Source organism: Thalassophryne amazonica, chromosome 9 (genome assembly GCF_902500255.1).
Source record: "Thalassophryne amazonica chromosome 9, fThaAma1.1, whole genome shotgun sequence".
NCBI classification, from domain to species: domain Eukaryota; kingdom Metazoa; phylum Chordata; class Actinopteri; order Batrachoidiformes; family Batrachoididae; genus Thalassophryne; species Thalassophryne amazonica.
The window spans coordinates 82508816-82652994 of NC_047111.1; the positions used below are offsets into that span (position 1 = coordinate 82508816).

Genomic DNA, 144179 nt, shown 5'->3' on the forward strand with positions numbered 1-144179 from the left:
ATTTTCGTTTCCTGGCCGCAACAAGACAAGAGTCCCAGTTAATGACTTTAATCCGCACAAAAGTGACTCACGATTGACATTTTTAAATGGCTTTGAGAGGGGGTTAAGAAGTGGACTTGCCGCTTCTGAAAAGCAGCGAAGCAGTGAACCAATGAAGCAGCGAACCAACGAAGCAGCGGGTCGGAGCACTGCTTTGTTGCTTCAAGAACAGCCGCTGCAGAAGCAGTTGAGATAAAGAAATTATCATTTTCCTGATAAAACACCCTCAAAAACAACGGCCGCTCTGAAGCACCAATAAGGAAATCATCATTTCTTAACGACTCTCGAAAAGAAATGGTTCTCAATACCCAACCCTTGTACCCTCCGGAAGAACTCTGGTGCCCTCCGCAGTTTGAAAACCAATGTTCTAAAAAGGTCAAAATTCAGAGTTTGCTTATTGTTGAATAACATTCTAATTAAAACCAGGACTACATATATATATATATATATATATATATATTTTATTTCAACCTGCCATGTCATTACATTTCTGGCTGCAGTCACAGGAGTGACGCTCTCGCAGTGTGAAGAGAAAAACGGTGTGGTGTGTGTTTGTGTAGCTCAGGGGTGGCCAAGTTCGGTCCTCGAGAGCCACCTTCCTGACACTCTTAGTTGTCTCCCTGCTCCAACACACCTGAATCCAATGAAAGGCTCATTAAAAGTCTGCTAACGAGTCTTTCATTGGATTCAGGTGTGTTGGAGCAGGGAGACAACTAAGAGTGTCAGGAAGGTGGCTCTCGAGGACCAAACTTGGCCACCCCTGGTGTAGCTGCATGTGTACAGTGTGACCTCAGTCAGTCCATCAGACGCGTACACAAACTCTGACAAGGAAAACCACAATGGAGGTGCCTGTTTTTGGCTGCAGGAGTGTTTGCTACACAGGGTGATGTCTCATGGGCTCGACATATAACCTCAAGGCCTCACATGTGCCCGAAGAGGATGGAGCAGAGCAGGAAGATGGCGTAGAGAAACAGCAAACCAAGACCTAGACGGCGATCCAGCTTCCAGTGGTTCAGATGAACACTCATCACCTGCGGGAGGAGAGTCAAGAGTAAAAAAAAACACTGTATGAAACATTGAATTCTGCAACAAAGCTGTGTGTGTGTGTTCTCAATTCAATTTATTTATACAGTGAGGCAAATAAGTATTTGATCTACTCTCAATTTTGCAAGTTTTCTCACCAACAAAGATTGGAGAGGTCTGTATTTTTTATCGTAGGTACAATGAAACTGTGAGAGACAGAATCTTAAAAAAAGAAAAGAAAAAAAAATCCAGAAAATCACATTGTATGATTTTTAAATAATTAATTTCCATTTTATTGCATTAAATAATTATTTGATCATCTACTAATCAGCAAGAATTCTGGCTCTCACAGACCTGTTAGTTTTTCTTTAAGAAGCCATCTTATTCTGCACTCTTTACCTGTATTAACTGCACCTGTTTATACTTGTTACCTGTATAAAAGACACCTGTTCACACACTCAATCAATCACACACCAACCTATCCACCATGGCCAAGACCACAGAGCTGTCTAAGGACACCAGGAACAAAACTGTAGACCTGCATAAGGCTGGGATGAGCTACAGGACAACAGGCAAGCAGCTTGGTGAGAAGACAACAACTGTTGATGTAATTATTAGAAAGTGGAAGAAACTGTTATGTGGGCCGCTGAAGAGGAGGTACTGCTGGCCCACCACCACCAGATGGCGCCCTGCTTGAAGTGCGGGCTTCAAGCACGAGAGGGCGTCGAAGCCACTGGGAGTGACAGCTGTCACACATCATCAGCACCAGCTGTCACTCATCCACCTTATCACCATCACCATAAAGGCCGGACTGCAACTCCACCTCCTCGCCGAGAAATCAGCCACCAGAAGAGGTAATTCTCTGTTGTACTGAAAACTGAATAATAGTCTGAACTCTTTTGCAGCCGTTTTCCTGTGGTGTTGCCTTGTCTGTGGGATTGGCGTTTGGTGTTGAAGGAAATTTGAAATTGCTGGCTAAGGCTAAGCGTAAATTTGGTAAGATTGTAATTCACGTCGGCAGTAATGACACTCGGTTACGCCAATCGGAGGTCACTAAAATTAACATTAAATCGGTGTGTAACTTTGCAAAAACAATGTCGGACTCTGTTGTTTTCTCTGGGCCCCTCCCCAATCAGACCGGGAGTGACATGTTTAGCCGCATGTTCTCCTTGAATTGCTGGCTGTCTGAGTGGTGTCCAAAAAATGAGGTGGGCTTCATTGATAATTGGCAAAGCTTCTGGGGAAAACCTGGTCTTGTTAGGAGAGACGGCATCCATCCCACTTTAGATGGAGCAGCTCTCATTTCTAGAAATCTGGCCAATTTTCTTGGATCCTCCAAACTGTGACTGTCTAGCGTTGGGACCAGGAGGCAGAGCTGTGGTCTTATACACCTCTCTGCAGCTTCTCTCCCCCTGCCATCCCCTCATTACCCCATCCCCGTAGAGACGGTGCCTGCTTCCAGACCACCAATAACCAGCAAAAATCTATTTAAGCAAAAAAATTCAAAAAGAAAAAATAATATAGCACCTTCAACTGCACCACAGACTAAAACAGTTAAATGTGGTCTATTAAACATTAGGTCTCTCTCTTCTAAGTCCCTGTTGGTAAATGATATAATAATTGATCAACGTATTGATTTATTCTGCCTAACAGAAACCTGGTTACAGCAGGATGAATATGTTAGTTTAAATGAGTCAACACCCCCGAGTCACACTAACTGTCAGAATGCTCGTAGCACGGGCCGGGGCGGAGGATTAGCAGCAATCTTCCATTCCAGCTTATTAATTAATCAAAAACCTAGACAGAGCTTTAATTCATTTGAAAGCTTGTCTCTTAGTCTTTTCCATCCAAATTGGAAGGCCCAAAAACCAATTTTATTTGTTATTATCTATCGTCCACCTGGTCGTTACTGTGAGTTTCTCTGTGAATTTTCAGACCTTCTGTCTGACTTAGTGCTTAGCTCAGATAAGATACTTATAGTGGGCGATTTTAACATCCACACAGATGCTGAGAATGACAGCCTCAACACTGCATTTAATCTATTATTAGACTCTATTGGCTTTGCTCAAAAAGTAAATGAGTCCACCCACCACTTTAATCATATCTTAGATCTTGTTTTGACTTATGGTATGGAAATAGAAGACTTAACAGTATTCCCTGAAAACTCCCTTCTGTCTGATCATTTTTTAATAACATTTACATTTACCCTGATGGACTACCCTGCAGTGGGGAATAAGTTTCATTACACTAGAAGTCTTTCAGAAAGCGCTGTAACTAGGTTTAAGGATATGATTCCTTCTTTATGTTCTCTATTGTCATATACCAACACAGAGCAGAGTAGCTACCTAAACTCTGTAAGGGAGTTAGAGTATCTCGTCAATAGTTTTACATCCTCATTGAAGACAACTTTGGATGCTGTAGCTCCTCTGAAAAAGAGAGCTTTAAATCAGAAGTGTCTGACTCCGTGGTATAACTCACAACTCGTAGCTTAAAGCAGATAACCCGTAAGTTGGAGAGGAAATGGCGTCTCACTAATTTAGAAGATCTTCACTTAGCCTGGAAAAAGAGTTTGTTGCTCTATAAAAAAGCCCTCCGTAAAGCTAGGACATCTTTCTACTCATCACTAATTGAAGAAAATAAGAACAACCCCAGGTTTCTTTTCAGCACTGTAGCCAGGCTGACAAAGAGTCAGAGCTCTATTGAGCTGAGTATTCCATTAACTTTAACTAGTAATGACTTCATGACTTTCTTTGCTAACAAAATTTTGACTATTAGAGAAAAAATTACTCATAACCATCCCAAAGATGTATCGTTATCTTTGGCTGCTTTCAGTGATGCCGGTATTTGGTTAGACTGTTTCTCTCCGATTGTTCTGTCTGAGTTATTTTCATTAGTTACTTCATCCAAACCATCAACATGTTTATTAGACCCCATTCCTGCCAGGCTGCTCAAGGAAGTCCTACCATTATTTAATGCTTCAATCTTAAATATGATCAACTTATCTTTGTTAGTTGGCTATGTACCACAGGCTTTTAAGGTGGCAGTAATTAAACCATTACTTAAAAAGCCATCACTTGACCCAGCTATTTTAGCTAATTATAGGCCAATCTCCAACCTTCCTTTTCTCTCAAAGATTCTTGAGAGGGTAGTTGTAAAACAGCTAACTGATCACCTGCAGAGGAATGGTCTATTTGAAGAGGTTCAGTCAGGTTTTAGAATTCATCATAGTACAGAAACAGCATTAGTGAAGGTTACAAATGATCTTCTTATGGCTTCGGACAGTGGACTTATCTCTGTGCTTGTTCTGTTGGACCTCAGTGCTGCTTTTGATACTGTTGACCATAAAATTTTATTACAGAGATTAGAGCATGTCATAGGTATTAAAGGCACTGCGCTGCGGTGGTTTGAATCATATTTGTCTAATAGATTACAGTTTGTTCATGTAAATGGGGAATCTTCTTCACAGACTAAAGTTAATTATGGAGTTCCACAAGGTTCTGTGCTAGGACCAATTTTATTCACTTTATACATGCTTCCCTTAGGCAGTATTATTAGACGGTATTGCTTGAATTTTCATTGTTACGCAGATGATACCCAGCTTTATCTATCCATGAAGCCAGAGGACACACACCAATTAGCTAAACTGCAGGATTGTCTTACAGACATAAAGACATGGATGACCTCTAATTTCCTGCTTTTAAACTCGGATAAAACTGAAGTTATTGTACTTGGCCCCACAAATCTTAGAAGCATGGTGTCTAACCAGATCTTTACTCTGGATGGCATTTCCCTGACCTCTAGTAATACTGTGAGAAATCTTGGAGTCATTTTTGATCAGGATATGTCATTCAAAGCGCATATTAAACAAATATGTAGGACTGCCTTTTTGCATTTACGCAATATCTCTAAAATCAGAAAGGTCTTGTCTCAGAGTGATGCTGAAAAACTAATTCATGCATTTATTTCCTCTAGGCTGGACTATTGTAATTCTTTATTATCAGGTTGTCCTAAAAGTTCCCTAAAAAGCCTTCAGCTAATTCAAAATGCTGCAGCTAGAGTACTGACGGGGACTAGCAGGAGAGAGCATATCTCACCCATGTTGGCCTCTCTTCATTGGCTTCCTGTTAATTCTAGAATAGAATTTAAAATTCTTCTTCTTACTTATAAGGTTTTGAATAATCAGGTCCCATCTTATCTCAGGGACCTCGTAGTACCATATCACCCTAATAGAGCGCTTCGCTCTCAGACTGCAGGCTTACTTGTAGTTCCTAGGGTTTGTAAGAGTAGAATGGGAGGCAGAGCCTTCAGCTTTCAGGCTCCTCTCCTGTGGAACCAGCTCCCAATTCAGATCAGGGAGACAGATACCCTCTCTACTTTTAAGATTAGGCTTAAAACTTTCCTTTTCGCTAAGGCTTATAGTTAGGGCTGGATCGGGTGACCCTGGACTATCCCTTGGTTATGCTGCTTTAGACGTAGACTGTGGGGGGTTCCCATGATGCACTGTTTCTTTCTCTTTTTGCTCTGTATGCATCACTCCGCATTTAATCATTAGTGATCGATCTCTGCCCCCCTCCACAGCATGTCTTTTTCCTGGTTCTTTCCCTCAGCCCCAACCAGTCTCAGCAGAAGACTGCCCCTCCCTGAGCCTGGTTCTGCTGGAGGTTTCTTCCTGTTAAGAGGGAGTTTTTCCTTCCCACTGTTGCCAAGTGCTTGCTCACAGGGGGTCGTTTTGACCGTTGGGGTTTTTCATGATTGTTGTATGGCCTTGCCTTACAATATAAAGCGCCTTGGGGCAACTGTTTGTTGTGATTTGGCGCTATATAAAAAAAAAGTTGATTGAGTTGATTGATTGATGGTGTGATCAGCGACAGCTTCGCTTCACACCCCAACCAGATAAGTGGTTAGACAGGAGCTGCACGAGTGTGTGATTGGAGGTGGAGGTGCACCCTCCCTAACGAACACAGTCTGTGGGATTACTGAGTGTGCGAACTCACACTCATCAATACTGTTTCTGTTCTCTGCCAGCAGTACCAGGTCTGACAGCTGGAGACGGTGGCCACCTGGGGATCCAGGACTTGGCGGCTCCGGTGTTCTTCAGATCCGTTGGCGGTGAAGTCCGTGTGGGATCCGGCTCGGTTCTGGACGGACGTCTCCTATCCTCAAGCCTGCCCACACGTCACTCTACATATAATTATCTGTGGTACCAAAAAATCTGTGGTATTCCGTTGTGCACTTCACAACATTAAATTGTTACTGTTTGGCTTATCCATTGCCCGTTCATTTAACGCCCCCTGTTGTGGGTCCGTGTTCCTACACCTTCACAACAGGATTTCTCGGCCAGCGTCATGGATCCCGAGGGGCGTCTACCATCGCTTGAACAGCCAATGGAAGAGCATGGTGCACAGGCGTCAGCAGGAGGCATGTTAGGTGAGCTTCAGCAAATCTTAACCGCTTTCACTGCTCGGTTGGACTTAGTCACCGAGCAGAATGTGATTCTCAATGGGAGGATGGAGGCTCTCACCGCCCAGGTGGAAGCGCAGGCTCAGGGCACTGCTGCAGCACCTCCTCCTGCTGACCGGGGGCCTGAGACAGACATTCCGCTGGTCATTCAACGAACCCCCCCACCATCCGCTGAAGCATACATAAGCCCTCCGGAGCCGTACGGAGGCCGTGTCGAGACGTGCGCGGACTTCTTAATGCAGTGCTCGCTCGTCTTTTCACAGCGTCCCGTCATGTACGCGTCAGACGCCAGCCGGGTGGCTTACATTATAAATTTGCTTCAAGGAGAGGCACGCGCCTGGGCTACGGCGCTCTGGGAGCAGAATTCACGGCTCCTAACAACGTATACTGGGTTTGTGAGGGAGTTCAAGCAGGTTTTTGATCACCCCCATAGAGGCAAATCTGCATCAAACTTGCTGCTGTCAATCAGACAGGGGCATCGGAGTGCAGCGGAGTACGCAGTCGACTTCCGCATCGCGGTAGCGAGGTCCGGCTGGAACAACGTTGCACTCCACGCCGCCTTCGTAAACGGACTGTCTCCGGTCCTGAAGGAGCATCTACTGGCTAAGGACGAACTGCGGGATTTCGATGGGCTTGTTGATCTGGTTATACGATTAGATAACCGATTAGAGGAACACCGTCGGGAGCAGGGCGGGGGGCGTGGCCGGGCACGAGCCGTCCCTCTTCCTTCCGGGTCCGAAAGGGTGCCGTCTTCCCCACGCTCCACAGCCCGTGACTCTTGTGTGGCTACAGCTCCCCCTGCTGACGAAGCTATGGACACGAGCAGGGCTAAAGTCAATACGAAGCTCAGACAACGGAGGCTGGTCTGCGGGGAGTGTTTTTTCTGTGGCTTGAGTGAGCATTTACAGAGGGACTGCCCCAAGCGGTTAAACGACAACACCCACCCTTAGAAGCTGGGTTAAGGGTGGGCCATAACACGCACGCGTGGAAACCCCGCAAATCCGCACGCATCCCAGTTACGATCCTGAGTGGGGATCTGACCCTTCACGCCCCAGCACTGGTAGATACGGGGTCGGAAGGGAATCTGCTGGACAGCAGATGGGCAGGGGAAGTCGGGCTCCCTCTAGTGGCTCTACCTTCACCTTTGAAGGTACGGGCACTAGATGGCACCCTTCTTCCATTAATCACACACCAGACACAACCAGTGACATTAGTGGTGTCTGGTAATCACAGGGAGGAGATTGTATTTTATGTAACACCTTCTACCTCCCGTGTGATTTTGGGTTATCCTTGGATGATTAAGCACAATCCCCGGATTGATTGGCCGTCTGGGGTTGTGGCTCAGTGGAGCGAAACCTGCCACCGGGAATGTCTCAGATCCTCGGTTCTGCGAGGTGTGACAGCTAGTGAGGAGGTTAAAGTCCCCCCCCCAATCTGACGGTGGTGCCACGTGAGTACCACGATCTTGCTGACATTTTCAGCAAAGATCTGGCGCTCACCCTTCCCCTGCACCGTCCGTACGATTGTGCCATTGATTTGATCCCGGGCGTTGAGTACCCGTCCAGTAGGCTGTACAACCTCTCACGTCCTGAGCGCGAATCAATGGAGACCTACATCTGGGACTCGTTAGCTGCCGGGCTGATCCGGAACTTCACCTCCCCGATGGGTGCTGGTTTCTTTTTTGTGGGCAAGAAAGACGGCGGACCCGTCCATGCATTGATTACAGGGGGCTGAACGAGATCACGGTTCGCAACCGATACCTTCTGCCCCGGTTAGATTCAGTGTTCACACCCCTGCATGGAGCCCAAATTTTCACAAAACTGGATCTTAGGAATGCGTACCACCTGGTTCGGATCCGGAAAGGAGACGAATGGAAGATGGCATTTAACACCCCGTTAGGTCACTTTGAGTACCTGGTCATGCCGTTCGGCCTCACTAACGCCCCCGCAACGTTCCAAGCTTTGGTAAATGATGTCTCGCGGGACTTCCTGCGTCGGTTTGTCTTCGTATATCTAGACGATATACTCATCTTTTCCCCGGATCCTGAGACTGTTACGCATGTACGTCAGGTCCTGCAGCGGTTGTTGGAGAACCGGCTGTTTGTGAAGGGCGAGAAGTGCGAGTTCCACCGTACTTCTTTGTCCTTCCTGGGGTTCATCATCTCCTCGAACGCCGTCGCACCCGATCCGGCCAAGGTAGTGGCAGTGAGAGATTGGCCCCAACCAACAAACCGTAGGAAACTACAACAGTTCCTCGGTTTTGCTAATTTTTACCGGAGGTTCATCAAGGGTTATACTCAGGTGGTTAGCCCCCTGACAGCCCTGACCTCCACTAAAGTCCCCTTCATCTGGTCGGATCGGTGCGAAGCCGCGTTTAGGGAGTTGAAACGCCGGTTCTCGACTGCACCAGTTCTGGTGCAGCCCGATCCAAATCGCCAGTTTATAGTGGAAGTGGACGCCTCTGACTCAGGGATAGGAGCCGTGCTATCCCAGAGCGGGGAGTCCGACAAGGTTCTCCACCCATGTGCCTATTTTTCCCGCAGGTTGACCCCCCGGCTGAAAGGAATTATGATGTCGGCAATCGGGAACTTCTTACGGTGAAGGAGGCTCTGGAGGAGTGGAGACACCTGTTGGAGGGAGCGTCGGTACCATTCACGGTTTTCACAGACCATCGGAACCTGGAGTACATCCGGACCGCCAAGCGTCTGAACCCCAGGCAAGCCCGCTGGTCACTGTTCTTCGGGCGTTTTGACTTTCGGATCACATACCGCCCCGGGACGAAGAACCAACGGTCTGACGCCCTCTCCCGGGTGCACGAGGAGGAAGTCAGGACCGAGCTGTCAGACCCCACTGAAACCATCATCCCCGAGTCCACTGTCATGGCCACCCTCACCTGGGACGTGGAGAAGACCATCCGGGAGGCCCTGACACGGAACCCGGACCCGGGGACTGGACCGAAGAGCAAAATGTACGTCCCACCAGAGGCCAGGGCTGCAGTCCTGGACTTCTGTCATGGTTCCAAGCTCTCCTGCCACCCAGGGGTGCGAAGAACCGTGGCAGTTGTCCGGCAGCGCTTCTGGTGGGCGTCACTGGAAGCCGACGTCCGGGAGTACGTCCAGGCCTGCACCACCTGCACCAGGGGCAAAGCGGACCACCAAAAGACCCAAGGCCTCCTCCAGCCTCTGCCTCATCGCCCCTGGTCTCACATCGGCCTGGACTTCGTCATGGGCCTCCCGCCGTCCCAGGGCAAGACTACCATCTTCACGATAGTGGACCGGTTCTCCAAGGCGGCCCACTTCATGGCCCTCCCGAAGCTCCCGACGGCCCAGGAGACTGCAGACCTCCTGGTCCACCATGTCGTGCGTCTGCATGGGATTCCATCAGACACTGTCTCAGATCGTGGTCCTCAGTTCTCCCCCCAGGTCTGGAGGAGTTTCTGCAGGGAACTGGGGGCCACCGTAAGTCTCTCGTCCGGGTACCACCCCCAGACAAACGGGCAGGCAGAGCGGACGAATCAGGAATTAGAGCAGGCCCTCCGCTGCGTGACCTCTGCGCACCCGACGGCCTGGAGTGACCATCTGGCCTGGACCGAGTATGCTCATAATAGCCAAGTGTCATCTGCCACCGGCCTCTCCCCATTCGAGGTATGTTTGGGGTACCAGCCCCCATTATTTCCGCTAGTGGAGGGAGAGGTTGGGGTGCCCTCAGTCCAGGCCCATCTGAGGAGGTGCCGTCAGGTGTGGCGTACTGCCGGCTCTGCCCTGCTCATAGCCCGGACGAGGGCTAAGGCCCATGCAGACCGCTGGCATGCCCCGGCCCCTACGTATCAGCCCGGACAGGCGGTCTGGCCATCTACAAAGGACATCCCCCTGCAGGTGGAATCCCAAAAACTTAAGGACAGATTCATAGGACCCTTAACCATCCTAAAAGTCCTCAGTCACTGCGGATACATCTGGTCTTTCATGTGTCACGACTCAAACCCTGCCACACCTCTCCCCTCTGTGCCCCTGGACCGGTGCCGCCGCCTGCCCGGATCATTGACGGGGAGCCGCCTTGGACTGTGCGCCGGCTCCTGGACATCCGTCGTAAGGGCCGGGGGTTCCAGTATTTGGTGGACTGGGAGGGATACGGACTCGAAGAACGCTCCTGGGTGAAGAGGAGCTTCATCCAGGACCCGGCCCTCCTGGCCGACTTCTACGCCCGGCACCCGGACAAGCCTGGTCGGGCGCCTCCTGGCACCCATTGAGGGGGGGTCCTGTTATGTGGGCCACTGAAGAGGAGGTACTGCTGGCCCACCACCACCAGATGGCGCCCTGCTTGAAGTGCGGGCTTCAAGCACGAGACGGCGTCGGAGCCACTGGGAGTGACAGCTGTCACACATCATCAGCACCAGCTGTCACTCATCCACCTTATCACCATCACCATAAAGGCCGGACTGCAACTCCACCTCCTCGCCGAGAAATCAGCGACCAGAAGAGGTAATTCTCTGCTGTACTGAAAACTGAATAACAGTCTGAACTCTTTTGCAGCCGTTTTCCTGTGGTGTTGCCTTGTCTGTGGGATTGGTGTTTGGTGTGATCAGCGACGGCTTTGCTTCACACCCCAACCAGATAAGTGGTTAGACAGGAGCTGCACGAGTGTGTGATTGGAGGTGGAGGTGCTCCCTCCCTAACGAACACAGTCTGTGGGATTACTGAGTGTGCGAACTCACACTCATCAATACTGTTTCTGTTCTCTGCCAGCAGTACCAGGTCTGACAGCTGGAGACGGTGGCCACCTGGGGATCCAGGACTTGGCGGCTCCGGTGTTCTTCAGATCCGTTGGCGGTGAAGGCCGTGTGGGATCCGGCTCGGTTCTGGACGGACGTCTCCTATCCTCAAGCCTGCCCACACGTCACTCTACATATAATTATCTGTGGTACCAAAAAATCTGTGGTATTCCGTTGTGCACTTCACAACATTAAATTGTTACTGTTTGGCTTATCCATTGCCCGTTCATTTAATGCCCCCTGTTGTGGGTCCGTGTTCCTACACCTTCACAACAGAAACAAGATGACTATCAATCTTCCTTGGTCTGGGGCTCCATGCCAGATTTCACCTCGTGGGGTAAGGATGATTCTGAGAAAGCCCAGAACTACACGGGAGGACCTGGTCAATGACCTGAAGAGAGCTGGGACCACAGTCACAAAGATTACGTTAGTAACACACGGCGCTGTGATGGTTTAAAATTCTGCAGGGTAGCAAGGTCCCCCTGCTCAAGCCAGCACATGTCCAGGCCCATTTGAAGTCCATCAATTACCATCTGGATGATCCAGAGGAGGCATGGGAGAAGGTCATGTGGTCAGATGAGACCAAACTAGAGCTTTTTGGTATCAACTCCACTTGCGGTGTTTGGAGGATGAGAACAACCCCAAGAACAGCGTCCCAACTGTGAAACATGGAGGTGAAAACATCATTTTTGGTGGTGCTTTTCTGCAAAGGGGACAGGATGACTGCACCGTATTGAAGGGAGGATGGATGAGGTCATCTATCACGAGATTTTGGCAAACAACCTCCTTCCCTCAGTAAGAGCATTGAAGATGGATCGTGGCTGGGTCTTCCAGCATGACAATGACCCCAAACACACAGCCAGGGCAACTAAGGAGTGGCTCCATAAGAAGCATTTTAAAGTTCCTGGAGTGGCCGAGCCAGTCTCCAGACCTGAACTCAATAGAAAATCTTTGGAGGGAGCTGAAACTGGAAACCTGAAAGATCTGGAGAAGATCTGTATGGAGGATTGGACCAAAATCCCTGCTCCAGTGTGCAAACTTGGTCAAGAACTACTGGAAACATCTGACCTCTGGAATTGCAAACAAGGTTTCTGTATCAAATATTAAGGTCTGTTTTTCTATTGTGTCAAATACTTAGTTCATGCAATGAAATGCAAATTAATTATTTAAAAAAACACAATGTGATTTTTTTTTTTAAGATTCTGTCTCACAGTTGAAGTGTATCTACGATAAAAATCATAAACCTCTCCATTCTTTGTAGGTGGGAAAACTTGCCAAATCGACAGTGGAAAATACTTATTTGCCAAACCACAACATCCAAAGGGAAAGGGAAGTGTGGGGTCCCCTGCTGGAGCGGTTTCCCCTGCAACCCAATCCCAGATAAGCGGTTGAAGATTAGTGAGGGATGAGTGAAACCACAACATAAGGAGCTCCAAGGTGCTTCACAAGGGTAAGGTAGAATCTTACCAACCCAATTTTACCAAGTTAAGTTAAAATAAATTAAGCATGTAACTTTGGGATGGATGTTGGTCTAAATGCACCATTGCTTGAATACACCACATGTAGAAAAAAATGTGTTTGATTATTTTTATTTAACCTCTTTGGACCAACTGGACACTAATAACCAAAAACTTGTATCTTGTTTCAAAAGATTTCATTATCAACTCAACAGATTATATTACAATCATCTGATGGTGTATCAGTTTACAAGTTGAATTCAGAGTTATTCCAAGGCAAACCCATCTTAATCTTCTCCATAGTCAGCAAGGGTACTGCACTCCTTCAGATAGTCTGATGTGGTCATGTCATAATTTTCATATTGGTGTCTTTTTATAGCAACTGTCAAAAGTACATTTGAGACAATCTTCCCTGAAGATGTCATTCCTAGCTGCTGTTTTGACCTGCTTGATGGCTTTCTCCCGAAGTTGTGCACTAAGGTTTCCATGCAGGAACATTCCATGAAATTCTGCTGCATGGCTTCTTCTCCACTGTGTGAGCAACTGTGACAAAACTACTGTTGGCAGCACCTCTCCCTTGTTCATTTTCCTGTAGAAGTCTCTGGTGATTCCTGAAACAGTTTAAATTGTAAATAATTGATTAATTAACAATAATAATAATCCTCACCAGGTAGGGCTGGTAAGCAATTTTGTTGATTCTGTAGAACTCTGAATTTTTTAAAATCAGTTAAGAATCGTTTATTACAGACCAAAATGTAAACCAACTTCAAATTAAGCTGAAAATTTGTTGTAAATATTGTAAAAAAGCAAGAACATTGATTACATGAATAATAATACTACTAATAAAGTTCACATAATTATTTGTGCTTACCGGAGTTTCATGTCCTGGGCAGCCAGACAGAACTACTATCACAATGCAGGGCTTCCTGTTGTGGTCTTACTGCTCCCTTGTATACTACACAAAGGTAGGGAGTGTTGTTTTGAGGTCTTGCAGTAGTCATGATGTGGTTGCTAGTGAGTTTAATCCTGAGGATTTCAGGGCAAGCTTGTATTTCACTGTAAAGGAGTCCAACACATCTACACCTCCCATGTATTTGTTGTAGGTACCCACAATGTAAAGCCTTTCAATGTCAATGTAGGTTTTATTCACACAATACTGTATGGCCGATTAATTATAAACTCTGATTATCATGCTAATAGGAATGCATGTAGCTTCCAACTTACAACCACACCCTATATCCATAAACACTGACACCTGTTCCAGAACAATGCAACAAATGCCCCTCCAAGCAACAGCCTAAACAAAGAGCAGACATGCACACACAGATTTCTTTGTTAGAAAGTCCTGCTTTCTGTAATAAGGGGAAAATACTGAGTGCTGAAAGTGGTTAGAAATCATTATAAATAAATGAAAATGATTAGATGTGGCAATATATCTTTGCACATTACTTTCTAATACAATAATATATGTAATCCAATATAAGGCTAAGGGCTAGAATGTGTAAATCACATGTAGTTTAAAGTTATATTGGAAAAATTTTAATTGAAGTTCCTCTCAAGATGTTCCTCTCAAATAAAAACAAAAATAGTTTTGACTACCACATTCACTCAACGCTGTAATATTGGAACAATAGCAAAACAAGCTGTAGTTAAAATGGAGGGCACATTTTCCACAATAACTACATATGTACATGTTCTAGACACTGTAATAAACAAAAAATATTTAAAGCATTTTACTTACTTCAATCAGACAAATCCAATCCAGTAAATCAAAGGGATGATTGTCAATCAAAAATCTGGATGTTGTCTTCAAGTAGGATGTGTGAATGACAAGTAATCACATCTCAAAGAACTTGTGAATTGTTTGTACCAGGTGTGTCAGCTGCTTCAAAGAGATTAAGAATTACTCTTGTCTTCAAGCATTAATTGGAGGAAAAAACTAAATTATTATACCAAGTTCATTAAAAATAACATATAACATGTGGTGCATTCAGGCCACAAGAGGTGGTGCATTTGGACTAGGACCTGGTGTCTTCAGACCAGGGGATGGTGCTTTCAGGTCATGATGCTTTCAGGCCATTATTCTTAAGGATTTATTACAACCAGGACTTTGAAACAGTATTTTAGCATTTCCAGTTTTGGGTTTCACCCAAAAATTCATGCTCCCAAACCAGTTAGAACAAAAAATACTGTTCCAGAACCGGTCAATAACGTTCCATGTCAGCTGTGGGACACTGAGAGCACTGTATATGCCAGACCTGTATGTGGCGCTGTGTCAAGAAAGATGACTTTAAGCTTGCTTTCAGCTTGTTTTCATCTTGGAATATAGTACGTGCCATGGGATTAATATACATGCTGTTGAATTAAACTGGACAGTGTTTGGTACTTTCCCGGAGTAAGTGAGGTCATACCGGACTTTTCCATTACAAATGGGGAGGCCCATGGAATGAACTCAGTGGTGAAGACGATGGAATATGTCTAAAGATGATTCTAAAATGACAAGTATGATTAAATGAAGTATTAATGTGTTAAAAATTAAGAGTTGATTAGAAAAAGTATGTTACAAATAAGTGAAATGAATGATTATATGAGTTGTTTTTCATAAAGAGTGCAGAGTCAGAAGAAAGAGGAAGTGAAGAAGTTGTTTTTCATAAAGAGTGCAGAGTCAGAAGAAAGAGGAAGTGAAGAAGTTGTTTTTCATAGAGTGCAGTTAGAGAGAAAGAGGAAGTGAAGTGATGTTGCAACAAGGCCAGAAGAGCTGATGATAAACAACTGATCAAATGATTAAGATGTGGTGGAATATGAAATGAATAATAAGGAATGAAAATGTTTGTATATGATCATATGAATTGTTTTTATGTGAAAAAGAGTTGTAATGAAATGATTAAATATGATTGATGTGATTCTAAAGAAATGATTTAAAAAGAATGAATTCTCAGAAAAGCTGAAGTGTTAACAGAAAAGAGGAACTTGAGAAATAAGTTACTGGCAAGGGGCCGCAGATGGCTTCCAGTAAGGGAAGGAGAAGGGAGGAGGTTTTGAGTCACCAGCGTCCCCATGGTAACCAAGATGATCTGAAGACAAGAATCCAGCTCATATATAAACTGTGAAACACCAGGAAACGGGGTTATTCTTCCAGGGAGAGGTGCTGTTGTCACTTCTCCCCTGCTACGAGGAGATCACAAGACTTGACCATCTTGTGAGCAGCAATTGGAATCGTGGAGTGAGAGGATTGGAGCCATAAGAGATCATTTGAGAGAGTTTTCAACTCCCACTCAGGCCGTCCAGTCACGGAGTAGCAGAGCATTGGAGAATAATCACTGGCCTTAAGTCTGAGTGGGGAAGTTTCAACGTTTTCTCTCTCAAGGAACATCACATCATACCAGAATGGATTAGATCAACTTTTGGTTGATTGAAGAAGGAATAAACTCTTATGTGGATTAATTTCCTGAAGGATTACAATATCACACAAGGATCGTGGTCAGCTAACAACTAATAGCTGATGAAGAGGAAATCAAGTTCATCGAGCTGGGGATTTTAACATCAAAAACCTCCTTCCCTCACTCCTAGAAAAATTGTTAAGAAGTCAATCCAGTCCAGTCAAAGTAAGATCAGACAGCATTATTGAATTAAAAACAAAAATCTCTGCCAATTATTATTCTAATTATACTTGAATTACTGTTGTGAAATTATCATCATATAACCTATTTTGATTATGTTGTCGGCACTTGCAAAACCTGCAATAAATTTCCAAGCATGCAGTTAAAGTGTTAAGGCTCGGACATTGGATTTATTGATGCTTCTTAAGGTGTAAAAGTTAAAGGTTATTGGGTGTACAACATCAAAAAGTGCTCTAAAAGGTTAGTCTGGTTTTTAATGAAAATAATGCATCATGGGGACTCGCTGTACGAGTCACTAAATTCAAAATCTAGCAACATTCCAAGAGCCCTGATCCATAAGAGGAGAGCTGCGGTTAACGGGCGTGGCCGGTTCGTATCCTGGTTCCAGAGAAGGCTATTCGACCGGGGTGCGAGATCAGCGTCAGCGGGGTGGACGTCCGGATGGAGGCAGTGAGCGGCTAGACGAATCTCCTCGCCACCAGCTTGAACAGCCTTTGTGCAGCCCTGCCGGGTAATACCCGTGGAGACACGAAGGTCGGACCCCAGAGACGGAGAGCTGGTTTTAGTACACAAACGCACTCATCGGAGGGTGAGCGCGTGCCGTGTATCTAAGAAATAACGGGATCCGACAGCTGTAACGCTCCCACAAAAAATGGAGAAGCCAATACAGTGTTCTGTAACAGGCAGCAGAAACAGAACACTGAGTAAAATAAAGCCTTTTAAGCGAAAGAGGGTCTGCGCTGATCACCTGAAATAGACTTACTGCATATTTAAAGTGGATATGACACCTAAAAAATGAGGTAAAACTGATAGAAATATCAAAAATATACATACAGTATAGTAAGTTGAAAGTGGTTTTAATCATTATCACTGAGAAATAAAGTTTGTACAGCTTCTCAAAAGTGTGTTTCTTGGAAAGCACGCTGGCAGCATTCCATCAGCGGTCACTTGGTGCCGTGACGTCACAGCCTGTAGAGTCCCATCTTTGTCTGTTCGATTGACAACAAGAACAGATAGGCCTCAGCGTGGACAGTGACGAGATTGAGAACTTTTCTCACTCCTCTTCAAGTGGGGATTGTTTCTGTGAGGAAATCGAGACTGACTCAGATCCTGAGGATGTTGCAGCAGTGATTAGACCCTACAGATTCGAGCCGTATCTTTTGGACGAACATTCAAACCAAGAGCATTCTGACAGCGATAATAATGCAGACGGTGCTTATGGTGGAGCCGAAGTAGAGGCAAGAGACGTGCCAATTCCGATGGATTTTGAAAGGCTGCAGAATACTGAATAGTAAGGGAGGCTTTGATTTTTGTTGCTGCTGTTTATAACACTATAATTATAGCATTTTCAATTCTAGCGTCTGTTTACCGCCTTTGTTATTTTTCCCGTACCCGCGATAGTGTAGCTACTACTTGCAGACCACCATCATTACCTTCGGGTTTTTGCCGTTTTCGAGTGCCTGGCACCATACACTGTGAAAGAACGCATTCGAATTCTAGTGCTCGAGACATACAAAATTCTACAAACCCACCTACAATCTCTGCCATTTCTCTAATGTAGCAGATTTTCTAAGCTTCATAGGCTTTGCCGTGGACGTCGATGTGCCGCGGGGAAAAACGCTTGGAACAGCCAGCGGCAACAAAGCCTTCTTGTGACGTACATTTATCCCAAACTGCTCCTTCAAAGCTGGGATGGCATCAAAACACCCATCTTCAAAATGTGCACAGCACAACAAAGAATACGCAGTTGGCCTCCATAGCGTTCCCTTCGTCAGACCTCATCTTGTACGACGAACTTGCTGAACCCACTGTTCGTGGAGATTTTTGTCCTGTGGAAAATTGAAAAGGCTAAAACCTTTCGCCCTTGTGTTTGTGCAATATGCTGCGACACACTGGTCAGGCATATCGACAAACAAGTCCCTGAGAGCTGTGTTTAATCAAAGCTTCTGCCGCTAAAAAAAGTGTAAACAATGGGCGCCAAGTGTGCAAGCCGATATGGTCTACAGGCAGTGAAGTATTTCCGGTTTCGTGCTTAGCGGGAAGCTGTTCACGGGGCGTGCAGATTTTTCAGTGGCGGGACGTTCAAATGAGAACCGCATCCATTTTCCCAAAACGCTTAGGTTGACCTAATTATATAACCTTTGTTACATGTAATAAGACTATGTTGTCTTTAAGTGTCATATCCACTTTAAAGTGAAGCAGTGTGTTCATGTATTGTTAGAAAACACGGCGCTGTGTTGCTCTCAGCCTCACAGACCAAAATAATGGACAGAGCGCAAACCCACTGCTGTCCATTGATTGGCTCAGCAGCTAAAGCTTCAGTCCTCACATGATCATTCATACAGTCCAACTGTTTAAAACATTATAACTCTTCACACACTAAGTAAATAAAAAGTCTTAATCTGACCTGTTACATCATTTCAACTGGATTCATCATCATAGCCCGACAAGAAGACGTTCTTATTGTGGAAGAGAACGTCTGGGAAATAGCATTTTTAAAAGAAGTCCCTCTCTGTTTGTCTGCTTCGGGTGTGTTTCTCAGCCTGAACCAGAGAACTGTATCTTCAACATTCTGTTTGCAACGAAAATAAAATCTCATTTGATCCATCAAGACAAAAAAACAAAAACAAAACATAATAATGACCCAAATAAATTCATTGTTTTTAAAGAACTCCTTCAATGTTTGTCTGCTCTGGGTGCATTTCACAGTGTGAAGCATGGGACGGTGATGGTTTACCTGCCAACAACAACCAAAATAAACGACAGGCAGAAATGAACGTCACCAGATCTTCTTCTTCTGTCGAGTTTCTTGGTGGTTTGCAAACTGACACGGTGCATTACTGCCACCAACTGTTTGGGTGAGGAGCATTAATGGAGTCTGACGTCCTCACCGGGTCTTTGTAAACAGAATCTTTTCAAGAATTAAATAAATAACGGTATTAACGGTTATCATTATTCTAAATACATGGTTCTGTTCTGGATCATAAAAAATATAAAAATAAAAGTTTCTGGTTTTCGTTCCATGAATGAGTTCAAAGCCTTGATTAAAACTGGTCCATCTGAAGTCCAGTAAAGTCTTTTCTGCTCAAAACGGAACTATTTAAGGTTATATGTATCAAATACATCTGTAGTTCTGAAACAGTTATCACATTAATCATAATCAACAACAAAATACAAACCTAAATGTTTTTTTCTGGGGGGGGGGGGGGGGGGGGGGGCGTGCTGTGTCTGTTTAAACTTTAGAGCACAGTGAGTATTTTCACAGTTTTACCATACCTTAAGAAATTCCCCTTTCATGGTACTTTCTTTTAGTATATAATACCCATTTGTTGCATATGAAAAATGTTCAGTCTCAGCTTCCCAAATGTCAGACATGTAGTTGTCTATAACACTGTGTAAAGATATGATCTATTAATAGAAATTTAAGCTGGCCAGCATACAGGAGAACATCATTAGGGCTCTAAGGGTTAATTTTAATTTAACCTTTATACGAGGTCTGTTAGAAAAGTATCAGACCTTTTTATTTTTGCAAAAACCTGATGGATTTGAATCACGTGTGCTTGCATGAGCCAACCTTGAACCTTCGTGCGCATGCGTGTAATTTTTCATGCCTGTCGATTGCATCATTTGCTGGTAAGCAGCCTTTGTGTGAGGTCGTGCAGTGCTCTCGGCGGATTTTCACTGCAAGGAAAATGGCGGAATGACTGGAGCAGCACTGCATCAAATTTTGCCAGAAACTGAGCGACAGCCAGGTGGAAACCATTCGGAAGATTCAGGTGGCTTTCGGTGATGATGCTATGGGCATCACACAGATTAAGGAGCGGTACAACCGGTTTAAAGACGTCCGCACAGCGGTGGAGAGCGAGCCACGCTCCAGGCGGCCATCAACATGCCGAAATGACCAGATCATTTCCAAAGTGAACGCTGTGGTGATGCGGGACCGTCATGTGACTATCCAAGAAATTGCGGAACAGGTGGACATCAGCACTTTTTCGGCACATTCCACTGTGACAGAAGATTTGGCCATGAAAAGAGTGGCGGTGAAATTCATGCCGAAGCTGACGGCGGAGCAAAAGCACCTTCGTGTTGAAGTCTCACAGGACATGCTGGACTCCAAAAAATGATGCCCACCTCTTCCACAATTTCTCGGATAGTCACAAGACTGAAAAGCCGTCTGAATCTTCTGAATGGCTTCCACCTGGCTGTCACCCAGTTTCTGGCAAAATTTGATTCAGTAGCGCTGCTCCAGTCATTCCGTCTTTTTTCTTGCAATGAAAATCCGCCGAGAGCACTGCACACGTCCTCACACAAAGGCTGCTTAACAGCAAATAACGCAATCGACAGACGTGAAAAAGTTCACACATGCGCACGAAGGTTCAAGGTTGGCTCATGCAAGCACACGTGATTCAAATCCATCAGCTTTTTGCAAAAAATAAAAAGGTTGGATACTTTTCTAACAGACCTCGTATAACCAGGTTAGTCCCATTGAGATTGAGATCTCTTTTGCAAGGGAGACCTGGGCAATTATAAAGTTTCCAATTCATCTAACCTGCATGTCTTTTAAATGTGGGAGGAAACCAAAGCACCCAGAGGAAACCCACACAAACATGGGGAGAACAGAGGAATGGTCTATTTGAAGAGTTTCAGTCAGGTTTTAGAATTCACAGGGGGTCGTTTTGACCTTTGGGGTTTTTACGTAATTATTGTATGGCCTTGCCTTACAATATAAAGCGCCTTGGGGCAACTGTTTGTTGTGATTTGGCGCTATATAAATAAAACTGAATTGAATTGAATTGAACATGCAAACTCCACACAGAAAGGCCAAAGGTGGGAATCAATACCATGAGCTTCTTCTTGTGAGGCAACAGGGCTAACCACTAAGCCACTGTGCTGCTTAATACTTTAAATTAGGGATAGACTGATAATTGGATGGGATGATAATCAGCATTGGCCAATAATCCCTCTGGGCGCTCTGTAGGGACAGACTGATAATTGGCTGGACTGATAATCAGCCTATTCCGATAATTGGCAAAGCCGATACTCGGCCAATATTGGCCGAGCCAATTATCGGTCTATACCTATTTTAACTTCAATGTATCTGAGGTTTTGCGTGTGGGCTTGACAAAAAGTACAACTAAAGTAACTTGTTGGTTGGTCACCAGATGATTGTTTGATTATTCATTTGTCGTTTCTATTGGAAACCTTTCAAGCATTATGTATGACATTGTGCTGTTCTATATCACATCTGGTAGAGTTAGGGTTCAAACAGGGGTCTTTTTTGGTGGGGGGGGGGGGTGAACACATTGGCTTGAAATTGTAACACATAGTTTTCTTAGATCAAGTATATTTGATTTTACATTTTATGAACAACTGACTGATTACTTGCAAAGTTAAAATGCAATCACTAATGATAACAGTTAACCGTAGCTGCAATTTTGTATAGAAAGATTGGCAGGTAAAATATACTGAAAATACTTACATGTACTGAATTAAACATTTTGAAAATCTTTGCCTTTTTTTCCTTTTAACACTGAAATAATGACCTAGTAATATGTAAATGTTACTAAAACATTTTAACTACAACTGCAATTCCAATGATGTTGGGATGTTGTGTAAAATGCAAATAAAAACAGAATGCAATGATGGCATACAGCTGACATAACTAGGTCATGTGATCAGTTAGCTTAGTTGCCAAGAAAGGCTTTCTCGGATTGGTCCATTTCACAAATTAATTCTGTTCTTCAACACTCCCTCATTTTAACTTATTTGTCTCAAATCTGAGCAGAATCCACTGTGTTTATCTGTGTGTTTTTCTGTGGATTATGAAGAGAGACAGAAAAAAAAATGTGTGTAATTTTGGACAAGTTATTTAAAATTACTGTCATGTCTGAAATTTTATAAAGTGAAAATATCAGATATATGTTTTAGTTTTAAAGTAATGTGCTAATTGTTAAGGGTTTAGTGAGCACATGCTGTACCCAGTAGTGCATTATCAAATCAAATCAATTTTATTTATATAGCGCCAAATCACAACAAACAGTTGCCCCAAGGCGCTTTATACTGCAAGGCAAAAGCCATACAATAATTACAGAAAAACCCCAACGGTAAAAATGACCCCCAATGAGCAAGCACTTGGCGACAGTGGGAAGGAAAAACTCCCTTTTAACAGGAAGAAACCTCCAGCAGAACCAGGCTCAGGGAGGGGCAGTCTTCTGTTGGGGCTGAGGGGAGAGAATCAGGAAAAAGACATGCTGTGGAGGGGAGCAGAGATCAATCACGATTAAATGCAGAGTGGTGCATACAGAGCAAAAAGAGAAAGAAACACTCAGTGCATCATGGGAACCCCCCAGCAGTCTAAGTCTATAGCAGCATAACTAAGGGATGGTTCAGGGTCACCTGATCCAGCCCTAACTATAAGCTTTAGGAAAAAGGAAAGTTTTAAGCCTAATCTTAAAAGTAGAGAGGGTGTCTGTCTCCCTGATCCGAATTGGGAGCTGGTTCCACAGGAGAGGAGCCTGAAAGCTGAAGGCTCTGCCTCCCATTCTACTCTTAAAAACCCTAGGAACTACAAGTAAGCCTGTAGTCTGAGAGTGAAGCGCTCTATTGGGGTGATATGGTACTATGAGGTCCCTAAGATAAGATGGGATCTGATTATTCAAAACCTTATAAGTAAGAAGAAGAATTTTAAATTCTATTCTAGAATTAACAGGAAGCCAATGAAGAGAGGCCAATATGGGTGAAATATGCTCTCTCCTTCTAGTCCCCGTCAGTACTCTAGCTGCAGCATTTTGAATTAACTGAAGGCTTTTCAGGGAACTTTTAGCACAACCTGATAATAATGAATTACAATAGTCCAGCCTAGAGGAAATAAATGCCTGAATTAGTTTTTCAGCATCACTCTGAGACAAGACCTTTCTAATTTTAGAGATATTGCGCAAATGCAAAAAAGCAGTCCTACATATTTGCTTAATATGCGCACTGAAGGGCATATCCTGATCAAAAATGACTCCAAGATTTCTCACAGTATTACTAGAGGTCAGGGTAATGCCATCCACAGTAAGGATCTGGTCAGACACAATGTTTCTAAGATTTGTGGGGCCAAGTACAATAACTTCAGTTTTATCTGAATTTAAAAGCAGGAAATTAGAGGTCATCCATGTCTTTATGTCTGTAAGACATTCCTGCAGTTTAACTAATTGGTGTGTGTCCTCTGGCTTCATGGATAGATAAAGCTGGGTATCATCTGCGTAACAATGAAAATTTAAGCAATGCTTTCTAATAATACTGCCTAAGGGAAGCATGTATAAAGTGAATAAAATTGGTCCTAGCACAGAACCTTGTGGAACTCCATAATTAACCTTAGTCTGTGAAGAGGACTCCCCATTTACATGAACAAATTGTAATCTATTAGATAAATATGATTCAAACCACCGCAGCGCAGTGCCTTTAATACCTATGGCATGCTCTAATCTCTGTAATAAAATTTTATGGTCAACAGTATCAAAAGCAGCACTGAGGTCTAACAGGACAAGCACAGAGATGAGTCCACTGTCTGAGGCCATAAGAAGATAATTTGTAACCTTCACTAATGCTGTTTCTGTACTATGATGAATTCTAAAACCTGACTGAAACTCTTCAAATAGACCATTCCTCTGCAGATGATCAGTTAGCTGTTTTACAACTACCCTTTCAAGAATTTTTGAGAGAAAAGGAAGGCTGGACATTGGCCTATAATTAGCTAAGATAGCTGGGTCAAGTGATGGCTTTTTAAGTAATGGTTTAATTACTGCCACCTTAAAAGCCTGTGGTACATAGCCAACTAATAAAGATAGATTGATCATATTTAAGATCGAAGCATTAATTAATGGTAGGGCTTCCTTGAGCAGCCTGGTAGGAATGGGGTCTAATAGACATGTTGATGGTTTGGAGGAAGTAACTAATGAAAATAACTCAGACAGAACAATTGGAGAGAAAGAGTCTAACCAAATACCAGCATTACTGAAAGCAGCCAAAGATAACGATATGTCTTTGGGATGGTTATGAGTAATTTTTTCTCTAACAGTTAAAATTTTATTAGCAAAGAAAGTCATGAAGTCATTACTAGTTAAAGTTAAAGGAATACTCGGCTCAATAGAGCTCTGACTCTTTGTCAGCCTGGCTACAGTGCTGAAACGAAACCTGGGCTTGTTCTTATTTTCTTCAATTAGTGATGAATAGTAAGATGTCCTAGCTTTACGGAGGGCTTTTTTATAGAGCAACAGACTCTTTTTTCAGGCTAAGTGAAGATCTTCTAAATTAGTGAGACACCATTTCCTCTCCAACTTACGGGTTATCTGCTTTAAGCTGCGAGTTTGTGAGTTATACCACGGAGTCAGGCACTTCTGATTTAAGGCTCTCTTTTTCAGAGGAGCTACAGCATCCAAAATTGTGCTCAATGAAGATGTAAAACTATTGACGAGATAATCTATCTCACTCACAGAGTTTAGGTAGCTACTCTGCACTGTGTTGGTATATGGCATTGGAGAACATAAAGAAGGAATCATATCCTTAAACCTAGTTACAGCGCTTTCCGAAAGACTTCTACTGTAATGAAACTTATTCCCCACTGCTGGGTAGTCCATTAAAGTAAATGTAAATGTTATTAAGAAATGATCAGACAGAAGGGGGTTTTCAGGGAATACTGTTAAGTCTTCAATTTCCATACCATAAGTCAGAACAAGATCTAAAGTATGGTTAAAGGGGTGGGTGGACTCATTTACATTTTGAGCGAAGCCATTTGAGTCTAATAATAGATTAAATGCAGTGTTGAGGCTGTCATTCTCAGCATCTATGTGGATGTTAAAATCGCCCACTATAATTATCTTATCTGAGCTAAGCAGTAAGTCAGACAAAAGGTCTGAAAATTCACAGAGAAACTCACAGTAACGACCAGGTGGACGATAGATAACAAATTTTTGGGACTTCCAATTTGGATGGACAAGACTAAGAGTCAAGCTTTCAAATGAATTAAAGCTGTGTCTGGGTTTTTGATTAATTAATAAGCTGGAGTGGAAGATTGCTGCTAATCCTCCGCCTCGGCCCGTGCTACGAGCATTCTGGCAGTTAGTGTGACTCTGGGGTGTTGACTCATTTAAACTAACATATTCATCCTGCTGTAACCAGGTTTCTGTAAGGCAGAATAAATCAATATGTTGATCAATTATTATATCATTTACTAACAGGGACTTAGAAGAGAGAGACCTAATGTTTAATAAACCACATTTAACTGTTTTAGTCTGTGGTGCAATTGAAGGTGCTATATTATTTTTTCTTTTTGAATTTTTATGCTTAAATAGATTTTTACTGGTTGTTGGTGGTCTGGGAGCAGGCACCGTCTCTACGGGGATGGGGTATTGGGGGGATGGCAGGGGGAGAGAAGCTGCAGAGAGGTGTGTAAGACTACAACTCTGCTCGGGATCTGCTGGGGGACAGCTAACGGCGGCTAAGCTACCTTGGTCCGCACCAACTACAGGGGCCTGGCTAGCTGTAGGATTTTCCAAGGTGCGGAGCCGAATCTCCAATTCACCCAGCCTGGCCTCCAAAGCTACGAATAAGCTACACTTATTACAAGTACCATTACTGCTAAAGGAGGCCGAGGAATAACTAAACATTTCACACCCAGAGCAGAAAAGAGCGGGAGAGACAGGAGAAGCCGCCATGCTAAACCGGCTAAGAGCTAGTAGCTGTGCTAAGCTAGCGGATTCCTAAAAACACACAAAGTGAATAATGTGTAAATAATTTAGAGGTGATTCAGCACAGGGAGTGCTTTAGTTAAGGCACGTGAAACAAATCGTTATCTAGATAAATCTAACTACGCAGATTAAACAGCTAACAGATACAGCAAAGCACCGCTGTGCTCCGGAAGAGGAAGTGATACAATACCGCAGTGAGAGCCAACCACCAGTAGAGGCAAGCAAGCATCACATCACAGATAGTAAGTAAGACCCTTTGGCTGCTCCCTTGTTTTCACTCAGGGTGTCCACAGTAGATCCAAGGTGGGTCTGCATGATGATTTGGCACAAGTTTTACAATGGATGTCCTTCTTGACACAACTCCACTTTACAAGGAGAAATGTGGCAGGGGTGGGGTTTGAACCAGGACCCTTCCACACTGAAACCAAGCACACTAACCACTTGGCCACTACCCCTGCTGCTTCACGTCACAGGTCCTAAGATTAATAATGTTTTCTTTATATGTGATAATTTGTTCTTTTTCTACAACCCCAATTCCAATGAAGTTGGGACATTGTGTAAAATGTAAAAACAGAATACAATGATTTTCAAATCCTCTTCAACCTATATTCAATTGAATACGCCACAAAGACAAGATATTTAATGTTCGACTGATAAACGTTATTGTTGTTGTGCAAATATTTGCTCATTCTGAAATGGATGCCTGCAACACGATTCAAAAAAGCTGGGAAAGTGGTATGTTTACCATTGTGTCACCTTTCCTTCTTACAACACTCAATAAGTGTTTTGGAACTGAGGACACTAATTGTTGAAGCTTTGTAGGTGGAATTCTTTCCCATTCTTGCTTGACGTATAACTTCAGTTGTTCAACAGTCCAGGTTCTTCGTTGTCGTATTCTGCGCTTCATAATGCACCACACATTTTCAAAGGGCAACAGGTCTGGACTGCAGGCAGGCCAGTCTAGCACCGGCACTCTTTTACTACAAAGCCACGCTGTTGAAACACGTGCAGAATGTGGCTTGGCATTGTCTTGCTGAAATAAGCAGGGACATCCCTGAAAAAGACATTGCTTGGATGGCAGCATGTGTTGCTCCAAAACTTGGATGTACCTTTCAGCATTGACGGTGCCATCACCGATGTGTAAGTTGCCCATTCCGTGGGCACTAACACACCCCATACCATCACAGATGCTGGCCTTTGAACTTTGTGCTGGTAACAACCTGGATGGTCTTTTTCCTCTTTTATCTGGAGGACACGACGTTCATGATTTCCAAAAACAATTTGAAATGTGGACTCAACAGACCACAGCACACTTTTCCACTTTGCGTCTGTCCATTTCAAATGAGCTCGGGCCCAGAGAAGGCGGCAGTGTTTCTGGATGTTGTTGATGTATGGCTTTCGCTTTGCATGGTAGAGTTTTAACTTGCACTTGTAGATGTAGGGACGAACTGTGTTAACTGACAATGGTTTTCTGAAGTGTTCCTGAGCTCATGCGGTAAGATTCTTTACACAATGATGTCAGTTTTTAATGCAGTGCTGCTTGAGGAATCGAACGTCACGGGCATTCAATGTTGGTTTTCGGCCTTGCAGCCTACGTGTAGAAAGTTCTCCAGATTCTCTGAATCTTCTGATTATATTATGGACTGTAGATGATGGAATCCCTAAATTCCTTGCAATTGACCATTGAAAAACATTGTTCTTAAACTGTTGGACAATTTTTTCACGCAGTGGTGATCCTCGCCCCATCTTTGTTTGTGAATGGCTGAGCCTTTTGGGGATGCTCCTTTTATAATCATCATGACACTCACCTGTTTCCAATTAGCCTGTTCACCTGTGAAATGTTCCAAACAAGTGTTCTTTGAGCATTCATCAACTTTCCCAGTCTTTTGTTGCCCCTGTCCCAGTTTTTTTAAAATGTGTTGCAGGCAAATATTTGCACTAAAACAAAAACGTCTATCAGTTTGAACATATCTTGTCTTTGTGGTGTATTCAATTGAATATGGGTTGAAAAGGATTTGCAAATCATTGTATTCTGTTTTATTTACATTTCACACATTTCAATGTCCCAACTTCATTGGAATTGGAGTTGTAAAGCGAATATTCCTTTAGTAACGTCAGCAGAGATGTACAATACTGTGCAATAGTCTTCGTAATGACTAAAAATACTATCAACTATATATATACTCAACAAAAATATAAACGCAACACTTTTGGTTTTGCTCCCATTTTGTATAAGATGAACTCAAAGATCTGAAACTTTTTCCACATACACAATATCACCATTTCCCTCAAATATTGTTCACAAACCAGTCTAAATCTGTGATAGTGAGCACTTCTCCTTTGCTGAGATAATCCATCCCACCTCACAGGTGTGCCATATCAAGATGCTGATTAGACACCATGATTAGTGCACAGGTGTGCCTTAGACTGTCCACAATAAAAGGCCAGTCTGAAAGGTGCAGTTTTGTTTTATTGGGGGGGATACCAGTCAGTATCTGGTGTGACCACCATTTGCCTCATGCAGTGCAACACATCTCCTTCGCATAGAGTTGATCAGGTTGTCAATTGTGGCCTGTGGAATGTTAGTCCACTCCTCTTCAATGGCTGTGCGAAGATGCGACGACGAACTGGAGTCAGGTCGAGACCCCGATGAGGACGACGAGCATGCAGATGAGCTTCCCTGAGACGGTTTCTGACAGTTTGTGCAGATATTCTTTGGTTATGCAAACCGATTGTTTCAGCAGCTGTCCGAGTGGCTGTTCTCAGACGATCTTGGAGGTGAACATGCTGGATGTGGAGGTCCTGGGCTGGTGTGGTTACACGTGGTCTGCGGTTGTGAGGCTGGTTGGATGTACTGCCAAATTCTCTGAAACGACTTTGGAGACGGCTTATGGTAGAGACATGAACATTCAATACACGAGCAACAGCTCTGGTTGACATTCCTGCTGTCAGCATGCCAATTGCACGCTCCCTCAAATCTTGCGACATCTGTGGCATTGTGCTGTGTGATAAAACTGCACCTTTCAGAGCGGCCTTTTATTGTGGGCAGTCTAAGGCACACCTGTGCACTAATCATGGTGTCTAATCAGCATCTTGATATGGCACACCTGTGAGGTGGGCTGGATTATCTCAGCAAAGGAGAAGTGCTCACTATCACAGATTTAGACTGGTTTGTGAACAATATTTGAGGGAAATGGTGATATTGTGTATGTGGAAAAAGTTTTAGATCTTTGAGTTCATCTCATACAAAATTGGAGCAAAACCAAAAGTGTTGCGTTTATATTTTTGTTGAGTGTATATATATATATATATATATATATATATATATATATATATATATACACACACACACAAGAGCAACAACCAGTATATATCTTGTGTGGCTTTTAAAGTTTCCTTTAAAACAAAGTTGTTTGAGATGAACTATCCCATGATTTTAGAAAACAGTTGTGTTAATTGGTTCATGTCTGGGCTGTAAACCTACAAGGTAAACAGATTTTTGTTCCTCTATAAAGGTTTGTTTACTTTAGTACACTACATTTTTGAATAATTCTTGAAAGTTTAAATATTTAAATCATATTCTTTGACATACTGATCGAGAAACATGGCACAGTTCAGTGTGCATGTCAGGCTGGTGTTTGGTTTTGTTGTCTCACCGTCAGGAACACAGACGCCAGCAGCAGGATGACAGAATACACCAGTCCTTTATTATTGATAAAAACCTGTGGAGACAAAAGTGAAACTATCACTGACTACCAGGAGTGAGAACTGTGTAGTCCTCGCGCAGAGAAAAGGCGTAAGAAGAGACAACGGTTGTTCATACCAATGAGCCGTGATCCACCACCAGCGTGCGCAGAGCCCAGGGGAAACCCAAACCCAGAAGGATGTCAAAGATGTTGCTGCCTATGGAGTTAGACACCGCCATGTCCCCCATCCCTGAAGACAAACACAAACTGAAGCACTCGCATCAACATGACAACAGAAAGTTCAGCTTTTAGACTTGTTACCTTGTCGAGCTACGATCAGACTCGCCATGCAGTCTGGCACACTGGTCCCTGCTGCCAGGAACGTGATGCCCATGATGTAATCTGGGATGTTGAGTGTGAAGCTGATGATGGTGACCTGACAGAAACACCAGGACACCTCAGAGCTCTTTCTTCTGGACATGTTTTGCATTAAAAACAAAATGGCTGAAGGTCATGCCTGAGCTTTAAAAGCAGCAACTGCAGATATACAGTGTGTAACTTAAGTCACAATGTGTAGAATTTATGCATTAAGGCATTTTAAGTATTTGGACAGTGACAATTTGTGTAATTTGTCTCTGAACAATGGAGATAACAATGGAGACTACAATGGAGATAAAACTAATCAACGCGCTAATAAAATTTAGCTTAGGAGGAGTTAAACAAGAAAATACAGTTTTAACTGTTCAGGAATTACAGCCATTTGTGTATACGAGGTCTGTTAGAAAAGTATCCGACCTTATTATTTTTTTAAAAACCATATGGATTTGAAATACGTGTGATTGCGTCAGACAAGCTTGAACCCTCGTGCGCATGCATGAGTCTTTTCATGCCTGTCAGTTGCGTCATTCGCCTGTGAGCAGGCTTTGTGTGAGGTGTGGTCCACCCCTCTCTTCTATTTTTTATTGCGAATACGATTTGGAGCTTTGCTGCACCAATTTTTTTCCAGAAACTGTGAGAGACCTCCAGGTGGACACCGTTCGAAAAATTAATATGGCTTTCAGGGACGATTTTATGGGGATTAAACAGATTACGGGGTGTTACTGCCGCTTTAAGCACTGCCCACAACTCCTGAGAGTGTGGCGCGCTCCCAGCCCCCATCGACAGGCTGACACCCCGCTGGAACAACCAGATCATTTCCAACGTGAAGGCTTTGTTGATCCGGGACCTCGTCTGTCTTAATGTGCCGGAAAAAGTGCTGATGTCCACGTTTTATCACAATTCCTGTGCTAGTCAGATGACATACCGGATCAAGACAGCGTCCAGTTTAAAAATGAACGGCACATTTCACTGTTACAGGAGTTTTTGTCATGGAAAGAGAAGCTGCTCCACCGCGCGTCGCGGTGCAGCCGCTCGGCGCAAAGCAACGCCGTGATGAAGCCTCACGGGACATGTTCTGGCATGTCCAGCTCATGGACAATCACATTCGGATATTCACACAACTGGAAAGCAACGGGAATCCGTCTGAAATCCACCTGAAAGCTGTCCTGAGAGACCAACACCGAGGTGGTTTTGTCCCGCGTAATGAACGGAGCCATGGCGTGTCCCTCCGCTTTTCTTTCCATGAAAAAAACTCCTGTAACGGTGGAATGTGCCGGAAAAAGTGCTAATGTCCACATCTTCTGCCTTTATGTGAAAGTCAGACGAGGTCCCAGATCAACAAAGCTTTCACGTTGGAAATGATCTGGTTGTTCCAGCGGGGTGTCAGCCTGTCGATGGGGGCTGGGAGCACGCCGCGCTCTCAGCAGTTGTGGGCCGTCCTTAAAGTGGCAGTAACACCCCGTAATCTGTTTAATCCCCATAAAATCGTCCCTGAAAGCCATATTAATTTTTCGAACGGTGTCCACCTGGAGGTCTCTCACAGTTTCTGAAAAAAAATTGATGCAGCAAAGCTCCAAATCATTCAGACATTTATTCGCAATAAAAAACAGACGAGAGGGGTGGACCACACCTCACTCAAAGCCTGCTCACAGGCGAATGACGCAACCGACAGGCATGAAAAAACTCACGCATGCGCACAAGGGTTCAAGCTTGTCTGATGCAATCACACGTGATTCAAATCCATATGGTTTTTTTAAAAAAATAATAAGGTCGGATACTTTTCTAACAGACCTCGTATAGTCACTTTCAGAAGCCAAAAGCAAATATTAGGATTATTGTTCATACAAATCATCACTTTCACACCCAGTTTTCTTTAGACAAGTGATGGGATGGGCACATGAACATTTCCAAATCACTGAATACATATTACACTTAATTTACATCAGTCATTAAGAAATACAAATACTATGGTAAATCTAGTTGGAGTAAGCATTTCTCAAAAAACAAAACCTTGAGAGACTGTGCGAGAAGCCACCAAAACATGCATGATAACTCTGAAGCACCTTCTGTGCATGTGATTGGATAAACTCTGCATGGGGCAACTTTTGTCTGTTGCATCACCAGTAACACAGCTTCATGGTGGAGTAACACCAAGAAGGATTTTCTTAAAAAACAACAAAAAATGAAATCTCCACTGCAGTTTGCTGGAAGGCACATGGGAGACTCAAGCCTACATCTGATGTTTTCTTGTATGAAATTTTGGAGTGAAACAGAGAAGGATTTTGATATAAGAAAACAGAACAATCAGAATTTTTGATGCAGATTTACAAAATTGGCTGTTTGTGAGTGTAAAAAAAAAAGGACAGCTGGCGTTTCTTTCACACACCGTGATGAACGTGTGTGCATGGTGCTGAGGTCCCATCTCCTTACCATCCACACCATGAGGTAGGAGAAGACCGCGATCCATAGTGTGGACGCCAAAAAGGTCCACATGAACCAGCGATGCCAGCGCGGCAGGACACAGTTAGGCACAGTGCAGTAGAGCAGGACACCCAGAGGCCATGTGATCACCCACTTCACCCGTGCACTGCAGCCACCTGAGGCAGGGCGGAGCAACAACATGTCAGACCCACCCACAGTGAGGCCCAACACGATGCAGGTTTTCATTCCACCCACCTTGACAACTATATGAATAAGTACTAGTCAGTGAAATCAGGTGGACTGTTTGGATGGAGTGAAAACCTGCAGAATGATGGTGTTCTATTCCAAACAAATGCTCCTCTTTACTTAAAGACATTTAGTGGCAACAAACATGGCTGAGCCCATTCAAGAAATTTTCAAGCCATAAGTTCTGTTTTTTTGTTGTTTTTCCCCCACGGAGAAGTGGTGCTTGTGATTTCTCATAATGATACTGACGGTCATTTCTAACCATAATAATGATAAATACAATCACACACATTGTTGTACGTAAAGCTACAAAACCAACAAGTTTATAAGTTTAATTTACAACTACTTGTTTTAATATGTCTTCAAAGTCCCACAATTATAAACTGTGGAAAGAAAAATGGCCATCATACAAGCAGAATTTAGAATTTATCTCACATAACTGTTCTGTTTGGTGATGTTTCTGGTCCCTCTTTGTTTGAAGCGACAGGCACATAAACCTGAGCAGTTTTTAAAGAGGTATCACCTCAGTGTCTGAGGTGTTTTGGCTAAAAACTTTAAAAATGTGTGAAGCAGGTGCGTAATATGACCCCTTTAATTAACCTCACCTGGGAAGCGCACAGGACTGAACACCCCGTCCTCCCCCTCCTCCCCCTCTGGCTGACCAGCCTCGACACCTGGCCTATCATTCGACTCTACGTCTCCTTTCCCAGGTCTCCTGCCTCCATTCTCCAGACTGCAGGAGCCATCCCTCTTTAGGCTGTTGCTGGTTGATCCGGGGCTGTCCTCACAGTCCCGCTGGTTCTTTGAAGTCTGGATCAGCCTCTGTCTCTGTGGACACAAAGCAGAGACTTTTTTTTTTAATAAATTGAAAGCCTCCAAACTGATTATCATGTCTGGTATGTGAGGCACATACCTCGCTGATGACCATACGTCCCGCCATGGAGAGCCGGGTTCTGGGTGAGAAGTTGGGAGTGATCATAATGCGCAGACCTACTTCAGAAAAGGACAGTTTGTGAGGATGGAGGACGAGAAGCTCATCTACCATGAGGACCGGAGGACCGTCCTGATCACGGGCTTGTCCTATTCCAAAACAGAGAAGATGAAAAAAAACAAAAAAAACAAAAACAAAAAGAGAAATACGCACCAGGTTTTCCATATACACTGAACAGAACAAAGAACATGTGTTTATTCTGTTACATTAAAAATAAATAAATAAATAAATAAAAATTCTCCTGACTGAAGACACCTTTGCTCAAAAGCACCATGGAGGTGTTGCACACGGAGGCCTCCTCTGTCGTCTTGTCTTCTCTACGCTCCTCTGATGTCACACAGTACGGCCTGCTGTTTTGGAGCCTCTCTGTCACAAATGCCAGAATCTGGGAGTTGAACCTGCAACCAGACACCAGAACCAGACGGCAGCTGTTTGCACCTGTTTGTCAAACAGGCATGGTGGCGTGCTGACTGCTGAGGACAGCTGGTCATTTCTCAAACTCACTTCATGATTATGATGTAAATTCCGTACATGGTCATAAGGAGCAGCGACTCCCACCTGCGGAGCAAACCGTGAATCTGGATCAGTTACATCATCGCACCATGTTTCAGAAAACAGTTTAGAAAATTGATCATTTACAAACTAAAGAAGAGAATAAATGTAGTTTTGACTGATAGCATGAATTGGAATATCAATCTGAAGATAATTATAGTCATGGTGGTGAACTTCAGCATGTTTCTTTGCTTCTGTCTGTCAGCAGATCTAAAAAATATAACGAACAGATTATGATGAGGTGTTGCATCAGTAGGCACTGAGTCGAGGAAAACTTACTCGTGGCAGCACGGTACTGCTGCCTCACAGCAAGAAGGTTGTGGAATTGCTTCTTCCCGCCCTTTCTATGTGCCGTTTGCATGTACTCCCCGTGCCTGTGTAGGTTTCCTCCGAGCACTCCGGTCTCCTCCCACAATCAAAAACATGCTTATTTAGGCTCTGATCCTTTTTGTCCCCCTGACCAAGGCAGCGTCTCTATATCTGGAGTTGGTCCCTGGGTGCCCAAATGTGGCTGCCCACTGCTCCTAGTTGTTGGATTGTGTCTATCTGTAATTAGGATGGGTTAAATGCAGAGGACAAGGTATGCACTGTCTTAAGTAAAGAGGCGGAGCCTCGGGTGCTATGAAACCTTCTGAGTGGGAGATGATGGGCTGGAGACTGAAGAGGTGGGCTCCGGACCAGAGGATCCTTGGGTTTGATCCCCTGTCACACAGGAAAAATCAGTAAGATCTGTTGGGCAAGTCCTTAATCACCAAATTGCATCCGGTGTGCAAGGTGAGCACTTTGCCTAGCAGCATGCTGACACTGGTGTGTGTGTGAGAATGCGAGGCATCATTGTAAAGCATTGGATGGAAAAACATGATAGAAATGCAGTCCAGATTAAAATCTGATTGGCCCCCAGCATGGCCTTTGTAACAAACTAAAAGTCCTGTACAGGCCACATCAGGCTTGTGTTCATCCACAGATACCAAAGTGTGAAACAAATGAGACTCCAACAGGACAGGATGCCAGTACATTGCAGGCTACTTTCCCAACCAACGCCAGTACCGTTCACACCTGGGTGGACTGGTACAATGCTCAAAAACCAAACAATTAATCTGAAACACAGACCTGGAAATGAACTCTGGTCTATATACTGGCTCACACCTGATCTAAAATAAACTCTCTTTAATTATAGCCAGTTAATTAATGTCCTGGTCTCATTGATTATGTCAGCAAAAGTACTCACAGTATTGATTTTTTAAAAATAAATATAAAGAAAATAAATCCGGTTTTAACCCTCTGGGGTCTGAATGCATTTCAATCAATCAATTTCAATCAATCAATTTTTTTATATAGCGCCAAATCACAACAAACAGTTGCCCCAAGGCGCTTTATATTGTAAGGCAAGGCCATACAATAATTATGTAAAACCCCAACGGTCAAAACGACCCCCTGTGAGCAAGCACTTGGCTACAGTGGGAAGGAAAAACTCCCTTTTAACAGGAAGAAACCTCCAGCAGAACCAGGCTCAGGGAGGGGCAGTCTTCTGCTGGGACTGGTTGGGGCTGAGGGAGAGAACCAGGAAAAAGACATGCTGTGGAGGGGAGCAGAGATCGATCACTAATGATTAAATGCAGAGTGGTGCATACAGAGCAAAAAGAGAAAGAAACAGTGCATCATGGGAACCCCCCAGCAGTCTACGTCTATAGCAGCATAACTAAGGGATGGTTCAGGGTCACCTGATCCAGCCCTAACTATAAGCTTTAGCAAAAAGGAAAGTTTTAAGCCTAATCTTAAAAGTAGAGAGGGTGTCTGTCTCCCTGATCTGAATTGGGAGCTGGTTCCACAGGAGAGGAGCCTGAAAGCTGAAGGCTCTGCCTCCCATTCTACTCTTACAAACCCTAGGAACTACAAGTAAGCCTGCAGTCTGAGAGCGAAGCACTCTATTGGGGTGATATGGTACTACGAGGTCCCTAAGATAAGATGGGACCTGATTATTCAAAACCTTATAAGTAAGAAGAAGAATTTTAAATTCTATTCTAGAATTAACAGGAAGCCAATGAAGAGAGGCCAATATGGGTGAGATATGCTCTCTCCTTCTAGTCCCCGTCAGTACTCTAGCTGCAGCATTTTGAATTAACTGAAGTCTTTTTAGGGAACTTTTAGGACAACCTGATAATAATGAATTACAATAGTCCAGCCTAGAGGAAATAAATGCATGAATTAGTTTTTCAGCATCACTCTGAGACAAGACATTTCTGATTTTAGAGATATTGCGTAAATGCAGAAAAGCAGTCCTACATATTTGTTTAATATGCGCTTTGAATATGACTCCAAGATTTCTCACAGTATTACTAGAGGTCAGGGTAATGCCATCCAGAGTAAGGATCTGGTTAGACACCATGTTTCTAAGATTTGTGGGGCCAAGTACAATAACTTCAGTTTTATCTGAGTTTAAAAGCAGGAAATTAGAGGTCATCCATGTCTTTATGTCTGTAAGACAATCCTGCAGTTTAGCTAATTGGTGTGTGTCCTCTGGCTTCATGGATAGATAAAGCTGGGTATCATCTGCGTAACAATGAAAATTTAAGCAATACCGTCTAATAATACTGCCTAAGGGAAGCATGTATAAAGTGAATAAAATTGGTCCTAGCACAGAACCTTGTGGAACTCCATAATTAACTTTAGTCTGTGAAGAAGATTCCCCATTTACATGAACAAATTGTAATCTATTAGACAAATATGATTCAAACCACCGCAGCGCAGTGCCTTTAATACCTATGGCATGCTCTAATCTCTGTAATAAAATTTTATGGTCAACAGTATCAAAAGCAGCACTGAGGTCTAACAGAACAAGCACAGAGATGAGTCCACTGTCCGAGGCCATAAGAAGATCATTTGTAACCTTCACTAATGCTGTTTCTGTACTATGATGAATTCTAAAACCTGACTGAAACTCTTCAAATAGACCATTCCTCTGCAGATGATCAGTTAGCTGTTTTACAACTACCCTTCCAAGAATTTTTGAGAGAAAAGGAAGGTTGGAGATTGGCCTATAATTAGCTAAGATAGCTGGGTCAAGTGATGGCTTTTTAAGTAATGGTTTAATTACTGCCACCTTAAAAGCCTGTGGTACATAGCCAACTAACAAAGATAGATTGATCATATTTAAGATCGAAGCATTAAATAATGGTAGGGCTTCCTTGAGCAGCCTGGTAGGAATGGGGTCTAATAAACATGTTGATGGTTTGGATGAAGTAACTAATGAAAATAACTCAGACAGAACAATCGGAGAGAAAGAGTCTAACCAAATACCGGCATCACTGAAAGCAGCCAAAGATAACGATACGTCTTTGGGATGGTTATGAGTAATTTTTTCTCTAATAGTTAAAATTTTGTTAGCAAAGAAAGTCATGAAGTCATTACTAGTTAAAGTTAATGGAATACTCAGCTCAATAGAGCTCTGACTCTTTGTCAGCCTGGCTACAGTGCTGAAAAGAAACCTGGGGTTGTTCTTATTTTCTTCAATTAGTGATGAGTAGAAAGATGTCCTAGCTTTACGGAGGGCTTTTTTATAGAGCAACAGACTCTTTTTCCAGGCTAAGTGAAGATCTTCTAAATTAGTGAGACGCCATTTCCTCTCCAACTTACGGGTTATCTGCTTTAAGCTACGAGTTTGTGAGTTATACCACGGAGTCAGGCACTTCTGATTTAAAGCTCTCTTTTTTAGAGGAGCTACAGCATCCAAAGTTGTCTTCAATGAGGATGTAAAACTATTGACGAGATACTCTATCTCACTTACAGAGTTTAGGTAGCTACTCTGCACTGTGTTGGTATATGGCATTAGAGAACATAAAGAAGGAATCATATCCTTAAACCTAGTTACAGCGCTTTCTGAAAGACTTCTAGTGTAATGAAACTTATTCCTCACTGCTGGGTAGTCCATCAGAGTAAATGTAAATGTTATTAACAAATGATCAGACAGAAGGGAGTTTTCAGGGAATACTGTTAAGTCTTCTATTTCCATACCATAAGTCAGAACAAGATCTAAGATATGATTAAAGTGGTGGGTGGACTCATTTACTTTTTGAGCAAAGCCAATAGAGTCTAATAATAGATTAAATGCAGTGTTGAGGCTGTCATTCTCAGCATCTGTGTGGATGTTAAAATTGCCCACTATAATTATCTTATCTGAGCTAAGCACTAAGTCAGACAAAAGGTCTGAAAATTCACAGAGAAACTCACAGTAACGACCAGGTGGACGATAGATAATAACAAATAAAACTGGTTTTTGGGACTTCCAATTTGGATGGACAAGACTAAGAGTCAAGCTTTCAAATGAATTAAAGCTCTGTCTGGGTTTTTGATTAATTAATAAGCTGGAATGGAAGATTGCTGCTAATCCTCCGCCCCGGCCCGTGCTTTCTGGACAGTTCACTCGCCTGGCATAATATTATTGCTGTTAACAGCTCTCCCTGCATCCCACAATCAAGTTTCATGTCTCTTGTTTCAGGACAACCTGTACTTTCAGAATATATATGCTATAGTGGAGTTTTATAAGTGTAATAAAGGTTTACAATCAGAAATAAGAAAGGAAAAAGTAAAGTGGAAAATAATTTTCCACATACATTTATTCAAAACACACAGCAAACTATAATAAACAACTGTTTTGACACTTTATAAAGGTAATTTGGGGTCTTGTGTAAAAGACTGTACAAATGCACATTTTGAACAATATATACAAAATGGTTGCTGAGTTTTGTTTGTCTTCATTTCACAGCAATTTCTGTTTGCTATTACACAAAGGTTACAACACAAATTTCTACTTCTACTGTGTTTTGGAGTGTTCTGTGCTGCTCTGAAAAAAGCTTTCACACTTCGAGGCCCATTCACACTCTGACTAGCGGCCCCTCTCCCCTCGCTCCACTGATATGGTAAACAGTGCTTTACGCCAGAGCGAGAGAGCTTGCCACAGGCTTATTCAATAACATTCACAGGCAATGGCTAGTGAAGCATCTCTGGCACTCACACACTCTGTGTTTGAGCACGTGAGATTGTGTGTGAGGCCCTCCGTCTGCTCCCTCTGATGACTTTCAGTGATCGCTGTGCGTAATGGCGCAGGGCGCATCAGAGCCAGCAACCAAGGCGCTATTCAAACGGGCCAACAAGTAACACAGTACTGCCAAAAACAATCTTTGGTTTATCACGTGAGGTAAATCTGCCCTACGATTGGATTTTGGAAAACCATGTGACGTGAACCAATTCCAATTGGACACTCACATTGCGCACATCATCACACAGCTTGTATGAGGAGTACAAAGATGGTGGATGGCTGGCTCGAAAGTCCGTGGAGTTAACTTTTCCGCAAAATAAAAGTAAGTTTCTATCTCATATCATTAAAAAGTTATTTATAATTTAGTAAAACTTGGTCTCAACCGTCGTATATGACAGCCCCAGATGGTTAAGGAAAATCTATACTTTCGTGATGATTTCATCCTGAATTTGTATCCAAACAAACAAATACAAGAATGCAGTGTCCCAAAATTCAGTTTTGGACCCAGGCACAGATCTAAATCTGGGAGGTTCTGAATTCTTAGATGAATTTGGTGCGTTCATCTCTAATTTGTCAACTAGTGCAGATAACATTCTGATCATTGGTGACTTTAACATTCATATAAATAAGCCTTCTGATCTCCTCTGCAAATCATTTATGGAAATTGTGGATGCATTATGTCATGATTCACATGTAGTCAGGGCTCAGCAGGTGGTAGGGAGCAAAATGCAGACACACAGGCAGGTGGTGGATTAAGAAAAAGGCTTTATCAATAAATCAGGCAGGGTCTGGTACACAGAATGGCAGTCAGCGTTGCAGAGGTATAGGCAGGTGATAAACAGAGGCATCGTCAAAAACAGGCGGGGTTCGATACCATAGCAAACAATGTAACAAGGGCAAAGACAAAATCCAGATCCAGAATATCAGTAAGGTCGAGAAAAAACGTGAGAGCAAGATACTGTGACAAGAGGGCCAGGACGAAGATAACAAAATCAACGAGCAAGCAAAGGAAAAGAAAACATGCAGGGCTTAAATACACTGAGTTAATTAGGAAGTGATATGGAGCAGGTGTGGTGTGCAGGCAGGAGGAGGGCGTGGACTAACAGAGGTGAGAGACTGTGAGACAAGAGAAGGCTGTGACAGGTGGACAAGGAGGTGACATACAAAACTGGGCGTGGCCAACAGAGCTGAGAAGGTGATGGGCAAGAGAGTGGAGTGATCTGAGGACGTGACTGTGATCCAAAAGAAACTGGATGTGAAAATATGAGAACAGAGAAAGGAGTGCAGTGACAAGATGGACATGACAAATGATGATAAAATATCCAAGACGGCATAGAAACTAAACATGAACAGAATCAGGTTGGAGAACAAGAAAATCCAAAAGCTAAAACTAGAATAGAACTGACATGAATAATATAACTGAAGACAAATATGGTAAACATGACAAATAAACTTAGTGACACAAGTAATCAAATGCAATCAAAAACAGTGGATCAAAACTAAACTAAATCAGAACTCAACATGTGGCAGGAGTGTACAGAAAAACCTGATTTACAAATGTGCTCAAGACAGTGACTGACTAACCAGAAAGTAAAGGATGAAGACTAAACTAGAACAGAACTCAATAAGTGGCTGAAGTGTAATGAACAGAAAACAAGCTGTGACAAAAGCAGTAATGAACCAAAATCAAAGACGGTGGTTCAAAGACTAAACTAAACCAGAACGGAACTCAAGATGTTGCTATGGTGTGATGAACAGAAAACAAGCAGCTGTGACAAAAGTGAAATAATCAGACTGTCAAAAAAGCAGACAAAAGGAAAATCAATAAAAAGACTGACAACAAACATGATGGGTGAGGACCGAACAGGGGCAAGACCTGACATTAGGATTTCTGCAATGCATTCGGGATTCGACGCACATTAGTGGAAATACCCTGGATCTGGTTCTCGCACTTGGTATTGCTGTCACGAGTATTGACATCATGCCTCTTACATCAGTGGTGTCTGATTACTCACTTATTAAGTTTACAGTTTCGCTGCCGTGTTTAGTGGAACAACAACTTTATATATCATTACGGCGATGCATCAACTCCTCAACTAAGACTGAACTCAAAGCTAGACTGCCTGATGTCTTACCTTCACATCTGACAAATACCTAGTCAGTAGACAGACTTGTGGATAGTTTAAACTCAGTGCTCAAAACTACACTCGACATGATTTCACCACCTGTGTTAAAACCGTGCTCCCCCAAATCACAGTCACCTTGGTTCAATGATTATCTGCGTGACCTCAAGCATAAAGCAAGAGGTCTAGAACGGAAATGGCGTCGTTCAAAATTAGAAGTATTTCACCTTGCGTGGCGTGATACTATCTTAGAATATAAGCATGCATTATTGGCTACAAAGCAGACTTACTACTCTGATTTGATCAACAAAAACAAGCATAACTCAAAGTTCTTGTTCGACACAGTGGCAACACTTATGCATGGACAACCACCTGTAGCTCGCTCTCCTTTTACAGCACAAGATTTCCTGGATAACTTTGGGAAGAAAATAGAAGACATCAGGTTAAACATATCCCAGCATGCCTTAACCCAGCCACTACACCCTGCTATTGAGGTGGTTGCCACTACTGAGGTATTACCTAGATTTACAGAATTTGATAGTATCTCACTCGGCATGCTGACAAAACTCGTAATGTCAACAAAAAGCACAACCTGTTTATCTGATCCTATACCAACAAAACTGTTTAAGGCCCTGTGGCCCTCTTTTGGGCCAACTGTGCTGGAAATGATTAATCTTTCTTTAACTTCTGGATCTGTTCCTAAATGTTTAAAATCTGCAGTGATTAAACCATTACTTAAGAAACCTAATCTTGACCCTAGTGTATTGAAAAACTATCGGCCGATACCAAATCTATCATTTTTCTCCAAAATTCTGGAAAAAGTGGTGTCACGGCAGCTCATAGACTATCTTACTGAGAATAATCTCTTTGAGCCACTGCAGTCTGCTTTTAGAAAATATCATTCCACAGAGACGGCTCTCTCTAAAGTGGTGAATGATCTTCTGCTTACAATGGATTCAGACACCACTACGGTTCTGTTGCTGTTAGATCTCAGTGCTGCATTTGATACAGTGGATCATCATATTCTACTTGATGGGCTGAAAAATCATTTTGAGATTACTGGGAGTGCCCTTGCATGGCTGACGTCATACTTGACCAGCCGTTTTCACTGTGTTTTGTACAGTAACACTACCTCTAACCTTAGTGACATAAAATTTGGGGTTCCACAGAGGTCTGTCTTAGGCCCCCTGCTTTTCTCCCTTTATATAGCACCCCTTTGGCACATACTGTGGCGTTTTGGGATTACCTTTGACTGCTATGCAGATGATACTCAGTTATACATGCCGATAACTGCTGGTAATCTTGTTCACATAAAATCCTTAGAGGATTGCCTTGCAGCAGTGAGAAGTTGGATGTCTAAAAACTTCCTACTTTTAAACTCTGATAAGACTGAAATAATGGTTCTTGGTCCAGTGAGACATCGGCATCAATTTGACCAGTTAACGCTCAGCCTCGGCTCGTGTGTCATACATCACACTGACAAAGTGAGGAACCTTGGGGTAATTTTTGATCCTTCTTTGTCCTTTGGCCTCCACATTAGAAATATTACTAGGACTGCTTTCTTCCACCTGCGAAATATAGCGAAAATTCGTCCCATCCTGTCTATGGCTGATGCTGAGACCCTGATACATGCATTTATCTCTTCTAGATTGGACTACTGCAATGTTCTATTTTCTGGTTTACCGCAGTCTAGCATTAGGGTTCTCCAACTGGTTCAAAATGCTGCAGCCAAACTTTTGACACGAAACAGAAAGTACAACCACATTACACCCATTTTGGCATCCCTTCACTGGCTTCCTGTCCCAGTGTGATCAGATTTTAAGGTTCTGCTACTAACCTATAAAATTATTCATGGACTGGCACCTCCCTACCTAGCTGAACTAATTAAACCTGACGTACCGGCCTGGGCTTTACATTCTCAGGGTGCAGGACTACTTTGTGTCCCTAAGGTGAATAAGAAGTCTGCGGGTCACAGAGCTTTCTCTTATCGTGCCCCTGTTCTGTGGAATGATCTCCCTGCGTCAATAAAACAGTCAGATTCTGTGGAGATTTTCAAGTCCAGACTTAAGACGCACTTATTTTCCCTTTCATATGGCTAGCATACTGGTACAGTTTTGTTTTACGCTTTTTACTTTTAATTCATTTATTAGTAATTGGAGCGGGCTGCGGCCTCAACTTTACCTAAATTCTGGGTCTTTTAGTGAAGTTTAGGGCTAGTGGCCGGTGATCACCTTAGTATTTCTCTGTTTTTCTTGTTGTTTAATGCTGGCAAATTATACAGTATTTTTGTCTTTCTGATGCCTGATTCTGTTTTTTCTCTCTGCTTAAGGTGCAACTCCATCCAGAGATGGGAGTTGTATTCATGTTGCCGATCCTCCTGTCCTGTGCGCCAATAGCATTTCTTGTATATTCGTCCGTGAATTGTTCTGTAATTTATGTTTGTAGCATGGCCCAAGCAGAGGGTCACCCCTTTGAGTCTGGTCTGCTTGAGGTTTCTTCCTCAGAGGGAGTTTTTCCTTACCACTGTTGCTCTGGGGGTTGGTAAGGTTAGACCTTACCTGTGTGAAGCGCTTTGAGGCAACTCTGTTGTGATTTGGTGCTATATAAATGAAAATAAAATGAATTGAAATTGAGTTTGTTCGGCCTCGGCAGAAGTATGTTCTCTAATAAACACGCTTTTTTTTTGTTTTTAAAATCTATTATTAAACATTTGCTGATTTAAATGCAAATATGGAGGTTGAATTTCAAAATTTGAAGCTGCAAACCACAAAACTGGCTAACGGTCAAGTCTGTGAAAACTCCAGTTTCACAAAGAGTGGAACACTAATTCACTGTTGCACTGCAGCATTGCAGACATTCTCGGAACACAAGCCGGAAAAGTCAGCTGAAACACAAATCTGCCAAAGTGTATTCAGGAAAACAGCAGTGTGGTGAAATATGGCACAGTGGCTTTGGCTCAGCTCACTGCACTTCAACAGTCGGCCATACATCACAGATGAATGGAGGTTACAACTTACATACCATGTCCACAAATAAATCTACTGCTTCGTGGAAAAAAGTCAGTAGTGGACACACACGTTTCACACAAATCCTCATGAATAAAATGCGCAAGGACCAACAACATCACCAGTACAAAGTAAAGAAGTCAACAGAACACTGAATAAAACTGGTTTTTAACGCCAAAATATCACGTGTGCAAAGAGACTTTGATGCCTTCTACAAAAACAATAACATGCTGACAACAATCTTAAAAGCAAAAAGAGTCTCCGCTCAAATTTCACCACCTCTGCTGACTGAATACAAATTAATAAATTTAATGTCAGGTCATTTTGCACAGTTAGTGATGAACTTGTCAGCACTCTCATTTGCAGGATTATTCATAAAGTTACAGGCAACAAAAGTGGTCACAGTGTGCATCTTTTTAAATGTATGAACACAGAATTGAGCAGACACAGCCATCGTTTGCTAAAGGAGAATGTTCTCTTTTTTAATGTAATGCTGCTAAAAACATGTTCAGTGTGCTTCAAACTGCAAGTGAAAGAATATCAGTTGTTTTCACTGATGTGACTCATATCATTTACTCCAACAGTGATTAAATTACAGTCAAACCAAATGATTTACAGAATATGGCAGGAAATTAATGAGCAAAATATATGATTTACTCTTCCTGATGTGTTTGACACTGATACACAAATCAAATAATCCAAACTGTGTGAATGTAACTGAAGGTTTATGGACTCACCAGACAACTGTGGCATCATAGATCACCTGAAGAAAGAGAAAATTAAAGGTCAACAGCACAAATTAACTGTTACAGTTTTGGATTTAGATGTCCATTATTACATACATGAAGCAGACTTTTTACATCAACACCTGTGTTAAATAAAGGACTTATGTCCTTTACTTAACACAGTTATGACAGAGTTTGAGAGAAGAGTGAGGAGCTGCAGCAGCAGCTGCAATCAGCAGCATTTTTTTTTTCCTGTGCTCTTTGAGCGTGTAGTTTTTACTGCATTGTGTACACGGTATAAAAACAATGGGCCAATCAGAAGTTGGCAAAATCCCATACCATATAAAAATTTACAGGATTAGTCAAACATGAAAGATAAGTCCACATTAAATATGATCAAGTCCCACATTTCTGTCATCTACACTTGTAGAAATTCTACCTCTCAAAGCAAACTGATGCAGTTCATATGACATACGAGGTCTGTTAGAAAACTATCCGACCTTTTTATTTTTTGCAAAAACCATATGGATTTGAATCACGTGTGATTGCATCAACCAAGCTTGAACCTTTGTGCGCATGTGTGAGTTTTTTCACGCCTGTCGGTTGCGTCATTCGCCTGTGAGCAGGCTTTGTGTAAGCAGTGATCCAGCCCCCTCGTTGGATTTTTATTGCAAGTAAAATGTCTGAACGATTTGGAGCTTTGCTGCATCAAATTTTTCCAGAAACTGTGAGAGACAGCCAGGTGGACACCTTTCGGAAAATTCAGATGGCTTTCAGGGATGATTTTATGGGGATCACACAGATTAAGGAGTGTTACAGCCGGTTTAAAGACCGCCCACAGCGGCTGAGGGCTCGCCGCACTCCGAGCGGCGATCGACAGGCTGAAACGACCAGATCATTTCCAAAGTGAAGGCTGTGTTGATCTGGGACTTCGTCTGACTACCACAGAAATGGCAGAAGACGTGGACATCAGCACTTTTTCGGCACATTCCTCTGTTACAAGAGTTTTTGTCATGGAAAGAGGAGCGGAGGAATGCACCAGAGCCGCGAATGGCGTGGGACAAACGCACCTCCGTGTTGGTCTCACAGGACGGCTTTCAGATGGCTTTCAGACGGCTTTCGGTGGCTTTTCAGTCGTGTGACTATCTGAGAAATTGTGCATGAGCTGGACATGCCAGAACATGTCCTGTGAGGCTTCATCACGGCGTTGCTTCGCGCCATGCGGCTCTGTCCCGACGCGCGAATTCCTCCGCACGTCTGTCTCAATGTGCCGAAAAAGTGCTGATGTCCACATCTTCTGCAATTTCTCTGGTAGTCAGACGACGTCCCGGATCAACACGGCGTTCAGTTTGGAAATGAACGGCACATTCCACTGTTACAGGAGTTTTTGTCATGGAAAGAGGAGCGGAGGAATTTGCACGTCGGGACGGAACCGCATGGCGCAAAACAACGCCGATGCTGAAGCCTCACAGGACATGTTCTGGCATGTCCAGCTCATCCACAATTTATCGGATAGTCACACGACTGAAAAGCCACCGAAAGCCGTCTGAAAGCCATCTGAAAGCCGTCCTGTGAGACCAACACGGAGGTGCTTTTGTCCCGCGCCATTCGTGGCTCTGGCGCATTCCTCCACTCCTCTTTCCATGACAAAAACTCCTGTAGCAGTGGAATGTGCCGAAAAAGTGCTGATGTCCACGTCTTCTGCCATTTCTGTGGTAGTCAGACGAAGTCCCGGATCAACACAGCCTTCACTTTGGAAATGATCTGGTCGTTTCAGCCTGTCGATCGCCGCTCGGAGTGTGCCGCGCCCTCAGCTGCTGTGGGCGGTCTTTAAACCGGCTGTAACACTCCTTAATCTGTGTGATCCCCATAAAATCATCCCTGAAAGCCATCTAAATTTTCCGAAAGGTGTCCACCTGCCTGTCTCTCACAGTTTCTGGAAAAATTTGATGCAGCAAAGTTCCAAATCGCTCAGACATTTTACTTGCAATAAAAATCCGACGAGGGGGGTGGACCAGTGCTCACACAAAGCCTGCTCACAGGCGAATGACACAACCGACAGGCGTGAAAAAACTCACGCATGCGCACGAAGGTTCAAGCTTGGCTGATGCAATCACACGTGATTCAAATCCATATGGTTTTTGCAAAAAATAAAAAGGTCGGATAGTTTTCTAACAGACCTCGTATGTCTAAGTCTATGTCTGGACTCTTGCTTGCTCTGAGACACACCCACTGAGTCGGTCAGTGGGTGCGGTCAGCCGGCCCCTCGGCTTGTCAGCGAGCAGCTTTCTATTTAAAGGAACAGACACAGGAATAGGTGGTTTCTCAGACACGCATACATACAATTAGCTTGTTTTTCAGAATTAACTTGAAGCTCATCTGTGAATGAACGCTACTTAAAAAAAAAAAAAAAAAAAGACGGACTCGTTTCACAATGGTTAGTAGAGATAGCCCAAACTACACAAAGCATAATGGCAGCTTTTCGATATTGGGAACCTGGGAATGGATGATCTACAGTGCACTGGCAACATTTCCCATATATTTGTTTTGTGAACTGTTTTATAAATTGTGTTGGTAGCATGGCCCAAGCAGAGGGTCACCCCTTTGAGCCTGCTCTGCTTGAGGTTTTTTCCTCAAATCATCAGAGGGAGTTTTTCCTTAGGGCCCCTTCACACATAGTGCGAAGTTTGGACGAAGTTTGGACGAAGTGCACACTAAGTGCGCATGATACAGGAATTGCGTGCAAACAGTGTGAAATCGTCTCTGCGTCTAATGCCTCCTACACCTGTTGCTACAACTATTTGCGCACACCAGCAGCTGAAAGACAAACTGTGAGCTGTGCGAACCCATCGCACCCTCTCATGGCAGTGTCAGCCAAAATTGCTGTATTACGTGGACATAAATAAAAACGTATATCGCAATGGCGACAAGCTGCAGCCAGCGAGCGTGTGCACGGAGCAGACATCGACAGCCAGCCAGGTTAAAACGGACCGTCAGATCAGAACACACAGCAGGCGATCTAATGTCACCCACGTGAGCTCTGTTCCACATGACGTGGTGTCCGTGCTGTGATGCGCTGTCCACAAGACACGCGTGTGGGACAGAATTCGCACAGCCAACTGGAGGCACCGGACCAGTATTTGTAGACACCAGAGCACACTGCTTCTCATTCATGTCATTTCATGACTGTATGTCTGTGACCACGGGTTATCACCAGAGGAACAGACGGATCATATTTGTATTGCTCGCTTGATAAATGCAGTATTTTTATATGGTGTGTGATTTAATTGTTTTTGTAATACTTCCATGTCCTTCCTGATATGAGGCAGATTCCCGCATCTTTCAAAGAACAGCTCCGTAGCTCAGTGGTAAAGTCGCTGACTGGCAATCAGAGCTTTTGAAAGGCATGAGTATGCGTCCTGTGGGTGATGTGTTTTTTTATTCCACATAAGCAGTGCGATGTGCTTCCACAGGTACCGGCTGTTTCTTATTTATTCCACATAAATGGCGCGATGTGCTTCCACATGTACCATATGGTTTTATTTTTATTTCTTCCACATAAGTGGCGCCATGTGCTGCACCTGGTACTGCTCCTGCTCAAAAGACACCGGCATGCACGAAGCAGGTGCAAGAGTTCGTGCACGCCTGTCCGTCAGCGCGATGTTTCATGGTGCGCTAATTTCGAACTGTTTCGTGACCCTAACCCTAACCCTTGAGGCAACTTTGCTATGATTTGACGCTATATAAATGAAAATAAATTTTAAAAAAAATTAATCTACAGTGTTGCTATGCGTTCATGGAAAACTTAAAACAACTCTCAGCTGCAATTCCAGTAAATTATTTGAAGGTTGTCATTTGTGACTCACATTAACGTTATTCCCATTTGGCACACATCTACTTTTTCTGCCATCTGTGCAACCCACTCTAATGTCAATGTTGACACCCAAAGCATCTCTCGCTAGTGACCGCTGGCTGCAGACTGATGTGAATCCACTTAATTCATCACACATCATTTTCGTTTTTCTCCTGTTGAGAAACAGTTCAGTTACTAATTATTTGAGCTCTAATACTGATTAAACCACGTCTCACCAAAATGAGTGCCAGCACAGAGAGGATGTAATAGAGAGAATCCCTCAACAGAGACCACCAGGTCAGAACCACCGTCTGTGGAGAAATGTTAAAAGGAAGTGAGTGTGCTGTATGATGGTGTGAATTCACTGTGAGAAGATGGTGAAACTTTCAGGAGGTTTTCTACCTGCCCTGCAAAGATGCCACTGAGACCGATGATGACGAGGATGTTAAAGACTGCAGAGCCCACGATAGTCCCGACTCCAACGTCTCCTTTAGTGATGAAGACGCCTGGGGGTTGACGCACAGGACTCAAATGATATTTTCTCCCATTCCGTACTTGGCCTCATTTAGATTCACATAAGAAAATATTGTTTAAGGGTGGACTGAGTTTTTATTTACAGTAGTGTTCAGAATAATAGTAGTGCTATGTGACTAAAAAGATTAATCCAGGTTTTGAATATATTTCTTATTGTTACATGGGAAACAAGGTACCAGTAGATTCAGTAGATTCTCACAAATCCAACAAGACCAAGCATTCATGATATGCACACTCTTAAGGCTATGTAACTGGGCTATTAGTAAAAAAAGTAGAAAAGGGGGTGTTCACAATAATAGTAGCATCTGCTGTTGACGCTACAAACTCAAAACTATTATGTTCAAACTGCTTTTTTAGCAATCCTGTGAATCACTAAACTAGTATTTAGTTGTATAACCACAGTTTTTCATGATTTCTTCACATCTGCGAGGCATTAATTTTATTGGTTTGTAACCAAGATTTTGCTCGTTTACTAGTGTGCTTGGGGTCATTGTCTTGTTGAAACACCCATTTTAAGGGCATGTCCTCTTCAGCATAAGGCAACATGACCTCTTCAAGTATTTTGACATATCCAAACTGATCCATGATACCTGGTATGCGATATATAGGCCCAACACCATAGTAGGAGAAACATGCCCATATCATGATGCTTGCACCACCATGCTTCATTGTCTCCACTGTGAACTGTGGCTTGAATTCAGAGTCTGGGGGTCATCTCACAAACTGTCTGCGGCCCTTGGACCCAAAAAGAACAATTTCACTCTCATCAGTCCACAAAATATTCCGCCATTTCTCTTTAGGCCAGTTGATGTGTTCTTTGGCAAATTGTAACCTCTTCTGCACATGTCTTTAATTTAACAGAGGGACTTTGCGGGTGATTCTTGCAAATAAATTAGCTTCACACAGGCGTCTAACTGTCACAGCACTTACAGGTAACTCCAGACTGTCTTTGATCATCCTGGAGCTGATCAATGGGTGAGCCTTTGCCATTCTGGTTATTCTTCTATCCATTTTGATGGTTGTTTTCCGTTTTCTTCCACGCGTCTCTGTTTTTTTTTGTCCATTTTAAAGCATTGGAGATCAATGTAGATGAACAGCCTATAATTTTTTGCACCTGTGTATAAGTTTTCCCCTCTCCAATCAACTTTTTAATCAAACTACGCTGTTCTTCTAAACAATGTCTTGAACGTCCCATTTTCCTCAGGCTTTCAAAGAGAAAAGCATGTTCAACAGGTGCTGGCTTCATCCTTAAATAGGGGACACCTGATTCACACCTGTTTGTTCCACAAAATTGACGAACTCACTGACTGAATGCCACACTACTATTATTGTAAACACCCCCTTTTCTACTTTTTTTTTTTACTAATAGCCCAATTTCATAGCCTTAAGAGTGTGCATATCATGAATGCTTGGTCTTGATGGATTTGTGAGAATCTACTGAAACCTTGTTTCCCATGTAACAATAAGAAATATACTCAAAACCTGGATTAATCTTTTTTGTCACATAGCACTACTATTATTCTGAACACTACTGTACATGTTTGCACATCTACCACCTCCAGCTACAACTCATGAAAATGTTCCAGTAAGAAGTACAGTGTTTACTTTTTTCATCTTTTTTTTTTTTAAATTGTCCATTATTTTTTGCAAGACATTTTACATCAAATATGTAATTTTTTGTTTAAACCTGTTTCAGGAATGTGATTCATCAGTAAACAGAGAAATCAAAGGAAAAGTACACTGTGAGTCTGGGAGGCCAGGACCTGCGTTGGTGGGGCGCACTTTGAAGGGTTATAAAGGCTCAGAATACATTTTTCTGCATTTTAGAGAAATAAATCAAATTTTCCTGAGGCTTTCAGGAGAAGATATGAGAACATTTTATGAAATACAGCAGTCTGAGTATTTATTAGCAAAGTTACAAATTGCGACAATCCAGTAAATAATATTCATCTGTCGCCAATGATAGGCCTATCATTGCACAGTAGTAAAAGTACCTGTTTTATTTTTTGTGGTTGGATTCAGAAGTGCTTGAGTCTGTTTGTGCAGAGGATGAGGCAGCAGAGCTCCTCTTTTCTTGAGGCTGTTTTCATTTTTGTTACAGGCTGTGTGAGTCCATAGCTGTGGCATTTCTTCCACTCAGACAGTGATTTTTACTGCAACTGCATAAAAATTAATGCAGTCATCACTTTAAAATCAAGTCACATGACACAAAATCACACTTGTGTAAATTTTGCAACTAATCCATAGTTCACATGTGTGGCAAACCATGTTATCGGTTACACCACTAAACAGTGGAAATCCATGATTCCGCAGAAATTCCCTGCACACCCCTGCAGTTTTGGTCTCTTAACTGCATCAAGAATTGGCTCTGAGCACTTTCTTGTTTGCAATAGCGATGAACAGATGGACAGATGAGCTCAGACAGGAGTCTGGACTACGATGTTGAGAGCAAGTTAATGTAGAGAGCAGGTTGAGACTTGACTGGAGAGATGGAGATATGCTTTGGAGAGAAGGGGAATGAAAAATTAAAGTGAGGAAGAGCCAGCCGGAGTAAATGTGTGTGAATGACAGGGAGCACAGAGAAATAGCACAGCTGCAAGGAGGTTGTGAAGATAGATGAATTTAAATGTTTAGAATCAGCTATTGAAAATAATGAAGAATGTGGAACTGAGGTGAAGAAAATATAGGCAGATTAAAGAGGGTGGACAAGGGTTGGAGGAATAATTTGTGACAGAAATATATCTAAGTGTGAATGGGGAGTTTCTAAAACAGCAGTGAGCAGGTACAGTGCACCTGGAATGTATTCAAAGCTATTCACTTTTTCTACATTTTTTTATGTTACAGCCTTATTCCAAAATGTATGATTTTTTTCCTCAAAATTCTACACACAATACCTCATAATGACAATGTGAGAAACATTTTTGGAGATGTTTGCAAATTTATTAAACAAACAAAAACAAAAATTTAAGAAAGCACGTGTACATAAGTATTCACAGCCTTTGCCTTTTAGCTCAAAATTGAGCTTAGGTGCATCCTGTTTCCACTGATCATCCTTGAGTCATTTCTACAGCTTAACTGGAGTCCACTTGGGGTAAATTCAGGTGATTGGACTTGATTTGGAAAGACACACACTTGTCTACATATAAGGTCCCACAGTTGACAGTGCATGTCAGAGCACAAACCAAGCATGAAGTCAAAAGGAATTGTCTGTAGACCTCTAAGACAGGATTGTCTCAAGGCACAAATCTGGGGAAGGGCACAGAAACACTTCTGCTGCTTTGAAGGTCCCAATGAGCACAGTGTCCTCCATCATCTATAAATGGAAGAAGTTCAGACCCACCAGGACTCTTCCTAGAGCTGGCCGGCCATCTAAACTGAACGATAGGGGGAGAAGGGTCAGGATGGTCACTCTGTCAGAGCTCTAGCATTCCTCTGTGCAGAGAGGAGAACCTTCCAGAAGGACAACCATCTCTGCAGCAAACTACCAATCAGCCCTGTATGGTCGTGTGGCCAGACAGAAGCCTCTCCTTAGTAAAAGGCACATGGCAGCCCACCTGGAGTTTGCCAAAAGGCACCTGAAGGACTCTCAGAACATGAGAAACAAAATTCTCTGGTCTGATGAGACAAAGATTGAACTCTTTGGTGTGAATGCCAAGTGTCATGTTTGGAGGAAACAATGCAAACTGCCTACAGTGAAATATGGTGGTGCCAGCATCGTGTGGTGGGGATGTTTTTCGGCGGCAGGAACTGGGAGACTAGTCAGGATTGAGGGTAAGATGAATGCAGCAATGCACAGAGACATCCTTCTCCAGAGTACTCTTGACCTCAGACTGGGGTGACGGTTCATCTTTCAGCAGGACAATGACCCTAAATACACAGCCAAGATATCAAACGAATAGCTTCAGGACAATTCTGTGAATGTCCTTGAGTGGCCCAGCCAGACCCCAGACCTGAACTGATTGAACATCTCTGGAGAGATCTGAAAATGGCTGTGCACCGACACTCCCCATCCAACCTGATGGAGCTTGAGAGGTGCTAAATGGTAAATGGACTGCATTTATATAGCGCTTTTCCATCTGAATCAGACGTTCAAAGCGCTTTACAATTATGCCTCACATTCACCCCGATGTCAGGGTGCTGCCACACAAGGTGCTCACTACACACCGGGAGCAATAGGTGGCAAAGGCCTTGCCCAAGGGCCCTTAGTGATTTTCCAGTCAGGCGGGGATTGGAACCCATGATCTTCTGGACTCAAGCCCAACACCTTAACCACTAGACCATCACCTCCTCCAAAAAATTCTCGCACGAATGAAAAATCATCTGAAAAAGGGCCAAAACTTGCAGTGTAAAGCCAACATTTATGTGTCAAGACAATACTGAGTGCACGTTTTACAACATCATAAAACGTGCGCACATCATAGTGGTGCAAAGCAGAATGGGCAAAACTGCCCATAGATAGGTGCACCAAGCTTGTGGCATCATATTCAAGAAGATTTGAGGGTGTACTTGCTGCCAAAGATGCATCAACAAAGTACTGAGCAAAGGGTGGGAATACTTATGTACATGTGATTTCTTAGTTTTTTTTTATTATTAATAAATTTGCAAAAGTGTCAAAAAACTTTTTCCATGTTGTCATTATGGGGTATTGTGGGTACAATTTTGAGGGAAAAAATGAATTTACTACATTTTGAAATAAAGCTGTAACATAACCAAATGTGGAAAAAGTGAAGTGCTGTGAATACTTTCCAGACGCACTGTACGTTGTAAAGCTTAGAGGCAGTGGTGCTCAGAAAACATCAGGAGGCAGACCTGAAGATGCTGTGATTTTATTTGGGAGCGATGAGGATGGACAGGATTAGGAATAAAAATTAGGGATTATGGACAGGATTAGGGACAGCAGAGGCAGGCCAGTTCGGAGGTGAGTGAGTTTGGAAATATGCAGAGGAAGTACCTAGGGTATACAAGGAGAAGGATGCTAACGACGGAGCCAACAGGATGTGGTGAGGGAGGACATGCTGGTGGTTAGTGTGACAGAGGAAGATGCACAGAACAGGGTGAGATGGAAATGGATGAAATTACTGTGATGACTCCTAACAGTCTCCAATTGTAAATGAGCACAAATATGACAGAACATCAGTCTTAGAGGTGTTGGCAGCTTTGTGGAATTTCTAGAAATTGTGTTGCAATATATGATAGCGCTGAAAATATAAGAACTTAACTGGAGCTGTAAAAATCGCCAGAAGTCAAACAGCCTTTAATTTCTCAGAAAAATAAAAAAACAAAACTCTACTTTGGTTTTAAATTACACTCTGCTGACACCTCCTGGATGGTGGTAGTTTTGCAAAAGTTGACAGGAAAAATCAATCAATCAATCAATCAATTTTTTTATATAGCGCCAAATCACAACAAACAGTTGCCCCAAGGCGCTTTATATTGTAAGGCAAGGCCATACAATAATTATGTAAAACCCCAACGGTCAAAATGACCCCCTGTGAGCAAGCACTTGGCTACAGTGGGAAGGAAAAACTCCCTTTTAACAGGAAGAAACCTCCAGCAGAACCAGGCTCAGGGAGGGGCAGTCTTCTGCTGGGACTGGTTGGGGCTGAGGGAGAGAACCAGGAAAAAGACATGCTGTGGAGGGGAGCAGAGATCGATCACTAATGATTAAATGCAGAGTGGTGCATACAGAGCAAAAAGAGAAAGAAACAGTGCATCATGGGAACCCCCCAGCAGTCTACGTCTATAGCAGCATATCTAAGGGATGGTTCAGGGTCACCTGATCCAGCCCTAACTATAAGCTTTAGCAAAAAGGAAAGTTTTAAGCCTAATCTTAAAAGTAGAGAGGGTGTCTGTCTCCCTGATCTGAATTGGGAGCTGGTTCCACAGGAGAGGAGCCTGAAAGCTGAAGGCTCTGCCTCCCATTCTACTCTTACAAACCCTAGGAACTACAAGTAAGCCTGCAGTCTGAGAGCGAAGCGCTCTATTGGGGTGATATGGTACTACGAGGTCCCTAAGATAAGATGGGACCTGATTATTCAAAACCTTATAAGTAAGAAGAAGAATTTTAAATTCTATTCTAGAATTAACAGGAAGCCAATGAAGAGAGGCCAATATGGGTGAGATATGCTCTCTCCTTCTAGTCCCTGTCAGTACTCTAGCTGCAGCATTTTGAATTAACTGAAGGCTTTTTAGGGAACTTTTAGGACAACCTGATAATAATGAATTACAATAGTCCAGCCTAGAGGAAATAAATGCATGAATTAGTTTTTCAGCATCACTCTGAGACAAGACCTTTCTGATTTTAGAGATATTGCGTAAATGCAAAAAAGCAGTCCTACATATTTGTTTAATATGCGCTTTGAATGACATATCCTGATCAAAAATGACTCCAAGATTTCTCACAGTATTACTAGAGGTCAGGGTAATGCCATCCACAGTAAGGATCTGGTTAGACACCATGTTTCTAAGATTTGTGGGGCCAAGTACAATAACTTCAGTTTTATCTGAGTTTAAAAGCAGGAAATTAGAGGTCATCCATGTCTTTATGTCTGTAAGACAATCCTGCAGTTTAGCTAATTGGTGTGTCCCCTCTGGCTTCATGGATAGATAAAGCTGGGTATCATCTGCGTAACAATGAAAATTTAAGCAATACCGTCTAATAATACTGCCTAAGGGAAGCATGTATAAAGTGAATAAAATTGGTCCTAGCACAGAACCTTGTGGAACTCCATAATTAACTTTAGTCTGTGAAGAAGATTCCCCATTTACATGAACAAATTGTAATCTATTAGACAAATATGATTCAAACCACCGCAGCGCAGTGCCTTTAATACCTATGGCATGCTCTAATCTCTGTAATAAAATTTTATGGTCAACAGTATCAAAAGCAGCACTGAGGTCTAACAGAACAAGCACAGAGATGAGTCCACTGTCCGAGGCCATAAGAAGATCATTTGTAACCTTCACTAATGCTGTTTCTGTACTATGATGAATTCTAAAACCTGACTGAAACTCTTCAAATAGACCATTCCTCTGCAGATGATCAGTTAGCTGTTTTACAACTACCCTTTCAGGAATTTTTGAGAGAAAAGGAAGGTTGGAGATTGGCCTATAATTAGCTAAGATAGCTGGGTCAAGTGATGGCTTTTTAAGTAATGGTTTAATTACTGCCACCTTAAAAGCCTGTGGTACATAGCCAACTAACAAAGATAGATTGATCATATTTAAGATCGAAGCATTAAATAATGGTAGGGCTTCCTTGAGCAGCCTGGTAGGAATGGGGTCTAATAAACATGTTGATGGTTTGGATGAAGTAACTAATGAAAATAACTCAGACAGAACAATCGGAGAGAAAGAGTCTAACCAAATACCGGCATCACTGAAAGCAGCCAAAGATAGCGATACGTCTTTGGGATGGTTATGAGTAATTTTTTCTCTAATAGTTAAAATTTTGTTAGCAAAGAAAGTCATGAAGTCATTACTAGTTAAAGTTAATGGAATACTCAGCTCAATAGAGCTCTGACTCTTTGTCAGCCTGGCTACAGTGCTGAAAAGAAACCTGGGGTTGTTCTTATTTTCTTCAATTAGTGATGAGTAGAAAGATGTCCTAGCTTTACGGAGGGCTTTTTTTATAGAGCAACAGACTCTTTTTCCAGGCTAAGTGAAGATCTTCTAAGTTAGTGAGACGCCATTTCCTCTCCAACTTACGGGTTATCTGCTTTAAGCTACGAGTTTGTGAGTTATACCACGGAGTCAGGCACTTCTGATTTAAAGCTCTCTTTTTTAGAGGAGCTACAGCATCCAAAGTTGTCTTCAATGAGGATGTAAAACTATTGACGAGATACTCTATCTCACTTACAGAGTTTAGGTAGCTACTCTGCACTGTGTTGGTATATGGCATTAGAGAACATAAAGAAGGAATCATATCCTTAAACCTAGTTACAGCGCTTTCTGAAAGACTTCTAGTGTAATGAAACTTATTCCCCACTGCTGGGTAGTCCATCAGAGTAAATGTAAATGTTATTAAGAAATGATCAGACAGAAGGGAGTTTTCAGGGAATACTGTTAAGTCTTCTATTTCCATACCATAAGTCAGAACAAGATCTAAGATATGATTAAAGTGGTGGGTGGACTCATTTACTTTTTGAGCAAAGCCAATAGAGTCTAATAATAGATTAAATGCAGTGTTGAGGCTGTCATTCTCAGCATCTGTGTGGATGTTAAAATCGCCCACTATAATCATCTTATCTGAGCTAAGCACTAAGTCAGACAAAAGGTCTGAAAATTCACAGAGAAACTCACAGTAACGACCAGGTGGACGATAGATAATAACAAATAAAACTGGTTTTTGGGACTTCCAATTTGGATGGACAAGACTAAGAGTCAAGCTTTCAAATGAATTAAAGCTCTGTCTGGGTTTTTGATTAATTAATAAGCTGGAATGGAAGATTGCTGCTAATCCTCCGCCCCGGCAAGTGCTACGAGCATTCTGACAGTTAGTGTGACTCAGGGGTGTTGACTCATTTAAACTAACATATTCATCCTGCTGTAACCAGGTTTCTGTAAGGCAGAATAAATCAATATGTTGATCAATTATTATATCATTTACCAACAGGGACTTAGAAGAGAGAGACCTAATGTTTAATCCTAATCCTGATATTTCTGCACAAATTGTGAGAATAAATAAAATCCACTTCAGTGTGATACAAATCTCAAATCAAAGACACCTTCTCTGGATCAGGGAACAAATGTGATCACAGTAAGTGCTGCAGAAACAGTTCCATTAAATTAAGGCCCTGACAGTTCTTTTTTAGTTTACATTTTTTTTTCTATAACAAATCCATATAAGAATTCATATTAAAAAATTACAAACTATAAATAAAACAGCTCATGAAAAATAAACATGAACCATATCATATATTTAAAAGAGCATTTATAAAACCACAGACAGCCTTAAAAAGCTGTGTAAAAATTCCCATGAGGCAACTATCTACGCTTTTTATAACCAGCACATTATTTATGCAAAATATGTTTCATGCAGCTCAAAACTTTAACTGCCTCCATAGGGACTGAACCTTTCCCGGATTTGGCTGTCCTGTATGTGTGTTACAGACTGTTATTGACCACAACAATGATCTGAACCAGCTGAGGGCCACATCCAGAGGAGGTCCAGGTCCACATTCAACCGCCACACCTTTGGGGCGCAGTGTTATTCGTCTGCGCTGCTCACCAATGAGGGAAGTAAAAAGCTCCGGAGCAGAACTCCCTGCGGCCATAAAAGTCGCTCCAGCCACATCTTCACTGAGCTGCAAGTTCTGTGAGACAAAAAGCTTCACTTTTCAACTGCTCAAAATTCTAAAGAAAATGAGATCTGAAAGCAGGTTCGAAACATTTTCTCACCTCAGATATTTTCTCAAGTGAGGGGACAAAGTAGTCGTCACACACGATGGCCAGAGCGTAGAACATGTAGATGGCCTGGATAGTACAGAATTAAGTGTCAGATACATGTCACACATTAAAGACAAATGTGTTTTTGAAGTTTAAGTAACTCCGGATATTTAATATTCTGTGCCACCTTGTGATAATGAGTGATGGTTCAAGGGTTTCAGTAAAGAAGGAAAATAAAACGAGTTTTTTATGAAGCACTCACACACAGCACGTGCAGAAACACCGCCCCTTTCTTCCTCTGCTCCTTAGTGAAGATATCCTCTGGAAACTCATGGATGGCTACAGAAGGACATGGGTGCAGGCACAGACAAAGTTTTTTTTCTTCTAAAAGTAAGGTAACAACTCCTGTGGGCATGAAGACAGTAAGAATATTTATCTATAATGACCTTGACCTTCACTCAAATAACTGACCTCTGGGTGACCTTACTGGCAGTGGTGGCCACAGATAGCCAAAAAATTAACTCTGATAACAGATAATCAGATAACTGAAAAGTTATCGTTGATAAAGATAAACCGATAAACCACCCAAATGTATTGGAAGTTACAGATAACCGATAAATTCCAGTATTGTCTCTGCTACATTTGCAACTACTAACAAGCTGAATTTGAGTTTTAACACCACAATTGCTTTTGGAAGCATCAAAAGCGACAACAGACCCAAACAATGAGCCCGCACTTCTATTTTTGAACATCCTGCCTCCTGCTGGAAGCTCTTGTTTAGTACACGGCTTCCAGCACAGAAGCAAGCTGAGAGCAGCCACAAAGCCAGCTCTCTACCAATCACAACGCTCCGGTCAGGCGGAGGTCTTGGAAAATAAAGTCATGCTGACTTATGGTTTGGTGTGAATACTGATAGAATAACTCCAGTAATGTCAATTCTGTCATTTGTTGAATAATGCACTAATTCTGAGGTTTTGTAACAAACACAGACAGATCACAAAGGATTCTGGGTAAAAGTGCCTCTGCTAAACACTGATTGGTTCAGTCATTCATTATGTAAACCAACACGTTAATGTGACGTGTGTCGTGTGTTGGTGTTTACAGATAAATGTGCTTTTGTAAAATATTCCATTTTTTATTTGTAAAAACAGGCATTTTTACGGAGCCCTGGAAGTGTCATCGCAAATTTTTTTGCATGAGGAGAGAATGTGCGCTCATTTTATTAGTGCTGTGCGCACGTTTTATGATGTGCGCACGTTTTTATGATGTTGTAAAACGTGCGCTCAATATTGTCTTGACACATAAATGTTGGCTTTACACTGTGCAAGTTTTGGCCCTTTTTCAGATGATTTTTCATTCGTGCGAGAATTTTTTGGACCGAGTTTCAGGTTAATCGTGCATCCTGCATCGTGTAGTGTACATGGAGTAACAACCTGCGTTTAACATCTCACGACCACCTCCTGATCGCCGATCGTATGGTCGAATGAAAATCAAACTTGTTTGATATTATTCTGGTTGGCCGTCGTGAGGGTATCCTGCTGCTGAAGAGCAACAAGCATCCAACTGCTCGCTACTGTGCATGTGCAAACACAGCAGAGCTGTCTTGTAATGTTTTTTTTTGTTGTTTTGTTTTTAAATTTGATATCTCCCATCAAGAGTTTTTGTAAATTAAGTTTGAAAAAAAAAAAGCTTACGTTTTGCTTCTGGAAACACGAGTTCGACGTGTGGTTTTTGAACGTACAGTGTGTGAGAAAAATAATCGGGCGCTCTGAACTTTTACACCGTGCGGTTCTGTTGTACAATTTGAACTGAAACCGAGTACAGTGATTAAAAATAGCATACAGTGTCTGCTCAGCTTCAGGACGAATACTGCCATGAACTGCCATGAACACTACTGGCCAGTAGATGGCAGCAAAGGCCTTGAAAACTTGCCAAAACAAAATTCCAGATAATCAGTGTCTGCTACATTTAAGATGCATGGAATTTAACAAACGCAAACACAATAACAATGTCTATAAACCCAGAGAATATATTCATGAGAGTTTTAGGCACTAGAGTTTAATGCTGTTGTCCGTGGAGCCTGAACAGAGTGTCTGAAATGCATTCGTCGTGTCGTGAACGTACTGAGATTACCCTATCCTACCCATAATCGTCCACCTGGTCGTTACTGTGAGTTTCTCTGTGAATTTTCAGACCTTTTGTCTGACTTACTGCTTAGCTCAGATAAGATAATTATAGTGGGCGATTTTAACATCCACATAGATGCTGAGAATGACAGCCTCAAGACTGCATTTAATCTATTATTAGACTCAATTGACTTCGCTCAAAATGTAAATGAGTCCACCCACCACTTTAACCATACTTTAGATCTTGTTCTGACTTATGGTATGGAAATTGAAGACTTAACAGTATTCCCTGAAAACCCCCTTCTGTCTGATCATTTCTTAATAACATTACATTTACTTTAATGGACTACCCAGCAGTGGGGAATAAGTTTCATTACAGTAGAAGTCTTTCGGAAAGTGCTGTAACTAGGTTTAAGGATATGATTCCTTCTTTATTATGTTCTCCAATGCCATATACCAACATAGTGCAGAGTAGCTACCTAAACTGTGTGAGTGAGATAGATTATCTCGTCAATAGTTTTACATCCTCATTGAGCACAAGTTTGGATGCTGTAGCTCCTCTGAAAAAGAGAGCCTTAAATCAGAAGTGCCTGACTCGGTGGTTTAACTCACAAACTCGCAGCTTAAAGCAGATTACCTGTAAGTTGGAGAGGAAATGGTGTCTCACTAATTTAGAAGATCTTCACTTAGCCTGGAAAAAGAGTCTGTTGCTGTATAAAAAAGCCCTCCATAAAGCTAGGACATCTTACTACTCATCACTAATTGAAGAAAATAAGAACAACCCCAGGTTTCTTTTCAGCACTGTAGCCAGACTGACAAAGAGTCAGAGCTCTATTGAGCCAAGTATTCCTTTAACTTTAACTAGTAATGACTTCATGACTTTCTTTGCTAATAAAATTTTAACTATTAGAGAAAAAATTACTCATAACCATCCCAAAGACATATCATTATCTTTGGCTGCTTTCAGTAATGCTGGTATTTGGTTAGACTCTTTCTCTCCGATTGTTCTGTCTGAGTTATTTTCATTAGTTACTTCCTCCAAACCATCAACATGTCTATTAGACCCCATTCCTACCAGGCTGCTCAAGGAAGCCCTACCATTAATTAATGCTTCGATCTTAAATATGATCAATCTATCTTTATTAGTTGGCTATGTACCACAGGCTTTTAAGGTGGCAGTAATTAAACCATTACTTAAAAAGCCATCACTTGACCCAGCTACCTTAGCTAATTATAGGCCAATCTCCAACCTTCCTTTTCTCTCAAAAATTCTTGAAAGGGTAGTTGTAAAACAGCTAACTGATCATCTGCAGAGGAATGGTTTATTTGAAGAGTTTCAGTCAGGTTTTAGGATTCATCATAGTATAGAAACGGCATTAGTGAAGGTTACAAATGATCTTTTTATGGCCTCAGACAGTGGACTCATCTCTGTGCTTGTCCTGTTAGACCTCAGTGCTGCTTTTCATACTGTTGACCATAAAATTTTATGACATAAAGACATGGATGACCTCTAATTTCCTGCTTTTAAATTCAGATAAAACTGAAGTTATTGTACTTGGCCCCACAAATCTTAGAAACATGGTGTCTAACCAGATCCTTACTCTGGATGGCATTACCCTGACCTCTAGTAATACTGTGAGAAATCTTGGAGTCATTTTTGATCAGGATATGTCCTTCAATGCATATATTAAGCAAATATGTAGGACTGCTTTTTTGCATTTACGCAATATCTCTAAAATTAGAAAGGTCTTGTCTCAGAGTGATGCTGAAAAACTAATTCATGCATTTATTTCCTCTAGGCTGGACTATTGTAATTCATTATTATCAGGTTTTCCTTAAAGTTCCTTGAAAAACCTTCAGTTAATTCAAAATGCTGCAGCTAGAGTACTGACGGGGACTAGAAGGAGAGAGCATATTTCACCCATATTGGCTTCTCCTCATTGGCTTCCTGTTAATTCTAGAATAGAATTTAAAATTCTTCTTCTTACTTATAAGGTTTTGAATAATCAGGTCCCATCTTATCTTAGGGACCTCATAGTACCATATCACCTCAATAGAGCGCTTCGCTCTCAGACTGCAGGCTTACTTGTAGTTCCTAGGGTTTTTAAGAGTAGAATGGGAGGCAGAGCCTTCAGCTTTCAGGCTCCTCTCCTGTGGAACCAGCTCCCAATTCGGATCAGGGAGACAGACACCCTCTCTACTTTTAAGATTAGGCTTAAAACTTTCCTTTTTGCTAAAGCTTATAGTTAGGGCTGGATCAGGTGACCCTGAACCATCCCTTAGTTATGCTGCTATAGACGTAGACTGCTGGGGGGTTCCCATGATGCACTGAGTGTTTCTTTCTCTTTTTGCTCTGTATGCACCACTCTGCATTTAATCATTAGTGATTGATCTCTGCTCTCTTCCACAGCATGTCTTTTTCCTGATTCTCTCCCCTCAGCCCCAACCAGTCCCAGCAGAAGACTGCCCCTCCTTGAGCCTGGTTCTGCTGGAGGTTTCTTCCTGTTAAAAGGGAGTTTTTCCTTCCCACTGTCGCCAAGTGCTTGCTCACAGGGGGTCGTTTTGACCGTTGGGGTTTTTCTGTAATTATTGTATGAGTTTTGCCTTACAATATAAAGCGCTTTGGGGCAACTGTTTGTTGTGATTTGGCGCTATATAAATAAAATTGATTTGATTTGATAATGCACTACTGGGTACAGCATGTGCTCACTAAACCCTTAAAAATTAGCACATTACTTTAAAACTAAAACATATATCTGATATTTTCACTTTATAAAACTTCAGACATGACAGTAATTTTAAATAACTTGTCCAAAATTAGTTTGGTTAAAATTTGAACCATAAGTTAAAAATGTATGCCTCAGGATGACTTGGGTGATATTGCCAGCGTATCAGTATGGTATTAAAGGAAATAATTCTTTTTTTTTTGTGACCAGTTCTCCTTTGCCTGCAGAGGATAGAGTGGTTTCTCCTGGAAGCAGCTCTATTCTGTTTGCAGAGGGTGGAATGATACATCTGTTAGGAAACTTTTAACAGGTAGGTGCTCAACTGATTTTAAATTTTAAAAATGTTTGCCGCTGTTCAGCTTTGTTTACTATGTTATCGGTCTAAAAGTTATCAGACAAAAATTTATCGGAAGATAATTAGTCCAACAATGGTTTTTAAAGTTATCTAAAAAGATAATCCGATAATGAAAATATTATCTTCGATAATTATCGGTTATCAGATTATCGGAACTGTGTCCAACACTGCTTACCGGGATACCTACGTGTATGCCACTTTTGGTCCATATCAGGTTGAACATCAAATTCCTTGACTTTTTTCAAAATAATTCTATAAGTGCAATGTTGGGGCCGACCTTCTCTTACATAACAAGTTTGGGAGAAATCAGCAAAAGGAGGAGTCGATGAACAAACAGAGAAGCAGACTTGACCTTGGCCCCAATGATTGACCTCTGGCAGGATTTTACCTGACTGGGCAATTCTGGAACACACCTTTATATGTCTGCAACATTGGTGCAAATTGGAAGTGGGGGGGGGATTGACATATGGCTCCAGTGATCTTGACATCAAAGACTGACCTTTGAAAAACCTGACCTCACCTGGACCATTCCAGAATCCACTTCAAGATGTGTACCAAGACTGGTGCCTAGGAGGGAGGAGGAGGGAAGACTAAATCTGACCTCTGACTCGAATTTATCTTGATTTTTGCAAAACAAACAAACAAACAAAAAAAACAAAGGTCAATTCTGGGGTCGACCATAATCCACTTTGGGAGGAGTAGGGGAAGAAACAAAAAGACATTGGTTAAATTACAGTATGATGAGCACTTTTGTGCAAAAAACAAACAAAAAAAAAACAAAGTGAGATAAGTCTTTAAGAATCCAGTCTGCTCTGTGTACACCTGATCCCGACAGCTCTCAGAAGGGAACCAGACTAGTTCCTGATTAGATCTTGGCTGGGAGACTGTGGAGGAACACCAGGTGCTGTGTGTGTTTCCATATAGAACTAGAGTTGCATCAGGAAGGGCATCTGGCACAGAACATGTCAAATCCAAAAGCAGATCTGTACTTGATCTGCTGTGTGACCCCAAACAACTGGAGGCAGCTGAAAGACAAATAACAGCTGAAATGTTTTATGTCTCATCAGTATGGACATAGTATGTCATGATGTCAATACACTGTCTGTGTATGAACACACATCCTTGTGAAGATGATAACTCTAAATTAATACACATTCAACACATGATATTAACAACATATACTCAACAAAAATATAAACGCAACACTTTTGGTTTTGCTCCCATTTTGTATGAGATGAACTCAAAGATCTAAAACTTTTTCCACATACACAATATCACCATTTCCCTCAAATATTGTTCACAAACCAGTTGAAATCTGTGATAGTGAGCACTTCTCCTTTGCTGAGATAATCCATCCCACCTCACAGGTGTGCCATACCAAGATGCTGATTAGACACCATGATTAGTGCACAGGTGTGCCTTAGACTGCCCACAATAAAAGGCCACTCTGAAAGGTGCAGTTTTGTTTTATTGGGGGGGATACCAGTCAGTATCTGGTGTGACCACCATTTGCCTCATGCAGTGCAACACATCTCCTTCGCATCATCCGTGAAGAGAACACCTCTCCAACGTGCCAAACGCCAGCGAATGTGAGCATTTGCCCACTCAAGTCGGTTACGACGACAAACTGGAGTCAGGTCAAGACCACGATGAGGACGACAAGCATGCAGATGAGCTTCTCTGAGACGGTTTCTGACAGTTTGTGCAGAAATTCTTTGGTTATGCAAACCGATTGTTTCAGCAGCTGTCCGAGTGGCTGGTCTCAGACGATCTTGGAGGTGAACATGCTGGATGTGGAGGTCCTGGGCTGGTGTGGTTACACGTGGTCTGCGGTTGTGAGGCTGGTTGGATGTACTGCCAAATTCTCTGAAACGACTTTGGAGACGGCTTATGGTAGAGACATGAACATTCAATACCCGAGCAACATCTCTGGTTGACATTCCTGCTGTCAGCATGCCAACTGCACGCTCCCTCAAATCTTGCGACATCTGTGGCATTGTGCTGTGTGATAAAACTGCACCTTTCAGAGTGGCCTTTTATTGTGGGCAGTCTAAGGCACACCTGTGCACTAATCATGGTGTCTAATCAGCATCTTGGTATGGCACACCTGTGAGGTGGGATGGATTTTCTCAGCAAAGGAGAAGTGCTCACTATCACAGATTGAGACTGGTTTGTGAACAATATTTGAGAGAAATGATGATATTGTGTATGTGGAAAAAGATTTAGATCTTTGAGTTCATCTCATACAAAATGGGAGCAAAACCAAAAGTGTTGCGTTTATATTTTTGTTGAGTAGTTGGCTCTCAGGGAGTGCAGGAGCTGTTCAATTTCTGTGTATTAATTTTAACACTAATGAGGATGACATCATCCTTCTGGGAACCTCAGCAGTGCTGAATGGTGGAAAGTTCACGCTCACACGTGGAAAGTTCACGCTCACACTGGTACCTCATGTGGAGGAGATGCTTTATGTTTTGTATCTAACAGAGGAATATTCCGGTACAGTTACATGGATACTTTTCAAACTGGCTCAACCTATTACTTCTAATATCAGTGGGCCTCCATGGACAGACACACAACATGTCCCACTTTGGACATCATTCCACATCAGCATGTTGGCAGGACATAATGCACCAGAAGTGCAACTTGTCTAATTATTTATGAACAGTAAGGTCTTCACATAAATCAGACAAGTGTATGTGAAGGGCTGAAGTGTCAGATAGTTGTACGCATGTTTATTTGAAATAAAAAGTTACATTGTTTACTTCAAAAGGTTTTGTTTGACATTTTAGCAGGCTCAGATTTGTCTCATTCTGAAAAGAAGCGACTGCCAACCCTCTCTACTGCTGACCGTTTCATCAGGTTTTCAGACATGCAATTGTGTTATGAAACATGCACGTCTGTTGGTGTCTCTTTGGCACCATTATGACTCAGTAAAAACATGACACAAATGGAGACAATATTTCCCTAAACACGATACCAAATTTATGACTGTGAACCCCAAACAACAAAATATTCAAGCAGCAACACACAGAGCTGCTGACAAAAGTGTTGGTTTCAACAATTCAATAACATTGGCCTTCGCATCACAGCGACTGTTCTCTTCATTTTGACATCCTGATTATGACATCCACGTACCTGGATCAAGCACAGTCCACCTTAAGTAGGGACAGATACACTGGAGAAGAGTTCTCTTCATAGATTAAATAAGGTGTATATAGATTCTGTGCATGCTAGTTGTTTGTGTCCTTGGACATGAAACTTAATCTGCACTGTCTCAGTGCACCCAGTTGTAGAAAAAGTGAGTACCGACCTTGGTTGGGGATGCAAACGTGAGGAATCATTGCAAAGCACTTTGAGCATCTGCAACATGGAAAAGTGTTATAGAAATGCAGTCCCTTTTCTAGGTGTACCAGGGACAAGGCATGACCATGCTCCCCCGCCCTCATACTACACCTCATACTATACTTTTGTACATACTAAAATTAAGACATGAAAACTCACAATCCATGAAGGTTTCCAGTACTCTTGAGTCTCTGAAGACTGACTGTGATAAGGAACAGGAGGTATCATGGAAGACCAAGCCCCTCCACTGGAGGTACCGTTGAAAGACCGAGGAAGCAGTGTCAAGAGTTCTTACCAGTGGTTAGAAAAAGCTGGAATAAAGGAGAGTACAGAGGCTCTGATCATAGCGGCACAAGAGCAGGGCCAAAGTGTACCAGATCCATAGAGGTAGCAGTCTATCACAGCAGACAGGATCCAAGTTGCAGGCTGTGCAAATGCACCCCAGAGTCAGCCCAACAGATAGTTGCAGGATGGAAGATGAAAGCTATGACAAGGTACACTGAGAGGCAGAACCAAATCTCAGGAGTAGTGTACAGGAACATCTATGCTGCATACCAATTAGAAGTCCCCAAGTTACAATAGGAGACACCGCTGACTTCAAATTCCAGACAGACAAGCAGCTGCTGGCCAACCAACCAGACATATTGGTGGTTGACAAGGGACAGAAGGACGCAATTGTGATCGATCCCAGCTGACAGAAACATCAGAAAAAAGGAGCCTGAGAAAATCAAGAAGTACCGAGGGCTGAAGGAGCAAGTGGAGCAGATGTGGAAGGTAAAGCTCAAAGTGGTCCCCATGGTAATGGCAGAATTAGGAGCTGTAACCCCTAAATTGAAATAGTGGCTCCAGCAGATTCCAAGCACAACATCAGCGGTCTCTGTCCAGAACAGTGTAGTCCTATGAACAGCTATGATACTGTGCAGAGCCCTTAAGCTCCCGGAACTCTGGCAGAGGACCTAAGCATGAGGAACACACATACTAACCCCCAACCCACCTCCAGTGGGTGGGTTGGGGGCAGACTGGCTATATACATGCCGGGTTGTGCATACTGCGAGATATGGATGCAGAATATGCACCATGTGGTACATATTGGGCGATACGGATGCATAATTTGCACCACCTGGTGTACATTACGCATCCATATCATGCAATATGCACCACCTGAGGCAGCCATATTGCATTTAGGGATGTGTGGGTAGTTTATGCAGTAAGAAACTTCAAAATATTGCTAGTTTGGATCAAATATTTAGCTGTGAAATCTAACTTTATGAGAAGGCTTTTCAAATTTGACCCAGGAAGAGCAGAGGCAGCCATATTGCATTTAATATTATACATTAAATTTGTGTAGATGAGGGTGGTGCAAATAGGAGTGTACTAAATCCTAATTTACACATCAGTGGTGTACATAGCCTTTGCCCTGCAGGGGTGAGAGGGAGATATGCTTTCCTGTGAGTATCATTAAGACGCTTTAGAGCATGTGACAGTGTGTTCCAGCTCTAATCATTATACATCAGCAGTCACTTAACAGTGGAAAAACAGACTGTAAAGTTTACTTTAGCTGTCTGATTGTCATCATTTATTTTATTCTCAATGAAATATGATGTTTGAGTGTTAGCTTTAAAAAAATTATTTTCGCACAATTCTTCGATATCGTCTGCTGTCCATTTCAAACATGGTAGAGTTTCAAATATCAGTGAGTGAAGGAGGAAGTGAAAGTAGCAGCTGCTTTGTGTGCCTGCCTGAACAAAACTGTGAACAGCAGCTCATCTTTTTTTTTTGGACAACAAAACACAGACTGGAGCTTGTGCTGCAGCTGTAATTTATAACACTGAACAGAGCAAGATGAATTCATAGTGGGGAGCATGAAGCTATTTATAGCACTCCAACAGTGTGAGCCAACACTGTGCCGGCGAGCACACTACATGCACACTGCAGGCGTCACTGTGCACGCTGCACAGGGGCTCAATGGGAACAACAGACTGCATGGTTTAAGACAAGGTCCCTGGTGATTAGAGATATGAGATTTGATACTAGACACTGCAGGATCAGCAAGTCATAGGAGGAGGCCATATGGTCCTAAGGAGGAGACAGCAATGGGACGAGCTCCATTATGTATGCTAATTGCTAAAGTGTAATTTTTTGTGCAGCCTTCTTCATGCATGTGGGAAAGCACACCCCTGTCTGCCTGCATGTTAAATGTAAACTGTGCATTCCATTTTCTTTTCTTTTTTACTAATAAAAAACAAACAAGGGGTCTTTTCTTTTTTACTAATAAAAAACAAACAAACAAAGGGCTACATGTGTGAAGAGATCACATTTTCACCAGTGTTTGCTTGTTTGGATTATTCTACTAAATAATCAATTTGTTTTCCCTAAAATGTGCTGGTTCAGTTGTCCCATAGAACCGTTAAATTTAGTAGTGTGACTGAAGCAAACAAACAAAAATTTTTATCTTACAACAGAGGGAGCATTTTTAATGGCGATTCTCATACCTGGTTATAGTAAGGTTGAGCCAATTATGTTTTGTGGAAGAGCTGGTTAAAAGAGGTGGAAACAAAACAATAAGCGAACTGCATGACCTCCTCCCAACAAATTTAGCTGTTTTAAAAATTAACTGAAATGAAACAAATTTAAATACAAAATAATGCATAATGAAACATACTGTGCCCTCCAAAATATTGGAACACTTGGCATTTCACACATTTTGCTTATGCCATTTCAAATACAAAAAAATACAAAACATAAAAAAAATTCTAAATTATCTTACTTCAACTCAAACTAAAAGCAAATCTCTAAAAAAAATGTAATTAAAAATATAAAAGCCAAGATGATAGCTTGCATAAGTAATGGAACGCTTTGATATAATAACTGAATAATCAGTTTTATTGCCAATTTCCTTCAGACAAGTCAGGGGATGAATATATGAACATTTTCAAGTAACTGAATATGTCTTGGACTTTACATTAATTATGAAGAAATACAAACAGTATGGCACTCTATGGTAAATATGTATGGAGTAGAAAATTGACTGTGCAAGAAGAAGAGTGAGGAAACCCACCGAGACACCCAGACAACACTGAAGAAGTTACAGGCTTCTCTGGCTGTGATTGGAGAAAGTGCATGTTTTGCAATTTGTATCCCCAGATATACGAGGTCTGTCCGTAAAGTACAGGTCCTTTTTATTTTTTCAAAAACTATATGGATTTCATTCATATGTTTTTACGTCAGACATGCTTGAACCCTCGTGCGCATGCGTGAGTTTTTCCACGCCTGTCGGTGACGTCATTCGCCTGTGAGCACTCCTTGTGGGATGAGTCGTCCAGCCCCTCGTCGGAATTCCTTTGTCTGAGAAGTTGCTGAGAGACTGGCGCTTTGTTTGATCAAATTTTTTTCTAAACCTGTGAGACACATCGAAGTGGACATGGTTCGAAAAATTAAGCTGGTTTTCGGTGAAAATTTTAACGGCTGATGAGAGATTTTGAGGTGATACTGTCGCTTTAAGGACTTCCCACGGAGCGGGTCGTCGCGCAGCGCTCCCAGGCGCCGTCGTCAGCCTGTTTCAAGCTGAAAACCTCCACATTTCAGGCTCTATTGATCCAGGACGTCGTGAGAGAACAGAGAAGTTTCAGAAGAAGTCGGTTTCAGCATTTTATCCGGATATTCCACTGTTAAAGGAGATTTTTTTTAATGAAAGACGTGCGGACGGGTCCGCGCGTCGGGACGCAGCCGGCGCGTTGTGGCGGCACAGGAAAAACACCTCCGTGTTGATAACCATTTGTAAAATCCAGGCGGCTTTTGATGGCTTTCAGTGGAATGAGTATCTGAGAAATTGTTTAACAGCTGGGCATGTTCCAACTTGTCCTTAAGGCTTCCAATCAATCAATCAATTTTTTTTTTATATAGTGCCAAATCACAACAAACAGTTGCCCCAAGGCGCTTTATATTGTAAGGCAAGGCCATACAATAATGATGTAAAACCCCAACGGTCAAAACGACCCCCTGTGAGCAAGCACTTGGCTACAGTGGGAAGGAAAAACTCCCTTTTAACAGGAAGAAACCTCCAGCAGAACCAGGCTCAGGGAGGGGCAGTCTTCTGCTGGGACTGGTTGGGGCTGAGGGAGAGAACCAGGAAAAAGACATGCTGTGGAGGGGAGCAGAGATCGATCACTAATGATTAAATGCAGAGTGGTGCATACAGAGCAAAAGAGAAAGAAACAGTGCATCATGGGAACCCCCCAGCAGTCTACGTCTATAGCAGCATAACTAAGGGATGGTTCAGGGTCACCTGATCCAGCCCTAACTATAAGCTTTAGCAAAAAGGAAAGTTTTAAGCCTAATCTTAAAAGTAGAGAGGGTGTCTGTCTCCCTGATCTGAATTGGGAGCTGGTTCCACAGGAGAGGAGCCTGAAAGCTGAAGGCTCTGCCTCCCATTCTACTCTTACAAACCCTAGGAACTACAAGGTAAGCCTGCAGTCTGAGAGCGAAGCGCTCTATTGGGTGATATGGTACTACGAGGTCCCTAAGATAAGATGGGACCTGATTATTCAAAACCTTATAAGTAAGAAGAAGAATTTTAAATTCTATTCTAGAATTAACAGGAAGCCAATGAAGAGAGGCCAATATGGGTGAGATATGCTCTCTCCTTCTAGTCCCCGTCAGCACTCTAGCTGCAGCATTTTGAATTAACTGAAGGCTTTTTAGGGAACTTTTAGGACAACCTGATAATAATGAATTACAATAGTCCAGCCTAGAGGAAATAAATGCATGAATTAGTTTTTCAGCATCACTCCGAGACAAGACCTTTCTGATTTTAGAGATATTGCGTAAATGCAAAAAGCAGTCCTACATATTTGTTTAATATGCGCTTTGAATGACATATCCTGATCAAAAATGACTCCAAGATTTCTCACAGTATTACTAGAGGTCAGGGTAATGCCATCCAGAGTAAGGATCTGGTTAGACACCATGTTTCTAAGATTTGTGGGGCCAAGAACAATAACTTCAGTTTTATCTGAGTTTAAAAGCAGGAAATTAGAGGTCATCCATGTCTTTATGTCTGTAAGACAATCCTGCAGTTTAGCTAATTGGTGTGTGTCCTCTGGCTTCATGGATAGATAAAGCTGGGTATCATCTGCGTAACAATGAAAATTTAAGCAATACCGTCTAATAATACTGCCTAAGGGAAGCATATATAAAGTGAATAAAATTGGTCCTAGCACAGAACCTTGTGGAACTCCATAATTAACTTTAGTCTGTGAAGAAGATTCCCCATTTACATGAACAAATTGTAATCTATTAGACAAATATGATTCAAACCACCGCAGCGCAGTGCCTTTAATACCTATGGCATGCTCTAATCTCTGTAATAAAATTTTATGGTCAACAGTATCAAAAGCAGCACTGAGGTCTAACAGAACAAGCACAGAGATGAGTCCACTGTCCGAGGCCATAAGAAGATCATTTGTAACCTTCACTAATGCTGTTTCTGTACTATGATGAATTCTAAAACCTGACTGAAACTCTTCAAATAGATCATTCCTCTGCAGATGATCAGTTAGCTGTTTTACAACTACCCTTTCAAGAATTTTTGAGAGAAAAGGAAGGTTGGAGATTGGCCTATAATTAGCTAAGATAGCTGGGTCAAGTGATGGCTTTTTAAGTAATGGTTTAATTACTGCCACCTTAAAAGCCTGTGTACATAGCAACTAACAAAGATAGATTGATCATATTTAAGATCGAAGCATTAAATAATGGTAGGGCTTCCTGAGCAGCCTGGTAGGAATGGGGTCTAATAAACATGTTGATGGTTTGGATGAAGTAACTAATGAAAATAACTCAGACAGAACAATCAGAGAGAAAGAGTCTAACCAAATACCGGCATCACTGAAAGCAGCCAAAGATAACGATACGTCTTTGGGATGGTTATGAGTAATTTTTTCTCTAATAGTTAAAATTTTGTTAGCAAAGAAAGTCATGAACTCATTACTAGTTAAAGATAATGGAATACTCAGCTCAATAGAGCTCTGACTCTTTGTCAGCCTGGCTACAGTGCTGAAAAGAAACCTGGGGTTGTTCTTATTTTCTTCAATTAGTGATGAGTAGAAAGATGTCCTAGCTTTACGGAGGGCTTTTTTATAGAGCAACAGACTCTTTTTTCCAGGCTAAGTGAAGATCTTCTAAATTAGTGAGACGCCATTTCCTCTCCAACTTACGGGTTATCTGCTTTAAGCTACGAGTTTGAGAGTTATACCATGGAGTCAGACACTTCTGATTTAAAGCTCTCTTTTTCAGAGGAGCTACAGCATCCAAAGTTGTCTTCAATGAGGATGTAAAACTATTGACGAGATACTCTATCTCCCTTACAGAGTTTAGGTAGCTACTCTGCACTGTGTTGTTTATATGGCATTAGAGAACATAAAGAAGGAATCATATCCTTAAACCTAGTTACAGCGCTTTCTGAAAGACTTCTAGTGTAATGAAACTTATTCCCTACTGCTGGGTAGTCCATCAGAGTAAATGTAAATGTTATTAAAAAATGATCAGACAGAAGGGAGTTTTCAGGGAATACTGTTAAGTCTTCTATTTCCATACCATAAGTCAGAACAAGATCTAAGATATGATTAAAGTGGTGGGTGGACTCATTTACTTTTTGAGCAAAGCCAATCGAGTCTAATAATAGATTAAATGCAGTGTTGAGGCTGTCATTCTCAGCATCTGTGTGGATGTTAAATCGCCCACTATAATTATCTTATCTGAGCTAAGCACTAAGTCAGACAAAGGTCTGAAAATTCACAGAGAAACTCACAGTACGACCAGGTGGACGATAGATACTAACAATAAAACTGGTTTTTGGGACTTCCAATTTGGATGGACAAGACTAAGAGACAAGCTTTCAAATGAATTAAAGCTCTGTCTGGGTTTTGATTAATTAATAAGCTGGAATGGAAGATTGCTGCTAATCCACCGCCCCGGCCCGTGCTACGAGCATTCTGACAGTTAGTGTGACTCGGGGGTGTTGACTCATTTAAACTAACATATTCATCCTGCTGTAACCAGGTGTCTGTTAGGCAGAATAAATCAATATGTTGATCAATTATTATATCATTTACCAACAGGGACTTAGAAGAGAGAGACCTAATGTTTACTAGACCACATTTAACTGTTTTAGTCTGTGGTGCAGTAGAAGGTGCTATATTATTTTTTCTTTTTGAATTTTATGCTTAAATAGATTTTTGCTGGTTGTTGGTGGTCTGGGAGCAGGCACCGTCCTCTACGGGGATGGGGTAATGAGGGGATGGCAGGGGGAGAGAGCTGCAGAGAGGTGTGTAAGACTACAACTCTGCTTCCTGTCCCAACCCTGGATAGTCACGGTTGGAGGATTTAAGAAATTAGCCAGATTTCTAGAAATGAGAGCTGCTCCATCCAAAGTGGGATGGATGCCGTCCTCTCCTAACAAGACCAGGTTTTCCCCAGAAGCTTTGCCAATTATCAATGAAGCCCACCTCATTGTTTGGACACCACTCAGACAGCCAGCAATCAAGGAGAACATGCGGCTAAACATTTCAGGGGAGGGGCCCAGAGAAAACTACAGAGTCCGACATTGTTTTTTTGCAAAGTTACACACCGATTTAATGTTAATTTTAGTGACCTCCGATTGGCGTAACCGGGTGTCATTACTGCCGACGTGAATTACAATCTTACCAAATTTACGCTTAGCCTTAACCAGCAGTTTCAAATTTCCTTCAATGTCGCCTGCTCTGGCCCCCGGAAGACATTGACTATGGTTGCTGGTGTCGCTAACTTCACATTTCTCAAAACAGAGTCGCCAATAACCAGAGTTTGATCCTCGGCGGGTGTGTCGTCGAGGTGGGGAAAAACGGTTAGAAATGTGAACGGGTTGGCGGTGTACACGGGGCTTCTGTTTAGGGCTACGCTTCCTCCTCACAGTCACCCAGTCAGCCTGCTTTCCCCGGCTGCTCGGGATCTGCCAGGGGGGAACTAACGGCGGCTAAGCTACCTTGGTCCGCACCGACTACAGGGGCCTGGCTAGCTGTAGAATTTCCACGGTGCGGAGCCGAGTCTCCAATTCGCCCAGCCTGGCCTCCAAGCTACGAATAAGCTACACTTATTACAAGTACCATTACTGCTAAAGGAGGCCGAGGAATAACTAAACATTTCACACCCAGAGGCAGAAAAGTGCGGGAGAGACAGGAGAAGCCGCCAATGCTAAATCGGCTAAGAGCTAGTAGCTACGCTAAGCTAGCGGATTCCTAAAACACGCAAAGTGAATAATGTGTAAATAATTTAGAGGTGATTCAGCAGAATGAGTGCTTTAGTTAAGGCACGTAAAGATTACAACTGGGAAACAAATCGTAATCTAGATAACTAGATCAATCTAACTGCGCAGATTAAACAGCTAACAGATACAGAACAAACACAGCTGTGCTCCGGTGCTTCCAACAGAGGTGTTTTTCCTGTGGCAGAGCGTCGCGGCGGCTGCGAGCCGACGCTGCAATCCGTCCGCACGTCTTTCATTAAAAAAAAAAATCTCCTTTAACAGTGGAATATATGTTGTACATGCTGGTTGTAATACTTTCTTGCTGAAAAAACTGAGTAAATTGGGTCCTTCTTGATATTGTTCAGAAGAACAAATTACTTCGATTAGAAAGTTGAAAGGAGAGGGGAAAACATAAAGAAATGCAGAAAATGATAGGATGCTTACCTAAAATGATCTTAAATGCTGTACAATGGCAACAAAACCAGAAAGATATGGAAAGGCGGCAGCGTCTCGCCGTTTCAAGTTGAAAACGTACACATTTCAGGCTCTGTTGACCCAGGAAGTCGTCAGAGAACAGAGAACTTTTCAGAAGAAGTCGGCATGAGGAGTTTATTCGGACATTCCATTGTTAACGGACATTTTGTAATGAAAGAACATGCGGGCAGAGTCGTATGTCGGGCTGGACCCGACCGCGGAGGGTCGCGACAGGAAAAACACCTCCGTTGGAAACCTTAACGGGCAGGTTGGAACATGCCCAAGCTATTAAACAATTTCTCAGTTACTCACTTGTTGAAAGCCATCAAAAGCCGCCTGAATTTTACAAATGGTTTTCAACACGGAGGTGTTTTTCCTGTCGCGGCGCACACAGATTTGCCGAGTCGTCACGGAAACGACTCGGCAAATTTGCGCGCACGTCTTTCATTACAAAAGGTCCTTAAACAGTGGAATGTCCGCATAAAGTCCTCATGCCGGCCTCTTCTGAATCTTCTCTGTTCTCTCACGATATCCTGGGTGAATTAAGCCTTAAATTAGGATGTTTTCAGGTCGAAACAGGCTGACGACGGCGCCTGGAAGCCCTGCGCAACGTCCCGCTGTCTGGGAAGTCCTTACACCGACAGAAACACCCCATAATCTCTCATCAGCCGTTAAACTTTTCACCGAAAACCAGCTTAATTTCTTGAATAGTGTCCACTCGGATATTCCTCACAGGTCCAGAAAAATTTTTGATAAAGCAACGCGCGCCGTCTCGAGCAGCGTGTGAAAACAAAGGAATTCAGCCGAGAGGGCGGGACCACATCTCACTCAAGGCCTGCCCACAGGGAAATGACGTCACCGACACGCGTGAAAAAACTCACGCATGCGCACGAGGGTTCAAGCATGATTGGTGTAATCGCACGTCATTCAAATCCATATAGTTAAAAAAATAAATAAAAGGGTCGGTTTATTATCTAATAGACCTCATACATTTGCTGCCTTCATATTTTTAAAGGAGCACCTGTGAGGATGTAATAAGGGTCACAGAAAGAAAAACACATGCACTGCTACTTTCTTTTTTGAGCAGCCTAATGTTACTTTTTCTTCACTTTCTGTAAAGCAATAACAAATTCGATAAATTTTCTTCATGTTTTGATTTGGAATGGAATGTACAGTGCTCCCAATGCATTTGTGTGTATGGAAATAAAAGCCATAATAAGGATTTTGAGCTTTAATATTTTTTAAACACACAGCTATTATTTTGAACACAACTGTACATGACCATCATCCTTCAGGATTCTTTTATGTCTTTTTTGTTTTTCTTAAACTGACCTTGCATCTTCTCATTTTCAATTTTGGAAGATTGAAAATGCACTCTGTCTGTTTCCAGTTTGCTTTGAAGGATTGGGGGGGGCAAAAAAGAGATCATTTTCTTTGTATGCCAGCTGTTCTTGCAGAACTAGGCTCATCCTCTAAACCATCATGGCTTAACATGTACACTTCCATCTTATCTCATGAAATGTGGCGCATCTCGCTGTACTCCTCATCTCAAAGTCTGTTGTGCTGCTCAGCTGTTGTACATCTGTGTTTGCTTGCTCTGTGGCTTTGTTTCTTTCACCTCACTCTGTGCTCTCTGCATTGAAGAGTTTTGGGAGGCTTCCAGTCTCATGGATGCTTCTGTCCCAAAACATAAACTCTCAGGTCACGCCGTCGCTGGAAATGCAGTGCTGCAGCACGCTGCTTAGATGGATGCTTTGAGGGGTTGCTCTGGTGAAGAGGTTACTATGGTAACCTTCTCCCTGGGGGCAGCTTTTTTTTTGGGATGGATGGCAGTAGGAAGCCAGAGGCAGGGTGACCGCATGAGTAGTGAGAAAAGGGGAGGTGAATATGTGGTTCCCATGGTTTGGGTTTATTAAAAAAAAAAAGAGAGAGAGAGAGAGAGAAAAAACAGACGTGACAACAGCTCAGGACTGAAACGTCTAAAAATATTTATTTTTCCTTACAAACCCCCAGGGGAGGTCTGAGAGAGAGCAAGGGAGGCCAAGCAGAAGGACAGAGAGGTACAGAGTGAGTGAGATTCAGTGTGCTGGTCCACCGAAGGCTGCACAGGACTCTGCTCCGCGAACGAAGACCAGACACTGAAGCAGCTGGGTCAAAGATGACTGCACATCTGTAACGGTCTTCCCAAAATCTGGGATTTAGACCAGATGTGCAATCGTCAGCTTGATAAAGTCATGTAGTTTTGTAATCAGAAGTCCCGCAGCGAGGCATTAGGTCTCGTGTTTGTCTGTTCTGCTGTACAAGCTGCTCCACAGCTAATGTCACATTTCTTTGTGCTGCACTGGCTTCTGTGACAAAAATGACTTGACATTGTGTCACATCTGAACGGAGTCTGTCAGTCAGCTCATATATCTGCCATACAATCTCAAAGTCTCCCCTAAAATATTTACATGATCAGTCAAATATATTTTCCCATTCAACCGAATGGGAAAATGTGTCACGTGTGAGAGACCAGTTGACCAATAGTCAACAGTACTCCTTCCAATATTATCCAAAGTGAGGTGTGTACCCAGATAAAAAAAAAACAAAAACATTAGAGATACAGCCTTTACTAAATATACATGAAGTTGTTAATGATTACTCGCTGAATCAAATCAGAAACACAACTGAATAACTGCCGATTATTATTATGGACAACAGCGACATTGTCTGAAAGTTTTAATGGAAATTTGTGGACATGTGAATTTGATTCACTGGATGCTCAAGTAAACTTATTCATGAACTAGATAATTGTTTTTGTTTATTTGGTGAAAATGACTTACGTGCCCTCAAGCTGCAGCAATTTTGAAAATATGAGTTATTACAGCAGTAAATTTCACTATCGCATACAGTACTGAGTAAATGTTTTGGGACATTTAATATGTTCAATTATTTTTATAATGATAAAAGCTGCCAGTTAATATTTATTAACGCATACTGTGTAAATAAAATGTGTGCTTGCATTTACCTTTAAAAACAAACCATTTCTATTGAGTGCTCGGCAATTTGTATTAAATCAGGATTTTATTATTGAGTGATCATCAACAACCTTATTTTTGTGCTGTTATGCATGGAGCAGTATACCTATGAAGAAATTAAGATTATTTTCTGGTTTACAGTTTGAAAATCAGGCATGAACCTGATGAAATGGTTTCAAAATCCAATTACATTTTGTTTTAACAGGAATGTTTGGACATTTCAAATTAGAATCTCAGTTGATCTCGTGATTAGGGTGTGTGTGGTGGTGCCGGGGGGAGACAACAAAATTGTCCATTAAAGTCTAAAATGCTTCCAACACTTTTGCAGAATTCTACTTTGTCCTTTATTTACCTGGACTGGGTTTAGGGTGTGTTACAGTTCATAGACTGCTTCCAATCTTCCCATTACTTATATCTGAATTTGGATCAATAAATCCTGTCCAGCAGACAGCATTTCTAGAGAAAAATAAATTCTTTTGAAGGCATTAGATGTGGAACAGTGTGGCTGTGAGGAAGTTAGCTCTGGATGCGAGCCAGTCATCTGCAGAGACTTCACAATGCAAGTGAATGACAGGTGGTAGGAGCTGGGGAGTAATATTATTGATTAGAAAACCTGCAGGATGTCCAGGAATCAAGCTACGGGAGCAGCATCCGAGTCGAACCCTTCATTCACCAAAACAATACTGATATAGAAAGCTCATGCAGGCACTGGCAACAAGCCTCTATTTTTCATGAGGCCTCAAAAAATAAATATTTCATCCAGGTGTGTAATCTAAATTCAATTATGCATTTGTTCTTTGATTCTCTTTCCTTTGAGGCAGTGTGATTGTGAAATAACTGCAGGGCTTCAAAATTCACAAAGCAGCGAGTCTATCAATAACAACACTGGACGTTACTTTAAACTACAACAACAAAAACCATCTCTTGAGTTGCTCAACAACACAATTCTTATTTACTTTACCATTTGCTGACTTGATAAAATCGGGGTTAGACATTTGCACATCCCGGACGTAGTTGTTTTTAGCTCTGGGCTGGTTTGGCACACCAGTTGTTATATTTTGCTTGCCAAATCCAGTGCTTATCCAAGTTTTACAATGCAGCTATCATCTAACTTGACAGACTGTCATTCTTCAGAAGTCACATGTCTATGAGGTCAAGAGAAATCTGGGAAAACTTGGTGGAATCGTGATGTTACTCAACAGAGGTGTTCGATGATGCCAGTGACTCTGGAAAAGGAATGAAAGTCCTCATCTTCAGGGCTGGAGTAACAAAAAGATATATTTAACTGTACAAAATTAGTGTTCAGGTTTCCTTGAAATTTTGAGGCAGATACTTGCCACAAATTTCAGACTATTCATTTGTGTCTCAAATTTTTTTGTTCAAAATATCTGGTCCTGGTGGGGTCTGGCTGTTTCAATTTGAAACATTTCTGGCCATATAAACAAAGTCAAAACCGTTCATGTGTATGCTTGTAAAAGCAAGGAACAGAACTTTGTGATTCTTTGCACAGATGCTGTGGAACAACATACTTATTTTTGTAATCTAATAATAAATTATTTTTTGAGGTAGTGATTTTTTTCATCAGTTGTAACAACTGGTTGTTTTGTTATTCAGAAAGCTGAACCACTTTTGGAAGTATACAGGACTCGATGAAATATATTTAACGTCAGAAAAATGTGTAACTGCCCTCACCTCAACACTTTGAGCCCTTTTGGATATAACTCAAGAAGCAACATCATGTCACACTGACTTGTGAACACCAGTCTACTTTTCAGTATCAGTTGGCAGTACCAAGTTGGTATGGTGGCTGTCAAGATTTGATTTGATAAAAAACCAGGAGCTTCTATGACATTTTTTGCAGATAAAACCACCACAAAACCCAAAACCTCCTCCTGGTCAAACTACTCCCCTGACAAGTGACGAACTTCAGCTCAAATGAGCAGTTTCACTATTAATAACAATGGTGGAACAGCGCCACCTACTGACCCTGGTAGAAGTGTGCCCCTTTGGCCAGAACAAAGGAAACAGCCAATAATGCTTTTCTTTACTGCTTTCTTATGTTAAATAATTGTGAAATCTAAAATTATAGCATAATCATTACAATTGTTATGGTGATTGTGGAATGTGATAAGATGAATTCATTTTATTGCTAAACACTAGGATTTTGTTATTCAGTTAATCTTACAGTACATTAAAGTAGACCTGCATTGAAATAAATGCAGTCAGATCTTTGGACCAAAAAATGACTTATATTTACACATAAGATCCTTCTGAATGTAGTAAAGTAAATCTGCAAGCCCAGATCTGTCATTCAACGGAGAAATCTTCATTTAAAAATGAGAAATTTACAGCTAAAATTGAGCACTCCGCAAAACTGTCAGCATATCCAGGACGCTGCCGAGACGTCAGAGAGAAGACCCTATCCCAGCATGTATTGCGCGCGCCAACTGTAATTTGTGGATTTACGTCAGTTTGCATCTCTTACAAAAGCACCTTTTTATTGTCTTATACAGGGTTTTCATGTGACGTAGCGGTCACGTCATTTTGTGTCCTGTGGCCATTCTGGATTACAACGCGGTGGCCGCTGTGATTACACTTCGTGCATTTGGCAAACAACTGCAGAAGTTTCAACGTCGGCGTGAAGAAGCCTCACGGCACCGTGGCGCCGCGAGAGATCCGCCGCTAACAGAAATCCACTGCTCCCAGAATTTGATTTTATTCGGCAATAAAATTATATAACAATACATAAAAATACTGCAGAGGATAACACAAGAACGCTTCCAATACGGATGCTTATTTACATTGTGGTCCTCGAGCACCGAGCTGCTGATCCGCAATCGTCTGGTGAGAGAAATCGCTCAGGAATTCAAGACCGACCTCCGCTGTCTTGCGGTACATTTGTTGAGTAAACATTTATTTTATTGTTGCTTGAAAATGATTTTTGGGGACTTTTTCATACGCCCATTTGATTGAGTGGTGTCGCATTGAAAATGTATTGTCTTTAGCCTCCGGTGTTACCGTCGCGGGGTACGGATGCGGGACCGCAAAGAATTCAAGTCATTAAAAAGATATAAACCTCTCTCAGCAGCCACGGAGCTCTGCGGCTCCGATTACTGAGACCATGCGGTGCTGCGGATTTTGCCGCAAGAAGTCTGTCCTTGCGGGCAACAGGTGTCACCGGCCGCTCCGCATCAAAACAGAGGAGAATGGAGAAGAACGTCGCCCGCTGTCGATGTCGCCGCTGATCTGAGCATGCAGAGCTGTATCTCACATTCATTGCAGCTTACTTTTGGATGTTGAAACCAGGATGTGTATAACAGTAACATTACTAACAGATAAAATCAATTTCAATGCGGGATCAGACTGAAGGCTTTTTTTTTTTTGATCGGACTGAAGGTGCAAGTGCGTCGTCTTCTCCCCGACGTCATGGAAATGACCCAGATGTACAAACTGTTTTCACTGAGGGCTAAATTTTAGCTGCAAATTTGTCATTTTTAAACGAAGATTTCGCCGCTGAATTACAAATTGACTTTACTGCATTCATAAGGGTCTTATAAATACATATCAGCTATTTCTTTCTGAGATCTGACCACATTTATTTCAATGCAGGTCTACTTTAATGATTTCTGTCTCTCTTATCATGTATTCTTGGACTCAGCTGAAAATATCATGCACGCTGAGCCCGATATTGTTACGGAATATCCAGAACTCTGCCACATAAGATCCCCATTTATTCAACAATGCATTCCTCTGTACATTGACAACCCAATGGACTTCTTGTACTCTCCCGATCCCCAGGACTCACTTCCTTTTCCTCGCCAACATTATGACCTCCTCCCAATCCCACAGTCCATCTCTCCCAGTCACATCAGCACACCTACCTCCTCCTTTGGCCGAGACACCCGTAGGTAATGTAGGCACTCAGCGACCCCTCACCACCATTTCCACCTCGACTGACCCAACCTCCATTCAAAGCCTAGTCACAACCCTTCTACGCACAGTTAATTGTCTTCAGTCACTCATCCCGCATTTCATGAACAAACACCTGTCCTCGGCCTTTTGACATAACCAATGCATGCCACACATCTCGCCAGGAATACACTCACCTCCACCGCCGTCTGAGTTCCACGTCCCTTCGCTGCGACTGGCGTGACATGCCCCTCCAGGAAGAAGGCAGGCGGAAAAAAACGCAAGGCAGCTTCAAATGGGCTTCCCTCCAGCCCCCGCCACCATTAGGGGCAGTTTTGGGAGCAGCCCCCAAACTAACTTTTACACTGTGTTCCAGTTCGGGGAACCTCTGTTACAGGTCAGAGAGCAGGTCTGGGCTATTCACAGCAGACTGTGGGATCCTGGTGACGCTGTCCTCCACCACTGTGGAGGCCATCACGGTTCCTGACGGGTCGTCCACCTCAACCTCGGTGGGCGTCGCTGTCTTGGAGGAGCAAGTTCCTGCTTCCAACATCGTCCGGATCTCAGAGGAGCCGGTTCCCGAATGTGAGAATGTCAGGATCCTGAAGGAGCTGGTTTCTGCTTCCAACATCGTCTAGATCTCGGAGGTGCCAGTTCGCGCATCTGACAACATCAAGATCCTGGAGGTGCTTGGTGTAACAGTATGTCTTTCCACCCCTGAAAGGCAACATTCCTACAGGGCAGCACTGATTAAAGGACATGTCGCACTGAAATCATAACAATTTAGATTTAGGCTGTTGGTGACCATCCGATGATCCACCGGGATTACGTTGTGCACTTCAGTGACCAGTTTCAAAGTATCCGGCATTCGCAACAAACAGCTACGGAGACGTCCGAAAAACAAAGTACGCGTGAGTACTTGGGTGTTTCCGACAAGTAACGTAGCTACTAGAAGCGTCTCAGCATGTGCTTCAATGGAATGTAGCTGCTAACATTAAGAACTGAGGCACGGATTAATTCCAAAGTTTACATAAGTGTGATGTTGTGTTACGGTGACTCGTTTTTAAGTGAAAACTGTTCATTTTGATTCAGTCATGGTAAAAGCTGTGGCTCCAAGAAGGTTTATGTGCACCTGCAGCCACGAGTCATGAACGCAGCCTGTCAATAACAATCTCTGCAGGAGGATCGGTTTTGTGCACGATTAATTATGAGTGTTGCTATCAATAAAATCTAAAAAAAAAATCTGCTGCCAGGGGGAAAAAAACAAGCATCTCATCAGTTCACAGCGCGCACACACACACACACACACACACACACACACACACACACACACACACACACACACACACACACACACACACACACACACACACACACACACACACACACACACACACACACACACACACACACACACACACATTCCATCTCCAAATTCACACTCTCAAAGTAAAAAAATAAAAATAAAAAATCTTGCCACAAAACACAAAAGGGGTAAAATCCTGAACATAACAGACTCCCTATTGTGTTATGAATTAATTTCCAAATGTAAACTCCCCATGATCAAAGAAGCATGCACGTGTGTGCGAGATCTCCAACTGCAGCTCTGTCATTTCCCTCTGTCAGTCATCGGGGTGTCTCTGCTCATTCTAAAATGTGCGTCACATGCCGAAAAATGCCGAGAATTGCCGAGTGAGACATTGTCTGGAAATGCACCTGCTAACGCTCAGAGTGAGAGGAATAAAATACATCAGCAATCACTAATTATTAGCACGTGTGCAGAGAGACTTGCAGTCATGAGTACTATTATGTTGTCTTGCTAACTGGAATGTTAAAAACTGTGCAACATATCCTTTAAAGCTTACTCAAACCTTGACAAGGCCCAATCAGGATCAAGCAACCTTTAAACATTATTTCTCATGTATGTCTTATGGTCTCAGATGAAGCACAGTTTGACTGACAGTGAACAATATTGTTATTATTTTGTATCCATCTATAGCCATCTACAAGAGTAATATTTCCTATTCTGAAATATTGTATCTCCCTTCCAAATATATGGACCTGACTGACACCCTGAAATATTATAGAACATCTGTCTATGATGGAGTGGGTGATAAAATATCGTGAGCTGGATATCCCCCCTGCAACATCATGAATTCTGAAATGGGTGATAATACTACAGCAGACTTGCTTTGCGAGGGTACGTAAACAAACATTTACATACCCTAGCAGAATATTTAATTTTTATGGCCATTTTTCAGACAATATGAATGATAACAAAAGCTTTTTTTCGTTTTACTCATGGTTAGTGGTTGGTTGAAGTCATTTATTGTCATACAACTGTGTTTACTCTTTAAATATAATGATAACAGAAACTATCCAAAGCCGAATCGGCTCCGTGCCCCGTACTGTAAGTATTATTTCTGGACATTCCCTATGCTTGTCTAGTTATTCTTGGTTCTTTGTTAGTTGTTCTCCCTGCTCATGTTCCATTGTCCCCTCACTCATGAACAAGACCCCAAGGTACTTGAACTCCTTCACTTGGGACAAGACTACATTCCCTACCTGGAGTAGGCAATCCATCGGTTTCCTGCTGAGAACCATGGCCTCAGATTTAGAGGTGCTAATCCTCATCCCAGCCACTTCACACTCAGCTGCGAACCGATCAAGTGAGTGTTGGAGGTCACAGGCTGATGAAGCCAACAGGACCACATCATCTGCAAAAAACAGTGATGTGGTAAAGTCTACTCCAGGGTGCTGGAAAGGAGGGTTCAGCTGGTAGTTGGACCTCTGATTTAAGAGAAACAATGCAGGTTTCGTCCTGCTCGTGGAACAACTGACCAGCTCTTCACTCTCAAGGATCCTGGAGGGTGCCTGGGAGTATGCCCATCCAATCTACATGTGTTTTATGGACTTGGAGAATGCATATGATCAAGTACCCCGGGAGATACTGTGGGAGGTGCTGCAGGAGTATGGAGTGAGGGGGTCCCTTCTCAGGGCCATCCAATCTCTGTACCCACAAAGCGAGAGCTGTGTTCGGGTGCTCGACAGTAAGTCGGACTCACTAATAAACCATTGAATTATTATTTCATCCCTTGGAGTTCTCACGTCTGCATACTTGGGTTCAACTCATACCACATATCGTAACACCTTCACTCAATACCATAGTTTTATTTAAAATTTTTTGAATTTGCAACTTACTTTTGGTGAACCATTAATCCTTTGAGGACTTCTCCAAGATTTTTTAATTTCTTTTATTTTTTCCGTCATTTTTAAAAGCCGCAGAAGCATTACTCTGACAGAAAACCCCAAGAGAAGTCTTCCTTTGGGTCAGTTTCTGTGGACTTCACATCTAGAGCGTAAGACTCCAAGTTCAGTTCCACTGGGAACAGACGGTTCGTTCAGCTCTGTAGTCATATGGGAAGCCATGACTGACTAACCCAGATACAGGATGTCAAGGAAATCACCACGCCTCTGGCTCCTCAAGCATCTGGTGGAATATCATCTGTACTCCGGAATGGAGCTCTCTGAATCTTCTGACCTGGCCCAGGTAAATGGCAGTCATCAACTACAGTACATTGCTGGGTTTAATGTCAAAAGTGATGTATGAAGTGGCCTTTTCTTGATCATAGCAATAACCATAAAACTCTCATCTTCTGTTCAACTTTATTTTTATTTTTATTTACTTAATTGTTTATTTTAGTTGTTGCATCACTATTACGTTTCCCGTTTTTACCCGAGGCTAAAATAATAAGTCCAGTCCTATTACTGCCAGGGTCTTCAAATTCACAGGGACCCTTGGGACACAGAGCTTGGAGAACTTCAAAGATGGCTAACCTTGACCTATTTTAAGAGGCCATAGTCACACTCAGTTTCCTATTTTTATGCTCATACGGCAGAAGGTATTTTAACATTACGTTATATTAACTTTTGCTGTTGTCTGGGCTGCAGTCCAGTCCATCATGGTCCTTTCCAGCTTTTTCCTCTGTTCCTGCCTGTGGAGTGCCTGAGGTCAGCCAGCTGCTGAAGTGATGCACCTGCGCACGTGGGGCTTGTTTGCAAGGTCCTATTTAACACTGCATTGGACAGACTTTTGTTGCCAGAATCTACCATCACATCATGTGGGAATGTTGTGGTCACCTTGTGTTCGGTTTTCCTGTATAACTTTGAACTCCTTGTGTCACTTTGAACTTAGTGTTTTTCTGCTAAGCTAAAGGTGTTACTTTCTGGTTTAACTATTTTCCTTAAATTCATGTTATTAAGTGCACTTGTTTTTCCTCTGAGACCCACGTTGGATTAAGTGGATGTTTTGAAGACTGAGTTTTTCCCTTCTGTAGCTGGACAGTTTAAGGTAAGTGTACTTTTTTCCACTGGGGTTTTGCCGTTTTCTCCCTCCACTGGGTACTCCCTGCAGTGGATTAACTCACCTGCATTACTGACTCTGACCCTAAGTGGATCACCACTGTCACTCTTGTGGATTTTTGTCCCCATAATTTCTTTAACTAATTTGGCCCTCTGGTTTCTTGCAGTCTGCAGTTGGTTATACCTCCTCGCATTCTGTCCTCCGGTTCCATGGTTCCTCAGTGTCTCCTTTTGGCTATCATTCATCTTGTACATTTATCTCACCCACTGTACATTCACCTCTTTCACTGTGTAAATAGATCTCACTACTCCCTTCTTAACCAATCACTGCTCTCTGCACTTTAGGTCCAATCAGTCAGTTCCTTTGTCAATCACAACAGAAGATCCTGACTAGCCACGGACTCAGCGGGAGTAGACCTGCTTTTGGCAGGCCCTCTCAGCTCAAGGAAATCTTGGTGATTAGTAACAAAATGCTGCTTTCTGCCTGCACTGCAATATGGGGTTAGGTCTCACACATATCTCTGGGTGTGGCAAACCAAAGACAACTGCTTTAGATCACAGCGCTCTGAGAACCTTCCTCGCAGCCTGACATGCACCTGCTTTAATGACGGAGACCGCAAAGGCTGTGACTGCTCACTTTTCCATTTTCACGTGTTCCTCTGCCGTCATATTTTAAAAGTTTTTGCAGTGTGCACGCTCATGACATTTCAATCATGGATCAAATACGTTTGGCAGAAAAGCCTGCAAAATGACCAACTTTACAACACAGAGTCGGAAAAAGACAGTCAAATGACCCACAATTCATTTAGGGGAAATACGTAGCACATACCGTAACGTTGGTTTGGAGGTTGATGATTGCATAAAGTGGAGCATAAGCCTAATTCGTGCTGGTCATTCCCCGTAGATCGTTCGCCACCTCCTGGCTATAACTAATCAGTCACATACATATAACGGATTTTGTTCATTTTATGCATATAGTGGATTTTGTCCTTTTTACACAGCTCAGTCTCACTTTTTTTGTGTGCTCCCGTCATGAAATGATTCAAATTTTCGTGATTTTTTTTTTAACTCACTATTACTAACCCTACTCCTCCCCCCAACCCCAACCACCCCGACCCCCACCCCCTGCTTCACTTTTAATTTCGTGCAGCCATCACGGAAGGTATTAGAATGAATTTGTGCTGCCGTGATGAAAATGAGGCATATTTAAGGACAATATCACAAACCAATAGATTAATGTATATTTTGTGCTGCTGAATCACGACTTGTCGTGAGACAGGGTTGTTTTACACATATAGCAGATTTTGATTTTAATGGACAAAATTTGCTGGTCCACCCGAGTCCATTAGATGTGAATTTTACTGCAATACTACTAAATGTCCCAAGACATTTGAGGTTCATCCAGCAGTTACTCCCTCACCCCCCATGAGCTCCCAAAAACACAGGGTTGTGAAAAATGCTATTCTCAGTTGACTGTGGTCAGCAAAAATAAACAACATATCCAGCCTCAGTTACACACAGTATGAACCATTTACCTCATTTACATCTTCTGGATTAATTTGCCTCTGCCACTCTCCTCTTAATCTATTTTTAGTTTTTTTTTTTTTTTTTTTTTTTTTTTTTGCTTTGCTCCTTTAATGTATGAGACAGAATTTTCTGGGTTTCCAAAATTTTTGCATTCAGTTGCTTAGCAACAATGGCGTCAGACCCTTATCATCTGAATGCGGATGACACTATCTTCATCTTGTTAAGCACTGGAGGGATGAAATGAGAGAACAAGAGGCTGGATGCTACTGTGCAATCCTCAAGATAATATTTCTCAAGGTCCAAGCCAGGCTTTTTAATCACACTACAGATTATGCAATCACCCTCACATGGCCTGCTGAAGATCAAAGCACCAACCTGGCCTATGGCACCTTGCTCACTGGTTGGTTTTACAGTACCTGTCGACAGAGCAACCAGCCTTTTTATCCCCCTGTTTGTCTCTAGTGTACTTACCACACAGAATTATCAACCTGCAGTACATTTGTGCCTTCGCCAGAAATGATGAGGTAGATATGTTTTCAAGAATGGTCTAAATAAAGGAGAAGAGAGTTATCTGGTAGTGAAGCACAAATGGAGTCCTCCAGAGATGGCATGCATCCCATTAAAGTCTCAGGCGAGTTTAAAAAAAAGAAAGCAGCAATAACACTGAAACTGTGTGATGATGATACAAATAATTAGGTTTGTATAACAATGTAACAGAGCTGTATGAAACTTTTTTTTACAGATTAAATTCAATTTATATATGCAAACTGAAATGTATGATCATAGCTGATCTACTGTAAGAGTTCAATGATAATTTCCACTCTGATGAATTTGTCCATTGGCAATAATTCATTAGCAGAGGAGACTATAGTATCAATAACATCTGCGTATCACCTGCAACAACAAATGATGTGTTATAATAAGGTTAGAATGAGCTCTTCATGTCTACAGGGGCACAGGCCCGCACATGGAGTCAATCATTTTGCACTACAGTGTTATTACAGGGACATACTGGTGCTTCCTCTGCCTTTTGCATTTTACACCATGCAACTCAAGAAAAAAAAAAATAATAATAATTGGAATCAGTGGTTGCTCCCTTAGGGGTCCATTATGCAGGACGGCAGAAAATGTTTATGTCCACAGCAGAGTAACAACGTGAATAGAAAATGGATAAATGTGCTGTGAGCTGATTTAAAACAGAAAGGAAGCTTGTGTTGGACCGCTCCATCACTTTGGGAAATGTTCCAGGAAGAAAATTAATCCACAAGAGGTCAATACTGTGCTCAAACAGTCCGTTTGATAATTCACAGTTCAACAACTTGGAGTAAAAGTCACAAACAGGTGACAGAGCTCTGAAAAGAGACTCAAACAAAGCAATCTGTCCTCTGATCACAAAACTGGGTCCTGGCGAGTCTATAGCTGAGAAGATCCAAGAAAAGAGCCCATCCATAGGGAAAAGTGATACACCAGCTGGGCCCACCAGTTCGTGCCTTCAGCTGGCCAGAGAGGGAGAGGTGATAGGGCGACTGCTCCCCCAGCCACAGTGTGGCCTTATTAGCCCTGCTTCTCATCCAAAGTTACTGCATGGTGTAAATCTCTACCAAGATGCATTGCTTCCGGAAGGGGACCTCAGAACCACCAGAATAAGATGATGAGATAAAGAAAGAAAGAACGAACCGTTCTTTGTTCTGAAGAAATACCATAATGTGTTTTTGACTGGAAGACCACACTTTTGAATGAAGATGGACTGTTTTGTCTCTAACTGGACCTTATTTGGAAATACAAGCACAGCTCTTTTAACAAGAAGAAAATTAATGGCGAGTTTATTTTATAACAATATTAAAAAAGGAGTTTACAATTGCATTTAAATTTCATTGTCATTTCATTCACCTCACATATGATTGTCTGTTCAGTGGCTGAAAGAAGCATTTCACTAACATTTTGTGCTCCTATTGTGACATTAATTAGCGCGCTAGCTGTGCTCCATTAAAATGTGTGCCTTATAAAGGAATAATACAGCAATTTAATCCATTTTGCTTCTTTCTTTATCATGAAGTGATAAATGCAACTTATACGCTGATGCGACTTATACGCTTTTTCGCATAGAGAGGCATTTTGGGACCAATATGTGTTACACTCCGGTGCGACTTATACTCCAGAAAATATGATATATTAAAACATTCCACGCAGTGTTTTCATGCAGGTGCAGTCAGGTGCACAACAATGCAGGGAAGGCACAACTGAATATGCACCGTACAGAAATGTGGAAAAAGGATTCATTTAAAATTTAGCTAATTTTGCCTTCCATGGTGACAGTTTTTTAGTTAGTGTGATAGGTTGTCATCATAACAGTAATCGGGATGCAGATTACGTGTCTGACGTGTGAAAGCGAGGCTTAACTGTGAAGTGCTTTGAGCTTCTGATGCAGATGGAAAAGAGTGTATAAATGCAGTCCATCCATGACATGTCGTGCTTTTTCAATGGCACCAAAGCAGAAGCCCAGAATGAAACATCAGGAAAAAGATAAGACAAATCTCTCCGCCTGATCTCTGCTCAGATTTGAAAATGCACAAAACATTCTGACAAACTTCAGACATCAGCTGACGAGGAACTCATTTTGCACATTTAACAGCACTTTATAAAAATGAACTTAATTCATAAAAATCATGGCGCACTGTCCTGATCAATATACTCATTTGTGGGGACTTTAACATACATGTTTGTTGTGCCTCAAATCAGTTGGGCAATGACTTCAAAAGCCTCTTGGACTCTTTTGGTCTATTACAATCAGTGCATGGCTCCACACATCAATTCGGTCATACACTAGACTTAGTCATTTCACATGGACTTTCCCTGGCTCTTAGTAATACAGCAGTTGCTCCTATCTCAGATCACCTTCCTGTTATTTTTGAATTTACAGCTCCTGTCAATATCCCCAGGCCCACCATACCAGCCCGCTCCCGCCGCACCATCACCCCCTCGAATGTAGGGGACTTTGAGGCTGCTTTTAGAGACACTGCACTTTATTGCACAGAGGATGTGGCCTCCTCCCTTAGTCCAGATGAGTTCATCTCATATTTTAATACCACATGCGCTGATATTTTAGATACTGTGGCACCTTTTAAATCCAGGTCCACCAAACCCAAACCAGACCCCTGGCTCAATGACACCACCCGTGCCTCACTGTAGACAGGCTGAGCGGAGATGGAGAAAGGACAGGCTTCAGGTGTTCTTGGAAATGCTACGGGATAGCCTTAGAGAGTATCAGAATGCTGTGAAGAAGGCAAAAACCCAATATCTGTCAAGTATTATAGCCAGTAGTTCTAACTGTCCGAGTGTGTTTTTTGACACAATCAAGTCAGTTTTAAACCCACCCACCATATTGTCTGACATTTCGCAGGCTACATGTGAAAAATTTCTCGTTTTTTATAGAGAAAGTAGCCACTGTCAGACAGAATATTTTAAACTGTAACACGGTTTTTAATAGCCTTTACACTCCACCTGAACCATCTGCTGTTTTTAATAGTTTTGAGCCGGTTACTCTGACACTCCTCATTGAGGTTGTCCAGAGCATTATCCCAGTTACTGCTCTTTGGACACTATTCCAGGAAAGGTTTTTAAAGAGGTTTTTAACACTGTGGGTCCGAGCTTGCTCTCTTTTATGCTCTCTGGACAGTTCCAGCCCATTTTAAACATGCTGTAGTTAGGCCTCTTCTTAAAAAGCCCAACCTAGATCCCTCAGTTTTATCTAATTTTAGACCAGTATCAAACTTATCGTTTTTATCTAAGGTTTTAGAAAAAGTTGTTTTTAATCAGTTGCAATCATTTTTAGAACACAACTCTGTTTTAGATAAATTTCAGTCGGGTTTTAGATCTCGACATAGCACTGAGTCAGCTCTTTTAAAAGTACAAAATGACATTCTTTTATCGTTGGACTCTAAAAAACCTGTGCTGCTGGTGATGTTGGATCTAACAGCTGCGTTTGATAGTGTGGACCACTCAATCCTCCTCACACGTCTGTCCCAGCAGGTTGGCCTCCGGGGGACTGTCTTGGAGTGGTTTCAGTCTTATTTGACCAACAGGACTTTCAGGATGATGGTTAATGACTTCTCCTCCTCCACAGTTCCTCTGACCACTGGTGTGCCCCAGGGCAGTATCCTCGGACCGCTCTTGTTCTCTTTGTACATGCTTCCACTGAGTTCAGTCATCGCCAAACACAATCTTCAGTTTCATTTTTATGCTGATGACCTCCAGATTTATATGCCAGTTGTGCCTAATAATACAAGTGCTTTGGACTCCATACATAACTTTTTTAAGGATATTAAGGACTGGCTGGCTCAGAATTTTCTGTACCTTAATGAAGCCAAAACAGAGTGTATTCTGTTTGGAGCTAAAACTAACTCTGATCCAGATCTTGGCTCCCTGGCTCCTTATCGTAGGGCTGTGGTAAGGAACCTTGGTGTGCTGTTTGACGACTGTTTAAAATTTGAGAAACAAATTGACAGTGTGGTAAGAGCCAGTTTTTTCCAGTTGAGACTCCTGGCAAAAGTCAAACCCTTTCTAAGCCAAAAGGACCTTGAAAAGGCTATGCATGCTTTTATCAGCTCCCAGACTGACTATTGCAATGCACTTTATGTTGGTATCACTCAAGGCTCTCTAAACCGACTCCAACTGGTCCAGAATGCTGCTGCTCGCCTGTTGACCAACACCAGGAAGCACAGCCACATCACTCCTGTACTTTACTCCCTGCACTGGCTTCCAGTCCGTTTTAGAGTTGATTTTAAACTGTTAATGTTTGTTTTTAAAGCTGTAAATGGCATTGCACCTTCTTATTTATGTGACCTGTTAAAAACACACAACCCTGTCAGAGCACTTCGGTCTGCTGACCAAAACTTTCTGGAGGTTCCCAGGTCCAGGTCCAAAAAATGGGGTGACCATTCTTTTGCAGTAGCAGGTCCTAAGTTGTGGAATGCATTACCTCCTGAACTGAGGTCCATTAATAGCTTGCCTCTGTTTAAAGCTAAGTTAAAAACATACCTGTTCAGGGCAGCTTTTTGCACATAATTGCTTTGACACTTTGTCTATTTTTATTCTATTTTGGATGCGCTTATTGTGTTTTATTGTGTTTTTCGTACTGTTCTTTTTATTTTATCTCTAGCTGGTGCTATTGGAAAGCACTTTGGTTCAGTGAAAACTGTTGTAAAGTGCTATAGAAATAAAACTTGATTGACTGATTGATTGATCATTGCACGCCTGTTGGGCAGTCATGGCGTACTCTGTGAGTTGTTTTACTGTGGCCTGTGTGGTATTTGAGCATCCTCCAGCCTTGGCAACTCTTCTGTGGAAGTCAGGTGCAGCTTCATACTTCATGGTGACCACTATGATCATGGCAGTTTGTGATACCATGCAGGCCTTGTAAGGTCCTGGCAGCAGCCGCGCAGCTCTTCGGTGACATGTGATATTCCATGTGATTTCATGACCACTCTAGCAATCACAAGGACTGGTTGCTAGTGCATGATAACAAGTTTGACAACCGTCATTTTTTAGTAAATTACACATATTCACACATATTGTTTTATCACAACAGAACGTGAATGAGCACGAATCCCTATTGCCAAAGAAGCAAAACAAAATCACAACAGGCAATGACAATGCAGTATGCAGCCTCACCACCAGAAGACACTAAATCCTGCACACTGTAGCTTTAACCCTCTGAGCCCTAATGATGCACCACTGCATCATGGTCAACTTTTTGTATCATGTTTTTATTAATGGATCAGTGACAGAATGTCACAGGGACTTCATTTGACCACTTCCTGAAACTACAAGTTCTCACCAACAGTGTGCATCTTGGTTAGTGACAAGCTTTCATTCACAGCCAATCCTAGAGGCCGGAGAAGGTCGCATGCCCTTGTTCTCCTCTTCCCCTCTGCTTTCAGCAGTGATGTGCTGTGTGTGTGTGTGTTTGACTGCAGCTGTCATGTGGACATTCTCACTAACAGAACACTGGAAGAAGGGCTTATAAACTCATGACACAGCCTTTTCAAGGACTAGAAACCATTTTATTTTTATTCACTCTCTCACAAAAGGAAATCCTAGTCAATCAATTCAATCAATTTTTTTATATAGCGCCAAATCACAACAAACAGTTGCCCCAAGGCGCTTTATATTGTAAGGCAAGGCCATACAATAATTATGTAAAACCCCAACGGTCAAAACAACCCCCTGTGAGCAAGCACTTGGCTACAGTGGGAAGGAAAAACTCCCTTTTAACAGGAAGAAACCTCCAGCAGAACCAGGCTCAGGGAGGGGCAGTCTTCTGCTGGGACTGGTTGGGGCTGAGGGAGAGAACCAGGAAAAAGACATGCTGTGGAGGGGAGCAGAGATCGATCACTAATGATTAAATGCAGAGTGGTGCATACCGAGCAAAAAGAGAAAGAAACAGTGCATCATGGGAACCCCCAGCAGTCTACGTCTATAGCAGCATAACTAAGGGATGGTTCAGGGTCACCTGATCCAGCCCTAACTATAAGCTTTAGCAAAAAGGAAAGTTTTAAGCCTAATCTTAAAAGTAGAGAGGGTGTCTGTCTCCCTGATCTGAATTGGGAGCTGGTTCCACAGGAGAGGAGCCTGAAAGCTGAAGGCTCTGCCTCCCATTCTACTCTTACAAACCCTAGGAACTACAAGTAAGCCTGCAGTCTGAGAGCGAAGCGCTCTATTGGGGTGATATGGTACTACGAGGTCCCTAAGATAAGATGGGACCTGATTATTCAAAACCTTATAAGTAAGAAGAAGAATTTTAAATTCTATTCTAGAATTAACAGGAAGCCAATGAAGAGAGGCCAATATGGGTGAGATATGCTCTCTCCTTCTAGTCCCCGTCAGTACTCTAGCTGCAGCATTTTGAATTAACTGAAGGCTTTTTAGGGAACTTTTAGGACAACCTGATAATAATGAATTACAATAGTCCAGCCTAGAGGAAATAAATGCATGAATTAGTTTTTCAGCATCACTCTGAGACAAGACCTTTCTGATTTTAGAGATATTGCGTAAACGGTTAGAGATGTGAACGGGTTGGCGGTGTACACGGGGCTTCTGTTTAGGGCTACGCTTCCTCCTCACAGTCACCCAGTCAGCCTGCTTTCCCGGCTGCTCGGGATCTGCCAGGGGGTAACTAACGGCGGCTAAGCTACCTTGGTCCGCACCGACTACAGGGCCCTGGCTAGCTGTAGAATTTTCCACGGTGCGGAGCCGAGTCTCCAATTCGCCCAGCCTGGCCTCCAAAGCTACGAATAAGCTACACTTATTACAAGTACCGTTACTGCTAAAGGAGGCCGAGGAATAACTAAACATTTCACACCCAGAGCAGAAAAGTGCGGGAGAGACAGGAGAAGTCGCCATGCTAAATCGGCTAAGAGCTAGTAGCTACGCTAAGCTAGCGGATTCCTAAAAACACGCAAAGTGAATAATGTGTAAATAATTTAGAGGTGATTCAGCAGAAGGAGTGCTTTAGTTAAGGCACGTAAAGATTACACTGGGAAACAAATCGTAATCTAGATAACTAGATCAATCTAACTGCGCAGATTAAACAGCTAACAGATACAGAAAAACACCGCTGTGCTCCGGAACAGGAAGTGATACAATACCGCAGTGAGAGCCAACCACTTTTGTTGGTATCTCCAGTGGAAGAAACAAAAAGTGACTCACCTGCTCTGGGGTGATCCAGGCTGTGGTTGTCTGAGGTCTCCTGCATCAACCTGCGTGTCCAGCGCAACTTCTCACTTTTTACGCTCGATCGAAATTCTAAGGATTCAGCTTCTGTCAAACAACAAAAATAGATTTTTTAATTTATTTTATGCATGCTACTTATATTTTGAGTACCTATAATTTTATTTGCAGACCTGTAGTGGTACCTGCAGTGAATATATAACCAATTTCTGTGTGGGCTTTTTTTTTGTTGTTGTTTTTCATTATTATTATTATTATTATTTATTCACCAGCTGAGGACTCCCTGCAGGCTTATCTCACACCCCTCCCTTGCCCAAGGAAACTATAAATATCTTCCCATCACTCACAGAAATCCTTACAACCAGAGTGACACAGTTATGTTCTGGAACATAATTTATGACTGTCTGGTTTCTCGTCGCTGTAGACCCTTTGTACCTCACAGCTCCGTTCAGGAGGGCAACGGCCGTGGTTGAGAGAAGTAGAGGCTTTCATGTCGAACAATCAAAAGGAGCTTGAGCCATATGAAATTCAAATGAACCTCTGCCACACACCGTTATGGATTGTTATCGCACTCAGAATAACTACCTGCTCAACACAAGACAAGATTCTTTTCTAAACCTAGCACGGCTGACCTTTACTCATGTAACTAGCAGCTGGCTGCAATGATTCATAACAAGCTAACTTTACAGCCACAGTGACCGATGCTGTGAGTAGGATAGTTTGGTGTCCAAAACGGGAATGTAAAGGAAAACTGCCAAAAGTTCAGAAGGCCAGAGATAAAAGCTCATGCAAAATGAAATGTGCCATTTGTATGGAAGTATCTTAATCCTGCCAAACAAAGACACAGGATGAATGATAAGTATAAATACAGTATTTTAATCAATATAGTGCAAACTGTGAAAAAACTCTGAACTGAAGCACTAATACAATCCAGCAAGAGGCAGTTGAACTGTCTAATGTTTCGCCAAGTTTTAGGCAACCTAGAAATGTTTGCAAACATATTCATACCCACGAATAAGTTATTATGTCATGAATAAGCTACTATGCCGTTGTTTGAGGCTCCATCGAAATTTTGTGTCATTTATAACTGTTGTTATTATGGCAATGACAATAAAGTATTGAATTGAATTGAAATCAGGATATCCATAAATGAAGAGTCTATGTCGTAAAACATTCTCTAAGAAGGGCAGTTGGAAAATGTAACTATCACAGTCATTAAAAAATGCACCAAGGAAGCCTAAAACTATACATCTATCATATACTGATACTGAGTCATCATGACCTTCGACAGAAAACAAGATCAGAACCATCTATACCCCATTTCCCCAAATAAGTCAATACCTAATTTAAAAAAAGGTATGCAGCTGATATATGATGCAAAAATGACCAAAAATTCAATAAAGTTCCAAAAATCTAAATAGCACCCAGTTTTCTTTTAAAATGCAAGATACCAGTTAAACGAAATCAAATAAATTTATAAAGGGGAAACTTTAATTACTTATATAGAAATATTTGGGAACTTGTCAGCATTTACTAAAATATTAGTCACACTAGAAGTTTATTGAATAAATTTCAGCACAGAGACATAGTAGAATGAGAAGCGATGTTGTTGTGGTTCCTACTGTATGTTTGGTTTTGTGTGCTCTTCTCCTGGCCTCATTGGTGGAGCTGCTAACTGGTTACACCTGTGCCTCATCACCTGAATATTTCAGTCCTGGTTCTCCAGCCCAGTAACATGGCCTCAGACTTCCAATCACTTCTTCTAGTTTTGTCATTTACCCTCTTCTGTGTGTGTTTTGAACCATTCAGTAATTTTCCACAACTGCCAACAGCTCTACTGGCTAACTACCTGGTCCTGGCAGTTCACCCCCGACTCCAGCAGTGTCTCCAGCTCCTACTCCTCTATCGACCATTGCAATTTATGCCAAATTTTATTTTATTTAATTACTATGCTAAACATAATTATCAAATATGAGGTTAAAATAACACAAAAGTTTAATCATTGCCACTTGAAGATATTGGACAGGAATTAATTTCATTCATGCATATTTTCACATAGCGTGCTACCGTTGTTTGAAATTTGAATCCATACAGCAGGTACAGAGGATCTGAACTTATTAACTTAACAAAATTACAGTCTTCTCCCTTTGACAATGTCATACTATAATAATTTTCCTTCTTGCACATCTTCATATGGTGTGCTGCCATTGCATAAAGTTTTACCAAAATCCACCAACAGTTTAGAACAAGTTACACTTACAACGTATATACCAATATAATAGATTAATTAAACACAAAAGTCCAATTATATCAATTTAATATGTCTGACCAGAATTACTTTCCTTCATGCCCATTTTCATATTCTGTGCTACCATTGTGTGACCCTTCAGTGAAATCCACCAAAAAGGTTAGGAGGAACTATGCATACACAATACATGAGCAAAAGGACCAGATTCATGGATACCCCAATACCCCAAAGTCAAATTCCTACAGGAAATTATGTTGCGAGACAATCGGTCTACCTCATGCTGAACAAAGCAGCTGGAGATGCAACAATGCAACTCCAACAAATCATTAAACAGTTATCTTTACTTTTATGAAGGACATGAAAGAAAGAGATCAATATCTTACAAGTCCAAATTTATACATGATCATCGGCTTCCTTTAGCTAGCGCTGTTGTCCCCGTCTACAACAGACAAGATATTTGATTGTGTCAGTCAAACACTGACTGGACAGACCGGCTTCCTGACATCTTACCCTAAACATGGCTTGAGTGCAGTCTGTGGTTGTAAATGTCTCCAACTGTGAAATCATAAACAGCGGAGTTACAGGGAAGCTTAAAAGTTACTCTTAAACTTAACATATGTAAACAACACTTGGAGGTTTCATGTATGACTCAATCAATCAATCAATCAATTTTATTTATATAGCGCCAAATCACAACAAACAGTTTCCCCAAGGCGCTTTATATTGTAAGGCAAGGCCATACAATAATTACGTAAAAACCCCAACGGTCAAAACGACCCCCTGTGAGCAAGCACTTGGCGACAGTGGGAAGGAAAAACTCCCTTTTAACAGGAAGAAACCTCCAGCAGAACCAGGCTCAGGGAGGGGCAGTCTTCTGCTGGGACTGGTTGGGGCTGAGGGAGAGAACCAGGAAAAAGACATGCTGTGGAGGGGAGCAGAGATCAATCACTAATGATTAAATGCAGAGTGGTGCATACAGAGCAAAAAGAGAAAGAAACAGTGCATCATGGGAACCCCCCAGCAGTCTAAGTCTATAGCAGCATAACTAAGGGATGGTTCAGGGTCACCTGATCCAGCCCTAACTATAAGCTTTAGCAAAAAGGAAAGTTTTAAGCCTAATCTTAAAAGTAGAGAGGGTGTCTGTCTCCCTGATTTGAATTGGGAGCTGGTTCCACAGGAGAGGAGCCTGAAAGCTGAAGGCTCTGCCTCCCATTCTACTGTTACAAACCCTAGGAACTACAAGTAAGCCTGCAGTCTGAGAGTGAAGCGCTCTATTGGGGTGATATGGTACTAAGAGGTCCCTAAGATAAGATGGGACCTGATTATTCAAAACCTTATGAGTAAGAAGAAGAATTTTAAATTCTATTCTAGAATTAACAGGAAGCCAATGAAGAGAGGCCAATATGGGTAAGATATGCTCTCTCCTTCTAGTCCCCGTTAGTACTCTAGCTGCAGCATTTTGAATTAACTGAAGGCTTTTCAGGGAACTTTTAGGACAACCTGATAATAATGAATTACAATAGTCCAGCCTAGAGGAAATAAATGCATGAATTAGTTTTTCAGCATCACTCTGAGACAAGACCTTTCTAATTTTAGAGATATTGCGTAAATGCAAAAAAGCAGTCCTACATATTTGTTTAATATGCGCTTTGAATGACATATCCTGATCAAAAATGACTCCAAGATTTCTCACAGTATTACTAAAGGTCAGGGTAATGCCATCCAGAGTAAGGATCTGGTTAGACACCATGTTTCTAAGACTTGTGGGGCCAAGTACAATAACTTCAGTTTTATCTGAGTTTAAAAGCAGGAAATTAGAGGTCATCCATGTCTTTATGTCTGTAAGACAATCCTGCAGTTTAGCTAATTGGTGTGTGTCCTCTGGCTTCATGGATAGATAAAGCTGGGTATCATCTGCGTAACAATGAAAATTTAAGCAATGCCGTCTAATAATACTGCCTAAGGGAAGCATGTATAAAGTGAATAAAATTGGTCCTAGCACAGAACCTTGTGGAACTCCATAATTAACCTTAGTCTGTGAAGAAGATTCCCCATTTACATAAACAAATTGTAATCTATTAGATAAATATGATTCAAACCACCGCAGCGCAGTCGCCTTTAATACCTATGGCATGCTCTAATCTCTGTAATAAAATTTTATGGTCAACAGTATCAAAAGCAGCACTGAGGTCTAACAGAACAAGCACAGCGATGAGTCCACTGTCTGAGGCCATAAGAAGATCATTTGTAACCTTCACTAATGCTGTTTCTGTACTATGATGAATTCTAAAACCTGACTGAAACTCTTCAAATAGACCATTCCTCTGCAGATGATCAGTTAGCTGTTTTACAACTACCCTTTCAAGAATTTTTGAGAGAAAAGGAAGGTTGGAGATTGGCCTATAATTAGCTAAGATAGCTGGGTCAAGTGATGGCTTTTTAAGTAATGGTTTAATTACTGCCACCTTAAAAGCCTGTGGTACATAGCCAACTAATAAAGATAGATTGATCATATTTAAGATCGAAGCATTAAATAATGGTAGGGCTTCCTTGAGCAGCCTGGTAGGAATGGGGTCTAATAGACATGTTGATGGTTTGGATGCAGTAACTAATGAAAATAACTCAGACAGAACAATCTGAGAGAAAGAGTCTAACCAAATACCGGCATCACTGAAAGCAGCCAAAGATAACGATACGTCTTTGGGATGGTTATGAGTAATTTTTTCTCTAATAGTTAAAATTTTATTAGCAAAGAAAGTCATGAAGTCATTACTAGTTAAAGTTAAAGGAATACTCGGCTCAATAGAGCTCTGACTCTTTGTCAGCCTGGCTACAGTGCTGAAAAGAAACCTGGGGTTGTTCTTATTTTCTTCAATTAGTGGTGAGTAGTAAGATGTCCTAGCTTTACGGAGGGCTTTTTTATAGAGCAACAGACTCTTTTTCCAGGCTAAGTGAAGATCTTCTAAATTAGTGAGACGCCATTTCCTCTCCAACTTACGGGTTATCTGCTTTAAGCTGCGAGTTTGTGAGTTATACCACGGAGTCAGGCACTTCTGATTTAAAGCTCTCTTTTTCAGAGGAGCTACAGCATCCAAAGTTGTCTTCAATGAGGATGTAAAACTACTGACGAGATACTCTATCTCACTTACAGAGTTTAGGTAGCTACTCTGCACTGTGTTGGTATATGGCATTAGAGAACATAAAGAAGGAATCATATCCTTAAATGTAGTTACAGCGCTTTCTGAAAGACTTCTAGTGTAATGAAACTTATTCCCCACTGCTGGGTAGTCCATCAGAGTAAATGTAAATGTTATTAAGAAATGATCAGACAGAAGGGAGTTTTCAGGGAATACTGTTAAGTCTTCGATTTCCATACCATAAGTCAGAACAAGATCTAAGATATGATTAAAGTGGTGGGTGGACTCATTTACATTTTGAGCAAAGCCAATTGAGTCTAATAATAGATTAAATGCAGTGTTGAGGCTGTCATTCTCAGCATCTGTGTGGATGTTAAAATCGCCCACTATAATTATCTTATCTGAGCTAAGCACTAAGTCAGACAAAAGGTCTGAAAATTCACAGAGAAACTCACAGTAACGACCAGGTGGACGATAGATAATAACAAATAAAACTGGTTTTTGGGACTTCCAATTTGGATGGACAAGACTAAGAGTCAAGCTTTCAAATGAATTAAAGCTCTGTCTGGGTTTTTGATTAATTAATAAGCTGGAATGGAAGATTGCTGATAATCCTCCGCCTCGGCCCGTGCTACGAGCATTCTGGCAGTTAGTGTGTCTCGGGGGTGTTGACTCATTTAAACTAACATATTCATCCTGCTGTAACCAGGTTTCTGTAAGGCAGAATAAATCAATATGTTGATCAATTATTATATCATTTACTAACAGGGACTTAGAAGAGAGAGACCTAATGTTTAATAGACCACATTTAACTGTTTTAGTCTGTGGTGCAGTTGAAGGTGCTATGTTATTTTTTCTTTTTGAATTTTTATGCTTAAATAGATTTTTGCTGGTTATTGGTGGTCTGGGAGCAGGCACCGTCTCTACAGGGATGGGGTAATGAGGGGATGGCAGGGGGAGAGAAGCTGCAGAGAGGTGTGTAAGACTACAACTCTGCTTCCTGGTCCCAACCCTGGATAGTCACGGTTTGGAGGATTTAAGAAAATTGGCCAGATTTCTAGAAATGAGAGCTGCTCCATCCAAAGTGGGATGGATGCCGTCTCTCTTAACAAGACCAGGTTTTCCCCAGAAGCTTTGCCAATTATCTATGAAGCCCACCTCATTTTTTGGACACCACTCAGACAGCCAGCAATTCAAGAACATGCGGCTAAACATGTCACTCCCGGTCCGATTGGGGAGGGGCCCAGAGAAAACTACAGAGTCCGACATTGTTTTTGCAAAGTTACACACCGATTCAATGTTGATTTTAGTGGCCTCCGATTGGCGTAACCGGGTGTCATTACTGCCGACGTGAATTACAATCTTACCAAATTTACGCTTAGCCTTAGCCAGCAGTTTCAAATTTCCTTCAATGTCGCCTGCTCTGGCCCCCGGAAGACAATTGACTATGGTTGCTGGTGTAGCTAACTTCACATTTCTCAAAACAGAGTCGCCAATAACCAGAGTTTGATCCTCGGCGGGTGTGTCGCCGAGTGGAGAAAAACGGTTAGAAATGTGAACGGGTTGGCGGTGTACACGGGGCTTCTGTTTAGAACTACGCTTCCTCCTCACAGTCACCCAGTCGGCCTGCTTTTCCAGCTGCTCGGGATCTGCCAGAGGGAAACTAACGGCGGCTAAGCTACCTTGGTCCGCACCGACTACAGGGGCCTGGCTAACTGTAGGATTTTCCAAGGTGCGGAGCAGAGTCTCCAATTCGCCCAGCCTGGCCTCCAAAGCTACGAATAAGCTACACTTATTACAAGTACCATTACTGCTAAAGGAGGCCAAGGAATAACTAAACATTTCACACCCAGAGCAGAAAAGTGCGGGAGAGACAGGAGAAGCCGCCATGCTAAACCGGCTAAGAGCTAGTAGCTGCGCTAAGCTAGCGGATTCCTAAAAACACACAAAGTGAATAATGTGTAAATAATTTAGAGGTGATTCAGCAGAGGGAGTGCTTTAGTTAAGGCACGTGAAGATTACACTGTGAAGCAAATCGTTATCTAGTTAACTAGATCAATCTAACTGCGCAGATTAAACAGCTAACAGATACAGCAAAAGACCGCTGTGCTCCGGAACAGGAAGTGATACAATACCGCAGTGAGAGCCAACCACCAGTAGAGGTAAAAAAAAAAAGTGCAGTCAGTGCCAGTCTATAAAATTCAGCTTGAAAACAGAGCAAATGTCATATCTGGAGATGAAAAGTTGATTAAAATGTGATTGGAAAATACACGGGATCAGTTAAAATAAAAAAGACCACAAATAAATTTTGTTTCATTTAGGACTGAGAGAAAAGCCAATCAAATTATTTTCACAGAACCTGAACAGGGTTGAAATTGGCCCAGAATAGAGAACCATGAAAATCTGAGGCAGATGAGAATGACTGGGCAGATCCAGGAAATTAAAAAACAAATATAAACTTTTAAGGTATGAGATTTTGTGCCTTTGTGTAAATACACTGTAGTAATGTGTGCAGTTGCTGTTCATGATGCCATTTCCTATATAACTGTATTTTCTGGACATTAAAAAAAACCCTTTTATTTCTGGTCCTGAAACCCATTTATTCATTTATTTTTTAAGAACCTCTCGGGAGCCATGGTTACCTTGTCTTTTGAGAGACATCATAGAGGGATTCTTTTAGAAAGTTACAATCACGTCTTAGATCTCTGCGATCAATCAAATGTGAAATCAAGATGTGCTTTGGAAGGGGAGTTCTGCCGTACAGTCTCACCATGAGCAGCCCGGTATACACAGATTTCACCCAGTCTTACTGCACAGGTCTGTTTAACTTAGGTAAGACTCCAAATCTGATGCATGAAGACTCTGCAATGTAGCACAGGATTGTGGGATGAAACTTGATGACTTCAACCTGATGGAAGAAGAAGCGTGTATTTGCTGACGTCACAAGTTCTGTTACTAAGGAAACAATAATGCTGATTTATGACAGCAGATGGCAGACAATATGTTTTGTTGAGGGTGACTGCTTTTGTCACCTCTTTAGAAACGCATTCCAGGCACAATTTTTTATTTTTTCCAGAAAGTACAGGCTGCACTTTTCTGCAGGGGCGGGGGTCTTTAAACAACAACAAAACTATAGACACATGTTAACATGTAAGATTGCTTCTGCTCTTATCAGCTGTTTATAAATATACACCCTGTGCACTTTTTAAATTAAGCACATTTAAAAAAAAATGAGAGGATGGAGCTGCATCTTGGCTGCAATTTTCCACCCTGCAGGGTTTTACAGCCTGCACTGCATCATGTCAAGCTGAATTTCACATTTCTAGATGTGGTCTGCAGAGTTTCAAATGTCTGCTATTTTTCAGAGGCTGTCTGTGCTCACAGGAGTGTGACAACAGCTGCTCTTGAGTGCAACATGAGACCACTGTTTTAAGAGCTACAACCAAAGTTAACTTAACGCCACATTTCTTTTATGATACCAACCATTACTCTGGGACAGCCGGAAAATAAAATCTCACAATGTACAGTTTAAGGTTATTCACAGAGTCTACTTTTCATTGTGAAGGTGGTCTGAAATTTAGAGAGTAGAGGATAAGTGTGATAGACGGTTGAATCCACATTTCCACTTGGGCCACCTGTTTTTCCTCTGCCCCAGTGACATCATCTCTGATCAAGCTATTTTAACACTGATTTGTAGCACTGACCATTAATGACCACATTGGGGACCCTATTTCAGTTCAGTCTTACATTATTTACAAAAATAAATTATCAAATTTTCTCATCTCTACTGGCCAGACTGGGCATTGTTCTGCTGTGGTCGTCCCCCAGCCCTCCCTCTATTTCACAGTGGTTCCATGATACATTTTTAAATACACATTAGGGGTAAATCCCAACTGGTTTTACAACAAATGGCAACTTTTTCATCCCTCCTTCACTGATTTGCAGGTCTTGCCTGACTAAGGTTATGTGGTGGTTTTTCAGATGTGATTATGTGCATTTTCAATTTATATACCCAGAGTGGTTGTTTGTTTCTTTTTCTCTTAGGGTGTGTGTTTGGTAGGGAGGAGGAGGTGATTTCATTGTTTGTTTCCTCTTTTGCCTTTTCTGTTTGGGAAAAAAAAGCATGGTTATGAATGATTGAAATCTTTATTTCAAACATGTAAACATATTAAAAAGAAAAAAAAAAAACATCAAGAACAAGACACACAGTGAAGTACCTGCACATTGTAGAATTGAGTTCACATGCAAAGGAGTGGGCTGAAGTAATACGGTTGTTAAGCGCTGATGTAACGCATCACACAATAAATCTGTTTCTGGGTCCAAAGACCTCCAAGTTTACAATTAAAGTTACATCTGTTTGATCCTTTTAAGGATTTACAGTTTAAGTTTAGTTTGTTTACATTGTGCGCAAACCTCCGTCCCTCCCTTCTCCGCCTCCACCTCCGTTAACCGCATTCGTCTGGTTCTATGGTCAGAACACTTAATAAAACTTTTTTTTCTTTTACCTTACATATTTTATTATGCACAGGTAAAATATACTCAACAAAAATATAAACGCAACACTTTTGGTTTTGCTCCCATTTTGTATGAGATGAACTCAAAGATCTAAAAGTTTTTCCACATACACAATATCACCATTTCCCTCAAATATTGTTCACAAACCAGTCTAAATCTGTGATAGTGAGCACTTCTCCTTTGCTGAGATAATCCATCCCACCTCACAGGTGTGCCATATCAAGATGCTGATTAGACACCATGATTAGTGCACAGGTGTGCCTTAGACTGCCCACAATAAAAGGCCACTCTGAAAGGTGCAGTTTTGTTTTATTGGGGGGGATACCAGTCAGTATCTGGTGTGACCACCATTTGCCTCATGCAGTGCAACACATCTCCTTCGCATCATCCGTGAAGAGAACACCTCTCCAACGTGCCAAATGCCAGCAAATGTGAGCATTTGCCCACTCAGGTCGGTTACGATGACGAACTGGAGTCAGGTCGAGACCCCGATGAGGACGACGAGCATGCAGATGAGCTTCCCTGAGACGGTTTCTGACAGTTTGTGCAGAAATTCTTTGGTTATGCAAACCGATTGTTCCAGCAGCTGTCCGAGTGGCTGGTCTCAGACGATCTTGGAGGTGAACATGCTGGATGTGGAGGTCCTGGGCTGGTGTGGTTACACGTGGTCTGCGGTTGTGAGGCTGGTTGGATGTACTGCCAAATTCTCTGAAACACCTTTGGAGCCGGCTTATGGTAGAGACATGAACATTCAATACATGAGCAACAGCTCTGGTTGACATTCCTGCTGTCAGCATGCCAATTGCACGCTACCTCAAATCTTGCGACATCTGTGGCATTGTGCTGTGTGATAAAACTGCACCTTTCAGAGTGGCCTTTTACTGTGGGCAGTCTAAGGCACACCTGTGCACTAATCATGGTGTCTAATCAGCATCTTGGTATGGCACACCTGTGAGGTGGGATGGATTATCTCAGCAAAGGAGAAGTGCTCACTATCACAGATTTAGACTGGTCTGTGAACAATATTTGAGGGAAATGGTGATATTGTGTATGTGGAAAAGTTTTAGATCTTTGAGTTCATCTCATATAAAATGGGAGCAAAACCAAAAGTGTTGCGTTTATATTTTTGTTGAGTGTATATATGTTTGTTTGTTAATATGTTAATAAAAAATTATTTATTACAATAAACAGGACGTTAAAGTGCAAACTTCACTTTCTCCCTGAACAACATGAACAGGAAGCGATCGCAGCTCTCAGCAACTCCCTTTGAAAATAATGGAGAAACAACCTGAGCGTCTGATATTTTTACATGAAACAAACGCAGTAACAACGTCTAAAAACCCAGTTAACATATCCAGGAGAGTTTTAGGCACAAAATACAAATTGTTTCATGTTGCAATGTTAATGCTGTTGTCAGTGTGCAGCAGTTTAAGTGCAGCCTGATCAGATCATCTCAGAATTATCAGGAACCATTACGCACGGTCAAGAATAATGTTCCGCGCTGTTGCGTGCTATTGCGCGTAACAGCGCATCGTTAAGTTCTGTCATGTTGTGAATGAGGTGAACTGTCTACACACACACACCCATATTCATCCAACCATTGCTAACAATTCAGATCGCTCCAGTTTTTCAGAAGAACTTTGTGACTGCATGCGTAGTTGGGCTCTGTGCCATGGAGTGGTGCAGAGAGGAGGAGGAGGAGGAGACGGACAGAGCCAGAAGTGTGGCTGCATGCGGCTTTCGTCTCACGCGTTTTCCCAAATATCAGGCACATGCAGCAGGTGGAACACCTGCAGGAGCGCGCTGAAGAGCACTGAAATGAGACTTTTAGCCGACTTGGTGTCAGCAATCAAACTGAATGCAGTGCAGCAGGGTTTAATTGTGCGCACGCTTCTTCCTCCGCTGGACTGGAGGAGGTGCAGAGATGTCTGGCTGCACATGAGGCTCCTCTTGCTCCTCTGGTTCCTCTGGCTCAGACTCGTTCTCCTGCTCATCGGTTACAACAGCAGGTGGAACACCTGCAGGAGCGTCCTGAGGAGCTTCAGCAGGAACTGTGGAACGTCTGACTTCGTGTCACTGGTCCTCTTCGGCATACTGCATGAAACTGAATGATATGGAGCTGAGTTTAATTGTGCGCACGTGACAGAAAACTGATTTGTCGTGGCGCACAGTGAAATGTGACAAGTCATGTCAAAACTTGACAGTTTCCGTGTCACTTGGTAATAACGCGTGACAGTCTGGGCTCCAAGAACCAGCACAGGAACCACTACGAATGTTGTCATGTTCTATTAAGGATCACTATTCATCAAGATGGATCAACACGCTCAGTTGCGACCTCCATGACGTGAGACGACATGAGGGTGGTGTGTGACATTCGTGGAAGATTTTTTGACAGGCAAAAACATGCTCCACGAATATCAAGAATATCACGCACCAACACACACAATTATGCTACGTTAACACATAACGACGACAAGTCACAAATGCCACGAAGTACACATTCTTGGCCGCTGATCACGAATGTGATGATTCGGGGCAGAGGCGTCAGGTGTCCTTAGGAACTGCTGCAACCTGTTACCACGCGTTAAGATTAATGGCACATGTTGCCGGAGAATTATCAGGAACCATTACGCACGGTCAAGAATAGTGTTCCGCGTTGTTACGCGCTATTGTGCGCTATTGCGCGTAACAGCGCATCCTTAAGTTCTGTCACGTTGTGAATGAGGTGAATTGTCTCCACACACACACCCATATTCATCCAACTGAATTCAGATCGCTCCAGTTTTTCATAAGAACTTTGTGACTGCATGCGTAGTTGGACTCTGTGCCATGGAGTGGCGCAGAGAGTAGGAGGACAGAGCCAGATGTGTGGCTTCATGCGGCTCTCGTCTCGCCCATTTTCCCAAACATCAGGCGCATGCAGCAGGTGGAACACCTGCAGGAGCGCACTGAAGAGCACTGAAATTTGACTTTTAGCCGACTTGGTGTCAGCAATCAAACTGAATGCGGTGCAGCAGGGTTTAATTGTGTGCACGCTTCTTCCTCCGCTGGACTGGAGGAGGTGCAGAGATGTCTGGCTGCACATGAGGCTCCTCTTGCTCCTCTGGTTCCTCTGGCTCAGACTCGTTCTCCCGCTCATTGGTTACTGAGGAGCTTCAGCAGGAACTGTGGACCGACATTTGGAGCCGAGTTTAATTGTGCGCACGTGACAGAAAACGGATCCGTCGTGGCGCGCAGTAAAATGTGACGCCGCATTACAAGTCGTGTCAAAACTTGACAGTTTCCGTGTCACTTCGTAATAACGCGTGACAGTTTGGGCTCCAAGAACCATCACAGGAACCACTACGAACGTTGTCACATTCGATTAAGGATCACTACTCATCAAGACGGATCACCACGCTCAGTTGCAACCTCCACGACGTGAGACGAAATGAGGGTGGTGTGTGACATTCGTGGAAGATTTTTCGACAGGCAAAAACATGCTCCACGAATATCAAGAATATCACGCACCAACACGCACTATTAAGAAACATATTCAGATGTGTTAAGTCACATTAAGAATGTCAGGAATGTCACAAATGACAGAAAAATTACATTCGTAACACGTCTTGCTTATGTGTAAACGCACCATTACTGAATTTTCATATATGCAGATAATACTTCTATTTACGTTGCTAGTTATTTCTTCTTCTAATATATTCTAATATATTCTTCTAATATACTGTTACTGTACATTACTGCACACTGTACATTATTATTGCACACTTTGCTGTACATATTTATTTATTTTTTCTTTATTTCGAATTTTAATTTTATATATTTCATTTCTATTTGATTCCTTTTATTCTACTATTAATAGTGGGAACAAGGGTGCACTGTTTAAGTGTAAATGCTGCTACTGCAAAGAAATTTCCCAGCCTGGGATGAATAAAGTATTTCTATTCTGTTCTATTCCTACACTGCTCAATGTATGTGTATTTCTCTGAAACCAAACATGGATAATATAAGTTGCATTTTATGTCTTTATAAAACATTTTCCCCCATGTGAACACTATAAGGCAGTCTTTAGTATGACAGCACCTACAGCTCTGGGCTCACCTGGTGCCTGGATGACCTGGACCAGCCAAATGACCGCGAGCAGTCCGACTCCGCAGCAGCAGAACCGCTGGAAGGGCCGCCGGTGCCTCGGTACTGTTCTCATTCCTCAGCCGGCCGCATATCCACAGAAAAACATTAAGTGCTGTCGTTGTGACACTTTTAGCACGGACACCTCCAGAGAGACAGCACGTCGCACCTTCTTCTTCTTCTTCGTCACTTTGGTGAGGAGTGGCGCGTGGACACCTCTGGTGTTCTTGGCAGTTCTCTTTCAGTGCGCCGAACCTAAAGGTCGTCTAAACCTGTCCGAACACTTTTCTGCTTCCATGTGTGCAGCCTGAAAGGTCGACAGGAGATCCCACAGAGAGCCGTAGCAACAGGAGGTGACATGCTCTCTCTCTCTCTCTCCACCCTCTTCTCTTTCTCTCTCTCGCTTTACACCGTATGGCCGCCAGGAGGCGACAAACTCATGGCTCCCCGTCCGTGTTCATAACGTGAGTCCATTCGTGCAGTTCTTCACTGCTTGTGTGTTTTACATGGCTACCTGTTTTGTCCACAGCTGTGTGCGTTCAGCCAATCAAAAGCCGCAGAAGCGCCTGCCCCCGATCAGCTGATCACACCGGATTTAGCTAATCAGGTGTTAGGATCATATATATATATATATACACACAGACCAGGATCAAACTGTGTGACGTTCCATCTTAACCTCAAACACATCTCCTCTTATTTCCCCTCATCAGTTTTTCTGAGTACATGGCAATCCATGGTGATGAAGATGATACAATGAAGTAGTTTAAGTTCTGAGACAGATTAGGACTCAAAATCAAAAGATCACAAAAGAAATCTTTTGAATTAAAAGCTTTACTATTGCAAGAATAAGCTTCTGCAGTAATGCTACAGACTATTGCTGCATTTACAATATGCTGTCAAGTGGAAAATTTTGAGCTCCAACTCAGAAAACAGTTAATTGAGACCAGGTTGTCCATTTTTATTTCCCAACCATTCAATTGCAAATTTCTGCCAAAATTTGCAGCCATTTTAGATTTTTTGCTCAGAAATTTTTGCAGAAATTCAGTTCTCTGGTTGATGTGATTTGATGTCATAACTGCCACAATCAGAACCTCCATGACCAGTAAAAGATCAAGGACCGTGACGTCGCCCGGTATGGCGGAGCCGGGATCCCACCCTGGAGCCAGGCCTGGGGTTGGGGCTCGCGCGCGAGCGCCTGGTGGTTGGGCCTTAGCCCATGGGGCCCGGCCGGGCTCAGCCCGAAAGAGTGACGTGGGCCCACCCTCCTGTGGGTTCACCACCTGCAGAGGGGGCCATGGGGGTCGGGTGCAGAGAGGATTGGGTGGCGGTCGAGGGCGGGTGGCCCGGCGGCCCGGTCCATGCTCACAGCCCCTGGCTGTTGGGATGTGGAATGTCACCTCGCTAGGGGGGAAGGAGCCTGAGCTTGTGCGGGAGGTTGAGAGATACCGAGTAGAGATAGTCAGGCTCACTTCCACGCACAGCTTGGGCTCTGGTACCCAACTCCTGGAGAGGGGCTGGACGCTTCATTTTTCTGGCGTCGCCCACGGGGAGAGGCGGAGAGCTGGGGTCGCATTGCTTATTGCTCCCCAGCTCAGTCGCCAAGTGTTGGAGTTCACTCCAGTGAACGAGAGGGTCGCATCCCTACGCCTTCAGGTCGGAGACAGGTCTCTCACCGTCGTCTCGGCCTACCGGCCGTGTGGCAGTGCAGAGTACCCGACCTTCCTGGAGTCCCTGGGAGGGGCACTAGATAGCGCTCTGACTGGGGACTCCATTGTTCTCCTGGGGGATTTGAATGCCCACGTGGGCGGTGACAGTGAGACCTGGAGGGGGTGATCGGGAAGCACGGCCTCCCCAATCTGAACCCGAGTGGTGTTCAGTTGTTGGACTTCTGTGCTAGTCACAGTTTGTCCATCACGAACACCATGTTCGAGCACAAGGGTGTCCACAAGTGCACGTGGCACCAGGACACCCTGAGCTGGGTGAAGAGAGGGGCAGAGCTGTCGACTGATCACCACCTGGTGGTGAGTTGGATCCGCTGGGAGGGTAGGAAGCCGGTAAGACCTGGCAGGCCCAAACGTATCGTGAGGGTCTGCTGGGAACGACTGGCGGAACCCTCTGTCAGCGAGGTCTTCAACTCCCACCTCCGGGAGAGCTTCTCCCAGATCCCGGGGGAGGTTGGAGACATGGAGTCCAAGTGGACCATGTTCTCCACCTCCATTGTCGATGCGGCTGCTCGTAGCTGTGGTCGCAAGGTCTCTGGTGCCTGTCGCAGCGGCAATCCCCGAACCCGGTGGTGGACACCGGAAGTAAGGGATGCCATCAAGCTGAAGAAGGAGTCCTACTTATCTTTGTTGGTAGGTGGGACCCCAGAGGCAGCTGACAGGTACTGGCAGGCCAAGCGTGCCGCAGCCCGTGCGGTCGCAGAGGCAAAAACTCGGGTCTGGGAGGAGTTCGGGGAGGCTATGGAGGAGGACTATCGGTCGGCCTCGAAGAGATTCTGGCAAACCGTCCGACGCCTCAGGAGGCGGAAGCAGCTCTCCACCAGCACTGTTTACGGTGCAGGTGGGGAGCTGTTGACCCTGACTGGGGATGTTGTCGGGCGGTGGAAGGAGTACTTCGAGGATCTCCTCAATCCCATCGTCACGTCTTCCGAAGAGGAAGCAGAGACTGGGGACTCGGAGGCGGACTCATCCATTACCCAGGCTGAAGTCACGGAGGTGGTTAGAAAGCTCCTCGGTGGCAAGGCTCCTGGGGTGGATGAAATCCGTCCTGAGTACCTTAAGTCTCTGGATGTTGTGGGGCTGTCTTGGCTGACACGCCTCTACAACATCGCGTGGCGATCGGGGACAGTGCCTCTGGATTGGCAGACCGGAGTGGTGGTCCCTCTGTTTAAGAAGGGGGACTGGAGGGTGTGTTCCAACTATAGGGGGATCACACTCCTCAGCCTCCCCGGTAAGGTCTATTCCAGAGTACTGGACAGGAGAATTCGACCGATGGTTGAACCTCGGATTCAGGAGGAGCAGTGTGGTTTGCGTCCTGGTCGCGGCACACTGGACCAGCTCTACACCCTCCATCGGGTGCTCGAGGGTTCATGGGAGTTTGCCCAACCAGTCCACATGTGTTTTGTGGATCTGGAGAAGGCATTCGACCGTGTTCCTCGGCGCACCCTGTGGGGAATGCTCCGGGAGTATGGGGTCCGAGGTCCTTTGCTAAGGGCTATCCGGTCCCTGTACGACCGCAGCAGGAGCTTGGTTCGCATTGCCGGTAGTAAGTCAAACCTGTTTTCAGTGCACGTTGGCCTCCGCCAGGCCTGCCCTTTGTCACCAGTTCTGTTCATTATTTTTATGGACAGAATTTCTAGGTGCAGCCAGGGTGAAGAGGGGGTCTGGTTTGGGAACCACAGAATCTCGTCTCTGCTGTTTGCGGACGATGTGGTTCTGTTGGCTTCGTCAAATCAGGACCTTCAGCGTGCACTGGGGCGGTTTGCAGCCGAGTGTGAAGCGTCCGGGATAAAAAATCAGCACCTCCAAATCCGAGGCCATGGTTCTCGACCGGAAAAAGGTGCTTTGCCTTCTTCAGGTCGGTGGAGTGTCCTTGCCTCAAGTGGAGGAGTTTAAGTATCTCGGGGTCTTGTTCACGAGTGAGGGACGGATGGAGCGTGAGATCGATAGACGGATCGGTGCAGCATCTGCAGTGATGCGGTCACTGTATTGGACCGTCGTGGTGAAGAGAGAGCTGAGTAGGGGGGCAAAACTCTCGATTTACCGATCGATCTACGTTCCGATCCTCACCTATGGTCATGAGATTTGGCTCATGACCGAAAGAACGAGATTGCGAGTACAAGCGGCCGAGATGAGTTTCCTCCGCATAGTGGCTGGGCGCTCCCTTAGAGATAGGGTGAGGAGCTCGGTCACTCGGGAGGAGCTCGGAGTTGAGCCGCTGCTCCTCCACATCGAAAGGAGTCAGTTGAGGTGGCTCGGGCATCTTTTCCGGATGCCCCCTGGACGCCTCGCTGGAGAGGTGTTCCGGGCACGTCCCACTGGGAGGAGGCCCCGGGGAAGACCCAGGACACGCCGGAGAGACTACATCTCTCGGCTGGCTTGGGAACGCCTTGGGGTTCCCCCGGAGGAGCTGGAGGAGGTGTGTGTGGATCGGGAGGTCTGGGCAGCTTTGCTTGAGCTGCTGCCCCCGCGACCCAACTCCAGATAAAGCGGAAGAAAATGGATGGATGGATGGATGGAACTGCCACAATCATGGCATCCTACAGGATGGCTGTTAAGACAATATTACAAATGCTATTTAATTGCTTTTATTAAATCGTTTACTTTTGTCTGTGATGTGTTTGCATTCTTTATATATTATGGAAGTTTCTAGCTATATAACTTTTGTAAAGATGTGTAGCAAGGTGAAGTCCGGATTGAAAAGATGTTCCCCCTAGATTGGCTAATGGGGAATTCCCCTTTGGCTGACCTGGTAGAGTTCTGGTCTTTAGTTCGAGCAGTCCGGAGCTCGATCCCACCGCCATCCCGGCCACAAAGGTCCTCCGGTCACAGTTGTATGCAGTAATTGATATGAACTGGGTTACCATTACAGACAAATGTTAATCAGTATTGTCAGAATGTCAATAAAACACAGTGGCTAAATGACAGCATTTTCACTGATTAATGGAATGTGACTGCTGTGTTTTGTCTTCTCGTGATAACTCATTTGAAGCGAGGCGCTCATGCTTCACAAGAACTATAATTCCAATATCCATGGTGATGGATAGGTACAGCTGTCGTGAGAAGTTTACATACACTGATCGTGGGCATACAGTAGTGTTCAGAATAATAGTAGTGCTATGTGACTAAAAAGATTAATCCAGGTTTTGAGTATATTTCTTATTGTTATATGGGAAACAAGGTACCAGTAGATTCAGTAGATTCTCACAAATTCAACAAGACCAAGCATTCATGATATGCACACTCTTAAGGCTATGAAATTGGGCTATTTGTTGTGAAAAGTGTAGGAACACGGACCCACAACAGGGGGCGCAAATGAACGGACAATGGAATAAGCCGAAAATATAACAATTTAATGTTGTGAATGTGCACAACAGAGCAACAGACAACACAATTGAGATCAACAGTCAAATTAGTCACAGTAATGTGTGAGCAGGCTCGAGGATAGAAGACGCCCGTCCAGAAAAGAGCCGGATCCCACACGCCTTCCACTCCACCGGATCTGAAGCAACCCTGGAACCACCAAGCGCTGGGTCCCCAGGTGGCCACTGCCTCCGGGTGTCAGATCGGGCACTGCTGGCAGGAAGAACAGACAGGTGATGGTGGGTGCGTGAACACCCAGCAAACAGTTCAGTATACAGCAGGAAAGCACCTCCACCTCTCAATCACAATGTTTACGTGCAGATCCTGTTGGCAAAGTACATAGCCTCCAACCGAGGAGCGGAGTACGCCAACTCCCCACACACGACTACTCCGTACAAAACAGGAACGTCTGCAGAAATACTTGTATACACAGAAGCAAGAACGTCACTAATGTGATACTTCAGCCTGAGTGGTTTACCTGTTCGGTAGAAGATTTCTCGGCAGTGAGGTGAAGATGCTGCCCAGCTCTTATGGAGGTGTGGATGATGATGATGAGTGACAGCTGGTGTTGTTGATGAGTGACAGCTGCCACTCCCGGTTGCTCCGGCGCCCTCTCGTGCCTGAAGCCCGCACTTCAGGCAGGGCGCCCTCTGGTGGTGGGCCAGCAGTACCTCCTCTTCAGCAGCCCATACAACAGGACCCCCCTCTCAACGGGCACCTCCTGGCGCCCGACCAGGCTTGTCCGGGTGACGGGTGTAGAAGTTGGCCAGGAGGGCCGGGTCCAGGATGAAGCTCCTCTTCACCCAGGAGCGCTCTTCGGCTTCATAACCCTCCCAGTCCACCAGATACTGGAAACCCTGGCCCTTACGACGGATGTCCAAGAGCCGGCGAACTGTCCATGCGGGCTCCCCGTCGATGATCCGAGCAGGAGGCGGCGCCGGTCCGGGGGTACAGAGGGAAGAGGTGTGGTGAGGCTTGATCCGGGAGACATGAAAGACAGGATGTATCCGCAGTGAAGCTGGCAGCCTCAGCTTCACCGCGGCAGGGCTGAGGACCTTGATGATGGTGAAGGGGCCGATGTACCGATCCTTCAGTTTCTGTGAGTCTACCTGTAATGGAATGTCCTTCGTCGATAGCCAAACCTCCTGCCCGGGCTGGTATGCAGGGGCCGGAGATCGCCGGCGGTCTGCATGGGCCTTGGCCCTCGTCCGGGCTTTGAGCAGGGCAGAGCGGGCAGAGCGCCACACCCAACGGCACCTCCTCAGATGGGCCTGGACCGAGGGCACCCTGACTTCTCCCTCCACAAGCGGAAACAATGGGGGCTGGTACCCCAAACACACCTGAAATGGGGAGAGGCCGGTGGCAGATGAAACTTGGCTGCTGTGTGAGTACTCGATCCAGGCCAGATGGCTGCTCCAGGCCGTCGGGTGCGCAGAGGTTACACAGCGAAGGGCCTGTTCCAATTCCTGGTTGGCCCGCTCTACCTGTCTGTTGGTCTGGGGATGGTACCCAGACGAGAGGCTCACGGTGGCCCCCAGTTCCCTACAGAAACTCCTCCAGACTTGCGAGGAGAACTGGGGACCACGGTCAGAGACAACATCGGATGGGATCCCATGCAGATGTACGACGTGGTGGACCAGGAGGTTTGCAGTCTCCTGGGCCGTCGGGAGCTTCGGGAGGGCCACGAAGTGGGCCGCCTTGGAGAACCGGTCCACTATCGTGAGGATGGTGGTCATGCCCTGGGACAGCGGGAGGCCCGTGACGAAGTCCAGGCCAATGTGGGACCAGGGGCGGTGGGGCACAGGTAACGGCTGGTGGAGACCCTGTGCCCGTTGGTGGTCTGCCTTTCCCCTTGCGCAGGTGGGGCAGGCCTGGACATACTCCCGGACGTCGGCTTCCATAGACGCCCACCAGAAGCGCTGCCTGACCACTGCCACGGTTCTTCGCACCCCTGGGTGACAGGATAGCTTGGACCCGTGACAGAAGTCCAGGACAGCAGCTCTGGCCTCTGGTGGGACGTAGAGTCTGTTCTTTGGGCTGGTCCCCGGGTCTGGGTTCCGTGCCAGGGCCTCCCAGATGGTCTTCTCCACGTCCCAGGTGAGGGCTGCCACGATAGTGGACTCGGGGATGATAGGTTCCGGTGGATCTGACAGCTCGACCTTGACCTCCTCTTCATGGACCTGGGACAGGGCGTCAGAACTCTGGTTCTTGGTCCCGGGGCGGTAGGTAATCCAGAAGTCAAAACACCCGAAGAACAGTGACCAGCGGGCTTGCCCTGGGTTCAGACGCTTCGCGTTATGGATGTACTCCAGGTTCCAATGGTCCGTGAAAACCATAAATGGTACCGCAGCTCCCTCCAACAGGTGTCTCCACTCCTCAAGAGCCTCTTTCACACAAGGAGTTCCCGATTGCCGACGTCATAGTTCCTCTCTGCTGGGGTCAACCTACGGGAAAAATAGGCACAAGGACGGAGAACCTTATCGGACTCCCTGCTCTGGGACAGCACGGCTCCTATCCCTGAGTCAGAGGCATCCACTTCAACAACAAACTGGCGATTGGGATCGGGCTGCACCAGAACCGGTGCAGACGAGAACCGACATTTCAACTCCCTAAACGCAGCTTCGCATCGATCCGACCAGGTGAAGGGGACTTTAGTGGAGGTCAGGGCCGTCAGGGGGCTAACTACCTGGCTATAGCCCTTAATAAACCTCCTGTAGAAAGTTGCGAAGCCGAGGAACTGTTGCAGCTTCCTACGGCTTGTCGGTTGGGGCCAATCCCTCACCGCCGCAACCTTGGCCGGATCGGGTGCGACGGAGTTGGAGGAGATGATGAACCCCAGGAAGGACACAGAAGTGCGGTGGAACTCGCACTTCTCGCCCTTCACAAACAACCGGTTCTCCAACAACCGCTGCAGGACCTGACGTACATGCTGGACATGGGTCTCAGGATCCGGGGAGAAGATGAGGATGTCGTCCAGGTATACGAAGATGAACCGGTGCAGGAAGTCCCGCAAGACATCATTAACCAATGCCTGGAACGTCGCAGGCGCATTGGTGAGGCCGAACGGCATGACCAGGTACTCAAAGTGACCTAACGGGGTGTTAAATGCCGTCTTCCACTCGTCTCCCTTCCGGATCCGAACCAGGTGGTACGCATTTCTAAGATCCAATTTGGTGAAGATTTGGGCTCCATGCAGGGGCGTGAACACAGAATCTAACAGAGGCAGCGGGTATCGATTACAAACCGTGACTTCGTTCAGCCCTTTGTAGTCTATGCATGGACAGAGTCCACTGTCCTTTTTGCCCACAAAAAAGAAACCTGCACCCATTGGGGAGGTGGAGTTCCGGATCAACCCGGCAGCTAAGGAGTCCCGGATGTAGGTCTCCATTGATTCGCGCTCAGGACAAGAGAGGTTGTACTCAGCGCCTGGGATCAAATCAATGGCACAATCGTACGGACGGTGTGGGGGAAGAGCGAGTGCCAGATCTTTGCTGAAGACGTCAGCAAGATCATGGTACTCCTCAGGCACCGCTGACAGATTGGGGGGGACTTTAACCTCCTCATTAGCTGTCACACCGGCTGGAACCGAGGATCCTAAACATTCCCGGTGGCAGGTGTCGCTCCACTGCGTCACTACCCCAGACGGCCAATCAATCCGAGGACTGTGCTTTAATATCCATGGAAATCCCAAAATCACTCGGGAGGTAGAAGGTGTTATATAAAACACAATCTCCTCCCTGTGATTTCCAGACACCACCAATGTCACTGGTTGTGTCTGGTGTGTGATTAATGGGAGAAGGGTGCCATCTAGTGCCTGTACCTTCAATGGAGAAGGTAGAGCCACTAGAGGGAGCCCTACCTCCCTGGCCCATCTACTGTCCAGCAGATTCCCTTCAGACCCCGTGTCCATCAGTGCTGGAGCGTGAAGGGTAAGATCCCCACAAAGGATCGTCACTGGGATGCGTGCTGATCTACGGGCTTTCCCCGCGTGGATGTTATGGCCCACCCTTAACCCAGTCTCTAAGAGCGGGCGTTGAAGTTTAACCGTTTGGGGCAGTTTCTTTGTATGTGCTCATTAGAGCCACAGAAAAAACACTCCCCGCAAGCCAGCCTCTGTTGTCTGTCATGTGATTTTACTTTGGCCCTGCTCGTGTCCATAGCTTTGTCAGCAGGGGGAGCTGTGGCTCCACGGAGCTCTCCGACTGTGGAGCGCGGGGACGGCGGCACCCTTTCGGACCCGGAAGGAAGAGGGACGGCTCGTGCCCGGCCACGCGCTTTGCCCCGCTCACGACAGTGTTCTTCTAACCGGTTGTCCAACCGTATAACCAGGTCGACAAGCCCGTCAAAATCCCACGGCTCATCCATAGCCAGCAGGTGCTCCTTCAGGACCGGAGACAGTCCATTTACGAAGGCGGAGTGGAGTGCAACGTTATTCCAGCCGGACCTCGCAGCCGCGATGCGGAAGTCGACTGCATACTCGGCTGCACTCCGACGTCCCTGTCTCATAGACAGCAGCACGGTCGAAGCGGTCTCGCCTCTATTGGGATGATCAAACACTTGTTTAAACTCCCTCACAAACCCAGTATATGTCGTTAGGAGTCGTGAATTTTGCTCCCAGAGCGCCGTAGCCCAGGCGCGTGCCTCTCCTCAAAGCAAATTAATGACATAAGCCACCCGGCTAGCATCTGACACTTACATGAAGGGACGTTGTGCAAAGACGAGCGAACACTGCATTAAGAAGTCCGCGCACGTCTCGACACAACCTCCGTACGGTTCTGGTGGGCTTATGTATGCTTCAGGGGATGGGCGGGGGGTCACCACTGGAATGTCTGTATTTTGTGCTCGGTCGGCTGGAGGAGGTGCTGCAGCAGCGCCCTGAGTGCGCGCTTCCACCTGGGCGGTGAGAGCCTCCATCCTCAGATTGAGTATGACGTTCTGCTCGGTTGCTAAATCCAACCGAGCAGTGAAGGCGGTTAAGATGTGCTGCAGCTCCCCTAACACGCCTCCTGCCGACGCCTGTGCACCCTGTGTTTCCATTGGCGGTTCAAGCGATGGTTGACGCCCCTTGGGATCCATGACGATGGCAGAGAAATCCTGTTGTGAAAAGTGTAGGAACACGGACCGACAACAGGGGGCGCAAATGAACGGACAATGGAATAAGCCGAAAATATAACAATTTAATGTTTTGAATGTGCACAACAGAGCAACAGACAACACAATTGAGATCAACAGTCAAATTAGTCACAGTGATGTGTGAGCAGGCTCGAGGATAGAAGACACCCATCCAGAAAAGAGCCGGATCCCGCACGCCTTCCACTCCACCGGATCTGAAGCAACCCTGGAACCACCAAGCGCTGGGTCACCAGGTGGCCACTGCCTCCGGCTGTCAGATCGGGTACTGCTGGCAGGAAGAACAGACAGGTGATGGTGGGTGTGTAAACACCCAGCAAACAGTTCAGTATACAGGAGGAAAGCATCTCCACCTCTCAATCACAATGTTTACGTGCAGATCCTGTTGGCAAAGTACGTAGCCTCCAACCGAGGAGCGGAGTACGCCAACTCCCCACACACGACTACTCCGTACAAAATAGGAACATCTGCAGAAATACTTGTATACACAGAAGCAAGAACGTCACTAATGTGATACTTCAGCCTGAGTGGTTTACCTGTTCGGTAGATGATTTCTCGGCAGTGAGGTGAAGATGCTGCCCGGCTCTTATGGAGGTGTGGATGATGATGATGAGTGACAGCTGGTGTTGTTGATGAGTGACAGCTGCCACTCCCGGTTGGATTTGTGAGAATCTACTGAATCTACTGGTACCTTGTTTCCCATGTAACAATAGGAAATATACTCAAAACTGAAAACTCAAAACTTATTCTGAACACTACTGTAAAAGTCATAGTAATTCTGGGCTGTTAATTATGTTTTTGAACTGGTCTTTTTCCAGAGTGGAATGATTGCACAGCATATACAACATTAATGACTTAAAACAAAAACAAGAATTGGGTGCATTAGTTTGAATTTATTTTGGATCTTTCTAATCCACACAGGATCAAAATTATACATACACCTCCACTAATATTTGATTAATTATCCCTGAGCAAGCTGCACCTCAACCAGACACTTTTGCTAGCCATCAACAAGCTTCTGGCTGGATATTTGACAGCTTGTCTTGGCAGAACTGGTAGAGTTCACTGGCACGGACCTGGCATTTAAGCATTGTACACAAATTTTCAAGAGGGTTGAGGTCAGGGCTTTGGGAAGGCCGTTCTAGATTTCAGCTTTATCCAACCCAGAACCAGTTTTGACATGTGTTTGGGACCGTTGTCCTGTTGGAACCCCCAAGTGTGCAAAGTTTTAACCATCTCTCTGTTGATTTGAGGTGACATTGAATAATTTGGAGGTAGTCCTGTTTCTTCATCATTCCATCCACGTTGTGCAATGCACCAATACCCCTGGCAGCAAAACAGCCCCAGAGCATGATGCTACCACCATGCTTGACAGCTGGTGCAGTGTTTAGGCTTGAAAGCTTTACCTTTACTACTCCAAACATACCTCTTGTAATTGTGGCCAAATAGCTCAATCTTTGTCTCACCTGACCATAAAACCTTGTCCTTTTCGGCAGCTGCAAAGTCTAACTTGAAGGTGTCGATTTTGCAGCAGGAGCATCTTTCTTGTTCAAGAAGACCCTCTCAGTCTACGGTGATGTAAAACATGCTTCAATGTGGATGGTGATGTTGGTGTTCCAACAGTTTCCAGTTCACAAAGTGGGCATAAAGTAGGAACAAAACATGGTTAACTCCAGGTTTGCTGTGTTGCTTTTATGTGAAAGATTTTCTTGTTTTACTTTATTATTCTGGATAATGTTTACTGCGTAAATTGCATTTTTTGGAGAATGGTGGTAAATGTGGAAGCCAGAAATGAAAACCTTTGCTGAGTTACAGAGCAGGAATTCTACTTGCTATAGGCAACAACTAACCATTGATCTTATGCTGCCATTGATGTTCACTAAGCATTTAGTCAGGATGCTCCAAATGGCTGTTTTTTAAAAACTGTTAACATCTCATACACAGAACACACACAGACAGTGAGTAATAATGTTTAGCTAATGTGTAAAGTATGAAAACGTCATTAGCATGGGCTGTATACTTTTGTTTACATCTGGCCTCTTGCTAAGCAACAACTTGTTTCTGTTTTAGTATTTTATACAGAGAAAAGGGCATTTTGTGGGATATGGTGGTTATTGCCATTGCCATGTGATTATGATACTATATTAATATATACCAATGTTCTACAGTGCTCTTATTGTACCTTTACTGTTTCTATTTTTGTTGTATGCACACCATTGCATAATAATGAAATAGAAAAGTTGAGTAAAGGGCAATCTCTGCCTGCACATTTTTCAAAAACAGGATGATTGAGAAACTGCAGTTCAGTCTGCTAACACTCCTCTATCCCAGTTTCCCATCAAGCAAAAGAAGCTGTGCCTAAAAACATCAAGGATTTATTGTTTAACGTTACACTTCAGCATTCATGAACAGAGTTTGTGACTGACTTGTTAATGACTGAGTCAAGTGGCTAGAAATGCAATGTGTTAATTTTCTTCCAAGTTTTAAATACTCTACAATTTTAATAAAAATATAGTCCATATCACATCTGTACATGGAACTGTATCTGTTTAAACACTATATTTAACAGTATTCTACAGATGTTTTAGGTTCTCTACAATTTTCTTTAAAAAGTAATGTTTTATGTTTTTCCCTTTGTAAATGGGACAACAAATGTCAAAAAATTCTTATTCTAAGAAAAATGTAATTTCATTACAGAAACTTAAAACTAAAAATGACATTTTTAAGTAATAAAAACATTTCTTTTTATGTATGACACCACAAAACAGCTGCTTATCATTACTCAATAAAAATATATTGATTAAATACAAAAGATTTTCTCATAACCACATAAGACCACCTAAATCTAATTATGTGTGTGTGTTTTTTTAAAGGTGAAATTTAATCACACATTTTACATATTTTATAAATCTTAAATATTTAGCAGACTTTTCTTTTTTAAATGTATAGATACATTAAATGTGTCAAAAACCTGTTTTTGTTTTTACATTCTGAATATGAAGTCTTTTTAATCATTGTGGTATCACTGTTGGATCCATTTACTCAAATAGCACCATAATTAGCTTAGAAGTATTGGCATTATATTCATGTTACCGTATTGTACACACATCATTCCTATATAATGGCTATTAGAAAAAAGTTGTTATGCTGCCTTGATGTTTGCTCTGCTCCCCCACACTCTCACGAGCGCCACTAGCTTAGCTTATGACAACCTAAAAGTGGATGCTCTTGTTATGGCCGTACAACTTTCCACAGTTTCCGGGGATTCTGTGTTAGTACGCGCCCGTGGCTGATGTGCTTGATGAATTCCTGAGCAAAAACTAGTTCCCAGATAATTGTGATATATTCCTGTGAGATAATGAGCATATCTCATCTAAATATATTCTAAAATTTACCAGTAATAAAATTATAAAGGGAACTGAAGTTTTAAGAGTGGCAATAATAAATATTTAAGAAACTTAAAAGTTTCTGAGCATTGTAAACACTGACATGATGGAGTTTGATGTGGAAGAGTTCAGAAAGATACAATTGGAATGTTTTGATTACATTTTCAGTTGGCGTTGAAAGACGTGTGTTAACTTTGTGTTAAAGTCAGAACAAAAGCTGCACTGAAAGAGATCTATTTGGGAAGAGACACATTTTGTGTGTTGTCGCTCCAACGAGAGCAGCACTCTGAACAGTTTCGCGAAAGTAGCCCTGTACTCTGAGCAGGGTGCTGCTTCCCCTCCCATCCTATTTATCCAGGTGCCGCATCACGGAGCTGATTCATCACAACTGTCTGCAATCACCGTCACCTGTATATAAAGAAGGGCTAGATTTATTATAATTCTTATTTTTTCTGATAAAACATTATATTATAAAATCATGCATTTTCCACCCTTCATATGAGTTTTTTTTATAATAATAAGTCAATAAAATAAAAAAATTATAAAGCACGCATCTGATTGGTCAGAAATTTTATGATGTATGCGTATGGGGACCAAGCTCCTGTGATACTGTATCCATATTGAATTCTATGTGCAAGTGATAAAAAGTAGGAGAGCATTTTAGTGTAAAAATGGGGGTGTTTTGCATGGCTCCCAGCTGCACTAATGAGGGAGAAGAAAGAATGTCAGCTATCATGGGCTACCGCTAAAAAAATAAGGAAAGGCTAGGGCAGTGGCTAAGCGCAATGAAACTAAAAGACCCACCAGTTAACAGGCTCTCAGAAATGTGTAGCAACCATTTTGAGTGGATCTGCTATGAAAGATTTTCGAGCGTGCTCATGGGTTAGAAACCAAAATACTTGCTATACGTTATTTGACTTCAGTAAGTGTGTAAACACGGGACGAGCCACAGTCAACATGTCGCCGTGAGTGCAGAGACAATGAAGAACAGAGGATGGCTTTGCAGGAGGTGAGTTTCAAAAGTAGACTATTTATTTATCAATCTGGCTGAGGACATGATATAAATTCTAAATAGTTAACCGGTGCAATACTAATGAGAATCATGGACAGAAAACTATGGAAGTTAACAGACTTCATCGCCATATTTGATATTTGTTTACTGTTGTGTGTGTGTTGCTATGGTAGCCTGCACGGCCTATGTTATGCATAATGTAAATGTATGATAAATAATATAATTCATTTGGATGTAGTTAACAAGAATTTCCTGTTAGTAATTTCCTGTGTGTGTGTATATATATATATATATATATATATATATATATATATATATATATATATATATATATATATACGTGTGTGTGTGTAAAATTGCTGATCTTGCCCTGTCATTTTGTATTGTTTCACGAGCTGCATGTGCTGCAAACCATGCATGTGCATTTGTGATGTTTATAAAGTAGATTTCACAATAGTTGACACCAAAATAAAATGAGAGTGAGTACAACAGGTCTGGGTATAGTTGTCAATGAAAATGATAAAAATACATTACAAATGCACATGTTGATGACAGGCAGGAAGTATATACGAGGTCTGTTAGAAAAGTATCTGACCTTATTATTTTTTTCAAAAACCATATGGATTTGAATCACGTGTGATTACATCAGACATGCTTGAACCCTCGTGGGCATGCAAGAGTTTTTTCACGCCTGTCGGTTACGTCATTTGCCTGTGGACAGTCTTTGAGTGAGGAGTCGCCCACCCTCTCGTCGATTTTTCATTGTTATGAATGGCTCAGAGACTGCTGCTTTGTTTGATAAAAAAATTTTTCAAAAGCTGTAAGGCACAACTGAGTGGACACCATTCGATAAATTCAGCTGGTTTTCGGTAAAAATTTTAACGGCTGATGAGAGATTTTGGTCTGGTAGTGTCGTTTTAAGGACGGCCCACGGCGCCTGATGGCGATCTGCGCTTTGAGGCGGCAGCATCTCGTCGTTTCAAGTTGAAAACATTTCAGGCTCTGTTGACCCAGGAAGTCGTCAGAGAACAGAGAACTTTCAGAAGTCGGCATGAGGAGTTTATTCGGACATTCCATTGTTAACGGACATTTTGTAATGAAAGAACGTGCGGGCAGAGTTGCATGTCGGGCCAGACCCGACCGCGGGGGGTCGCGACAGGAAAAACAGCTCCGTTGGAAACCTTAACGGGCAAGTTGGAACATGCCCAAGCTGTTAAACAATTTCTCAGTTACTCACTTGTTGAAAGCCATCAAAAGCTGCCTGAATTTTACAAATGGTTTTCAACACGGAGGTGTTTTTCCTGTCGCGGCGCACACAGATTTGCCGAGTCATCACGGAAACGACTCGGCGAATTTGTGCGCACGTCTTTCATTACAAAATGTCCTTAAACAGTGGAATGTCCGCATGAAATCCTCATGCCGGCCTCTTCTGAATCTTCTCTGTTCTCTCACGACGTCCTGGGCGAATTAAGCCTTAAATTAGGATGTTTTCAGCTCGAAACAGGCTGACGACGTCGCCTGGAAGCGCTGCGCGACGTCCCGCTCCGTGGGAGGTCCGTACAGCGACAGAAACACCCCGTAATCTCTCATCAGCCGTTAAACTTTTCACCGAAAACCAGCTAAATTTCTCGAATAGTGTCCACTTAGATATTCCTCACAGGTCCAGAAAAATTTTGATAAAGCAACGCGCGCCGTCTCGAGCAGCATGTGAAACAAAGGAATTCAGCTGAGAGGGCTGGACCACATCTCACTCAAGGCCTGCCCACAGAAAAATGACGTCACCAACCATGCGTGAAAAACTCACGCATGCGCACGAGGGTTCAAGCATGATTGGTGTAATCGCACGTCATTCAAATTCATATAGTTAAAAAAAATAAATAAAAGTGTCGGTTTCTTATCTAATACACCTCGTATAGTTAATTTTGAGTCAACATAGATGTAGAAATATTCTACCCCCCCAAAACACACACACACACACACACACACACACACACCACACACACACACCACACACACACACACACACACACACACACACACAACACCACACACACACACACAACACACACACACACACACACACACACACACACACTTTATGTGCATTATTTGCATCTGGCCCTGTCAAATGTAATCTTCTCACACAAATCATTTATTGTTTTTCAGATACACAAGTCATTGGACCTGGAGCTTAGGAACACTATCGTGGAACTTGGCAATAGTATCATGACAGCAGTTTGTGAAACACCAGTCCAAGAAGCATGTGAACAACTCCCACCAGTCCCCAAACCAGTCAAAGTGTCAGTTGGGGTCCAGACCAATGACACGCCCATGTGTGCTGTCCCCTGCTGCAATGGATAACCCCCAAAATGCTGTCCACCCTGTTGCAAGACGCAGGTAGGCATGGACCAATGGGATTACATCATGTTGCAACACACTCAGGGGGAGCTCCATGCTGTAGTCCCATCGGTGCATGCCCACCTGCAGTGCTGTCAGCGGGGTGGAGGACAGCTTGTTCCACCCTGCTTCAGACTAGGGACCAGACAAGATGCCATGCAGACCAGCACTGAACCCCGGCCCCATGATATCGGCCGGGCCAGGAGGTGTGGTTATCAGCCAAAGACATTCCACTCAAAGCAGAGGCTCATTAATTGGCACCCAGGTATTTCGGACCCTTTGTCATAGACCGAATTATTAATCCTGCAGTTGTCAGACTCAGTCTTCCTCTCTACACATCCATCTTGCATTCCAAGTATACCGGTTGAAGCCAGTACACCCCAGTCTGCTGTGTCCTCCAGCCAATCCCCCTCCTGCCGCCCGGCTTGTGGATGGCCATCCGGCCTGGACCGTCTGTTGGATTCTGGATGTGCAGCGCTGGCATCAGGGTTTCCTGTGTCTGGTGGACTGGGAGGGTCATGGCCCTGAGGAATGCTCCTGGGTGTCATGAGGCCTCATCCTGAACCTCTCCCTTCTCCAAGACTTTGATCGAGCCCACCCGGGCTGGCCTCATAAAAAAAAAGTGAAATGTGAGTTCAACCGTGACACAGTGTCTTTCCTTGGGTTCATTATCTCCCCCAATCGTACTGAACCAGATCCAGCCTAAGTCAAGGCTGTCACTGAGTGGCCAGTTCCGTCTTCCAGTAAACAACTCCAGCAATTCCTAGGTTTCGCTAATGTTTACCGCCGCTTCATCGTGGGTACGGTCAGGTTGCTGCCCCTCTAACAGCACTCACTTCCACTAAAGTTCCTTTTCAATGGTCTCTGTTTCTCCTCAGCTCCCATTCTCACACAGCTGGACCTGTAAATGCAAAATATGACCTCTTTAAACTATTCCCTAAAACGGAAAATCTCAACTCCTTAAAGATAAGCAATTATATACAAAATCATAATAATAATAAATCTCTTCTTTAAACATGAGAAGAGCTGACAGAGTTGACGAATAAGTTATACTTCTGTCTTATCTCTCATTTTTCACCTAATGCTGATAAAATCTATGAAATCTGACTCATCAAAGCCACGCGTGGCAGTGACGTTCAGACAGTCACATCTACTTGTTTGTGGCATTTTATGTTGAAAATCCAGCTCTGTGAACCAGAGTCTAAACACACACACATACATGTGGTCTGTGTATTTACAGAACACGGATGAGTCAAACTGGCGTAAAGCCCTTGAGTTGTGTGTGTGACACACGCAGCCTCTGGTGCAGACTTCATCGTGCGCTCCAACCCCAAATAAAGACATGGGCCAGTGCATTGTTGTCATCACTCCTCCTCCTGGTGTCAGGCTGAAGAAGATAAAGCATTTTTCTGCGGTTTGTGTTTAGGAAAGCTGTCCACTCAACAGAGTCCTGGGAAATGTTTGTATCATGTTGTCGTGCTGTTTTACGATCACGGAACAAACTTTGGAAAATATTTTTCTGAACTCTTGCTTGGGGGGGATTTCTCTAATCAGCAAATTGTTTCAGTCTGTGTTATCGATTTCTTAATGTCCACATTGTGTCTGTAGGTTGGTTTTGTTTTTTAGATTATGCCACTGAATCTCACTGCAACATGATGGCAGTGACACCTCACAACATGCATAGTTTGAGTATTTGGTTTTGATGGGTGACAAGTGATCAATCATTACATTAGATGTCCTATGAAGTGTGACACAGAAACAACTCTGTTTATTGTCACGTGCTATAAGGCTACAGTGCAGGATTTATTAGCAGAAATAGTATATAGCTTTTCTAACTCTATTCGTGAGTGCATACTGGCAATAATGAGCCAGTGTGTTTTCATAAGCTTAGAATGAGCTCTTCATGTGAGTGGGCCCCACCATCTTGCACTGCCATCTTGATACAGTCGCCAAAACGTTACATACTTAGTCTCCCTTTTGCATTTTTGCATGCAGCTTGATGACTGAAAAACGAAGCAGAGAATCAGTGGTTGCTGCCCTATACAGTGCATCCAGAACGTATTCACAGCACATTACTTTTTCCACATTTTGTTATGTTACAGCCTTATTCCAAAATGGAGTAAATTTGTTTTCCCCCCCTCAAAATTCTACTCACAACACCCCATAATGGCAACATGAAAAAAGTTTTTGAATTTTTGCCAATTTATTAAAATTAAAAAAAAAAAAGAACTAAGAAATCACAGGTACACACGTATTCACACCCTTTGCTCAATACTTTATTGATGCACCTTTGGCAGCAATTACAGCCTCAAGTCTTCTTGAATGTGATGACACAAGCTTGGTGCACCTGTCTTTGGGCAGTTTTGCCCATTCCTTTTCACAACACCTCTCAAGCTCCATCAGGTTGGGTGGGGAGTGTTGGTGCACAACCATTTTCACATCTCTCCAAAGATGTTCAATTGTTTTCAGCTCTGGGCTCTGGCTGAGCCACTCAAGGACATTCACAGAGTTGTCCTGAAGCCACTCCTTTGATATCTTGGCTGTGTGTTTAGGGTCATTGTCCTGCTGAAAGATGAACCGTCGACCCAGTCTGGAAATTCTTTGATCTACGGATGATTGATGCCACTGTGCACATTGGGATCTTCAAAGCAACAGAAATGTTTCTGTATCCTTCCCCAGATTTGTGACTCAAGACAATCCTGTCTCAGAGGTCTAAAGACAATGCCTTTGACTGTGGGACCTTATATGTAGACAGGTTTGTGTCTTTCCAAATCATGTCCAATCAACTGAATTACCCCAGGTGGACTCCAATTAAGCTGTAGAAACATCTCAAGGATGATCAGTGGAATTTTATATATATATATATATATATAAATTTGCAAAAATCTAAAAAAAAAATTCAGATTGTCATTATGGGGTATTTGGCCAAGTGGTTAGTATACTTGGTTTCAGTGCGGAAGATTACTGATGCAAACCCCACCCCTCCTACATTTCTCCATGTAATGTGAAGTTGCATCAGGAAGGGTATCTGGCATAAAACCTGTGCCAATTCAACATGTAGATCCGCCTCAGATTTTGCTGTGGTGACCCCAAGTGCAAAAACAAGGGAGTAGCTGAAGAGTCTTACTTTTTACATTATGGGGGATTGTGTGCATACTTTTGAGGAAAAAAAATGAATTTCATCCATTTTGGAATATGGCTGTAACATAACAAAATGTGTAAAAAGTGAAGCACTGTGAATACTTTCTGGGTGCAGTGTAGACGCGTACTGTCTACTGGTTACTAGTGCAGACTAACAAGTTTGAAAACCCTCATTTATGTCAAATAGAGTATAATACATATAGCCAGTGGTGGGCACAGCTAACCTATGGAGTAATAAGAGTGCCAAAATTAAATAAATAAATGTCAATAAATAATTACTTGAATGTCATTAATTAATTAAATGTCATTAATTAAATAAATACATCATTAAATAATTACTTAAATGTGTCATTAATTAATCATGTGGCATTAATTAATTTAAATTGAGAATAATTACTTAAATTTGTTATTAATTAATTTAAATTGGAGAATAATTACTTAAATGTCATTAATTAATTGTGTCATTCCTTTAAATTGGAGGAGTAAAAGTGCCTAAATAAAATAAATAAATAAATACATCATTAAATAATTATTTCAATGTGTCATTAATTGCTTATATGTGCCATTAATGAATTAAAATTGGAATTAAATACATAATTATTTCACTATTTAATTATTTCATGGTCAAAACATATATAATCATTTCACTATTTAATTAATTATTTCATGGTCCTTCTGTTGCAGTGCATCATGAATTAATTTTGTCTGTCAAACTCAGCCATCAAAGTCAGTGGGCGGGGTTAACGCTAATCTAGTCTGATCCATTGCTTTGGTCTGAAGTAGCTGTCTGGGGAGAGACGATGGATGACCTCCATGAACTTTGTCGGGACTTGGTGAGAGATAATTTAACAGAGGATGTGGAAGCAGGACCTGCCGACCCAGAGCATGCAGCAAATAAAACGAATTTATTGAAGTTAAACTTTTTTTGTGCACTTTCCGACAGCAGTGTGACTGTAAACTGAGAAGAAGTGGTACCAGGACGCAACAGGCCCAAAACATGCACGGAGCAATAATAAAATAATAATAATAAAAACTGACATGTGCTATGAAGTTATTAAATGTTTACTAAATGTTAGTGTCATTCACAAATGTTAAATAAAAATTTTAGATCTCAAATGAGTGATTCTTCTCATACTCAATATACACATATAACTTAACTATATACAGTACAACAGAACTAGGCCAATATACTAACTATTTACACTACAGCTGTGTGATCTATGTGCAGAGTTTTGATTCTGAGGGTGAATTCACACTAATATTTGAAAGAATACAAAAAAATGTTGCTTTATTCAGTAGGAATATAGTCTTTCAAATCAAGTCATCCCTGGAAGTCGGTCATCACACAGCAGTTGGTCCACAGCTGGTTGACTGTCCCAGAGACGGTCAGAGGGAGAGCGTGTTCCCAGACATGGTCAGAGAGAGAGCGTGTTCCCAGACACGGTCAGAGGGAGAGCGTGTTCCCAGACATGGTCAGAGAGAGAGCGTGTTCCCAGACACGGTCAGAGGGAGAGCGTGTTCCCAGACACGGTCAGAGGGAGAGCGTGTTCCCAGACATGGTCAGAGAGATCGTGTTCCCAGACACGGTCAGAGGGAGAGCGTGTTCCCAGACATGGTCAGAGAGAGAGCGTGTTCCCAGACACGGTCAGAGGGAGAGCGTGTTCCCAGACACGGTCAGAGGGAAGAGTGCATTCCCAGGCATGGTCAGAGGGAAAGTGCATTGATTGTATAGTAGTAATATATTTTTTCCCAATCATACCTGTAATGACACAACATGTGACAGGGCTGCATCAATTCACATCCTTCTCTCCTCTCAAAATACTGTAAAGGATGCAAAAAATAAAAAAAAAGAACTAACCCAACAAAAATAAAACAAATATGCCCTGTCTCACACGTCTAATTCATCAGAGTAAGCACATTAACCTTGTGTGCACTCACATACACATACTCAACATTAGACAAGTGAAAATACGCCTTACATAGGTTTTATACAAACCAGAGGAAAAACTACATGTCCCATAATACCTTGCAACGTCTGGTGCAAATTCACACAAACAACGGCACTTCAAAAAACAGTTGGAAACGATGCAGTGCTAACTTCTGAAGTAATATCAAAAACACTTTACAGTATCCACCTTATCCCTGGACCAGTGTTCTGTCGAGATGAGGTCCGTCGTCGAGATGAGGTGCGTCGTTGAGATGAGGTTCCTCACGTAACTGCACATGTGTGCCATGAAAAAATTACTTGACGAAGTTCGCTTATTTTGATGGGCAAGTAAATGTATAAATTGTTCATCCGAACGTAGTAATGTATAAAATGTACTCACTATAAAACGATAAGTATTTTTACCCTGGAGTTGTCTTATTTCGACAGGCAAAATATACATATACATACATTTATGCTCCTAACGTAAAATACAGAAAATGTTTTACTTACTAGGCTATAAATAAATAAATAAAGAATACTTCTCAGTGGAGGGTAGAGGAAAAAAAAACAAAACATAATGCGCATGTGCAGTTGCACGTCGAGCGCGTTACATCATCTCCACATGTGCAGTTGCGCGAGGCACCTCATCTCGACGGGTGACGTCTTCAAGTCCGGGGTAGAGCAATGTGCGCATGCGCAGTAGTGCTACGCACCTCATCTCGACGTTCACCTCATCTCAACGGGACACCGGCTCATGTAGAAACTATCGTGCACCCAACTTCCGGTGAACTAACCAGACGTTGGGTGCACATTTCACGCAAGGGCTCATGGGGCGTGGGAATAAGGTGGATAGACTTGTGCTGTGTGTTGTGTGGGCCGCCAGAAGAGGAGGTACTGCTGGCCCACCACCAGAGGGCGCCCTGCCTGAAGTGCGGGCTTCAGGCACGAGAGGGCGCTGCCGCCACGGACACAGCCGGGGGTGACAGCTGTCACTCATTATCTTATGACAGCTGTCACCCATCTACGCTTCATCATACTACTCCATAAAACCCGGACGTCATCTCCACCTCATTGCCGAGATATCATCTACCTGTGAAGGTAATTCTCTGCTAAACTGAAAACACTGACTAATAGTCTGAACTTCTTTGCAGCTGTTTTCCTGTAAGTGTTTCCTTATCTGTGGGATTGGCGTTTGGTGTGATCAGCGACGGCTTCGCTTCACACTCCAATCAGATAAGTGGTTAACAGGAGCTGCACGAGTGTGTGATTAGAGGTGGAGGTGACTTTCCACCTTCTGACTGTTTTTGTTACTGGGTGTGCACACACCCACATCTCACTGTTTGTGCTCCTCACCAGCAGTACCAGATCCGACAGTCAGGGACGGTGATCACCTGGGAATTCGGGACTTGGCGGCTCCAGTATTCACCAGGTTCGGTGGCGGCGGAAATCGTGTGGTTCCGGCTCTTCTCAGGACAGACGTCTTCTATCCTCGAGCCTGCCCACACATCACCTTTGTGTATTGACTGCTATCATATTCTGAGATTGTCTGTATAGTCGTTGTGCACATTCACAACATTAAATTGTTACCTGTTGGCTCATCTATTGACCGTTCATTTGCGCCCCCTGTTGTGGGTCCGTGTCACTACACTTTCCCCAACAGGATATCTCGGCCAATGTCATGGATCCCGAGGGGTGTCAACCATCTGTTGGACAGCCAATGGAAGAGCAGGGTGCACAGGCGTCGGCTGGAGGTGTGAATGGTGAGTTGCAGCATATCCTCACCGCCTTTACCGCTCGGATGGACCTGATGACCGAGCAAAACGTCATCCTTAATCGCAGGATGGAGGGCCTCACAGCGCAGGTGGAATCGCGCGCTCAGGGCGCTGCTGCAGCTCCTCCTCCTGCCGACCCGGTGCCGAATACAGACATTCCACTGGTCATTCAACGACCCCCCCCACCATCCCCTGAAGCATACATAAGAGCCGTACGGAGGTTGTGTGGAGACGTGCGCAGACTTTCTTATGCAGTGTTCGCTCGTCTTTGCACAACGTCCCGTGATGTACGCGTCTGACTCCAGCAAGGTGGCTTACGTGATTAATTTGCTTCGGGGTGAGGCACGCGCTTGGGCTACAGCGCTTTGGGAGCAAGGTTCACGGCTCCTTACCACTTATACTGGGTTTGTCAGGGAGCTCAGGACCATTTTTGATCACCCTAACAGAGGCGAAACCGCGTCTACCGTGCTGCTGTCAATGAGACAGGGGCGTCGGAGCGCAGCCGAATATGCAGTCGACTTCCGCATCATGGCTGCGAGGTCCGGCTGGAATATGACTGCGCTCCGCGCCGCCTTCATAAACGGACTGTCGTCGGTCCTGAAGGAGCACCTGGTGGCTAAGGAGGAACCGCGGGATTTGGCTTATCAATTAGCTTATCAATTTGGTTATACGGTTGGACAACCGGTTAGAAGAACGCCGACGGGAGCGAGGCGAAGGGCGTGGTCAGGCACAAGCCGTCCCTCTTCCTCCCGGGTCCGAAAGGGAGCCGTCTTCCCCACGCTCCACAGCCACAGCGCTCTGTGTGGCTACAGCTCCCCCTGCTGACGGTGCTAGGGACACGAGCAGGGCCGCATTCAGAAAGAGGAGGCTGGTCCGTGGGGAGTACTTTGTCTGCGGCTCGAGTGAGCATCAGCAGAGAGACTGCCCCAAACGGTCAAAACACAAACGCCAACCTTAGAGACTGGGCTGAGGGGGGGTCAAAACATTCACGTGGGTCATACACATCTGTCTACACGACTCCCAGTTAAAATCCTGAGCGGGGATTTAACCCTTCAAGCCCCAGCACTGGTGGACACGGGGTCAGAAGGGAATCTGCTGGATAGCAGATGGGCAAGGGAGGTAGGGCTCCCTCTGGTGGTGCTTTCTTCGCCAGTGAAGGTGCGAGCACTAGATGGCACTCTTCTCCCTTTTATCACACACAAGACACTACCTGTAACCCTGGTAGTGTCTGGGAATCACCGGGAGGAGATTGAGTTTTTTGTAACTCCTTCTACCTCCCGCGTGATTTTGGGCTTCTCATGGATGATTAAACACAATCCCCGGATTGATTGGCTGTCTGGGGTTGTGACTCAGTGGAGCGAAACCTGCCACCGGAATTGTTTAGGATCCTCGGTTCCTCCCGGTGTAAATGCTAATGAGGAGGTTAAAGTCCCTCCCAATCTGACGGCGGTGCCGGTTGAGTACCACGACCTTGCTGACGTCTTCAGCAAGGATCTGGCGCTCACCCTTCCCCCGCACCGTCCGTATGATTGTGCCATTGATTTGGTCCCGGGCACTGAGTACCCGTCCAGCAGGCTGTACAACCTCTCACGTCCTGAGTGCGAATCAATGGAGACCTACATCCGGGACTCATTAGCTGCCAGGCTGATCCGGAATTCCACCTCCCCGATGGGTGCAGGTTTCTTTTTTGTGGGCAAGAAAGACGGCGGACTCCGTCCATGCATTGATTACAGGGCGCTGAACGACATAACGGTTCACAATCGATACCCTTTACCCCTGTTGGATTCAGTGTTCATGCCCCTGCATGGAGCCCAAATTTTCACCAAACTGGACCTTAGGAATGCGTATCACCTGGTTCGGATCCGGAAAGGAGACGAATGGAAGACGGCATTTAACACCCCATTAGGTCATTTTGAGTACCTGGTCATGCCGTTCGGCCTCACCAACGCCCCCGCGACGTTCCAAGCTTTGGTAAATGACGTCTTGCGGGACTTCCTGCACCGATTCGTCTTCGTATATCTGGATGACATGCTCATCTTTTCCCCGGATCCTGAGACTCATGTCCAGCATGTACGTCAGGTCCTGCAGCGGTTGTTGGAGAACCGGCTGTTTGTGAAGGGCGAGAAGTGTGAGTTTCACCGCACCTCTTTGTCCTTCCTGGGGTTCATCATCTCCTCCAACTCCGTCACCCCTGATCCGGCCAAGGTTGCGGCGGTGAGAGATTGGCCCCAACCAACAAGCCGTAGGAAGCTGCAACAGTTCCTCGGCTTTGCAAATTTCTACAGGAGGTTCATTAAGGGCTACAGTCAGGTAGTTAGCCCCCTGACAGCTCTGACCTCTCCAAAAGTCCCCTTCACCTGGTCGGATCGGTGCGAAGCCGCGTTCAAGGAGTTGAAACGCCGGTTCTCGTCTGCACCAGTTCTGGTGCAGCCCGACCCTAGCCGCCAGTTTGTGGTTGAAGTGGACGCCTCTGACTCAGGGATAGGAGCCGTGCTATCCCAGAGCGGGGAGACCGATAAGGTTCTTCACCCGTGTGCCTACTTTTCTCGCAGGTTGACCCCCACTGAACGGAACTATGACATCGGCAATCGAGAACTCCTTGCGGTGAAAGAGGCTCTTGAGGAGTGGAGACACCTGTTGGAGGGAGCGTCTGTGCTGTTCACGGTTTTCACTGACCATCGGAACCTGGAGTATATCAGGACCGCCAAGCGGCTGAACCCCAGGCAAGCCCACTGGTCACTGTTCTTCGGATCACCTATCGCCCCGGGACCAAGAACCAGAGATCGGATGCCTTGTCCGGGTACACGAAGACGAAGTCAAAACTGTGCTGTCGGATCCACCGGAGCCCATCATTCCGGAGTCCACTATTGTGGCCACCCTCACCTGGGACGTGGAGAAGACCGTCCAGGAGGCCCTGGCACGGAGCCCGGACCCCGGAACTGGTCCGAAGAATCGTATGTATGTCCCACCAGAAGCCAGAGCTGCAGTCTTAGATTTCTGTCACAGTTCCAAGCTCTCCTGTCATCCAGGGTTGCGAAGGACCGTGGCAGTTGTCCGGCAGCGATTCTGGTGGGCGTCTATGGAGGCTGGCGTCCAGGAGTATATCCAGGCCTGCACCACCTGTGCCAGGGGCAAGGCAGACCACAAAAGGTCCCAAGGACTTCTCCAGCCGCTTCCTGTGCCTCATCGCCCCTGGTCCCATATCGGCCTGGATTTCGTCACGGGCCTTCTGCTGTCCCAGGGCAACACCACCATCCTCATGATAGTGGACCGATTCTCCAAGGCGGCCCACTTTGTGGCCTTCCCGAAGCTCCCAACGGCCCAGGAGACAGCAGACCTCCTGGTCCACCACGTCGTCCGTCTGCATGGGATACCAACTGACTTAGTCTCGGATCGTGGTCCCCAGTTTTCCTCTCAAGTCTGGAGGAGTTTCTGCAGAGAACTGGGGGCCACCGTGAGCCTCTCGTCCGGGTACCACCCACAGACGAATGGACAGGCAGAACGGGCCAACCAAGAGTTGGAACAGACCCTCCGCTGTGTGACATCCGCGCACCCGACGGCCTGGAGTAACCATTTGGCCTGGATCGAGTATGCACATAACAGCCAGGTGTCTTCTGCCACCGGCCTCTCCCCATTTGAGGTGTGTCTGGGGTACCAGCCCCCATTGTTTCCCGTGGTGGAGGGAGAGGTCAGTGTGCCCTCGGTCCGGGCCCACCTGCGGAGGTGCCGTCGGGTGTGGCGCACCGCCCGTTCTGCCTTGTTAAAGGCCCGGACGAGGGCTAAGGCCCATGCAGACCGCCGGCGGTCCCCGGCCCCTGCATACCAGCCCGGGCAGGAGGTGTGGTTATCAATCAAGGACATTCCCCTGCAGGTAGACTCCCCCAAACTGATGGACAGGTTCATTGGACCATTCAAGATCGTCAAAATCCTCAGTCCTGCTGCAGTGAAGCTCCAGCTCCCAGCTTCACTGCGGATCCACCCTGTTTTTCATGTCTCCCGGATTAAACCACACCTCACCTCACTCCTCTGTGCTCCCGGTCCGGCGCCGCCTCCTGCCCGGATCATTGACGGGGAGCCGGCTTGGACAGTGCGCCGGCTCCTGGATGTCCGTCGAATGGGCCGGGGGTTCCAGTATTTGGTGGACTGGGAGGGGTATGGACCTGAAGAACGCTTCTGGGTGAAGAGGAGCTTCATCCTGGACCCGGCCCTCCTGGCCGATTTCTACCGCCGACACCCGGATAAACCTGGAGGCTAGGAGGCGCCCGTTGAGGGGGGCGGTCCTGTTGTGTGGGCTGCCAGAAGAGGAGGTACTGCTGGCCCACCACCAGAGGGTGCCCTGCCTGAAGTGCGGGCTTCAGGCACGAGAGGGCGCTGCCGCCACGGACACAGCCGGGGGTGACAGCTGTCACTCATTATCTCATGACAGCTGTCACCCATCTACGCTTCATCGTACTACTCCATAAAACCCGGACGTCATCTCCACCTCATTGCCGAGATATCATCTACCTGTGAAGGTAATTCTCTGCTAAACTGAAAACACTGACTAATAGTCTGAACTTCTTTGCAGCTGTTTTCCTGTAAGTGTTTCCTTATCTGTGGGATTGGCGTTTGGTGTGATCAGCGATGGCTTCGCTTCACACTCCAACCAGATAAGTGGTTAACAGGAGCTGCATGAGTGTGTGATTAGAGGTGGAGATGACTTTCCACCTTCTGACTGTTTTTGTTACTGGGTGTGCACACACCCACATCTCACTGTTTGTGCTCCTCACCAGCAGTACCAGATCCGACAGTGGGGGACGGTGATCACCTGGGAATTCGGGACTTGGCGGCTCCAGTATTCACCAGGTTCGGTGGCGACGGAAATCGTGTGGTTCCGGCTCTTCTCAGGACAGACGTCTTCTATCCTCGAGCCTGCCCACACGTCACCTTTGTGTATTGACTGCTATCATATTCTGAGATTGTCTGTATAGTCGTTGTGCACATTCACAACATTAAATTGTTACCTTTTGGCTCATCTATTGACCGTTCATTTGCGCCCCCTGTTGTGGGTCCGTGTCACTACACTTTCCCCAACACTGTGCGCATCTTACAGAACTCTTCAAAATATCATGACAAAGTAATTATCGTTATGCTGTTAAACACTGGCACAACTTTTAGAAACTAATTCGCTCCATCAACACACCTGTCTCTTTCAGCTCAAAATGCAGACAGAGAACTTCTAATGCGCACGTACCACAACACCGCAGGGGGTGTTCACTGACAAAAATACTCAACATGTTCTCACAAAAATAAGGTACATAAAATATCACTCCTTTGTTGATACAAAAAAAAGCCTCACAGCAACGTTATGGTCGATCTAACATCATCATTGAGTGCTAAATAAAATTATGAAAGTATGATAAATCTATGAACTCCCTCCCTCGCTGTCAGCAATTGGAGCATACCAACTCACTTATTGAACGGGGGCTTAAAGTTAGCTGGAATACCAAAACACACTACTACAGATTTACACATTGCTCTTGGTGAATATATTTCTTATTTGGTTGCTGTGGTCATGAAAAATATGAACGTTTGTTTTCCCTACACAATATCTCATGCAGAGAAAGCAGGTCTCTGTCATGTGACCACAGTTGAGGAAGTAACCCTGTCATATCACCCTTAACCTTATTCATATTGCGTGCTGGTGCCTTCTTTGGCATTTCTAGTTTTTAAAGCAAGTTTCTAATCTTCTTATGGGATTTGCTTGTGAAATAGTCTTTTCCCCATTCATAATGTAGAAAAGTTTTGTATTCAAATTTCAGTGCCTCTTCAACAAAACAAGTTATCCAGACAATTGCAGAACCAAGCCTCTGCCAGCTCTAATTATTTATATATATTTTAAGCTTTAGGTCACAGGTGTGACATATTTGTTCACTCCAGGGGTCTGTGCACAATGATGTTTAAAGTTCTTGAGATTAGTGGTGGCAGGAAGAAGTGGTTTTTCTGTGCCCATGGGATTGCAGTCTATTCAAAAAGCGGTGCTGGACACTAAAGTACATTGTTGTTTGAACTTTTTTTCTGACTAGATACTGGCATCAAGTGGACTCGGAACACTAACTGCTTTATGGGGCCCTGTTTATCCATCATAACCTGGATATGGTCATCACTGCATTTTAAGACCTCAGTTGCATAAGGACAGCTCATCCAAGTTTGATAGAAATTGCTCTGTGACAGTAGCTTCTCTCACTCAAAGTCTAAAAATGTAAAGCTTAGCTATAAACATAAATTTCAAATACTAAATCAGAGTATTTTGGACTTAATTTGCAGCAGTCATTATGAAATACAAATGTTGTTGCACTATTTGGTAAATCTGTCTGGAGTACTTTCTGTACAACTGATTGCCTTTGTTAAATTGTAATCTGTTTGTCCATATGCAGTGCATCCAGAAAGTATTCAAAGCAAAGCACTGCAGTTTTTTATTTTTAATAAATTTGCTAAATAAAATATGATTTTTTTTTTCATGTCATCATTATGGGGTGTTGTGAGTAGAATTTTGAGGCAAAAATGAATTTTATCCATTCTGGCATAAGGCTGTAACATAACAAAATGTTGAAAAAGTGAAGTGCTGTGAATACTTTCTGGATACACTGTATCCAGCTACATTTTAAATAGTTATTGCAATATTAAGGAGAAGATGCAATCAACATGCTTTACTACAGCAAGTCACTGTCCAACATCTTAATGGACCTGACTGTATCCTGACTTTAGTGTCTTGTATGTACACTGAAAAAAGTATAACCCTGCTTAAACTAAAAAATTGATGTCCAGATATCACATCTAATATGTTTGACTTCACATAATCTAAATTATTTCATTTCATAGAATCTAAATTATTTAACTTCCTATGACCTGATTATTTTATGTTGATGTAAACAATAATATTTCAATTGACTCAATCTAAATTTTTTGCCGTGATCCAAATTATTAACATTTTTATTATTGAATCAAATTAATAAATTAAAACTGACCTAACCTAAATTCTTTGTCTTGATCCAAATCATTAATATTAACATTAACACAGCTAACATAAATATGGCTATTATTTTGCAATTCTGACAACACAAAACACTCAAACTTTAATTACCAGCAACAGCTTTGCTACTTACGTTCAAGGGCGCAATTTAGAACTAGAAATTGGGGGGATAAAGTGCGAGGCCCGCAGGGCCGAAGCCCATAGGCCGGGGGTCTGAGGGCCGCTTTAGGCCCCCAGAAGCCAATGGTTTCTAGATAAGCTCAGATGCATTCTGAGCATCCAGAACAGTAATTTTAGTTTTTTGAGAAGACCATAAAGTGGACACCATTTGACTTATGCAATTTGAAACTGTGGATATAAGTACTTTATTCTGAGAATAGCCAGCATTGATTTTATTAACATCCTGGTGTAAATAAGGTATCACCACATGTGTAGAACTCAAAAAGAATGATAGGTTGAGTTTTCATAAAAAAACAAAACAAAAAAAACAACAACAACAACAACTGCAATGTGATAAAATGTATTCTTAAATATGAAAGAACAGGCTCTTAATAATACTGTATTTTTTCTCAAGATACGTTTTTACATAAGTTTGAAAAAACAACAGTTCATAAGTTTAGGATAAATTACTTATCATGAATTTAATTTTTGAAGTGGCACTAATGACAACCAGTGTTGTATAAAGTACCGGAAAATCACACTTAAGTAAAAGTACAGATACCCATTAAAAAAATGACTTTGGTAGAAGTTCAAGTCACTGATTGAAATGCTACTCAAGTAAAAGTCTTAAAGTATCTAGTATTTATTGTACTTAAGTATGATAAGTAATGTACAACTAAATGTACTCAAGTATTGAAAGTAAAAGTACAAGTAAATGTTAATAATCAAAAACGGACTGATTTTTTTTTTTATATTACAAAGTTTATCTAGGCTTGTAAATGACTGGTAGTATTAGTCAAAATACTGAAAACTGTGCACATCACACAAAAACACTTCAGAAACAAGGTTTCAAAACCTAAACAAGAGTAGGCTACTCACTAGGTGTTCACAGGAAAGAGTTATTTATTTCTGTATGTATTTATTTATTTTCATTGTTACATGGTTTTATCTTTTCTGTTGTGTTTTGTTCTTTTTGTCTCTTTCTCTAAAATTGTATTGTAACATTATTAGTCTATTATTACTGACTATTATTGTCTATTATGTAGACTATTATTGTTGTTGCTATAATATATGAATAAAAATAAATTTTAAAAATTACCATTTGACTCTTTTACGACAACGAATGCTGAGCCATTAATTATACAGAAAACAAATCAACACAAACGTGCTGATGCGAACAGCTTAATGCTAACTTTAACATTGAAAACGCCATAGACATGCTAACGCGTTAGCATCGGTCCCGTTTTTAAGTTATAAAATACATCTATCAACTGTTTCAGAAGACCATAACAGGTCGGTTTAACATAAAAATATTAAATATTACTCACAGACATATGCTTTTCAGGGTTTTAGCTGGGAAAAATTAGGATAAAGCGAAATAAAAAATCCACGAATCGTAGATCGAAGCACTGCTTTGACCTGTGAATCACTGCTTCGATTGGTTCAAGGTTCAAAGCAAAGCTGCGCTGCAGAAAAGTTGATTACAGACCCGCTGTAGGTCTGTAATCAATGTAGAGAAATATAATTTTCCTGACAAACACCCCACAAGTGCGCAACTGCAAAAAAGCCTACCGGACATGCCTCATGACAAATCGGCCTGACTTTGTTTCAGTAACTAGTAATCAGTGGTGTCTCTGGGTGAAAACACGACTTTTTTCGTGTGTGTGTGTGTGTGTGTTTGTAACGAGTAATAGCATGGAGAATAGAAAATGTATCGGAGTAGAAGTATGCAATTAAGGTCCGAAATGTAGTGAAGTAAAAGTGAAAGTAAGCTGATTTTAAAAAACTCAAGTAAAGTACAAAGTCTCCCAAAACATACTTAAGTACAGTAGTGAAGTATTTTTACTTCGTTAATATACAACACTGATGACAACACTCATACTGAACATAATTTCGCTTGCATAGACTGAATTTGGAGATCAAGCAATAATTGTAGATGGGCTTTCTGAGGTCCCAGATAGCTTTTCTGATTTCCTTTTCTAACTTTTAGAATTTAGTGCATTAGCATATGGTCCATTGATACTTATGTCAACCCGTGCACATCTCTAACCGTTTTTCCTCACTCGACGATACACTCGCCGAGGATCAAACTCTGGTTATTGGCGACTCTGTTTTGAGAAATGTGAAGTTAGCGACACCAGAAACCATTGTCAATTGTCTTCCGGGGGCCAGAGCAGGCGACATTGAAGGAAATTTGAAATTGCTGGCTAAGGCTAAGCGTAAATTTGGTAAGATTGTAATTCACGTCGGCAGTAAT

At 43.3% G+C, this 144179-nt stretch overlaps 1 protein-coding gene across 4 annotated transcripts; it reads right to left on the reverse strand.

Annotated features, from left to right (window-relative positions):
• Positions 1-915: 915 nt before the first annotated feature.
• On the reverse strand, positions 916-111307 carry LOC117517525 (sodium/potassium/calcium exchanger 3). Of its 4 annotated transcripts, none has more exons than XM_034178569.1 (18): positions 111071-111307; positions 110876-111002; positions 96857-96967; positions 59296-59372; positions 59046-59120; positions 58876-58960; positions 49515-49618; positions 49349-49423; positions 45272-45297; positions 34324-34377; positions 34075-34217; positions 33742-33908; positions 33434-33656; positions 32592-32758; positions 30105-30219; positions 29921-30033; positions 29754-29819; positions 916-1070 (listed from the first exon to the last, which is right to left on the reverse strand). In XM_034178569.1, exons 2-18 carry the CDS (start codon positions 110976-110978, stop codon positions 960-962), a joined length of 1815 nt encoding a protein of 604 aa, XP_034034460.1. In that variant the 5' UTR covers positions 110979-111002; positions 111071-111307; the 3' UTR covers positions 916-959. The 4 variants fall into 4 exon arrangements, with proteins under 4 accessions (XP_034034460.1, XP_034034459.1, XP_034034461.1 ...); XM_034178568.1 differs by having other exon boundaries at positions 110876-110998; positions 111067-111307; XM_034178570.1 differs by having other exon boundaries at positions 96857-96964; positions 110876-111307.
• Between the last annotated feature and the right edge of the window lie 32872 nt (positions 111308-144179).

Bases quoted from the DNA above. Each gene is read 5' to 3' on its own strand.
- LOC117517525 (XM_034178569.1), bottom strand. From the start codon at position 110,978: ATGAGAACAGTACCGAGGCACCGGCGGCCCTTCCAGCGGTTCTGCTGC. The intron at 49,619-58,875 runs GTGAGCAGCGCA...GTCAACCCCCAG, and splicing joins GCTTTTTACTTCCCTCATTG to GCGTCTTCATCACTAAAGGA. The intron at 33,909-34,074 runs GTGTCTTCAGTC...GTTTTGGAATAG, and splicing joins CATGGTGCTTTTGAGCAAAG to GACAAGCCCGTGATCAGGAC.